The sequence below is a fragment of the Gavia stellata genome, chromosome 1 (genome assembly GCF_030936135.1).
Source record: "Gavia stellata isolate bGavSte3 chromosome 1, bGavSte3.hap2, whole genome shotgun sequence".
NCBI classification, from domain to species: Eukaryota; Metazoa; Chordata; class Aves; order Gaviiformes; family Gaviidae; genus Gavia; species Gavia stellata.
Genome location: NC_082594.1, coordinates 788,318 through 928,170, shown reverse-complemented (window position 1 = coordinate 928,170; position 139,853 = coordinate 788,318). Strand labels below are relative to the sequence as shown.

At 55.6% G+C, this 139,853-nt stretch overlaps 4 protein-coding genes across 6 annotated transcripts; 1 reads left to right on the top strand and 3 right to left on the bottom strand.

Moving 5' to 3' along the window:
- Nucleotides 1-60,251: 60,251 nt before the first annotated feature.
- CHRNA10 (cholinergic receptor nicotinic alpha 10 subunit) lies at nt 60,252-62,948 on the bottom strand. The gene is made up of 5 exons (XM_059827089.1): nt 62,888-62,948; nt 62,442-62,587; nt 61,843-61,997; nt 60,890-61,422; nt 60,252-60,736 (listed from the first exon to the last, which is right to left on the bottom strand). The coding sequence occupies exons 1-5, from the start codon at nt 62,946-62,948 to the stop codon at nt 60,252-60,254; spliced, it is 1,380 nt and encodes a 459-aa protein (XP_059683072.1).
- A 2,894-nt stretch (nt 62,949-65,842) lies between these two features.
- Nucleotides 65,843-106,484, bottom strand: NUP98 (nucleoporin 98 and 96 precursor). The gene is made up of 33 exons (XM_059827077.1): nt 106,448-106,484; nt 101,451-101,553; nt 100,582-100,683; nt 100,219-100,398; nt 99,351-99,490; nt 98,123-98,230; nt 97,021-97,204; nt 95,227-95,390; nt 94,328-94,465; nt 93,640-93,727; nt 91,798-91,890; nt 91,235-91,375; nt 88,476-88,609; nt 87,399-87,586; nt 86,057-86,173; nt 84,275-84,579; nt 83,029-83,142; nt 82,161-82,299; nt 81,683-81,860; nt 81,164-81,328; nt 77,154-77,330; nt 76,244-76,397; nt 74,764-75,184; nt 73,713-73,942; nt 73,143-73,412; nt 72,349-72,506; nt 71,980-72,123; nt 70,293-70,435; nt 69,521-69,742; nt 68,340-68,581; nt 67,676-67,830; nt 67,097-67,208; nt 65,843-66,528 (listed from the first exon to the last, which is right to left on the bottom strand). Exons 2-33 carry the CDS (start codon nt 101,521-101,523, stop codon nt 66,311-66,313), a joined length of 5,397 nt encoding a protein of 1,798 aa, XP_059683060.1. The 5' UTR covers nt 101,524-101,553; nt 106,448-106,484; the 3' UTR covers nt 65,843-66,310.
- Nucleotides 106,485-107,193: 709 nt separating this feature from the next.
- PGAP2 (post-GPI attachment to proteins 2) lies at nt 107,194-125,256 on the top strand. 3 transcript variants are annotated; one of them, XM_059816481.1, is made up of 6 exons: nt 107,194-107,214; nt 109,504-109,678; nt 111,197-111,449; nt 114,542-114,636; nt 124,009-124,117; nt 124,418-125,256. In XM_059816481.1, the coding sequence occupies exons 1-6, from the start codon at nt 107,207-107,209 to the stop codon at nt 124,546-124,548; spliced, it is 771 nt and encodes a 256-aa protein (XP_059672464.1). In that variant the 5' UTR covers nt 107,194-107,206; the 3' UTR covers nt 124,549-125,256. The 3 variants fall into 3 exon arrangements, with proteins under 3 accessions (XP_059672464.1, XP_059672458.1, XP_059672470.1); XM_059816475.1 differs by having other exon boundaries at nt 114,542-114,648; XM_059816487.1 differs by lacking the exon at nt 107,194-107,214 and adding an exon at nt 109,363-109,408 and having other exon boundaries at nt 114,542-114,648.
- Nucleotides 125,257-129,564: 4,308 nt separating this feature from the next.
- Nucleotides 129,565-130,216, bottom strand: RHOG (ras homolog family member G). The gene has a single exon (XM_059836188.1). The coding sequence runs from the start codon at nt 130,166-130,168 to the stop codon at nt 129,593-129,595; it is 576 nt and encodes a 191-aa protein (XP_059692171.1). The 5' UTR covers nt 130,169-130,216; the 3' UTR covers nt 129,565-129,592.
- Between the last annotated feature and the right edge of the window lie 9,637 nt (nt 130,217-139,853).

The window sequence follows — 139,853 nt, the reverse complement described above, 5'->3', positions numbered from 1 at the left end:
CCGGCCAGCTCTGCTGCCCAGAGGTGGCCCCTGAGCTTGGGCCCCTGAGCACTCCCCTTCCAGGATGGGTACAAGACAATGCTGAGGCTGTTCCTTATCTCAGCACCCAGGGAAACTTCACTCCCTTGCAAGGAGTCCTCCTCTCCCTGGCACCCCTGCCTCCAGCCACTTTAACCCCTTCTTGCCGTTGGGCCTCCTCGCCCTCCGTGCCAGATCACGCCTCGGTCACACATTACCACTGCTGAGCAGTTACAAGTAGAATTTCCCCTTCGGGTGTCTCACGCCGCCCCAAAACCACCCAGGAAAGACAGCAGCATGCCGAGCTGCTTCTGCTCAACTCCGTGGGGCTGCTCCTCTTTGCTTCCAGTGGGCTCCTCCTGCCCAGCTCCACAGGGCTGCTCCCGCCCGACTCTGTGGTGCTGCTTCTGCTCGACTCCGTGGGGCTGCTACTTCCCAGCTCCTCGGAGCTGCTGCTGTCTGCACCCGCGTCCTTGACTTTGTCCCCATCCGCAGCCTTCGCCACGTCCGCATCCACCCACGGCAGCTCCACTTCCAGGCACTGGGGACACACTCTGGCCCCCAGCAGACCCGGCTGGTCCTGCACCTGCCTCTTGGTGGGGGGGAGGACGGGGTCCCCGGAGGGGGTCCCACCACAGACTCCCCCTCTGCCCCCCGATGCCCCTCGCCACGTGGACAGCTCTGCCTGCAGCAGCTGGCAGCGCAGCTCTCCTCTCGCCTGGGCAGCCCGGAGACGGCGGATGAACCCCTGGGTGAGCTCCTCAAGGATGGCCATGTCTGGGGGGCTGCCGGGGCGTGGCTCCACATCCACAGGGCTCTGCACCCTGTCCCCGCTGTCCTCAGGGACCCGCTTTTGCTTGTTCCCTGACAGCAGCTCCTGTGGGAGGTCCCGGCCAAGGGCTGGCCCTGGCTTCTCTGCCGGCCCCTCGACAGCCTTGGGGGACTGGGGAGGTCCCGCTCGGTTGAGCACCACCAGCTCTGCCATTGCACCGGGCCAGGGCTCCGGGAAGGAGTAGAGGGAGTCTGAGGAATCAGAGCTGCTCAGGGAGGCCAGGGAGCCGAGGGAGGGCAGGGAGGCCAGCGGGGCCCGTGGGGACAGATGCTGCTTGCTCGACGACGCCTCCACGCTCGCCCTGCAGAGGAGGAGAGGGCAGAGACCCCGCTGCACCCCGGCCCCTCCGGCAGCAAGATCGCTTACAAGCTGCTAACGCAGATGCTGATCGTGGTCGTAGTCGAGGTCGGCACACCCCCATACCCAGCTGGAGCGAATCTGTACAAGAAATAGATAGGTATGGAGGCGGAATTGACGCCGTGGTCAGTTCGTCCAGCGGAAAGCCCCCGGATCATGCCCGGCGAGTTCACCAAGTTCACACCAAACCCCTAAATCCAATGGGAGGTTCAAACCTGATAAGGAATCAGGCACAGTAACACTGAGTCTGTCAGAAGCATCTATACCCTTACCCCCCTCTAAAACCACCAATGTTCGGCAATATCCGTTGCCAGCGGCAGCCCTTACGGGGATTGACGGGGTGGTGACGGAATTGCAGAAAAGAGACATCACTGAAAGGACTCATTCGCCTTACAGTTCACCGGTGTGGCCAGTAAAGAAACCAACGGGGCAGTGGCGTTTTACAGTAGATTATCGACAGTTAAATGCTAATACTGCACCTTTAACTGCCACAGGTCCAAACATTGCAGAGATAGTAACATTGATAGAGGGAGCTGCCCATCCTTGGATGGCTGCCTTAGATGTTAAAGATATGCTTTTCATGATCCCTCTCCTTGAGCAGGATAAAGCACAGTTTGCTTTCGCGTGGAAAGGGATCCAATATACTTTTAATAGGCTTCCGCAAGGATATAAACATTCCCCCACTACTGCTCACAATGCTTTGGCTATAAGGTCCTAGCAGAGATTCCTGTTCCACCTGGCAGCACAGTATATCAGTATATTGATGACATCCTGATAGGAGGAAAGAGGCAGGAAAGTGTAAGAGACACAATGGAAAACATTTGGAGGACACTACTCGAATTGGGATTGGAAATTCCTGACTCAAAGTGTCAGGGCCAGCACAGGAGGTTAAATTCCTGGGAGGCTGGTGGGTTAAAAGAGCTGCTTCTATTCCTCAGCAAGTTTTAGGAGCCTTAGGCTATTGGCATAAACATATTCCTGGTTTTTCCATTATTGCTCGTCCCTTATATAATTTGCTCAAGAAGGGAAAATCAGGGGAATGGACTGAACAGCATACAAATGCATTAGAATTGCTAATAAAAGAACTGAGGTTATTCCAACAGCTTGGTCCTATGCACCCAACCGGCCTTACCCATGTAGAATGGGGATTCAGTGAACATGGTTCTCGTTGCAATCTACGGCAAAAGGGGCCAGAGGGGCCGGAAAGACCACTGGAATTTAACCCCCACTCTTTCAACGATACCGAAAGGAGATATTCAGATCTTGAGAAGGGTTTACTGCCCCTGGTGCGAGCAGTGAAACAAGCGGAACAAATAAGGAGAGGACAGAGCGTGATCATTCGGAGGCCTTTCCGCCTCCTAGAAGTGGTCTGTAAGGGAACGGCACTGCCTGCTGGTATTGCCCAGAAACCCACGGTTCGTAAGTGGTATGCCTATCTAGAGGGCGTTGATGAAGTCATGCCAATTACCGAGGGTAATATTAAAATCGCTAAACTTCAAAAGGACATAGATGGTACCCTGTTGTTCCAACCTCCACCAAGCAAACCATCTCTGATTCAAGAAGCACCTCCTCTGAAGGAAGACAGTGATCTTGCAGGGCTGTGGTTTACTGATGCATCACCTCATAGGGAGAACAATAAGTGGAAATACAAAGCTGTAGCACCGCAAGTGGCGACAGCAGAAAAATTACTTGAAACAGGCGGCGGTAGTGCACAGGTGGCGGAACTCAGAGCAGTCCTATTAGCCGCACGACACGGTGCTAGCCATACCTACACTGATTCATATGCTGCTTTTAAAGGAGCCACCGAATGGGAAGGCCACTGGGCAGTCAAAGATTGGCAGGTGAACAGGGTCCCACTCTGGCAAACCTGGAAGCAACTATTGGAGATAAGAGAACGGAGAGTACTACGCATTTGCCGTGTTAAAGGGCAAGGCAATTTGGCAGAAAATCAACCCCCGTGCGTTCCAGGTTGTCCGCAGATATCAGAGGGGCTGGGGGCGGCTGGGCTTAGATTCCGAGCGATGCCCAATTCCCTGTGGTACAAGTCCGGTCGCGGTCAATGTGTTGAACTCTCACGATTACGGATACACTCGTAACACCATCAGGATGTTACAAGTCCGGTCGCGGTCAATGTGTTGAACTCTCACGATTACGGATACACTCGTAACACCATCAGGATGTTACAAGTCCGGTCGCGGTCAATGTGTTGAACTCTCACGATTACGGATACACTCGTAACACCATCAGGATGTTACAAGTCCGGTCGCGGTCAATGTGGTGAACTCTCACGATTACGGATACACTCGTAACACCATCAGGATGTTACAAGTCCGGTCGCGGTCAATGTGTTGAACTCTCACGATTACGGATACACTCGTAACACCATCAGGATGTTACAAGTCCGGTCGCGGTCAATGTGGTGAACTCTCACGATTACGGAGGAGACGCAGGGCGCGGCCGGCAGCCCCCGGCCCCACGCCGCAGCCCCCCGGGCACCGCAGCCGGGCGCAGCCCCCCCGCAGGCACCGTCCTGCCCTGCACGGCCCCGGGGCCGCCCGCACACGCGCCCTCACCGCCGGGGCCGCTCGCCGCCGGGGGCCGCTCGCCGCCGGGGGCCGGGGCGCTCCCGCCCGGAGCGGAGCGGAGCGGAGCGGAGCGGCGGGGCGGGGCGGGGCGGGGCTGCTCCGCTCCGGCCCCGCTCCGCTGCCCCCGCCCGGGCCATCAGCCCCGGGGCCGGCCCGGGCCGCAGCGCAGCGGCTGACGGCGGCGCGCGGGGCTGCCCTCCCCGCCCAGCGCTGAGGCGAGACGCCAGAGCCGCCGGCAGCCGCCGGTCTCGCGAGAGCGGCTGAGGAGACCTGGGCGGGGCCGGGGCGCCCGCGGCCACGCCCCCGCCCCCGCCCTAAAAGGCCGCCGTCCCTTCCCGTGGGCGGGGAGCGCCATCTTGGGAGAGCGGCGGGCGCTCGTCCCGGCGCCGGTGAGGCAGCCGAGCGGGCCTGGGCTTGGCTCTCCGCCCTCCCGCAGAGCAGCCCGCAGCAGATGCGATGCCTTGGCAGCTGAAGGCGCCGCTGAGCACGCCCGGCAGGGAGGAGCCGTGCCGGCAGCGCCCGCTGGAAACCGCGGAAGGGAGCGGGGAGGGCGCCTCGCGGGGGGCCCTCTGCTGAGGGGCAGCGAGGCAGCCGTTTGTGGGCCCGACGGGGAGTCCCCTGAAGTTTGCTGCCTTGCAGGCGCTGAGGCCTGGGCTGGCGCTGAGAGGATGCCGCCGCCGGTTGGAAACACGGACTGCTGCGCGCTCTCGCTCTTCCCCGTGGGCACGAGTGCCCGGGCAGGGCAGAACCTGGGCAGAGTCAAGCACGACTGCGCAGCTCTGGGGGTGCGATTGGAAGGCATGGGTGCTCAAGTTATCTTTTCCTGGCTTTGAGGCAGTCCGAGGAAGGGCTGCAGGCGGCAGGAAGGGGTGCGTTACACGACTCTCCGCTTGGCGAGGGGGCCGCTGCTGTGGCCAGGCTTTTGGCTTTTGGCTTTCGTGGTGATGGGAGGCTCTTGGACGCCTCGAACCGGCTAGGGAGAGATGGGGTCCACGCGGCCAGAAAAGGCACGGGGCTGTTTGCCAAGAGGCTCGCCAGCTTGGTGAAGGGAGCTTTAAACTGACCAGCCAGGGGGTGCCGACACCTGCGAAGCGGAAAGCACCAGGGTAAAGAGCCAAGCGCAGCAATGAATGCTCCTCAGCTGTCTTGGCGGGGGTAGGGGATGGCGATCCACGCGACAGCAAAGACGCAAGGCTTGTGGATGTGGTAGAAACCACGGGAGCCCCTGAGAGCACTCACATGGGAATTGGGGCTTCTCCCCCCAAGAAGGTGGCAGGATCCACGGCCCAGGTGAAGTGCACCTGCACCAACGCAGGCAGCGCGGGCAGCAGACAGGAGGAGCTGGAAGCCATTGTGCAGCAGGAAAACGATGATCTAGTCGCCATCACGGAAACATGGTGGGATGACTGGCGCAAGTGGGGTGCTGCAATGGATGGCGAGAAAGTCTTCAGAAGGGATGGGCGAGAAGGGAGAGGCGGTGGGGTAGCCCTGCATGTTAGGGAGTGTTTTGACTGTCCAGAGCGTGACGATGGAGGTGAAAGGGTCGAGTGTTGCTGGGTAAGAATCCGTGGGAAGTCCAACAAGGCAGATATCATGGTGGGAGTCTGCTGTAGACCACCCAACGAGGATGAAGAGGCAGATGAAATATTCTGCCAGCAGCTGGGAAAAGTCTCACGATCGCTAGCCCTTGTTGTCATGAGCTTACCAGATGTCTGCTGGAGATGCGATCCAGTGGAGAGAAAACAGTCTCAGAGGTTGCTGGAGTGTGTGGAAGAGACCTTCCTGACACAGCTGGTGAGGGAGCCAACTAGGGAGGGCGCCCCGCTGGACCTGTTGTTTGCAAACCGAGAAGGACTTGTGAGTGACGCGATGGTTGGAGGCCGTCTTGTGCCCAGCGATCATGAGACGATGGAGTTTTCGATTCTCGGAGAAGTAAGGAAGGGGGTCAGCAGAACTTCCACCTCGGACTCCCCGAGGTCAGACTCTGGCCTGTTGAGGGGCCTGGTTGAGCGAGTCCCTTGGGAGGCAGTCCTGAAGGGCAAAGGAGTCCAGGAAGGCTGGACATTCTTCAAGAAGGAAGTGTTTGAGGCGCAGGGGCAGGCCGTCCCCACGTGCTGAAGGACGAGCCGGCAGGGAAGAAGACCGGCCTGGCTGAAGAGAGAGCTTTGGCTGGAACTGAGGAGAAAAAGGAGACCTTTTTCTGACCTTTGGAAGAAGGGGCAGGCAACTCGGGAGGACTACAAGGCTGTTGTGAGGTTATGCAGGGAGAAAATTAGAAGGGGCAAAGCCCAACTAGAACTTAATCTGCCTACTGCCGTAAAAGGCAATCAAAAACGTTCCTGGGAATCCATTTGTCAAGTCCAGCCCTCTGTCGCGAGCCCAGCTGTATACCGCATCCCTTCCTGGGTTTCCTGATGTGTCACAGGCCCGTCGAGCTCCGAGTAGCTCACCCTTATGTTCCCAGTCCAGCTCCACCTGAGCCACTTGAGCTGGAGCAGCCCGGTCCGCCTCCTCGTTGTTTCGATGTTCCTCAGGGGCACGACTCCTGGGTCTGTGAGCATCTACGCGAGGTGCTTTTTCCACCAGCTTCTCCACCAGGGCAGCCGTATCTTGCCACAACTCAGCGGCCCAGATGGGTATGCCTCTGCGCTGCCATTGCTGTAGCCGCCCCCACAGAGCATTTGCCACCATCCGTGAGTCAGTTCAGAGATAAAGTACTGGCCACTTGCCTCGTTCAGCAATATCTAAAGCCGGCTGGGTGGCTATCACTTCTGCAAACTGGCTCGCTTCACCTTGTCCTTCAGCAGTTTCTGCGACTGGTCGTGCAGGACTCCACAGAGCAGCTTTCCACCTCCGATGTTTTCCCACGATCCGACAGGGTCCGTGATTTCTTCCAGGCTTCCCGGGGGGGTCGGGGTTTCCCATTCCAGCCCGTTGGGTGATCCAACGCGTGAGCCACGGGCTCCATGCAGCATCAGTTGCCTGATGCGTGGAGGGGACCCTCCCTTTGAACACCCAGCCCAGCACAGGCAACCCAGGTGCCAAGAAGAGCTGTTCTTCAGGAGCAACGACTTCTGAAGCGGCTCCAATTCCTTTGTTTGCAGCTAATGTTTTGTTTTTGGTTGGAGTGTAACGGGCTTCAGGTCCTCTTTAGCCCCGGCTCCAAAACCCCAAGGGCGACCTCGAGTGTTTCCAGGCGCTTTCGGCCAGAGGCTCCATTCTGCGTCTGGGCCCACATAAAACTGAGGGAGCACGAAGCTGAGGCCTGTGCACAGCAAAGAGGCAGAAGGAGAAGTTTGGCAAAGGAACGGGGTAGAAGGCTCAGCGAGGGACAGGAGGGGAGGTGCGGGCATCCCTGAGAAGACAGAGCTTTGAGTTGGTCCTGTCCACGCGAAAAGCTTTCAGACCCTACAGGCGTTCAGCTTCCAGGCGCACATAAACCTGAGGGAGCGCAAAGCTGAGGCCTGTACATGGGAAAGGAGAGAAGGAGAGGTTCAGCAAAGGACCGGAGGGGAGGATCCCCTCCCTTGACCTGCTGGCCACGCTCCTCCTGAGGCAGCCCAGGACGCCCTCGGCCACCTTGGCTCGTGGTCAGCTTGGTGCCCACCAGCACCTTCTCTGCCAAGCTGCTTTCCCAGCAGTGGTCACAGGCTGTGCTGGTGCCTGGGCTTGTTCCTCCCCAGGGGCAGGACTTTGCACTTGTTGAACTCCATGAGGTTCCTCCTGTCCCATTTCTCCAGCCCAACCAGGTCCCGAGATGCCAGCACACCCACTGGGCTACCAGCCACTCCCACCACCCAGTTTCGTGGGTGCCAGGGGTGCCCAGAGCCAGTCCGTCCTTGCTGAGGTAGAGCACTGAGATGTTTGCACCCCCAGCCATGGGATGGGTGGATGAAGCAGGACACCAGGGATAGGGAAAACATTTAATTTTTTAGCATTTCAGATGGGGGGGTGCCCCAGGGGCTTCCCAGCTCTGTGTCCCTCTGGGCGCTCAGTAGTAGGGGATCTTGATGCTCTTGGGGGTCCAGCGCTGTCACTACGGGGTCCTGGAGAAGTGGACAGGTGTGGGCCAGCAGCGGCATCTCCACCAGGCCTTGAGGCAGCTCCACAGCCGGGTGCAGCCCTCCCACAGGCACTGTCCTGCCCTGCACGGCCCCGAGGCCGCCCAGCCTCGCTCCTGCTCCACGGGCACCCGCTGCCGGGGACTGGGTTCTGCCGGGGTGCTCCTGCCCAGAGTAGCGGGGATGCTCCTGCCTGAGCCCTTGGTGCTGCGAATGTCCAGGCCCATGGGGTTGCTCCTCTTGAGTCCTAATGGGCTCCTCCAGTCTGGCCCCACAGGGCTGCCTCTGTCCAGCCCCATGGGGCTGTGCCTGTGTTAGCCCCGTGGGGCTGCTCCTGCCCGGCCAAAATGGAGCTGCTTCTTTCTGGCTCCATGGGGCTGCTGCCCTTCATGTCCATTGGGCTCCTTCTGCTCAGGTCCACAGAGATGCTCCTGCCTGACTCTGTGGGGCTTCTCCTGCTCGACGCCATGGGGCTGCTCCTTTCCAGCTCCTTGGAGCTGCTGCTGTCTGAACGTGTGTCCTTGTCTTTGTCCTTGCTCCCATTTGCAGAACGTGACTGAGCTGCAGCACGAGCATCAGTAGCGGGAGCAGCTCAGGCGGCGTGCAGGGGCTGGAGCGCCCTGTGGCACCAGGCCTTCAGGCAGCCCCACCGCCAGGAGGACTACAAGGCTGTTGTGAGGTTATGCAGGGAGAAAATGAGAAGGGCCAAAACCACGAGCCAAAGTTCATGGCTTGGGTGGGCGTAATCTCTTCTGGGTGAAAAACTGGCTGGATGGCCGGGCCCAAAGCGTTGTGGTGAATGGAGTTAAATCCAGTTGGTGGCCAGTCACAAGTGGTGTTCCCCAGGGCTCAGTGTTGGAGCCAGTTCTGTTTAATATCATTATCATTGATCTGGACGAGGGGATCAAGTCCTCCCTCAGTGAGTTTGCAGGCGACACCATGTTGGGTGGGAGTGTTGATCTGCTTGAGGGTAGGAAGGCTCTGCAGAGGGATCTGGACAGGCTGGCTGGATGGGCCGAGGCCAATTGTATGAGGTTCAACAAGGCCAAGTGCCGGGTCCTGCACTTGGGTCACAACAACCCCACACAACGCTACAGGCGTGGGGACGAGTGGCTGGAAAGCTCCCCTGCAGAAAAGGACCTGGGGGTGCTGGTCGAGAGCCAGCTGAATATGAGCCAGCAGTGTACCCAGGTGGCCAAGAAGGCCCACGCCATCCTGGCCTGTATCAGAAATGGTGTGGCCAGCAGGAGTAGGGAAGGGATCGTCCCCCTGTGCTCGGCACCAAAACCAAAAACCCCCATGTTTTGGCTGGAGAATGGGCTGATAAGCTGCTGAAATGGCATGAACGCAGCAGAAAACCTGACGACGACTCAACCACTTGGTGCTATAAATACCTGCAGCCATTGGGGTCCATGGAGCTCCCCCTCCATAGCAGCTGGCTGCGCGGCAGGGATAGACCCTTGAGCAGGGATCCCTCTCAAGGCTGAGAGACCCCATACCTGAGACCAGGCACCGGCGGGTTGGTACGTGACATTTTTTGCATGCAGGTAACATTTAAGGTGCGTAAAGGAAGCTTATGCCATGATCTTTGTATCCCATCCTCGGGTTAAGGGTCGTAAATAGCAGAGTATTGACCGCCGATCCGTCTGTGCTTATTAAATAATTTACAGACCTCCCTTTAGTGATTAGAACTCAACAGAGTAACGACTGGATCAGCTCTGGCTGGGAGACCTCTGACTCTTCTCCTGCGACAGAGACGGCAGCTCGGCCGTGCTCACCCTCGAGGCCGGGGGGGCAAGCGCTGCCCCCACCCTGCCCGAGAGCCTGTGCCAGGGGGGCCGGACACGCCGCCCCCATTGCTGCCGCGCACCCCACGTACCGGCCATTGGAGGCGTCGAGGCTGTGCTGGGGCAGCACCGAGGTCTTTCCCAGCTCCGTCATAACCAGCATCACCCAGGCGGGTTTTGCAGCACACTCCAGCACGGCATACCCGGCCATCTGGCACGGGGACGAGGCGACCGCCCTATCCCTGCACCCCTCCCTCGGGGACCTGGCAGGGAGCCCCCCAGGGGCCAAAATCCCAGGGGATGCACACCCACAATACCAGGCACCAGCCCAGGGCCATGCCTGTCCTCAGAGCCCCAGCAGAGAGCAGAGAAGCCTGGGGCAGATGGGATGCGGCGTCTACACCCAGGGCAGCCACAGCATCCCCAGGTTCCCATCCGCGGGGTGGTCCTGCTGACTGCCCCGTGCCCCCCACCAGCATGCTGGGGTGGGCAGGAGGCTGGGGGGCACAGCTGACCCTGCCTGGTCAAGGGGACGCTGCAGCCCACCTGGCATTGCGCTGCCCGTTTCGATGGGGGGTCTTTTCCAAGGCAGCCCGCGGTCAGGCCCTGGCTGGGCATTGCCTGGCTCGGCTGCTGGCGCTGACGACTCCGGCACCTCGTGGGGCTGTGGTGCTTTATTTCCCTTCCCTGACTAAACTGTCTTTGTCTCTAGCCAAGAGTTTCCTTTATTTCTCAAATTTACCCTCCTGATTCTCCCCCCATCCCGCTGGAGGGCCAGCTGTGGGGGTCCTTCTCCTTCTCCTTCTCCTTCTCCTTCTCCTTCTCCTTCTCCTTCTCCTTCTCCTTCTCCTTCTCCTTCTCCTTCTCCTTCTCCTTCTCCTTCTCCTTCTCCTTCTCCTTCTCCTTCTCCTTCTCCTTCTCCTTCTCCTTCTCCTTCTCCTTCTCCTTCCCTTCTCCTTCTCCTTCTCCTTCTCCTTTTCTTCTTCCTCTTCCTCCTCCTCTGAATCCCCCCCCAGGGTCCCCTGTCCTGCAGACAGTGGGCTTCCCACAGCTGCCACCCCTGATTCCCACGGGGACATTCCAGCCCCTCCTGAGCCCCTCGCATCTGCCCGTATCTGCCGGGGAAGGGTGAGGGGGGCTGCCAGGTGTCACAAAGCGGGGCTCTGCCTGCCCCGTGGTGTCACAAAGGGGGGTGTGCCAGCCCTACGGTGTCACAATGGGGGGCTTTGCCTGCCCCATGGGGTCACAAAAGGGGGTGTGCCTCCCTGACGTACTATAAAAGGGGGGGCTCTGTGCTCCACAGGTGTAGGCAGCAGGCGCTGGGCACCACAGTCTGGCCTCGTCTCGGCAGACTGCAGCCTCAGCCTCTGCCACAGCAACAGCTGTTTTGGGTGTCCCGTCACTGGGGACCCAGAAGGTTGCTGGGCATCCGCACTGCGTGCCTGTGCTGGTGACTCGGAGTGCCGTGGCCACATCGGAGCCGGTGCCATGGGGCACTATGACATCCCCACCCTGGCTGAGCTGTTCCCTCTCCTGATGCTCGTGCTGCAGCTCAACCTGGTCTCTGTCGTGCTGCGGGCCAGGCGGCTCCGGGTAGGTGACCGCTGTACTGCACTGCGCTGCACCGCGGGGTGGGGTGGGGTAGCATGCGTTAGGGTGGGGTGGGGTGTGGTGGTTATGCATGGTGTGGTATGGAGTGACATGGGGGGCTGAGGCGTGGAGCTGGGAGCTGCTCCCATCTCACCCAGCTCCTGGGGATCCTGCAGAGGATGTGGAAGAAGTCGAAGCGTCGGACGTGCGCGGCGAGAGCCCGGCCGGAGGAACAAAGCGGTGAGTGGCCCTGGCACCGAGCGCCCTGCAAACGGCCGACACCCCACGGCAGCCCTGACCAGGGCTGTGCTGGGGGCTGCCGGCCACTCACTCTGTTTCCTCCCTCGGCGGCTTCTCGCCCGGCAGATGGAGGAGTAGAGAAGCCAACGCTGGAGATGTGGTGAGTGTGGGGAGACCCCCAGATCCTGCCCCAGACCCTCAGCCTGTGCCCTGCCCCTGCTCGCGCTGGGTAGCCCTGCCCGCCGGCCGAGGAGGGGGTGCTGCCCGCGGGTGCTGCCGGAGGGGCCGGGGTGCAGCGGGGTCTCTTCCCTCTCCTCTACAGGGTGACCGTGCAGGCAACGAGCAGGCAGCGCCTGTCCCCGTGGGCCCCGCTGGCTTCCCTGCCCTCCCTGGGCTCCGGGAGCAGGTCCTCTTCTCTGACCTCCATCTACTCCTTCCCGGAGCCCTGGCCCGGTGCGATGGCGGAACTGGCAGCGCTCAACCGCTCAAGAGCCCCTCGGTCCCCCAAGACTGTTGAGGGGCCGGTGGAGGAGCCAGGGCCAGCCCTCTGCCAGGAACCCCCACCGGACCTGCTGGCAGAGAACAAGCAAGAGCAGGTCCCCTGGCCTGGTGGGGACAGGGTGCAGAGTCCCATAGACGTGGAGCCACCCCCCGGCCCCGCCCCAGCCATGGACAAGACCATGGAGGAGCTCGTCCTGGAGCTCATCCGCCGTCTCCGGGCTGCCCAGGCAGTGGAAGAGCAGCGCTGCCAGCTGCTGCAGGCAGAACTGTCCAAGTTGCGAGAGGCATCGGGGGGCATCGGGGGAGTCTGTGGTGGGACCCGCCCTGGCGAGTCCTTCCACCCCCCCACCAAGTCAGAGGTGCAGGTCCAGCTGGGGCTGCAGGGATCCAGAGTGTGTCCCCAGTGCCTTGGAGTGGAGCTGCCGTGGGGGGACACGGACATGGAGAAGGCTGCGGACGGGGGCAAGGACAAGGACACGGGTGCAGACAGAAGGAGCTCCGAGGAGCTGGAAAGCAGCAGCCCCTCGGATTCGGACAGGAGCAGCCCCATGGTATCGGGCAGGAGCAGCACCACGGAGTCAGACGGGAGCAGCTCTGTGGAGCTCGCCAGGAACAGCTCAATGGAAGTGAAGAGCAGCAGCCCCACGGAGCCAGAAAGAAGCAGCTCCATGGGGCCGGGCAGGAGCAGCCCCGCAGGGCTCAACAGGAGCAGCCCCATGGATGTGGACAGGAGCAGCTCCAGGGGGCTCGAAAGGAGCAGCTCCAAAGCACTGGGCAGAAGCAGCCCCATGGGGTTGGGCAGGACGAGCCCGATGGAACTGAAGAGGAGCAGCCCCATGGGGCCAGAAAGAAGCACCTCCATGGGGCTCGAAAGGAGCATCCCTGCTGCTCCAGGCAGGAGCATCCCGGCAGAGCCCAGTCCCCGATGGCCGATGCCCATTGACAGGGCGCGTAGCCCCGCGCCCCCGGGGCCATGCCCGGCAGGACGGTGCCTGTGGGAGGGCTGCGCCCGATTCTGGAGCTGCCTCAAGGCCTGGTGGAGACACCGCTGCCAGGCCTGCCGTGTCATCTTCTCCAAGCCCCCGTGGTGGCAGCGAAGGTCCCGCAAGACCAATGGCATCCCCTACTACTGAGCGGCCGGGGGGCACAGAGCTGGGAAGCCCCTGGGGCACTCCCCCATCTGAAATGCTAAAAAATTAAACGTTTTCTCTATCCCTGGTGTCCTGCTTCATCCACCCATCCCGTGGCTGGGGGTGCGACCCCCTCAGTGACCCACACCAGCAGAGACGGGCTGGCACTGGGCTCCGCTGGCATCTCCAAAACGGGGCGGGGGGGAGGGGGGGATGGCTGGTAGCCCAGTGGGTGTGCTGGCATCTCGGGACCTGGTTGGGCTGGAGAAATGGGACAGGAGGAACCTCATGGAGTTCAACAAGTGCAAAGTCCTGCCCCTGGGCAGGAATAAGCCCAAGCAGCAGTGAAAGGGTTGTCTTCTAACTTAGTCATCGTTATTTGCTGGGGTTTTCTATTTTTTTAATGCAATATTTTTGGTCAAGTTCTCCCACACGTTCTCTGACCGATCCCATTTTTGGAAAAACGTAGTTGACTCTATAACCTGGAATACCGCATATAACCCTTCCTTTTATGACACGATGACGTGACAATATAGTCTTTAATGGTCTTGCTGAGAGGGCTCTCCACTCGGCCTTAGCTTCTGGCGGAGGGGCTGGCTTAACCCACGTGCTAATATAAACCGTGTCTCCGGGTTGAAAGTCATGTACCCGCGAATCCCGGGGCAAAGGAGCTCGCCGATTGAGGTACCCGTGCAAAGATGGTAATACACGCGAGAGGGAGAGCAAGTAATTTCTCAGCATTCCCTCCCCCTTGGTAGGTATTTGATCACTTGGAGTTACTAAACTCTTAGCTGCGGACAGCTTCCCATACTGTATTTCCAATGGACTTACGCCTCCTTTGAGTCGTGGAGCGACTCCACTTCTTCTGAAGGCAACTGGTAAAACATCTACCCACTGGAGCTGAGTTTCCTGGCAGAACTTTGAAATCTGTCTCTTAAGAGTCTGGTTCATCCTCTCTACCTTTCCACTAGACTGGGGTCTCCAGGCGGTATGGAGATTCCATTTAAACGGGAGCAATTTCCATACTCCCTGGACCACTTCAGTAATAAAAGGAATCACAGAATCACAGAATCACTAAGGTTGGAAAAGTCCTCTAAGATCATCAAGTCCAACACCACCATGCCCACTAAACCATGTCCCGCAATGCCACGTCCACACGTTCCTTGAGCACCTCCAGGGATGGTGACTCCACCACCTCCCTGGGCAGACTGTTCCAGAGTTTCACCGCTCTCTCAGTGAAGAAATTTTTACTGCTATCCAGCCTAAACCTCCCCTGGCGCAACCTGAGGCCATTTCCTCTCGTCCTATCACTTGTCACTTGGGAGAACAGACCAACACCCACCTCTCTGCAACCCCCTTTCAGGTAATTGTAGAGAGCGATGAGGTCTGAGGTGCCCCATGCCCGAACCTCCCCTCCTGTCCCTTGCTGAACATCTCCTTCTCTCCCTTTGCCATGTACAGGCCTTCAGCTTCGTCCTCCCTCAGTTTTGCGTGGGCCCAGAAGCAGAATGTGTGCAGTCTCTGAAAGCTTTTCGCGTGGACGGGACTGACTCAAAGCTCCCTATTCTTGGGGACACCCGCACCTCTCCTTATCTTTGTTGCTGAACCTCATCCCCCGTCCCTTTGCCAGGGGCACAGCCCAATCCCCAGCGGTGGGGGCCTGTGGTCAGGGTCCCTGGCCGGGCAGCCCCGGGCCGTGCAGGGCAGGGCGGTGCCTGCGGGAGGGCTGCGCCCGGCTCTGGAGCTGCCTCAAGGCCTGGTGGCACACCCACGTCCGTTTCTGCCAAGTGCTCCATGTAGGTGACCGCTGCACCACACCACACTGCACCGCACGGCACCGTGACTGAGTGGGCTGGCATGGAGTGGCATGGCGTGGAGTGACATGGGGGCCTTTGGGATGGGGGGATATAGCGTGGGGCCGGCACTGCTCCTTCCCAGAGCCCTGGCCCAGTGCGATGTCGGAGCTGGAAGCCCTCACCTGCCTGGAACCTCTGCAGTGCCCCAAGGCTGTTGAGGGGCTGGCAGGTGAGCTGGGCCTGGACTTTGGCTGGGATCCCCCACTGCACCTGCCAGTGGGGACAGAGCAAGGGATGGGCCCCGGGAACAGTGGGGACAGGGCGCAGACCCCGTAGACATGGAGCCACCGCCCAGCAGACCCCCAGCCATGGCCACAGCCAAGGGGGAGCTCATCCTGGAGCTCGTCCGCACTCTCCAGGCCACCCAGTTAAAGAGCAGCACTGGGAGCTGTGGCAGGCGGAGCTGGCCCAGTGGCGAGGGGCATCGGGGGGCATCGGGGGAGTCTGTGGTGGGGCCCGCCCTGGGGAGCCCTTCCTCCTCCCCACCAAGACAAAGGTGCAGGTCCAGCTGGGGCTGCTGGGGGCCCGAGTGTGGCCCCAGTGCCTTGGAGCAGAGCTGCGGGTGGATGCGAACATGGAGAAGGCTGCGGACAGGGACTAGGACAAAGACAAGGACACAGGTTCAGACAGCAGGAGCTCCAAGGAGCTGGACAGGAGCAGCCCCATGGAGCTGGACAGGAGCAGCCCTGTGGAGCTGAGCAGGAGAAGTCCAATGGAAGTGAAGAGCAGCAGCCCCATGGAGCCAGAAAGAAGCAGCTCCATGGGGCCAGGCAGAAGGGTCTCTGCTGCTACAGGCAGGAGCACCCTGGCAGCGCCCAGTCCCTGGCGGCAGGTGCCTGCAGGCAGGGAGCATGGCCGGGTGGCCACGGGCTGTGCAGGGCAGGACGGTGCCTGCAAGAGGGCTGCGCCCGGATGGGGTCTGACTGAAGGCCTGGAGCCTTGGGGTGCTCCAGCTTCCGGACGCCGCCTGAGCTGCTCCCGCTATCGGTGCTCGTACTGCAGCTCAGTATGGTCTCTGCCGTGCTGTGGAACAAGGGGCTCTGCACAGGTAACCACTGCACCACACTGCGCCGTGGCGTGGCGTGGCATGGAGTGGCATGGGGGGGCTGCCTCTCCCCAGCCATGGCCACAGGCAGGGGGGTGCTCGTCCTGGAGCTCGTCCGTGCTCTCCAGGCCACCCAGTCAGTTAAAGAGCAGCACTGCGAGCTGCTGCAGGCAGAGCTGGCCAAGTGGCAAGGGGCATCGGGGGGCATCGGGAGAGCCATTGGTGGGACCCACCCTGGGGAGCCCTCCCACCCCCCTGCCATGATGGGGATGCAGGTCCAGATCGGGCTGCTGGGAGCGAGAGTGTGGCCCCAGTGCCTTGGAGCGGAGCTGCCGTAGGGGGATGCGAACATGGACAAAGCTGAGGATGGGGACAAAGACAAGGACATGGGTGCAGACAGCAGGAGCTCCAAGGAGCTGGAAAGGACCAGCCCCTCGGAGTCAGAAAGCAGCAGCCCTAAGGTCTCAGGCAGGAGCAGCCCCAAGGAGTCAAGCAGGAGCCACCTCATGGAATCAGGCAGGAGCATCCCTGTGGAGCTGGGCAGGAGGAGTCCAATGGAACTGAAGAGCAGCAGCCCCATAGAGCCAGAAAGAAGCAGCTCCATGGGCCTCGAAAGGAGCATCCCTGCTGCTCCAGGCAGGAGCATCCCGGCAGAGCCCAGTCCCCGATGGCCGATGCCCATGGACAGGGCGCGTGGCTGGGTGGTCCCGGGACCGTGCAGGGCAGGACAGTGCCTGCGGGAGGGCTGCACCCGACTCTGGAGCTACCTCATGGCCTGGTGGAGACACCGCTGCCGGCCCTGCCGCGTCCACATCTGCAAGCCCCCTGTGGTGGCAGCGCTGGTCGCATGAGACTGGGCTGGAACATCCCAATGGGGCCGGAGCGGAGCAGCCCCACGGTGCCAGACAGGAGCAGCCCGACGAACTGTGGCAGCAGCAGACCCACTGGTCTGGGCAGGAGCAACCCTGCAGATTCCCACCCCCGGAGGCAGGTGCCCAAAGGCAGGGAGCATGTCCCAGCGGCCCCGGGGCCGTGCAGGGCAGGATGGTGCCTGCAAGAGGGCTGCACCTGGCGGTGGGGCTGCCTGAAGGCCTGGTGCCATAGGGCGCTCCAGCCCCTGCACGCCGCCTGAGCTGCTCCCGCTACTGATGCTCGTGCTGCAGCTCAGTCACGTTCTGCAAATGGGAGCAAGGACAAAGACAAGGACACACGTTCAGACAGCAGCAGCTCCGTGGAGCTGGAAAGGAGCAGCCCCATGGCGTCGAGCAGGAGAAGCCCCACAGAGTCAGGCAGGAGCATCTCTGTGGACCTGAGCAGAAGGAGCCCAATGGACATGAAGAGCAGCAGCCCCATGGAGCCAGAAAGAAGCAGCTCCATTTTGGCCGGGCAGGAGCAGCCCCACGGGGCTAACACAGGTACAGCCCCATGGGGCTGGACAGAGGCAGCCCTGTGGGGCCAGACTGGAGGAGCCCATTAGGACTCAAGAGGAGCAACCCCATGGGCCTGGACATTCGCAGCACCAAGGGCTCAGGCAGGAGCATCCCCGCTACTCTGGGCAGGAGCACCCGGCAGAACCCAGTCCCCGGCAGCGGGTGCCCGTGGAGCAGGAGCGAGGCTGGGCGGCCTCGGGGCCGTGCACGGCAGGACAGTGCCTGTGGGAGGGCTGCACCCGGCTGTGGAGCTGCCTCAAGGCCTGGTGGAGATGCCGCTGCTGGCCCACACCTGTCCACTTCTCCAGGACCCCGTAGTGGCAGCGCTGGACCCCCAAGAGCATCAAGATCCCCTACTACTGAGCGCCCAGAGGGACACAGAGCTGGGAAGCCCCTGGGGCACCCCCCCATCTGAAATGCTAAAAAATTAAATGTTTTCCCTATCCCTGGTGTCCTGCTTCATCCACCCATCCCGTGGCTGGGGGTGCGACCCCCTCAGTGCCCGACCCCAGCGGGACGGACTGGCTCTGGGCACCGCTGTCACGTAGAAAATGGGGTGGTGGGAGTGGCTGGTACCCCCGTGGGTGTGCTGGCATCTCGGGACCTGGTTGGGCTGGAGAAATGGGACAGGAGGAACCTCATGGAGTTCAACAAGTGCAAAGTCCTGCCCCTGGGGAGGAACAAGCCCAGGCACCAGCACAGCCTGTGACCACTGCCGGGAAAGCAGCTTGGCAGAGAAGGTGCTGGTGGGCACCAAGCTGACCACGAGCCAAGGTGGCCGAGGGGGTCCTGGGCTGCCTCAGGAGGAGCGTGGCCAGCAGGTCAAGGGAGGGGATCCTCCCCTCCGGTCCTTTGCTGAACCTCTCCTTCTCTCCTTTCCCATGTACAGGCCTCAGCTTTGCGCTCCCTCAGGTTTATGTGCGCCTGGAAGCTGAACGCCTGTAGGGTCTGAAAGCTTTTCGCGTGGACAGGACCAACTCAAAGCTCTGTCTTCTCAGGGATGCTGTTACAGGGCATCTTGAGAAATAAGGGTTAAAAGTAAGAAAGAAAAGTGTAGAGAAGACACTTTGTAACAACTGCACCCGGTACTTAGTCATATTAGAGGTAAAGACTGTCTTCACTGACTCTCTGCTGATAAAGATTCCCGTCACTGACTCTCTGCTAACTAGCAACAATGATGAGCGCAAGGATGAATCGTAAAAAAAATAGAAAAGACTGCCAAAATAGTGCCCTAGAGTTAACTTGTCTCATTATAATCTCATTTTAATACTAAAAACCACACCTCCTAGCTAGAGAAGCCCCAACCCAATTTAGCCCCCTACTCTCTGAGCATGCGTGGCGAATTAAAAGAGAACTGTAACTTTAAGATGAAGTAAGAAAAGTATTAACCAATAGTTAATTAAGGGGTAGCACCAGTCGGCGTAACTAGCTTTGTTAACTGTTTTAAATACCTGTCATGACTTTAACCCTGTGTGCAAGCTTTGAGGAGAAATCCCCCTGCACCCGGCGCCGCAATAAACATGCCTGCTTTATAACTCTGTGTGAGTTGTGAAGTTTGCTTCCGCGTGTCAATTTTGGCAGCCCAGGTGGGACCCTCTCTGCCCGGCTGCAGGACCGGCTGAGAGGGGGACATCCTCGGTGCGCCCCGAGATTTCTCGGAGGACCTCCCTCGCTCGCCCGATCACTGCAGGGACAGACAAGGACCATCAGCGGACCCGGTGTGTTAAGGGAGGGGAACGTGTAAGTCGTGAGGAGACGTCCTACGCGAGGTAAAGAGCATTGGTGCTCGCCCCAGGAGGGATTCGAATCCAGTAGTGAGGGCACGGGAATCCCTGGATAGGGAAGTACGCGCGGGGGTGCTCTTCGCTGAAATTGCGGGGAGTATGGGATAGCTACCTGAACGCGGGAATCCCTGATTAAGGGAAGTACGCGGGGCTGCTATCGTTTGGATCAACTATTATAACCCATGGGAACTGAAATTTATATTATTGTGGCTATAATTGGTATTTTATGATAGCCATTACAATCTATATACTTAAGAAGTTTTGTTCCCGGTACCGTGTATTCTGTGAAAAGTGCTTCATTACATACAATTAATGTTGTTGTAAGTTGTTGTAAGTTGGGTGAGTGTTTGAGTGAGTGAGACGCTGTTGGACTGCGGGGCGAGTGCGGAGTCCTGATCCACGGTTCCGTGTTCTCCGCGAGGAGAGCGGCCGGAGACAGATGAAGCATATGACAGACTGTGTTAGTCGACGTGATTGTTAACCCTTATTGTCTTATACACAGATATCAGGATTTTTTCATGCAACCGAATATGTTTTTGAATGTTTTGGTTGTAAACAGAACATTTGAGTACAGTTTGGGGACGAGATGATTTTTGGCGTAGTGAGTGTCAAGGAAGCAGGTGCTTTGTGGAAATATAACAGGTATAAGGAATCAGTAAGAATGTCGCTGGTATGTGGGGGGGGAAATGTAGAACAGAATAGTGACGGGTTTATTTGGCGTGGAGTGCCTGTCTGATTTGCCATTGGTGGTGTTTGTTTGTTTGTGCTAAGTGTTTGGAGTGTCATAAGTATATTATTTCCTTTTTGACAATTGTCTTGAATTTAGGTGCATTCGCTGTGGGGCGAGTACGTCCTTGCATCTTTTGCCTTGGACAAGGTATTATTGTTGTCAATTCAATCCGGTTGTATTCTTAGGCTGAGGAATAAGCCCCTGCGGGCAGGGTGTTCATTATGGGAGGTAAACAAAGTGGGGGAATATTGAAAAGGAGCCTTCTAGGCTGTATTTTAGCTCACTGGAAGGAGATAGGAGAGCTGCCAGGAGGAAGCGTGAGCAGAAAGACTTTAATAAAAATGATGAGGAGAAATGGCCCTTTAAGGGAACCCTGAATTAGAACACCTTGTTGCAACTGATGTTGTTTTTGAGGGGGAGCCGGTACCGCGTTTCCCAGATGGGATGGAAGCAGGGAAACGGTCCCGCAGCCTCCCCCGGCTGGGGAGGGAGCTGGAGCCCAGTAAAACCGCTGTGACGAGGCCCGAGCGCGGTGCTGCGTGGTGTGTGCCCAAGGGGGCCCCTCCCGCCTCAACGGTGCTTCTCGGAGGCAGCAGCCCCGCTGCTCAGAATCACAGAGAAAGGGCAGACCCTGTCCTTGATTTTATTTTTTTCTCAAGATGAAACCTATTAAGCAAGCTTTAACACCTACGGATGATGATTTTGTAACGGTAAAGGAGCTACTGGCCAAAGTGAAAAGGCGTACTTTTCAAAGCCTCTTAAATTTAGATTGGGAAAACAATTGGGAATACACAAATTCTTATATATGCCTAACTCACCAAAACCTCTATTGGGGCGAGACTTACTGGAACAACTAAAAGCGGAAATAAAATTTGAGAAAGGAAAAATAGAGCTTCAAGTGGGGGATGACCAGCTAATTGAACTTCTGAGTCTGGCCCTCATAGATACTCCTGCTAGCTCAGAAATATCTGACGAAATCCAGAACCAAGTATATCCAGGGGTATGGGCCTCAGAAATACCAGGAAAAGCAAAAAATGCCTCCCAATAATGGTCAGGCTCAAATCGGGGGCGCGGCCTGTAAGAATTAAGCAATATCCCCTCAGAACTGAAGATAGGGAAGGAATCCGACCAATAATCAACTGATTTATCAAATATGGGATACTAACAGAGTATGAATCGGAATATAACACTCCCATTCTACCTATCAAAAAGCCAGATGGTAATTATCAAATGGTACAGGACCTCAGAGCTATTAATAAAATTGTTGAGGATTTGCATCCTGTCGTGGCAAACCCATATACATTATTAACTAAGTTGACACTTGAATTGGCCTGGTTTACCGTATTGGACCTGAAAGACGACTTCTTTTGCCTACCTTTGACTCCAGAGAGCCAGTTGCTGTTTGCATTCAAGTGGGAAAACCCGGACTCTGGGAGAAAGACACAACTAACGTGGACTGTGTTACCACAGGGGTTTAAAAACAGCCCCACTCTTTTGGGGAACCAACTAGCTAAAGACTTGGAACAGTGGGAGCGACCACATGGAGATGGAATAATGTTACAATATGTAGATGATCTATTGATAGCCACTAAAACAAAAGAACTATGTATACTATGGACAGTCAGTCTGCTAAATTTCCTTGGACTTAATGGCTATCGAGTCTCTCCACAGAAAGCCCAAATAGCTCAGCAGCGGGTAACTTACCTCGGGTACGAGATAACTGCTGGCCAAAGGACCCTAGGAACAGCAAGAAAGGAGGCCATCTGCCAAACTCGACCACAGACAACTAAAGAACTCCGTACGTTTTTAGGGATGACGGGATGGTGTCGTCTATGGATCTATAACTACGGACTCTCATTAAGACCACTCTATAAACTGTTGAAATCTAATCCAAAAGACCTCACCTGGAATGGGGAAGCAGAAAGAGCATTCCAGCAACTGAAAAGGAAATTAATGGAAGCCCCTGCCTTGGGGTTACCAGATATTACTAAGACGTTCTGGTTGTTCTCCCATGAGAAACAGGGAATAGCCCTAGGAATCCTAGCCCAAAACTTGGGACCATATAGAAGAGCAGTGGCGTATTTCTCCAAACAACTTGATGAAGAAAGTAAAGGTTGGCCTAGCTGCTTCAGGGCGGTAGCAGCATTGGTGCTAAATATTCAAGAAGCATGTAAATTTACATTGGGCCCAAAGATTACAGTGCTGACATCTCATACTGTATCCACAGTATTAGAGATAAAAGGGGGGGGGCATTGGCTCTCACCACAGAGATTCCTTAAATATCAGACTGTTCTGGTGGAACAGGATGATGTGGAAATAGTTGTTACTAACATTGTCAATCCAGCAACTTTCCTCAGTGGAACCACGGGAGAACCGGTATCACATGACTGCCTGGAAACGATTGAAGCGGTCTATTCCAGCCGACCAGATCTAGAGGAGGAGCCACTGGAAGACGCTGAGAATTCCTGGTACACAGATGGAAGTAGCTTTGTTCGACAAGGCGTCCCCAGAGCAGGGTATGCAATAACCACCGTGAATCAGGTAATAGAATCCGCAGCCCTTGCCCCAAATACTTCGGCACAAAAAGCAGAAGTAATCGCTTTAACCCGAACGTTGGAGCTAGCCAAAACCAAAAAGATTAATATCTTGACAGACTCCAAATACGCTTTTGGGGTAGTCCATGCCCATGGAGCCATATGGAAAGAAAGAGGACTCCTATCCACCCAAGGGAAACATATAAAACATGCTGAAGAAATTCTTAGGCTCCTGGAAGCAGTACAGCAACCTGAAAAGTGACTATCATGCATTGCAAGGCTCATCAGAAAGGAGATACCGCTCAAGAACTGGGCAATGCTATGGCAGACCGAGCAGCCAAAAGAGCAGCTGAGAAAGGTGAATTAGAGGTGCAGTCTTTGGTCCCAGACGGTAAAATACAAATTGATTGTCAACCCAGGTATTCCAAAGAAAATCAGAAATTAGTTGAAGACGTAGGGGGAGAAATAGAGAAAGGTAAGTGGGCAGAGACTCCGCAGGGCAAAATAATAATCCCATTTGCGTTATTGTGGGCCATAGTTATAGCAGAACACAGGAAATCCCACTGGGGAGCTGAGGCCTTGTATAAACATTTGAGTCAGCGTATAATTGCCCGGAACCTCTACTCCACTGTTAAACAAGTGACACAGCAGTGTGAAATATGTTTGCAAAATAATCCTAAGGTAAGCCCTAAAGTCCAACTTGGACAGATAGGGAAAGGAAACTATCCAGGACAGCAGTGGCAAATTGATTTCTCAGAACTTCCAAGAAAAGGGGGGTTTTGATATCAGCTGGTTCTAACAGACACCTTTTCAGGCTGGCCAGAAGCATTCCCTTGCCGAACTAATAAGGCTAGGGAAGTAACTAAAGCACTATTACAAGAAATAATACCGAGATTTGGAATTCCTGCAACAATCTCCTCGGATAGAGGATCACATTTCATTACAAAAATTGTTCAACAAGTTAGTAAACTCTTGGGAATAGATTGGCAGTTACATACCTCATATAGGCCACAAGCAAGTGGTCAAGGGGAAAAGATGAACCACTTAATTAAGTTACAGATTGTAAAATGGGGGCGGGAGGCCGGAATGCCTTGGCCACAATCATTATCTTTGGCACTCCTGAGGATTAGAACTAAGCCCAGAACTAAAGAGGGGTTGAGCCCTTTTGAAATACTGTACGGGAGGCCCTACATTGTACAGGCGGGAATATCAACTCAGATTGGAGATGAAATGTTATCTGATTATATTGTAAACCTGCAAAAACAACCTCGGGAGATAGAGAAACTTGTCTTAGGAACCAGAGCCCGAGGTCTTGATGGGCAGGTGCGTAATATTAAGCCTGGTGATTATGTGTATGTGAAGCCCTTTACAGATTCACCTCTGAAACAGAAATGGGAAGGCCCCTTCCAGGTGCTGCTGACATCCCATACAGCGATCAAGATTAAAGAGCAGACCTCGTGGGTGCATGACACCAGAGTGAAGAAAGCCCCTAAGCCATGATGGGAATCGACACCTATGGGGCCATTGAAGCTTCGCATTTGAAAGCGGTGATATGGATTCTTATGACTCTACTGAACTGTAACCACTGTTGGGAGTGGCCTTGGACAAATGCTTATTTTGGGTATACAGGAAGCTCGGGAACGGGTTGAATTTGGCAACTGTGGCAATATGTAATAATAACATGATACTGCGACCAACTGAATGGGAAAGAATAGTTTCGGTCTATACCTGGATGATTGAGAAAGGAAAGGAGGTCCAGATAGGTTGTAGACTCCTTAATGTAAGTAACCCGCCTCCTCTCCAGACCCAAATTACTGTCAAAAATGATTCTGTCTGGGACTCTGTCAATAGAACAGGTAGCACAATATGTAAAAGAAAGGACGTTTGTCGGTATCCCTTCAATATAATTCAAACGGTGACTATAATATGTCTGTGGGCAACTCAAAAGGGGGCCCAAGCTCTAACTTTTAGATTTCGGTTGCAGACACCAAAGGAAACCACTACTCCCCCTGCCTACACTACCTCGACTCAGGCTATTAAATCAAGTCCCACAGAGCCTGAGCAAATAGGACCATATGTGTATCCGACAGGACCATACGTAATTAAATATGTCGGTCAGCAACAGGTAATGTCTAATCCAATATGGTCTCTTAAGCGAGTGGAATTATTAATACAGAACCATCCTGTTCGTCATTTATAAGACCCTTACATATAGGGTGGACGTCATGGTTACATAAGAGGACCCTTCCTTCCCGAATGAGAAAAAGGAGACATGCGATTGGTGCAGTAGGAACAAACTTCTCAAACTTCTCCTTCTGCCTCTTTGCTGTGCATAGGCCTCAGCTTCGTGCTCCCTCAGTTTTATGTGGGCCCAGACGCAGAATGGAGCCTCTGGCACCTGGGTTGCCTGTGCTGGGCTGGGTGTTCAAAGGGAGGGTCCCCTCCACGCATCAGGCAACTGATGCTGCATGGAGCCCGTGGCTCACGCGTTGGATCACCCAACGGGCTGGAATGGGAAACCCCGACCCCCCCGGGAAGCCTGGAAGGGATCACGGACCGGCCAGAGGGACGAAACTGTGGCGTGTGGCTGGAGGAGATGACTCGTGCTGAAGAGGCCCATCTGTACGAGAAAAGACCAGAGAATGACAAGCCACATGCCCTGTTTACAGATGCATCCTGTCGGATTGTGGGAAAACATCGGAGGTGGAAAGCTACTCTGTGGAGTCCTGCACGACCAGTCGCAGAAACTGCTGAAGGACAAGGTGAAGCGAGCCAGTTTGCAGAAGTGATAGCCACCCAGCCGGCTTTAGATATTGCTGAACGAGGCAAGTGGCCGGTACTTTATCTCTGGACTGACTCACGGATGGTGGCAAATGCTCTGTGGGGGCGGCTACAGCAATGGCAGCGCAGAGGCAAACCCATCTGGGCCGCTGAGTTGTGGCAAGATACGGCTGCCCTGGTGGAGAAGCTGGTGGAAAAAGCACCTCACGTAGATGCTCACAGACCCAGGAGTCGTGCCCCTGAGGAACATCGAAACAACGAGGAGGCGGACCGGGCTGCTCCAGCTCAAGTGGCTCAGGTGGAGCTGGACTGGGAACATAAGGGTGAGCTACTCGGAGCTCGACGGGCCTGTGACACATCAGGAAACCCAGGAAGGGATGCGGTATACAGCTGGGCTCGCAACAGAGGGCTGGACTTGACAAATGGATTCACAAGAACGTTTTTGATTGCCTTTTACGGCAGTAGGCAGATTAAGTTCTAGTTGGGCTTTGCCCCTTCTAATTTTCTCCCTGCATAACCTCACAACAGCCTTGTAGTCCTCCCGAGTTGCCTGCCCCTTCTTCCAAAGGTCAGAAAAAGGTCTCCTTTTTCTCCTCAGTTCCAGCCAAAGCTCTCTCTTCAGCCAGGCCGGTCTTCTTCCCTGCCGGCTCGTCCTTCAGCACGTGGGGACGGCCTGCCGCTGCGCCTCAAACACTTCCTTCTTGAAGAACGTCCAGCCTTCCTGGACTCCTTTGCCCTTCAGGACTGCCTCCCAAGGGACTCGCTCAACCAGGCCCCTCAACAGGCCAGAGTCTGACCTCGGGGAGTCCGAGGTGGAAGTTCTGCTGACCCCCTTCCTTACTTCTCCGAGAATCGAAAACTCCATCGTCTCATGATCGCTGGGCACAAGACGGCCTCCAACCATCGCGTCACCCACAAGTCCTTCTCGGTTTGCAAACAACAGGTCCAGTGGGGCGCCCTCCCTAGTTGGCTCCCTCACCAGCTGTGTCAGGAAGGTCTCTTCCACACACTCCAGCAACCTCTGAGACTGTTTTCTCTCCGCTGGATCGCATCTCCAGCAGACATCTGGTAAGCTCACGACAACAAGGGCTAGCGATCGTGAGACTTTTCCCAGCTGCTGGCAGAATATTTCATCTGCCTCTTCATCCTCGTTGGGTGGTCTACAGCAGACTCCCACCATGATATCTGCCTTGCTGGACTTTGCCCTGATTCTTCCTCATGCTCCCTGGGTAAGATGGTCCATAGCTGGCAGGGCCAGCCAGGGGGGAAGCCGCCAGCTGCCACGGTGCCACAGGCAGGGCAGCAGCCAGTTGGTGTGTTACAGGACATCGAAAGCGGAAATAAAATTTGAGAAAGGAAAAGTAGAACTTCGAGTGGGGGATGACCAGAGATCAAGATTAAAGAGCAGACCTCGTGGGTGCATCACACCAGGGTGAAGAAAGCCCCTAAGCCACGATGGGAATCGACACCTATGGGGCCATTGAAGCTTCGCATTCAAAAGTGATGATATGGATTCTTATGACTCTGCTGAACTGTAACCACTGTTGGGAGTGGCCTTGGACAAATGCTTATTTTGGGTATACAGGAAGCTCGGGAAAGGATTTAAACGGGTTGAATTTGGCAGCTGTGAATATATAATAATAACATGACACTGCGAACAACTGAATGGGAAAGAATAGATTTGGTCTATACCTGGACGATTGGGAAAGGAAAGGAGATTCAGATAGGTTGCAGACTCCTTAATGTACGTAACTCGCCTCCTCTCCAGACCCAAATTACTCTCAAGAGCGGTGCTGTCTGGGACTCTGCCAATAGAACAGGCAGCACGATATGTACAAGAAAGGAGGTTTGTTGGTATCCCTTCAATGTAACTCAAACGGTGACCATAGTATGTCTGGGGGCAACTCAAGAGGGGGCCCAAGCTCTAACTTTTAGATTTCGGTTGCAGACACCAGAGGAAACCACCACTCCCCCTGCCTACACTACCTTGACTCAGGCTACTAAATCAAGTCGCACAGAGCCTGAGCAAATAGGACCATATGTGTATCCGACAGGACCGTACGTAATTAAATATGTCAGTCAGCAACAGGTGATGTCTAATCCAATATGGTCTCTTAAACGAGTGGAATTATTGATACGAACGATATTTCCACCGTTCAACCAGCCTGTTCATCATTTATAAGACCCTTACACATAGGGTGGACGTCATGGTTACATAAAAGGACCCTTCCTTCCCGAATGAGAAAAAGGAGACATGCGATTGGTGCAGTAGGAACAGGACTGGGAGTTTTAAATAGTATAGATACTGCGATAATAAGGAACAAACTCGCAATGGTGACCAGTGATCTGAACAAAATACAGAACCCTTTAAGATCTTCCCTCCTAACTTTAGGAACCGGCCAATGGCTTATAGCAAATGTGTTACCACAGTGGGAAAAGCTTATCGAAAAGGACAATGAACTAATTATAAATGCATTAGACGTGGCTCAGACTAATGTTTCTACAGCACTCAGTTGTATCCAAGCTCAATTATGGACACCGACAATAGCAGCTGCAATCATTAGGGAAGGTGAAGACGGAATCCTACCAAAAGAAATCCGAAAGGTGATTTGGAGTAACGCAACGGAATTTGAAAGGAGATTCCAATCGTGGTGGCATTTGGTTAATTTTACCTTTGACCCTACTAACCACACAGCCACAGCTTTTGTACTAACAATATCTAAAGCTTTACTATATAACATATACCCGATTGTTGCGCTAGGATTAAACTACCATGGAACTGTACTTTATCCCCTAGAACACAGGGTATGGGCTATGAAAAACAGGAATAAGTGGCAAACTATTGCTGTCGAGGCCTGTGTCGTACGAGAGCAGCAAGGATTTATTTGTGAAGGAAACACCTTCAAAGGGCAAGATATTTGTCTTGACACTGAACAAAATGTTTGTCACTTTGAGGTGCATCCCAACGAGACCCTAAGAACCATCATAATTTACAGGGGTATGGGATGTGTTTGTCTGAGAACTCAGTGTGATTTTGTACAAGTAGATGATCAAATGGTGGGCACGAGCAACCATTCAAATATTTGCATTTGTAACTTTGTTAGTCTTACAGGATGTGATTTTACCTACACGGCTCCTGTTACTACTTATCAATTGCTACAATTTAATTACACGTTGATTCAGGATATACAGCCCACCCCTATTGGAATGAATCTCACTCTAGTAAGAAAACTATTGCATCACAAAAATTTAAAAAGGTTGTTAAAACAAGTTCAAGAAAGTGGAAGAAAGACTTTCATTACTGTCCATCACGATGCAGAGGAAATACACCCAGTAGTGGAAGGAGTGAAGTCAGACAGAGAGCACAATTAGTGGGATGTGTTTAGGGGTTATTCCCCGTCAGCTACCAAAATCTTAAACATAATGACCCACCCGGTATTGGTGTTACTAATAGCTACGACCACATTAACAATAGTAAATCTTATCCCCTGGTGTAAACTAAGGGATCTGATTGGACAAGTATGGACACTAAAAATAATGATGAAACATAACGAACCGCTTTTAAAAGCAAAAGAATTTGCTTAGGGGAAAGAAAAGGGGGGAATGTTACAGGACATCTTGAAAAACAAGTGTTAAAAGCAAGTAAGAAGAATGTAAAGAAGATGCTTCACAACAACTGCACCGGGCACGTAGACATATTAGATAAAGACTGTCTTCACCAACTCTCTGCTAACTAGCAATAACGATTAACACAAGGACGAATCGTAGAAAAATAGAATGGACTGCCAAAATAGTGCCCTAGGGCTAACTTGTCTCATTATAATCTCATTCTAATGCTACGGAACACACCTCCTAGCTAGAGAAGCCCCAACCCAGTTAAGGCCCCTACTCTCTGAGCGCGCGTGGTGAATTAAGAGAGAACTGTAACTTTAAGATGAAGGAAGAAAAGTATTAGCCAATAGTTAATAAAGAGGTAGCACCAGTCGGCGTAACTAACTTTGTTAACTGTTTTAAATACCTGTCATGACTTTAACCCGGTGTGCAAGCTTTGAGGAGAAATCCCCTTGCACCCGGCGCCGCAATAAACATGCCTGCTTTATAACTCTGTGTGAGTTGTGAAGTTCGTTTCCGCGTGTCAGGATCCCAGCCAAAGTCCAGGCCCAGCTCACCTGCCAGCCCCTCAACAGCCTTGGGGCACTGCAGAGGTTCCAGGCAGGTGAGGGCTTCCAGCTCCGACATCGCACTGGGCCAGGGCTCTGGGAAGGAGCAGTGCCGGCCCCACGCTATATCCCCCCATCCCAAAGGCCCCCATGTCACTCCACGCCATGCCACTCCATGCCAGCCCACTCAGTCACGGTGCAGTGCGGTGCAGTGTGGTGTGGTGCAGCGGTCACCTACATGGAGCACTTGGCAGAAACGGACGTGGGTGTGCCACCAGGCCTTGAGGCAGCTCCAGAGCCGGGCGCAGCCCTCCCGCAGGCACCGCCCTGCCCTGCACGGCCCGGGGCTGCCCGGCCAGGGACCCTGACCACAGGCCCCCACCGCTGGGGATTGGGCTGTGCCCCTGGCAAAGGGACGGGGGATGAGGTTCAGCAACAAAGATAAGGAGAGGTGCGGGTGTCCCCAAGAATAGGGAGCTTTGAGTCAGTCCCGTCCACGCGAAAAGCTTTCAGAGACTGCACACATTCTGCTTCTGGGCCCACGCAAAACTGAGGGAGGACGAAGCTGAAGGCCTGTACATGGCAAAGGGAGAGAAGGAGATGTTCAGCAAGGGACAGGAGGGGAGGTTCGGGCATGGGGCACCTCAGACCTCATCGCTCTCTACAATTACCTGAAAGGGGGTTGCAGAGAGGTGGGTGTTGGTCTGTTCTCCCAAGTGACAAGTGATAGGACGAGAGGAAATGGCCTCAGGTTGCGCCAGGGGAGGTTTAGGCTGGATAGCAGTAAAAATTTCTTCACTGAGAGAGCGGTGAAACTCTGGAACAGTCTGCCCAGGGAGGTGGTGGAGTCACCATCCCTGGAGGTGCTCAAGGAACGTGTGGACGTGGCATTGCGGGACATGGTTTAGTGGGCATGGTGGTGTTGGACTTGATGATCTTAGAGGACTTTTCCAACCTTAGTGATTCTGTGATTCTGTGATTCCTTTTATTACTGAAGTGGTCCAGGGAGTATGGAAATTGCTCCCGTTTAAATGGAATCTCCATACCGCCTGGAGACCCCAGTCTAGTGGAAAGGTAGAGAGGATGAACCAGACTCTTAAGAGACAGATTTCAAAGTTCTGCCAGGAAACTCAGCTCCAGTGGGTAGATGTTTTACCAGTTGCCTTCAGAAGAAGTGGAGTCGCTCCACGACTCAAAGGAGGCGTAAGTCCATTGGAAATACAGTATGGGAAGCTGTCCGCAGCTAAGAGTTTAGTAACTCCAAGTGATCAAATACCTACCAAGGGGGAGGGAATGCTGAGAAATTACTTGCTCTCCCTCTCGTGTGTATTACCATCTTTGCACGGGTACCTCAATCGGCGAGCTCCTTTGCCCCGGGATTCGCGGGTACATGACTTTCAACCCGGAGACACGGTTTATATTAGCACGTGGGTTAAGCCAGCCCCTCCGCCAGAAGCTAAGGCCGAGTGGAGAGCCCTCTCAGCAAGACCATTAAAGACTATATTGTCACGTCATCGTGTCATAAAAGGAAGGGTTATATGCGGTATTCCAGGTTATAGAGTCAACTACGTTTTTCCAAAAATGGGATCGGTCAGAGAACGTGTGGGAGAACTTGACCAAAAATATTGCATTAAAAAAATAGAAAACCCCAGCAAATAACGATGACTAAGTTAGAAGACAACCCTTTCACTGCTGCTTGGGCTTATTCCTGCCCAGGGGCAGGACTTTGCACTTGTTGAACTCCATGAGGTTCCTCCTGTCCCATTTCTCCAGCCCAACCAGGTCCCGAGATGCCAGCACACCCACTGGGCTACCAGCCATCCCCCCCTCCCCCCCGCCCCGTTTTGGAGATGCCAGCGGAGCCCAGTGCCAGCCCGTCTCTGCTGGTGTGGGTCACTGAGGGGGTCGCACCCCCAGCCACGGGATGGGTGGATGAAGCAGGACACCAGGGATAGAGAAAACGTTTAATTTTTTAGCATTTCAGATGGGGGAGTGCCCCAGGGGCTTCCCAGCTCTGTGCCCCCCGGCCGCTCAGTAGTAGGGGATGCCATTGGTCTTGCGGGACCTTCGCTGCCACCACGGGGGCTTGGAGAAGATGACACGGCAGGCCTGGCAGCGGTGTCTCCACCAGGCCTTGAGGCAGCTCCAGAGTCGGGCGCAGCCCTCCCACAGGCACCGTCCTGCCGGGCATGGCCCCGGGGGCGCGGGGCTACGCGCCCTGTCAATGGGCATCGGCCATCGGGGACTGGGCTCTGCCGGGATGCTCCTGCCTGGAGCAGCAGGGATGCTCCTTTCGAGCCCCATGGAGGTGCTTCTTTCTGGCCCCATGGGGCTGCTCCTCTTCAGTTCCATCGGGCTCGTCCTGCCCAACCCCATGGGGCTGCTTCTGCCCAGTGCTTTGGAGCTGCTCCTTTCGAGCCCCCTGGAGCTGCTCCTGTCCACATCCATGGGGCTGCTCCTGTTGAGCCCTGCGGGGCTGCTCCTGCCCGGCCCCATGGAGCTGCTTCTTTCTGGCTCCGTGGGGCTGCTGCTCTTCACTTCCATTGAGCTGTTCCTGGCGAGCTCCACAGAGCTGCTCCCGTCTGACTCCGTGGTGCTGCTCCTGCCCGATACCATGGGGCTGCTCCTGTCCGAATCCGAGGGGCTGCTGCTTTCCAGCTCCTCGGAGCTCCTTCTGTCTGCACCCGTGTCCTTGTCCTTGCCCCCGTCCGCAGCCTTCTCCATGTCCGTGTCCCCCCACGGCAGCTCCACTCCAAGGCACTGGGGACACACTCTGGATCCCTGCAGCCCCAGCTGGACCTGCACCTCTGACTTGGTGGGGGGGTGGAAGGACTCGCCAGGGCGGGTCCCACCACAGACTCCCCCGATGCCCCCCGATGCCTCTCGCAACTTGGACAGTTCTGCCTGCAGCAGCTGGCAGCGCTGCTCTTCCACTGCCTGGGCAGCCCGGAGACGGCGGATGAGCTCCAGGACGAGCTCCTCCATGGTCTTGTCCATGGCTGGGGCGGGGCCGGGGGGTGGCTCCACGTCTATGGGACTCTGCACCCTGTCCCCACCAGGCCAGGGGACCTGCTCTTGCTTGTTCTCTGCCAGCAGGTCCGGTGGGGGTTCCTGGCAGAGGGCTGGCCCTGGCTCCTCCACCGGCCCCTCAACAGTCTTGGGGGACCGAGGGGCTCTTGAGCGGTTGAGCGCTGCCAGTTCCACCATCGCACCGGGCCAGGGCTCCGGGAAGGAGTAGATGGAGGTCAGAGAAGAGGACCTGCTCCCGGAGCCCAGGGAGGGCAGGGAAGCCAGCGGGGCCCATGGGGACAGGCGCTGCCTGCTCATTGCCTGCACGGTCGCCCTGCAGAGGAGAGGGAAGAGACCCCGCTGCACCCCGGCCCCTCCGGCAGCACCCGCGGGCAGCACCCCCTCCTTGGCCGGCAGGCAGGGCTACCCAGCGCGAGCAGGGGCAGGGCACAGGCTGAGGGTCTGGGGCAGGATCTGGGGGTCTCCCCACACTCACCACATCTCCAGCGTTGGCTTCTCTACTCCTCCATCTGCCGGGCGAGAAGCCGCCGAGGGAGGAAACAGAGTGAGCGGCCGGCAGCCCCCAGCACAGCCCTGGTCAGGGCTGCCGTGGGGTGTCGGCCGTTTGCAGGGCGCTCGGTGCCAGGGCCACTCACCGCTTTGTTCCTCCGGCCGGGCTCTCGCCGCGCACGTCCGACGCTTCGACTTCTTCCACATCCTCTGCAGGATCCCCAGGAGCTGGGTGAGATGGGAGCAGCTCCCGGCTCCACGCCTCAGCCCCCCATGTCACTCCATACCACACCATGCATAACCACCACACCCCACCCCACCCTAACGCATGCTACCCCACCCCACCCCGCGGTGCAGCGCAGTGCAGTACAGCGGTCACCTACCCGGAGCCGCCTGGCCCGCAGCACGACAGAGACCAGGTTGAGCTGCAGCACGAGCATCAGGAGAGGGAACAGCTCAGCCAGGGTGGGGATGTCATAGTGCCCCATGGCACCGGCTCCGATGTGGCCACGGCACTCCGAGTCACCAGCACAGGCACGCAGTGCGGATGCCCAGCAACCTTCTGGGTCCCCAGTGACGGGACACCCAAAACAGCTGTTGCTGTGGCAGAGGCTGAGGCTGCAGTCTGCCGAGACGAGGCCAGACTGTGGTGCCCAGCGCCTGCTGCCTACACCTGTGGAGCACAGAGCCCCCCCTTTTATAGTACGTCAGGGAGGCACACCCCCTTTTGTGACCCCATGGGGCAGGCAAAGCCCCCCATTGTGACACCGTAGGGCTGGCACACCCCCCTTTGTGACACCACGGGGCAGGCAGAGCCCCGCTTTGTGACACCTGGCAGCCCCCCTCACCCTTCCCCGGCAGATACGGGCAGATGCGAGGGGCTCAGGAGGGGCTGGAATGTCCCCGTGGGAATCAGGAGTGGCAGCCGTGGGAAGCCCACTGTCTGCAGGACAGGGGACCCTGGGGGGGGATTCAGAGGAGGAGGAAGAGGAAGAAGAAAAGGAGAAGGAGAAGGAGAAGGAGAAGGGAAGGAGAAGGAGAAGGAGAAGGAGAAGGAGAAGGAGAAGGAGAAGGAGAAGGAGAAGGAGAAGGAGAAGGAGAAGGAGAAGGAGAAGGAGAAGGACCCCCACAGCTGGCCCTCCAGCGGGATGGGGGGAGAATCAGGAGGGTAAATTTGAGAAATAAAGGAAACTCTTGGCTAGAGACAAAGACAGTTTAGTCAGGGAAGGGAAATAAAGCACCACAGCCCGACGAGGTGCCGGAGTCGTCAGCGCCAGCAGCCGAGCCAGGCGATGCCCAGCCAGGGCCTGACCGCGGGCTGCCTTGGAAAAGACCCCCCATCGAAATGGGCAGCGCAATGCCAGGTGGGCTGCAGCGTCCCCTTGACCAGGCAGGGTCAGCTGTGCCCCCCAGCCTCCTGCCCACCCCAGCATGCTGGTGGGGGGCACGGGGCAGTCAGCAGGACCACCCCGCGGATGGGAACCTGGGGATGCTGTGGCTGCCCTGGGTGTAGACGCCGCATCCCATCTGCCCCAGGCTTCTCTGCTCTCTGCTGGGGCTCTGAGGACAGGCATGGCCCTGGGCTGGTGCCTGGTATTGTGGGTGTGCATCCCCTGGGATTTTGGCCCCTGGGGGGCTCCCTGCCAGGTCCCCGAGGGAGGGGTGCAGGGATAGGGCGGTCGCCTCGTCCCCGTGCCAGATGGCCGGGCATGCCGTGCTGGAGTGTGCTGCAAAACCCGCCTGGGTGATGCTGGTTATGACGGAGCTGGGAAAGACCTCGGTGCTGCCCCAGCACAGCCTCGACGCCTCCAATGGCCGGTACGTGGGGTGCGCGGCAGCAATGGGGGCGGCGTGTCCGGCCCCCCTGGCACAGGCTCTCGGGCAGGGTGGGGGCAGCGCTTGCCCCCCCGGCCTCGAGGGTGAGCACGGCCGAGCTGCCGTCTCTGTCGCAGGAGAAGAGTCAGAGGTCTCCCAGCCAGAGCTGATCCAGTCGTTACTCTGTTGAGTTCTAATCACTAAAGGGAGGTCTGTAAATTATTTAATAAGCACAGGCGGATCGGCGGTCAATACTCTGCTATTTACGACCCTTAACCCGAGGATGGGATACAAAGATCATGGCATAAGCTTCCTTTACGCATCTTAAATGTTACCTGCATGCAAAAAATGTCACGTACCAACCCGCCGGTGCCTGGTCTCAGGTATGGGGTCTCTCAGCCTTGAGAGGGATCCCTGCTCAAGGGTCTATCCCTGCCGCGCAGCCAGCTGCTATGGAGGGGGAGCTCCATGGACCCCAATGGCTGCAGGTATTTATAGCACCAAGTGGTTGAGTCGTCGTCAGGTTTTCTGCTGCGTTCATGCCATTTCAGCAGCTTATCAGCCCATTCTCCAGCCAAAACATGGGGGTTTTTGGTTTTGGTGCCGAGCACAGGGGGACGATCCCTTCCCTACTCCTGCTGGCCACACTCTTTCTGATACAGGCCAGGATGGCGTGGGCCTTCTTGGCCACCTGGGCACACTGCTGGCTCATATTCAGCTGGCTCTCGACCAGCACCCCCAGGTCCTTTTCTGCAGGGGAGCTTTCCAGCCACTCGTCCCCACGCCTGTAGCGTTGTGTGGGGTTGTTGTGACCCAAGTGCAGGACCCGGCACTTGGCCTTGTTGAACCTCATACAATTGGCCTCGGCCCATCCAGCCAGCCTGTCCAGATCCCTCTGCAGAGCCTTCCTACCCTCAAGCAGATCAACACTCCCACCCAACATGGTGTCGCCTGCAAACTCACTGAGGGAGGACTTGATCCCCTCGTCCAGATCAATGATAATGATATTAAACAGAACTGGCTCCAACACTGAGCCCTGGGGAACACCACTTGTGACTGACCACCAACTGGATTTAACTCCATTCACCACAACGCTTTGGGCCCGGCCATCCAGCCAGTTTTTCACCCAGAAGAGATTACGCCCACCCAAGCCATGAACTTTGGCTCGTGGTTTTGGCCCTTCTCATTTTCTCCCTGCATAACCTCACAACAGCCTTGTAGTCCTCCTGGCGGTGGGGCTGCCTGAAGGCCTGGTGCCACAGGGCGCTCCAGCCCCTGCACGCCGCCTGAGCTGCTCCCGCTACTGATGCTCGTGCTGCAGCTCAGTCACGTTCTGCAAATGGGAGCAAGGACAAAGACAAGGACACACGTTCAGACAGCAGCAGCTCCAAGGAGCTGGAAAGGAGCAGCCCCATGGCGTCGAGCAGGAGAAGCCCCACAGAGTCAGGCAGGAGCATCTCTGTGGACCTGAGCAGAAGGAGCCCAATGGACATGAAGGGCAGCAGCCCCATGGAGCCAGAAAGAAGCAGCTCCATTTTGGCCGGGCAGGAGCAGCCCCACGGGGCTAACACAGGCACAGCCCCATGGGGCTGGACAGAGGCAGCCCTGTGGGGCCAGACTGGAGGAGCCCATTAGGACTCAAGAGGAGCAACCCCATGGGCCTGGACATTCGCAGCACCAAGGGCTCAGGCAGGAGCATCCCCGCTACTCTGGGCAGGAGCACCCCGGCAGAACCCAGTCCCCGGCAGCGGGTGCCCGTGGAGCAGGAGCGAGGCTGGGCGGCCTCGGGGCCGTGCACGGCAGGACAGTGCCTGTGGGAGGGCTGCACCCGGCTGTGGAGCTGCCTCAAGGCCTGGTGGAGATGCCGCTGCTGGCCCACACCTGTCCACTTCTCCAGGACCCCGTAGTGACAGCGCTGGACCCCCAAGAGCATCAAGTTCCCCTACTACTGAGCGCCCAGAGGGACACAGAGCTGGGAAGCCCCTGGGGCACCCCCCCATCTGAAATGCTAAAAAATTAAATGTTTTCCCTATCCCTGGTGTCCTGCTTCATCCACCCATCCCGTGGCTGGGGGTGCGACCCCCTCAGTGCCCGACCCCAGCAGGGACGGACTGGCTCTGGGCACCCCTGGCACCCACGAAACTGGGTGGTGGGAGTGGCTGGTAGCCCAGTGGGTGTGCTGGCATCTCGGGACCTGGTTGGGCTGGAGAAATGGGACAGGAGGAACCTCATGGAGTTCAACAAGTGCAAAGTCCTGCCCCTGGGGAGGAACAAGCCCAGGCACCAGCACAGCCTGTGACCACTGCTGGGAAAGCAGCTTGGCAGAGAAGGTGCTGGTGGGCACCAAGCTGACCACGAGCCAAGGTGGCCGAGGGGGTCCTGGGCTGCCTCAGGAGGAGCGTGGCCAGCAGGTCAAGGGAGGGGATCCTCCCCTCCGGTCCTTTGCTGAACCTCTCCTTCTCTCCTTTCCCATGTACAGGCCTCAGCTTTGCGCTCCCTCAGGTTTATGTGCGCCTGGAAGCTGAACGCCTGTAGGGTCTGAAAGCTTTTCGCGTGGACAGGACCAACTCAAAGCTCTGTCTTCTCAGGGATGCCCGCACCTCCCCTCCTGTCCCTCGCTGAGCCTTTGTGCTGGTTTTGGCTGGGGTAGAGGTAACTTTCTTCATAGCAGCTAGTATGGGGCTGTGTTTTGGATTTGTGCTGGAAACAGTGTTGATAAAGCAGGGATGTTTTAGTTACTGCTGAGCAGTGCTTACACAGAGTCAAGGCCTTTTCTGCTTCTCACCACCAGCGAGTAGGCTGGGGGTGCACGGGAAGTTGGGAGGGGACACAGCCGGGACAGCTGACCCCAACTGACCAAAGGGATATTCCAGACCATATGACGTCATGCTCAGCATATAAAGCTGGGGGAAGAAGAAGGAAGGGGGGGACATTTGGAGTAATGGCGTTTGTCTTCCCAAGTAACCGTTACGCGTGATGGAGCCCTGCTTTCCTGGGGATGGCTGAACACCTGCCTGCCGATGGGAAGTAGTGAATGAATTCCTTGTTTTGCTTTGCTTGCGTGTGCGGCTTTTGCTTTACCTCTTAAACTGTCTTTATCTCAACCCACGAGCTTTCTCACTTTTACTCTTCCGATTCTCTCCCCCATCCCACCTGGGGGGAGTGAGTGAGCGGCTGTGTGGTGCTTAGTTGCCAGCTGGGCTTAAACCACGACAGTCCTTTTTTGGCGCCCAACGTGGGGCTCGAAGGGTTCAAGATAACGACAGGTTTGATTGGAATGTGCTAGATCGAATTTATAGCTGTTATTGCTGTTTAGCTATTAATCGGCAGGCTCCTGTGCTTGCCATGGGGTTTGCTTGCCTTACTGTCTATTAGAGTCTAGTGCTTGTTAGTGGGTGCTTTTTGCTTTAGCTGCTTGCTGTACTGCTGTACTGCTTATCATCTTACTCTGCTGTGCCTGGGAACATTTTGATAACAGCAATGGCCATGCGCCTGGGCTGGCAGATGGCCAGGGCATCGCTGCTGTTTCTGTGCTGCTGTACTGGACAGGCTGGAACTCCAGTGTGAACTCGAGTCAAAGGGACTGTGACCTGTGGATGAGTCCATGTGGGAGCAGGACACCCCGAAGCGTCTGTGGCCGTGGTTATGTCTGTGCCACAGCAGGTGTAACTCTGAAGGGATTGTGGTCCAAGGGTAAGCCCACGCAGGAGAAGGTACATCTCGAAGCGTCTGTGGCCGTGGTTATGTCTGTGCCACAGCAGGTGTAACTCTGAAGGGATTGTGGCCCAAGGGTAAGCCCACGCAGGAGAAGGTACACCTCGAAGCATCTGTGGCTGTGGATACGTCCATGCTGCAGCAGGTACACCTGGAAGCATCAGCGGCTGTGCATGAGGTCATGCTGGAGCACCTCAAAGTGTGAGGCCATGGATAAGCCCACAAGAGAGCAGGTACACCCTTGGAGAGACTGCAGCCATGGGAAAGGCCATGTTGGAGCAGGTTTACTTTTGAAGGGACTGTGGCTGTGGGTAAGGCCACGCTGGAGCAGGTATATCTCTGAAGGCATTGTGACCCATGGATAAGGCCACGCTGGAACAGGTGCACCTCGAAGCGACTGTGGCTGTGGATAACTCTTTGCCGCAGCAGGTATACCCCTGAAGAGACTGTGGCACACAGATAAGGCTCCACTTGGAGCAGGTACAATCCTAAGGAACTGCAGTCTGTGGATAAGTCCAAGCCAGAGCAGGGGCAAGGGGAGGAGTTCATTGCAATATTAAACCCTATGGTCTGGTCCAAAGGGACCAGGGGTGGAGGTTGTAATGGAAACACCTTTAAATTGTTGTAACCCATAGTTTGAGTTGTATGTTACAGGAATTACTGTAGCAGGAACCACCTGAATCACTGGAGGACAAGCTTTACAAGAAGCAGTGCAAGTGCAGCAGTGACCCCACCTGAGCTGGCTGTGGTGCCCAAAAACTCCATGCAATACAACACCTGTCCTGAGTGACCACCATAACAGATGGAGCCCAAAGTGATGGACCAAATGAACTCAATGGACATTTTGTGGACATTTGGGGATATTTATGGACATTTTATAGGGGTGGTCCACAGACAAAGGGAATGGTATATGTGTATTCTATCAAAGGATGGGAAGGGGGGTGATGGTTAATGAGAATGTATTGAATAGTGTGAGACCTGAGCATGACGTAAATGGTATGGAATAAGGGGTGGAGAATGTGCTGGTTTTGGCTGGGGTAGAGGTAACTTTCTTCATAGCAGCTAGTATGGGGCTGTGTTTTGGATTTGTGCTGGAAACAGTGTTGATAAAGCAGGGATGTTTTAGTTACTGCTGAGCAGTGCTTACACAGAGTCAAGGCCTTTTCTGCTTCTCACCACCAGCGAGTAGGCTGGGGGTGCACGGGAAGTTGGGAGGGGACACAGCCGGGACAGCTGACCCCAACTGACCAAAGGGATATTCCAGACCATATGACGTCATGCTCAGCATATAAAGCTGGGGGAAGAAGAAGGAAGGGGGGGACATTTGGAGTAATGGCGTTTGTCTTCCCAAGTAACCGTTACGCGTGATGGAGCCCTGCTTTCCTGGGGATGGCTGAACACCTGCCTGCCGATGGGAAGTAGTGAATGAATTCCTTGTTTTGCTTTGCTTGCGTGTGCGGCTTTTGCTTTACCTATTAAACTGTCTTTATCTCAACCCACGAGCTTTCTCACTTTTACTCTTCCGATTCTCTCCCCCATCCCACCTGGGGGGAGTGAGTGAGCGGCTGTGTGGTGCTTAGTTGCCAGCTGGGCTTAAACCACGACAGCCTTCTACCCCGTTCCTTTGCCAAACTTCTCCTTCTGCCTCTTTGCTGTGCACAGGCCTCAGCTTTGTGTCCCTCAGTTTTATGTGGGCCCAGACGCAGAATGGAGCCTCTGGCCGAAAGCGCCTGGAAACACTCGAGGTCGCCCTTGGGGTTTTGGAGCCGGGGATAAAGAGGACCTGAAGCCCGTTACACTCCAACCAAAAACGAAACATTAGCTGCAAACAAAGGAATTGGAGCCGCTTCAGAAGTCGTTGGTCCTGAAGAACAGCTCTTCTTGGCACCTGGGTTGCCTGTGCTGGGCTGGGTGTTCAAAGGGAGGGTCCCCTCCACGCATCAGGCAACTGATGCTGCATGGAGCCCGTGGCTCACGCGTTGGATCACCCAACGGGCTGGAATGGGAAACCCCGACCCCCCCGGGAAGCCTGGAAGGGATCACGGACCCTGTGGGATTGTGGGAAAACATCGGAGGTGGAAAGCTGCTCTGTGGAGTCCTGCACGACCAGTCGCAGAAACTGCTGAAGGACAAGGTGAAGCGAGCCAGTTTGCAGAAGTGATAGCCACCCAGCCGGCTTTAGATATTGCTGAACGAGGCAAGTGGCCGGTACTTTATCTCTGGACTGACTCACGGATGGTGGCAAATGCTCTGTGGGGGCGGCTACAGCAATGGCAGCGCAGAGGCAAACCCATCTGGGCCGCTGAGTTGTGGCAAGATACGGCTGCCCTGGTGGAGAACCTGGTGGAAAAAGCACCTCGCGTAGATGCTCACAGACCCAGGAGTCGTGCCCCTGAGGAACATCGAAACAACGAGGAGGCGGACCGGGCTGCTCCAGCTCAAGTGGCTCAGGTGGAGCTGGACTGGGAACATAAGGGTGAGCTACTCGGAGCTCGACGGGCCTGTGACACATCAGGAAACCCAGGAAGGGATGCGGTATACAGCTGGGCTCGCGACAGAGGGCTGGACTTGACAAATGGATTCCCAGGAACGTTTTTGATTGCCTTTTACGGCAGTAGGCAGATTAAGTTCTAGTTGGGCTTTGCCCCTTCTAATTTTCTCCCTGCATAACCTCACAACAGCCTTGTAGTCCTCCCGAGTTGCCTGCCCCTTCTTCCAAAGGTCAGAAAAAGGTCTCCTTTTTCTCCTCAGTTCCAGCCAAAGCTCTCTCTTCAGCCAGGCCGGTCTTCTTCCCTGCCGGCTCGTCCTTCAGCACGTGGGGACGGCCTGCCGCTGCGCCTCAAACACTTCCTTCTTGAAGAACGTCCAGCCTTCCTGGACTCCTTTGCCCTTCAGGACTGCCTCCCAAGGGACTCGCTCAACCAGGCCCCTCAACAGGCCAGAGTCTGACCTCGGGGAGTCCGAGGTGGAAGTTCTGCTGACCCCCTTCCTTACTTCTCCGAGAATCGAAAACTCCATCGTCTCATGATCGCTGGGCACAAGACGGCCTCCAACCATCGCGTCACTCACAAGTCCTTCTCGGTTTGCAAACAACAGGTCCAGCGGGGCGCCCTCCCTAGTTGGCTCCCTCACCAGCTGTGTCAGGAAGGTCTCTTCCACACACTCCAGCAACCTCTGAGACTGTTTTCTCTCCGCTGGATCGCATCTCCAGCAGACATCTGGTAAGCTCACGACAACAAGGGCTAGCGATCGTGAGACTTTTCCCAGCTGCTGGCAGAATATTTCATCTGCCTCTTCATCCTCGTTGGGTGGTCTACAGCAGACTCCCACCATGATATCTGCCTTGTTGGACTTCCCACGGATTCTTACCCAGCAACACTCGACCCTTTCACCTCCATCGTCACGCTCTGGACAGTCAAAACACTCCCTAACATGCAGGGCTACCCCACCGCCTCTCCTTCTTGCCCATCCCTTCTGAAGACTTTCTCGCCATCCATTGCAGCACCCCACTTGCGCCAGTCATCCCACCATGTTTCCGTGATGGCGACTAGATCATCGTTTTCCTGCTGCACAATGGCTTCCAGCTCCTCCTGTCTGCTGCCCGCGCTGCCTGCGTTGGTGCAGGTGCACTTCACCTGGGCCATGGATCCTGCCACCTTCTTGGGGGGAGAAGCCCCAATTCCCATGTGAGTGCTCTCAGGGGCTCCCGTGGTTTCTACCACATCCACAAGCCTTGCGTCTTTGCTGTCGCGTGGATCGCCATCCCCTACCCCCGCCAAGACAGCTGAGGAGCATTCATTGCTGCGCTTGGCTCTTTACCCTGGTGCTTTCCGCTTCGCAGGTGTCGGCACCCCCTGGCTGGTCAGTTTAAAGCTCCCTTCACCAAGCTGGCGAGCCTCTTGGCAAACAGCCCCGTGCCTTTTCTGGCCGCGTGGACCCCATCTCTCCCTAGCCGGTTCGAGGCGTCCAAGAGCCTCCCATCACCACGAAAGCCAAAAGCCTGGCCACAGCAGCGGCCCCCTCGCCAAGCGGAGAGTCGCGTAACGCACCCCTTCCTGCCGCCTGCAGCCCTTCCTCGGACTGCTTCAAAGCCAGGAAAAGATAACTTGAGCACCCATGCCTTCCAATCGCACCCCCAGAGCTGCGCAGTCGTGCTTGACTCTGCCCAGGTTCTGCCCTGCCCGGGCACTCGTGCCCACGGGGAAGAGCGAGAGCGCGCAGCAGTCCGTGTTTCCAACCGGCGGCGGCATCCTCTCAGCGCCAGCCCAGGCCTCAGCGCCTGCAAGGCAGCAAACTTCAGGGGACTCCCCGTCGGGCCCACAAACGGCTGCCTCGCTGCCCCTCAGCAGAGGGCCCCCCGCGAGGCGCCCTCCCCGCTCCCTTCCGCGGTTTCCAGCGGGCGCTGCCGGCACGGCTCCTCCCTGCCGGGCGTGCTCAGCGGCGCCTTCAGCTGCCAAGGCATCGCATCTGCTGCGGGCTGCTCTGCGGGAGGGCGGAGAGCCAAGCCCAGGCCCGCTCGGCTGCCTCACCGGCGCCGGGACGAGCGCCCGCCGCTCTCCCAAGATGGCGCTCCCCGCCCACGGGAAGGGACGGCGGCCTTTTAGGGCGGGGGCGGGGGCGGGGGCGGGGGCGTGGCCGCGGGCGCCCCGGCCCCGCCCAGGTCTCCTCAGCCGCTCTCGCGAGACCGGCGGCTGCCGGCGGCTCTGGCGGCTCGCCTCAGCGCTGGGCGGGGAGGGCAGCCCCGCGCGCCGCCGTCAGCCGCTGCGCTGCGGCCCGGGCCGGCCCCGGGGCTGATGGCCCGGGCGGGGGCAGCGGAGCGGGGCCGGAGCGGAGCAGCCCCGCCCCGCCCCGCCCCGCCGCTCCGCTCCGCTCCGCTCCGCTCCGGGCGGGAGCGCCCCGGCCCCCGGCGGCGAGCGGCCCCCGGCGGCGAGCGGCCCCGGCGGTGAGGGCGCGTGTGCGGGCGGCCCCGGGGCCGTGCAGGGCAGGACGGTGCCTGCGGGGGGGCTGCGCCCGGCTGCGGTGCCCGGGGGGCTGCGGCGTGGGGCCGGGGGCTGCCGGCCGCGCCCTGCGTCTCCTCCGTAATCGTGAGAGTTCACCACATTGACCGCGACCGGACTTGTAACATCCTGATGGTGTTACGAGTGTATCCGTAATCGTGAGAGTTCACCACATTGACCGCGACCGGACTTGTAACATCCTGATGGTGTTACGAGTGTATCCGTAATCGTGAGAGTTCACCACATTGACCGCGACCGGACTTGTAACATCCTGATGGTGTTACGAGTGTATCCGTAATCGTGAGAGTTCAACACATTGACCGCGACCGGACTTGTAACATCCTGATGGTGTTACGAGTGTATCCGTAATCGTGAGAGTTCAACACATTGACCGCGACCGGACTTGTAACATCCTGATGGTGTTACGAGTGTATCCGTAATCGTGAGAGTTCACCACATTGACCGCGACCGGACTTGTAACATCCTGATGGTGTTACGAGTGTATCCGTAATCGTGAGAGTTCACCACATTGACCGCGACCGGACTTGTAACATCCTGATGGTGTTACGAGTGTATCCGTAATCGTGAGAGTTCGACACATTGACCGCGACCGGACTTGTAACATCCTGATGGTGTTACGAGTGTATCCGTAATCGTGAGAGTTCGACACATTGACCGCGACCGGACTTGTAACATCCTGATGGTGTTACGAGTGTATCCGTAATCGTGAGAGTTCGACACATTGACCGCGACCGGACTTGTAACATCCTGATGGTGTTACGAGTGTATCCGTAATCGTGAGAGTTCACCACATTGACCGCGACCGGACTTGTAACATCCTGATGGTGTTACGAGTGTATCCGTAATCGTGAGAGTTCACCACATTGACCGCGACCGGACTTGTAACATCCTGATGGTGTTACGAGTGTATCCGTAATCGTGAGAGTTCACCACATTGACCGCGACCGGACTTGTAACATCCTGATGGTGTTACGAGTGTATCCGTAATCGTGAGAGTTCGACACATTGACCGCGACCGGACTTGTAACATCCTGATGGTGTTACGAGTGTATCCGTAATCGTGAGAGTTCGACACATTGACCGCGACCGGACTTGTAACATCCTGATGGTGTTACGAGTGTATCCGTAATCGTGAGAGTTCGACACATTGACCGCGACCGGACTTGTAACATCCTGATGGTGTTACGAGTGTATCCGTAATCGTGAGAGTTCACCACATTGACCGCGACCGGACTTGTAACATCCTGATGGTGTTACGAGTGTATCCGTAATCGTGAGAGTTCACCACATTGACCGCGACCGGACTTGTAACATCCTGATGGTGTTACGAGTGTATCCGTAATCGTGAGAGTTCACCACATTGACCGCGACCGGACTTGTAACATCCTGATGGTGTTACGAGTGTATCCGTAATCGTGAGAGTTCACCACATTGACCGCGACCGGACTTGTAACATCCTGATGGTGTTACGAGTGTATCCGTAATCGTGAGAGTTCACCACATTGACCGCGACCGGACTTGTAACATCCTGATGGTGTTACGAGTGTATCCGTAATCGTGAGAGTTCACCACATTGACCGCGACCGGACTTGTAACATCCTGATGGTGTTACGAGTGTATCCGTAATCGTGAGAGTTCACCACATTGACCGCGACCGGACTTGTAACATCCTGATGGTGTTACGAGTGTATCCGTAATCGTGAGAGTTCACCACATTGACCGCGACCGGACTTGTAACATCCTGATGGTGTTACGAGTGTATCCGTAATCGTGAGAGTTCAACACATTGACCGCGACCGGACTTGTAACATCCTGATGGTGTTACGAGTGTATCCGTAATCGTGAGAGTTCACCACATTGACCGCGACCGGACTAGTAACATCCTGATGGTGTTACGAGTGTATCCGTAATCGTGAGAGTTCACCACATTGACCGCGACCGGACTTGTAACATCCTGATGGTGTTACGAGTGTATCCGTAATCGTGAGAGTTCGACACATTGACCGCGACCGGACTTGTAACATCCTGATGGTGTTACGAGTGTATCCGTAATCGTGAGAGTTCACCACATTGACCGCGACCGGACTTGTAACATCCTGATGGTGTTACGAGTGTATCCGTAATCGTGAGAGTTCACCACATTGACCGCGACCGGACTTGTAACATCCTGATGGTGTTACGAGTGTATCCGTAATCGTGAGAGTTCACCACATTGACCGCGACCGGACTTGTAACATCCTGATGGTGTTACGAGTGTATCCGTAATCGTGAGAGTTCACCACATTGACCGCGACCGGACTTGTAACATCCTGATGGTGTTACGAGTGTATCCGTAATCGTGAGAGTTCAACACATTGACCGCGACCGGACTTGTAACATCCTGATGGTGTTACGAGTGTATCCGTAATCGTGAGAGTTCAACACATTGACCGCGACCGGACTTGTAACATCCTGATGGTGTTACGAGTGTATCCGTAATCGTGAGAGTTCACCACATTGACCGCGACTGGACTTGTAACATCCTGATGGTGTTACGAGTGTATCCATAATCGTGAGAGTTCAACACATTGACCGCGACCGGACTTGTACCACAGGGAACTGGGCATCGCTCGGAATCTAAGCCCAGCCGCCCCCAGCCCCTCTGATATCTGCGGACAACCTGGAACGCACGGGGGTTGATTTTCTGCCAAATTGCCTTGCCCTTTAACACGGCAAATGCGTAGTACTCTCCGTTCTCTTATCTCCAATAGTTGCTTCCAGGTTTGCCAGAGTGGGACCCTGTTCACCTGCCAATCTTTGACTGCCCAGTGGCCTTTCCATTCGGTGGCTCCTCTAAAAGCAGCATATGAATCAGTGTAGGTATGGCTAGCACCGTGTCGTGCGGCTAATAGGACTGCTCTGAGTTCCGCCACCTGTGCACTACCGCCGCCTGTTTCAAGTAATTTTTCTGCTGTCGCCACTTGCGGTGCTACAGCTTTGTGTTTCCACTTATTGTTCTCCCTATGAGGTGATGCATCAGTAAACCACAGCCCTGCAAGATCACTGTCTTCCTTCAGAGGAGGTGCTTCTTGAATCAGAGATGGTTTGCTTGGTGGAGGTTGGAACAACAGGGTACCATCTATGTCCTTTTGAAGTTTAGCGATTTTAATATTACCCTCGGTAATTGGCATGACTTCATCAACGCCCTCTAGATAGCCATACCACTTACGAACCGTGGGTTTCTGGGCAATACCAGCAGGCAGTGCCGTTCCCTTACAGACCACGTCTAGGAGGCGGAAAGGCCTCCGAATGATCACGCTCTGTCCTCTCCTTATTTGTTCCGCTTGTTTCACTGCTCGCACCAGGGGCAGTAAACCCTTCTCAAGATCTGAATATCTCCTTTCGGTATCGTTGAAAGAGTGGGGGTTAAATTCCAGTGGTCTTTCCGGCCCCTCTGGCCCCTTTTGCCGTAGATTGCAACGAGAACCATGTTCACTGAATCCCCATTCTACATGGGTAAGGCCGGTTGGGTGCATAGGACCAAGCTGTTGGAATAACCTCAGTTCTTTTATTAGCAATTCTAATGCATTTGTATGCTGTTCAGTCCATTCCCCTGATTTTCCCTTCTTGAGCAAATTATATAAGGGACGAACAATAATGGAAAAACCAGGAATATGTTTATGCCAATAGCCTAAGGCTCCTAAAACTTGCTGAGGAATAGAAGCAGCTCTTTTAACCCACCAGCCTCCCAGGAATTTAACCTCCTGTGCTGGCCCTGACACTTTGAGTCAGGAATTTCCAATCCCAATTCGAGTAGTGTCCTCCAAATGTTTTCCATTGTGTCTCTTACACTTTCCTGCCTCTTTCCTCCTATCAGGATGTCATCAATATACTGATATACTGTGCTGCCAGGTGGAACAGGAATCTCTGCTAGGACCTTATAGCCAAAGCATTGTGAGCAGTAGTGGGGGAATGTTTATATCCTTGCGGAAGCCTATTAAAAGTATATTGGATCCCTTTCCACGTGAAAGCAAACTGTGCTTTATCCTGCTCAAGGAGAGGGATCATGAAAAGCATATCTTTAACATCTAAGGCAGCCATCCAAGGATGGGCAGCTCCCTCTATCAATGTTACTATCTCTGCAATGTTTGGACCTGTGGCAGTTAAAGGTGCAGTATTAGCATTTAACTGTCGATAATCTACTGTAAAACGCCACTGCCCCGTTGGTTTCTTTACTGGCCACACCGGTGAACTGTAAGGCGAATGAGTCCTTTCAGTGATGTCTCTTTTCTGCAATTCCGTCACCACCCCGTCAATCCCCGTAAGGGCTGCCGCTGGCAACGGATATTGCCGAACATTGGTGGTTTTAGAGGGGGGTAAGGGTATAGATGCTTCTGACAGACTCAGTGTTACTGTGCCTGATTCCTTATCAGGTTTGAACCTCCCATTGGATTTAGGGGTTTGGTGTGAACTTGGTGAACTCGCCGGGCATGATCCGGGGGCTTTCCGCTGGACGAACTGACCACGGCGTCCATTCCGCCTCCATACCTATCTATTTCTTGTACAGATTCGCTCCAGCTGGGTATGGGGGTGTGCCGACCTCGACTACGACCACGATCAGCATCTGCGTTAGCAGCTTGTAAGCGATCTTGCTGCCGGAGGGGCCGGGGTGCAGCGGGGTCTCTGCCCTCTCCTCCTCTGCAGGGCGAGCGTGGAGGCGTCGTCGAGCAAGCAGCATCTGTCCCCACGGGCCCCGCTGGCCTCCCTGCCCTCCCTCGGCTCCCTGGCCTCCCTGAGCAGCTCTGATTCCTCAGACTCCCTCTACTCCTTCCCGGAGCCCTGGCCCGGTGCAATGGCAGAGCTGGTGGTGCTCAACCGAGCGGGACCTCCCCAGTCCCCCAAGGCTGTCGAGGGGCCGGCAGAGAAGCCAGGGCCAGCCCTTGGCCGGGACCTCCCACAGGAGCTGCTGTCAGGGAACAAGCAAAAGAGGGTCCCTGAGGACAGCGGGGACAGGGTGCAGAGCCCTGTGGATGTGGAGCCACGCCCCGGCAGCCCCCCAGACATGGCCATCCTTGAGGAGCTCACCCAGGGGTTCATCCGCCGTCTCCGGGCTGCCCAGGCGAGAGGAGAGCTGCGCTGCCAGCTGCTGCAGGCAGAGCTGTCCACGTGGCGAGGGGCATCGGGGGGCAGAGGGGGAGTCTGTGTGGGACACCCTCCGGGGACCCTGTCCTCCCCCCCACCAAGAGGGAGGTGCAGGACCAGCCGGGTCCGCTGGGGGCCAGAGTGTGTCCCCAGTGCCTGGAAGTGGAGCTGCCGTGGGTGGATGCGGACGTGGCGAAGGCTGCGGATGGGGACAAAGTCAAGGACGCGGATGCAGACAGCGGCAGCTCCGAGGAGCTGGGAAGTAGCAGCCCCACGGAGTCGAGCAGAAGCAGCACCACAGAGTCGGGCGGGAGCAGCCCTGTGGAGCTGGGCAGGAGGAGCCCACTGGAAGCAAAGAGGAGCAGCCCCACGGAGTTGAGCAGAAGCAGCTCGGCATGCTGCTGGCTTTCCTGGGTGGTTTTGGGGCGGCGTGAGACGCCCGAAGGGGAAATTCTACTTGTAACTGCTCAGCAGTGGTAATGTGTGACCGAGGCGTGATCTGGCACGGAGGGCGAGGAGGCCCAACGGCAAGAAGGGGTTAAAGTGGCTGGAGGCAGGGGTGCCAGGGAGAGGAGGACTCCTTGCAAGGGAGTGAAGTTTCCCTGGGTGCTGAGATAAGGAACAGCCTCAGCATTGTCTTGTACCCATCCTGGAAGGGGAGTGCTCAGGGGCCCAAGCTCAGGGGCCACCTCTGGGCAGCAGAGCTGGCCGGGGGGACGGACCCAGGGCCGGGCTGAGGTGCCCCATGCCCGAACCTCCCCTTCTGTCCCTGTGCCAAACCTCTCCTTCTCTCCCTTTGCCATGTACAGGCCTTCAGCTTCGTCCTCCCTCAGTTTTGCGTGGGCCTCATCAGTCGCTCTGGTGAGTGCAGACGGCTCCCAGCAGCTCTCTTGGCTCACCTCAGTGCTCCCGGCAAGGGAAGCCACGAGTCCCGCCGCTGTCAGCTGCTGTGCTGCGGTCCGCACCAGCCCAGGGCTGATGTCCCATGCGGAGGAAATGGACAAGAGCAGCGCTGCAGAGCGGGGCCGGAGCAGCCCTGGGGCCTGGCAGGAGCAGCCCGATGGGGCCGGAGTGGAGCAGCCCCAGGGAGCCTGGCAGCAGCAGCCCGGCTGCTCCGGGCAGGAGCGCCCCAGCGGAGACCGGACACCAGCAGCGGGTGCCCGTGGTGAGGTTGCATGGCCGGGCGTCCCCGGGGCCACGCAGGGCAGGGTGGTGCCTGTGGGAGGGCTGCACCCGGCTGTGGTGCCTGGGGGACTGCAGCGTGGTCTCCAGCGTGGGGCCGGGAGCTGCTCCCGGGTTGCCCAGCTCTTGGAGATCCTGCAGAGGATGTGGAAGAAGTCAAAGCATTGGACAAGTGCAGCGAGAGCCCGGCTGGAGGAACAGAGCAGTGAGTGGCCCTGGCACCGAGCGCCCTGCAAACGGCCGACACCCCACGGCAGCCCTGACCACGGCTGTGCCGGGGGCTGCCGGCTGCTCACTCCATCTCCTCCCTCGGCAGCTTCTCGCCCGGCAGATGGAGGAGGGGAGAAGCCAACGCTGGAGATGTGGTGAGTGTGGGGAGACCCCCAGATCCTGCCCCAGACCCTCACCCCATGCCCTGCCCCTGCCCACGCTGGGCAGCCCTGCCCGCCGGCCGAGGAGGGGTTGCTGGCTGTGGGTGCTACCGGAGGGGCCGGGGTGCAGCGGGGTCTCTTCCCTCTCCTCCTCTGCAGGGCGAGCGTGGAGTCATCGAGCCGGGAACACCCGTCCCCGCGGGCCCCGCTGGCCTCCCTGCCCTCCCTGGGCTCTCTGGCCTCCCTGTCCGGGAGCAGCTCCTCTTCTCTGACCTCCCTCTACTCCTTCCCGGAGCCCTGGCCTGGTGCGATGGCGGAGCTGGCGGCGCTCAAACACTCAAGACCGCCCTGGTTCCCCAAGGTTGCTCAGTGGCTGGCGGGGCAGCCAGGGCCAGCCCATGGCCAGGACCCCCCACAGGAGCTGCTAAGGGGGACCGAGCAAGAGCGGGTCCCTGGGGACGGTGGGGAGAGAGCGCAGAGTGCCGTGGATGTGGAGCTGCCCCCCGGCAGCCCCCCAGCCATGGTCAATGCCAAGGGGGAGCTCGTCCACACTCTCCATACCAACCAGGCGGTGGAAGAGCAGCGCTGTGAGCTGCTGCAGGCAGAGCTGGCCAAGTGGCGAGGGGCATCGGGGGGCATTGGAGGAGTCTGCGGTGGGACCCGCCCTGGGGAGTCCTCCCACCCCCCCACCAAGACGGAGGTGCAGGTCCAGCTGGGGCTGCGGGGATCCAGAGTGTGTCCCCAGTGCCTTGGAGTGGAGCTGCCGTGGGGGGACACGGACATGGAGAAGGCTGTGGAGGGAGGCAAGGACAAATATAAGGACGCGGGTCCACACAGCAGCAGCCCTGCAGATCCGGGAAAAATCAGCACCATGGGCCCAGATATTAGCAGCTCCATGGAGATGGACAGGAGCTGCCCCAAAGAGCCAGACATCAGCACCTCCATGGGGCCGGGCAGTAGCATCCCCGCTGCTCCGGGCAGGCGTACCCTGACAGAGCCCAGTCCTCTGCAGCAGGTGCCCGTGGGCAGGGAGCCTGAGCGGGTGGCCCCGGGGCCATGCAGGGCAGGACGGTGCCTGCAGGAGGGATGCGCCTGGCTGTGGGGCTGCCTGAAAGGCTGATGGAGACGCTTCTGCAGGTCCCCCCACGTACACTTCTCCAAGCCCCCGTGGTGGCTGCGCTGGTCCCACAAGAGCACCAAGTTTCCCTACTCCTGAGCGGCCGGGGGGCGCCGTGCCAGGAACCCACATGGGACACCCCCCCATCTGTACTGCTAAAAAATTAAATGTTTTCCCTATCCCTGGTGTCCTGCTTCATCCTCCCGTCCCGCGGCTGGGGGTGCGACCCCCTCAGTGCGCACCCCAGCGGGACGGGCTGGCTCTGGGCTCTGCTGGCACCCACAAAATGGGGGGGTGGGGGTGGCTGGCCACTGGGGACCTGGGTGGGCTGGAGAAATGGGCCAGCAGGAACCTCATGGAGTTCAACAAGTGCAAAGTCCTGCCCCTGGGGAGGAACAAGCCCAGGCACCAGCACAGGCCGTGAGCCGGGGCAGCAGCTCGGCATGCTGCTGGCTTTCCTGGGTGGTTTTGGGGCAGCATGAGACGCCCGAAGGGGAAATTCTACTTGTAACTGCTCAGCAGTGGTAATGTGTGACCGAGGCGTGATCTGGCACGGAGGGCGAGGAGGCCCAACGGCAAGAAGGGGTTAAAGTGGCTGGAGGCAGGGGTGCCAGGGAGAGGAGGACTCCTTGCAAGGGAGTGAAGTTTCCCTGGGTGCTGAGATAAGGAACAGCCTCAGCATTGTCTTGTACCCATCCTGGAAGGGGAGTGCTCAGGGGCCCAAGCTCAGGGGCCACCTCTGGGCAGCAGAGCTGGCCGGGGGGACGGACCCAGGGCCGGGCTGAGGTGCCCCATGCCCGAACCTCCCCTTCTGTCCCTGTGCCAAACCTCTCCTTCTCTCCCTTTGCCATGTACAGGCCTTCAGCTTCGTCCTCCCTCAGTTTCACGTGGGCCTCGTGTCGTAGTTTAAGCCCAGCTGGCAACTAAGCACCACACAGCCGCTCACTCACTCCCCCCAGGTGGGGTGGGGGAGAGAACCAGAAGAGTCAAAGTGAGAAAACTCGTGGGCTGAGATAAAAACAGTTTAATAGGTAGAGCAAAAAACACCGTGCGGAGAAGCAAAGCGAAAGAAGGAATTAATTCACCACTTCCCGTCGGCAGGCAGGTGTTCAGCTATCTGCAGGGAAGCAGGGCTCTATCACGCGTAGCGGTTGCTCGGGAAGACAAACGCCATTACTCCGAATGTCCCCACCTTCCTTCTTCCTCCCCCGGCTTTATATACTGAGCATGATGTCATATGGTATGGAATATCCCTTTGGTCAGTTGGGGTCAGCTGTCCCGGCTGTGTCCCCTCCCAACTTCCCGTGCACCCCCAGCCCACTCGCTGGTGGGGTGGGGTGAGGAGCAGAAAAGGCCTTGGTGCTGTGTGAGCCCTGCTCAGCAGTAACTAAAACATCCCTGTGTTATCAACATTGTTTCCAGCCCAAATCCAAAACACAGCCCCATACAATCCAAAACACAGCCCCATACTAGCTGCTATGAAGAAAGTTAACCCCATCCCAGCCAAAACCAGCACATTCTCCACCCCTTATTCCATACCATTTACATCATGCTCAGGTCTCACACTATCCAAAACGTTCTCATTCCCTATCATCGCCCTTCCCATCCTTTGATATAGTACACAGATATCATCCCCTTAGTCTATGGACTACCCCTATGAAATATTTGTAAAATGTCCATAAATGTCCATTGAGTTCATGTAGTCCATAACTTTGGGCTCCATCTGTTATGGTGGTCACTCAGGAGAGAAGAGGTGTTGTATTGCATGGAGTTATTGGGCACCACAGCTAGCTCAGGTCGGGTCACTGCTGCACTTGCACTGCTTCTTGTAAGGCTTGTCCTCCATTGGTTCAGGTGGTTCCTGCTATAGTAATTCCTGTAACATATAACTCAAATTATGGATTAGTTTCACCCAGAAGTAAATCAGCAGAAGCCACTTGGCTAGTTAACACTAGAGGCTCTGCCAGTCGATCTGGCCCTGCCCAATCAAAACCCCTGGTATAGTCCCCGGCAGATTTAGAAACCTCTATAGAGTTGGTTTGTGATCTAGCGCGCTTGCAGCCAGGCTATATTATTCCTATTCTTACCATTTGTATCATCTTGATATTTGTACCATCTTTGTGGGCAGTGGTTCTATCACCGGCAATCCAAAAGAACTTGTGCATCTGTCGCTTTAATAAACTACACTATGCATTAATCTAGCCGTAAGAGTTCTCATTGAACGCGACCAAATTCCTTAAGGATGGCCGTGATAGTTCATGCAACGCGGCTGGACTGAAAGTGTATGGCGTTACAAGTGCATCCGTAATCATTAGGATTCTATAGAGATACATCCATATACATATGTGTGTGTGTGTTTCTACATTGAACACGATTGGACTTGTAATACAGGAAATTGGACATCACTCAGAATCTAAGCCCAGCTGCCCTCAGCCTCTCTGATATCTGAGGACAAGCTGGAACGCAAGGGGGTTTATTTTCTGCCAAATCGCTCAGTCATTTAACGTGACAGCAGCTCCAGCTGTGCTCAGGGTCAGGCCCAAGGAGGTGCTGGGGCTGGCGGTGGGGAAGGGGCCTCTGAGCCGCCCCGGGGCCCTGAGCTGCCTCTGCGCGGGGAGGGAGGCAGCGACTCAGTGTCAGGGCAGACACAGGACCAGACTGCTGAAGCTGGAGACACCTCTGGGCTCCATCTGGTCAAACCCCCTGAGCTGGTGGCCCAGGACTGTGTCCAGAGGACTACTGAGTAACTCCAAGGGTGGGGACTCCACCGCCTCCCTGAGCAACCTGTGCCAGGGCTGGGGCACCCCCACAGTGAAAAGTGCTTCCTGATGTTCCGAGAGACCCTCCTGTGTTCCCGTGTGAGCCCACGGCCTCTGGTCCTGGCACCGGGAAGAGCCTGGCTCTGTCCTCTTGGCAGCCTCCCTGCAGGTGTTGATGTTGATGGACGAGATGCCCCTGAGCCGTCTCTTCTCCAGGCTGAAGAGCCCCAGCCCTGCCAGCTGAGGATCCCCTCCCTCGACCTGCTGGCCACGCTCCTCCTGAGGCAGCCCAGGACCCCCTCGGCCACCTTGGCTCGTGGTCAGCTTGGTGCCCACCAGCAGCTTCGCTGCAAAGCTTCTTTCCAGCTGGGTGTCCCCCAGCCTGTGTGGGTGCCTGGGCTTGTTCCTCCCCAGGGGCAGGACTTTGCACTTGTTGAACTCCATGAGGTTCCTCCTGTCCCATTTCTCCAGCCCACCCAGGTCCCCAGAGGCCAGCACACCCACGGGGGTACCAGCCACTCCCACCCCCCCATTTTCTGCCTGACAGCGGAGCCCAGAGCCAGCCCATCCCCGCTGGGGTCGAGCACTGAGGGGGGTCGCACCCCCAGCCACGGGATGGGCGGATGAAGCAGGACACCAGGATAGGGAAAACATTTAATTTTTTAGCAGTACAGATGACAGGGGTGGCCCAAGGGGGTTCCCGGCCCCGCGCCCCCCTGGCCGCTCACTAGTGGGAGAACCCGTTGCTCTTGCGGGACCTTTGCTGCCACCATAGGGACTTTCAGAAGCGGGTGCAGGAGGGCCAGCAGCGATATCTCCGCCATGCCTTCAGGCAGCCCCACAGCCGGGCCCAGACCTCCCGCAGGCACCGTCCTGCCGGGCATGGCCCCGGGGCCGCACGGCCACGCGCCCTGTCCACAGGCACCCGCCACCGGGGACTGGGCTCTGCTGGGCTGCTCCTGCCCGGAGCAGCAGGGATGCTCCTACCTAGCCCCATGGAGCTGCTGATGTCCTGCCCCATGGGGCTGCTCCTCTTTGGTTCCAACGGGCTTGTCCTACCCAACCCTGCAGTTCTGCTCCTGCCTGACTCCATGGGGCTGCTCCTTTCCAGCTCCTCGGAGCTGCTGCTCTCTGCACCCGTGTCCTGGTCCTTGGCCCCATCCGCAGCCTTCTCCATGTCCGTGTCCCCCCACAGCAGCTCCACTCGAAGGCACTGGGGACACACTCTGGACCCCTGCAGCCCCAGCTGGACCTGCGCCTCCATCTTGGTGGGGGGGTGGAAGGGCTCCCCATGGGGGGTCCCACCACAGACTCCCCTGATGCCCCCCGATGCCCCTCGCCACTTGGCCAGCTCTGCCTGCAGCAGCTGGCAGCACTGCTCTTCCACCGCCTGGGCAGCTCGGAGAGTGCGGATGAGCTCCAGGACGAGCTCCCTCGTGGTCTTGGCCATGGCCATTGCTGCGGCGCTGCCGGCGGGCTGCGCTACAGCCATAGGGCTCGGCGAATGTTCCCTACCGTCCCCAGGGACCTGCTCTTGCTCGGTCCCCAGCGGTAGTTCCAGCGGCGGTTCCTGGGCAAAGGCTGGCCCTGCTTCCCCCGCTGGCAACTTCACAGCTTTGGGGAACCGGGGGTGTCCCGAGGAGGTGAGCCCTGCCAGCTCCGCCATTGAACCAGGCGAGGGCTCAGGGAAGGAGTACACGGAACCCTGGGAAGAGGAGCTGCTCCCCGACGAGGCGGACAGGGATCCCAGGGAGGCCAGGGAGGCCCATGGGGACAGGCGCTGCCTGCTCGATGCCTCCATGGTCGCCCTGCAGAGGAGGAGAGGGAAGAGACCCCGCTGCACCCCGGCCCCTCCGGCAGCACCCGCGGGCAGCACCCCCTCCTTGGCCGGCGGGCAGGGCTGCCCAGCGCGGGCAGGGGCAGGGCATGGGGTGAGGGTCTGGGGCAGGATCTGGGGGTCTCCCCACACTCACCACATCTCCAGGGGCGGCGTGGGCTTCCCTACTCCTCTGTCCACTGGGCAAGAATCTGCTGAGGGAGGAGATGGAGTGAGCGGCCGGCAGCCCCCAGCACAGCCCTGGTCAGGGCTGCCGTGGGGTGTCGGCCATTTGCAGGATACCCGGTGCCAGAGCCACTCACCGCTTTGTTCCTCCGGCCGGGCTGTCATCGCGCATCTCCGACTCTTCGACTTATTCCACATCCTCTGCAGGATCCCCAGGAGCTGGGTGAGATGGGAGCAACTCCCGGCCCCACGCCGCAGCCCCCCATGCCACTCCACACCATGCAACGCCACACCATGCCATAGCACACCACACTACCCCATCCATGCCACCCCACCCCATGCCACCCCACCCCACCCCGCGGTGCAGCGCAGTGCAGTACAGTGGTCACCTACCCGGAGCCGCCTGGCCCGCAGCACGACAGAGACCAGGTTGAGCTGCAGCACGAGCAACAGGAACAAGAGCAGCACATCCAGGGTGGGGATGTCATAGAGCCCCATGGCACCGGCTCTGATGTGGCCGCGGTGCTCCCAGTCAGCAGCACGGGCCTTTACTGCAGATTCCCAGTGACCTTCCGGGCCCCCAGTGATGGGACCCCCAACACTGCTGGTGTGGCAGAGGCTGAGGCTGCAGTATGCGGAGACGAGGCCAGACTGTGGTGCCCAGCGGCTGCTGCCTGCACCGTGGGGCCCAGTGCCCCCCTTTTATAGTAGGTCAGGGAGGCACACCCCCCTTTGTGATTCGTGGGGCAGGCAGAGCCCCCCATTGTGACACCGTAGGGCTGGCACACCCCCCTTTGTGACACCACGGGGCAGGCAGAGCCCCGCTTTGTGACACCTGGCAGCCCCCCTCACCCTTCCCCGGCAGATACGGGCAGATGCGAGGGGCTCAGGAGGGGCTGGAATGTCCCCGTGGGAATCAGGGGTGGCAGCTGTGGGAAGCCCACTGTCTGCAGGACAGGGGACCCTGGGGGGGGATTCAGAGGAGGAGGAAGAGGAAGAAGAAAAGGAGAAGGAGAAGGAGAAGGGAAGGAGAAGGAGAAGGAGAAGGAGAAGGAGAAGGAGAAGGAGAAGGAGAAGGAGAAGGAGAAGGAGATGGAGAAGGAGAAGAAGGAGAAGGAGAAGGAGAAGGAGAAGGAGAAGGAGAAGGAGATGGAGATGGAGATGGAGATGGAGAAGGAGATGGAGAAGGAGATGGAGATGGAGGAGAAGGAGAAGGAGAAGGAGAAGGAGAAGGAGAAGGAGAAGGAGAAGGAGAAGGGAAGGAGAAGGAGAAGGAGAAGGAGAAGAAGGAGAAGGAGAAGGAGAAGGAGAAGGAGAAGGAGATGGAGAAGGAGAAGAAGGAGAAGGAGAAGGAGAAGGAGAAGGAGAAGGAGAAGGAGAAGGAGAAGGAGATGGAGATGGAGATGGAGATGGAGATGGAGATGGAGAAGGAGATGGAGAAGGAGATGGAGATGGAGGAGAAGGAGAAGGAGAAGGAGGAGAAGGAGAAGGAGAAGGAGAAGGAGAAGGAGAAGGAGAAGGAGAAGGAGAAGGAGAAGGAGAAGGAGAAGGAGAAGGAGAAGGAGAAGGAGAAGGAGAAGGAGAAGGAAGGACAAGGACCCCCACAGCTGGCCCTCCAGCGGGATGGGGGGAGAATCAGGAGGGCAAATGCGAGAAATAAAGGAAACTCTTGGCTATAGACAAAGACAGTTTAGTCAGGGAAGGGAAATAAAGCACCACAGCCCCACGAGGTGCCGGAGTCGTCAGCGCCAGCAGCCGAGCCAGGCGATGCCCAGCCAGGGCCTGACCGCGGGCTGCCTTGGAAAAGACCCCCCATCTGAGCGGGCAGCGCAATGCCAGGTGGGCTGCAGCGTCCCCTTGACCAGGCAGGGTCAGCTGTGCCCCCCAGCCTCCTGCCCACCCCAGCATGCTGGTGGGGGGCACGGGGCAGTCAGCAGGACCACCCCAGCAGAGGGGAACCTCTGCCCTCGTGGCTGCCCCGGGTGTAGACACCACGTCCCATCTGCCCCAGGCTTCTCTGCTCTCTGCTGGGGCTCTGAGGACAGGCATGGCCCTGGGCTGGTGCCTGGTATTGTGGGTGTGCATCCCCTGGGGTTTTGGCCCCTGGGGGGCTCCCTGCCAGGTCCCCGAGGGAGGGGTGCAGGGATAGGGCGGTCGCCTCGTCCCCGTGCCAGATGGCCGGGCATGCCGTGCTGGAGTGTGCTGCAAAACCCGCCTGGGTGATGCTGGTTATGACGGAGCTGGGAAAGACCTCGGTGCTGCCCCAGCACAGCCTCGACGCCTCCAATGGCCGGTACGTGGGGTGCGCGGCAGCGATGGGGGCGGCGTGTCCGGCCCCCCTGGCACAGGCTCTCGGGCAGGGTGGGGGCAGCGCTTGCCCCCCCGGCCTCGAGGGTGAGCACGGCCGAGCTGCCGTCTCTGTCGCAGGAGAAGAGTCAGAGGTCTCCCAGCCAGAGCTGATCCAGTCGTTACTCTGTTGAGTTCTAATCAGTAAAGGGAGGTCTGTAAATTATTTAATAAGCACAGACGGATCGGCGGTCAATACTCTGCTATTTACGCCCCTTAACCTGAGGATGGGGTACAAAGATCATGGCATAAGCTTCCTTTACTCATCTTAAATGTTACCTGCATGCAAAAAATGTCACGTACCAACCCGCAGGTGCCTGGTCTCAGGTATGAAGTCTCTCCGCCTTGAGAGGGTTAACCTTGAGAGGGGTCCCTGCTCAAGGGGAGTGCTGCCCCCCTCCACCCCAGTGGGTCCTCCAAGCAGCGGCTGGCTAGCAGCTGGGGAGCAGGGAGGGAAGGGTGCCGGGGGGTGCGGCGGCACCGATGCTGCTCAGTGTGGGGGCAGGCACTGTACCCGGCCCGTTTGGTGGGATCCTGCACCGCTGTGATGTGGATTTGGGGTTTCACTGCTGCTCGGCAGTGAGGCTGGGGGCCCGTCTGTGGGCGGCCTCCCCTGGTGCCACCAGCTGCTGCCTTGGCCCCTTGGTCTCACCTGCTTTGGCTTTGAACCTGAAAGCGTGCCCTGCCGTGCCGTCTCGCGCTGTGCCGTGCCAACACAGGGGTCCCTGGTGAGGGACACTGTGCAGGGTCCCCTCTACGGGACGGTGGCTGCCACAGGCTGGGCTGCACGGGCACCGACGGACCCTGGCACTGACAGACCCCGGCACCGACCTCTCCTGCCTGGGGTGAGCAGCAGCTCCAGAGCTTCTGCCGGACCCCGCACCCCTTCCCACACGGGCCCCTTGTGTTTATCATCGAAGGCGTCGGGGGCCAGATCCCTCCATCCCTCCCAGGCGCCATCCTCACCCCAGCCAGCGCCCAGAGGTGACAGCGCAGGGCCTTCCCTGCTCCCTCGGACCCTCACTGGGGTGCCAGGCACTGGAGCTGCATCTCAGGGGGCTGCAGCGGACCCGGCCCCTGGCCGGGCAGGGCGGCAGATGCTGGTGGGGATGTGAGAGGGGGCGGGAGGTGGCCGGCAACGCCGGGGGCAGTGGCCGTAGCTCGGGGCACCGTGGGGTTTCATGGCTGGTTTTGGGGTGACGCGAGACCCCCGAGCTGCACCGATAACCACGGGACTGGGACGGCTCGGGAAGGCAGCGGTGCCCACATAGGGTTATGTATGTTTCTCTATATAGGCCTTTATTGCTATGTACAAGCACAGCCACACAGGGAAAGTCCCTGCCCAGCCCTCCTGCCACTGCAGAGCTCCGGATGGGGCTGTGAGGACCGGGCATGGCCCCACGGAGGGAAGGGTCCCTGAGGGTCCCCACCTTTTTTCTGCCCACCCTGTGCACACCCCCAGTCCACGCCAGCTGGTGCCAGTGCTGCAGCCCTCCCCAGGGCAGAGACCCCAGGACCGCCCCCAGCCCCCAGGCAGGAGAGGGAGGATGCACTCTCCAGGGGTTATTTCCAGTTTATTGGATTTCTGGGGCGCAGGGTGCAATGGGGGCACATGGGCGCAGGCCCTGGCGCAGCCGCCCGGCGGGCTGGGACCCCTCGGCCCTGCAGCTGGGGCAGCCCCAGCCGGCACGGGGGTCTCGCTTTCAGGGTCCTCTTCCCTGGCGCTGGCGGAGCTCCCACGCTGCCGCTCCGTGGGGGACGGGGGAGTGCCCAGGACAAGCCACCATCATGGGGCACCCGCGGCCACCGCTGTCCCTGGGGGGTCATTGGCAGGGGGTGCATCACGGCGGTGGGTCTGCAGGGCCATCAGGCAGCTTTGCCCAGGACCAGCATGCTCATGAGGAAGACCATGAGGAAGAAGATCCACATAAAGAAGCGGTCCATCACCTTGGCCACCTTCTTCCACTCGCCGGTCCGGCGCTGGGCAGCTCGGTGGTGCCGGAAGCATCCAGCGATGTAGCCAACATTCCTCAGCAGGCCGTCATGGTGGCACAGGCAGCGGTCCTGGGGGCAGCCCCCCACCTCGGTGCCCACCTCCCCTTCCCTGGGTCTCTCCCCCGGCACGCTGCCATCCCCCCTGCTCACCGGCCTTCCTGGCACACGCCGGGGGCTTTTGCAGCTCTCGCCCACCTCGTAGACGCAGCAGAGCCGCGCCACATGGTGGAGGATGAGCCACCTGGCCCAGGGGGGCACAGGCCAGGCCCCTGGGCCACAGTGGTGGACATTCATGATGAAGATGGTCAGTGCAGTGGAGGCTGTGATCATGGTCATGGTGGCAATGTAGTACTTCCCTGCATGGGCAATGGGTAGTGACGCCGTGGCAGAGGGTGTAGAGACCTGCACCCCCATCCCTGCACCACAGCCCCCCAGCGTGGGTGCTGCCCATCACCCCAGCGCAGACACCCTGGTCCCATGGGAGGGTCCTTGGTGCCGTTGAGGCTCACCAATGAGTGGGACACTCTCCGAGGGCGGCATGCTCTCCGCCACCAGCAGCTGGAAGACGGTGAGGGCCAGCAGCACCGTCACCCCCAGCGAGACCTTCTCCCCTGAGTCAGCCGGCAGGTAGAAGCCGAGGGGGGCCAGGAAGGACACCATGATGCAGGGCAGGAGCAGGTTGAAGATGTAGAAGGAGGCGCGGCGGCGGAGGAGCAAGGTGTAGGTGACGTCGGGGTAGGGCTCAGAGCAGCAGCCGTAGGTGACGACGTTTCTTGTGGCCGGCATGCCCAGCACCTCCCACTCCACGTTTTCCACGAAATCTGTCAGGTCCCCGGCATCCAGCCGGTTGTGGAGGTCGATCTGGTTCCCGTTGTAGGTCCAGGAGCCGAAGGTGAGGCGGCACCGCTGCCCATCAAAGGGGAAGTAGGAGACGTCCACCTTGCAGGAGCTCTTCGTGATGGCAGGCGAGTCCCACGTGATGTGCCCGTCAGAGCGCAGCACCACGTTGGTCTCCATCGAGCCACCAAAGCGGTCGTCGGCACTGGGGTAGGGATGGCTGTGGGGCCGGGATGGTCCCGAGCCCCACGTGGGGCGAGGGTCTGTGGGGCTGGGGCCGAGTGCCTGCCCCCAATGCCATGTCCCCTCCCTGCATCACCCTGTCCCCCAAAGAGGGGGCTCAGTGCCCCCGGCTGCCCCCATGGTGGCACATCCCAGCCGGCAGATCACTGCCAGGCACACCTGGCTGCTGCCAGCCCCCCCTGCACCCCCTGCCCCCCTCTTGTCACCCAACTGGGGTGACCATCTCCCTGCATCACCCACACCAGGACCCCCCTTGCTCCCACCCCACATGCAACCATGCAGACCCATAGTTGGCGATACCCCATGCAGCCCCCCACCCCCAGCCCCAGCCTGAGCACCCTCGGCTCCGGGAGCAGCTTGGGGGGGACCGAGCACAACCCACTTGTTGTAGAGGATGATGTCCGGCCGCCAGACGTAGCTGCTGGGGATGCGGATGCTGTCAATGCCGTCGTAGGCGTCCTTGTCCCAGGTGAGGTGGGCGTCCAGCCAGGCCTGGCGGACCCACAGGTAGGAGGTGAGGACCTGGTTCCTCTCGTCCTGCCGAGGGGAGAGGGTGGGCGGGGGGTATGGACCCCAGCACCGCGCGCCCCCCACCCCCTCGGCCCCCAGCCCAGCAGCCTCTGCAACGGTCCTGAGGGGCTGAGCTGCCTTCAAGAGGGTTGTGCCGGTTTTGGGGGGTTGGAGAGGTCTGAGCTGGTTTCACATGGCCTGAGGTCATTGGGGGGGGGCTGTGCTGGTTTTGGCAGCTCTGAGCTGTCTTCAGGTGTTCTGAGCTGACATGGGGGCAGCTGGGCTGGTTTTGAGGGGTCTGGCAGGTTTCAAGGGATGAGCATCAGCTCTGGGTTGACCAGAACCCGCTGGGGGAGAGCAGAGCCTGGCTAAGCAGTGGCCAGGAGTGTGACGAGGACGGTCTCCTTTTGGCTGGGCTGGGCTGCCGGTGCCAGTGCCGGTGCTGTGCCGGTGCCGTGCCTGGCCACTCACCATGTCAATGATCTGGGAGAGGGTGACCTGGAGGGTGACGTTGAGCACCCGGTCCGTGTCCTCCACGGGGCGCAGGGCGCTGGAGTAGTTGGTGAAGAGGTCGTGGAGCAGCTTGTAGGCGAACCTGCCCTGTGCCCCCCAGCAGCCTGTGGCGACCCAGACCAGGGCTGGAGGGGCTGCGGCGGCAAGCGCTGGGGGTGCAGCCAGACCCCTCCCCAGGGACCCCAGGACCCAGCTGCAGGGACCCACTGGCAGCTGAGCGAGGTGGGGGAACATGCCAGGACCCCCGACGCTCCCCACCACCAGCCCAAGCCCCCCCCGTCCCGCCAACCCCATCCCTCACCCGGGGATGCCCAATGTGTGGGGATGCTGCTGCTCGCAGGGGCCGGGGACCCTCTCCTCGCACCCGGGGCTGGGTGCCCCTCGCTGCCCCCTCCACCGCTTACCCGGGGCCAGGAGGCAGCCGGCGAGGCAGAGGGCGAGCAGCAGGCGAGCTCCGGGCTCCATCCCGCCGTCCCGGGAGACGCAGGGGCGGCCGTGCCACCTGCAAGCGCCTGGGTGACGTCAGGGCTAGGACAGGGCGGGGGGGTACGGCCCCCCCAGGGACCGACAGTCTCTGTGCAGTGAGCCCTGTGGTGGGGGGCAACGGAGAGTGACCCCTGAGGGGCCCCAGGCCGGGACCTGGCAGGGGACGGGGACGGGGTTTGGGTGCAGCTGAGCCCCTTTGGGCTGGCTCTGGGTGCTGAGCCACTGCCGGCATCGACACGCTGCCTGTTGGCTGCCCACCAGCTGCCCAAGCCCAGGAAAGGCTTTGCCAGCCAGCACCCCGAACCGTCGCTCCCACCAGACCCTCCTGGCCACGCCGGTGAGCAGCCCCTTCTCTGCCTGCTCCAGGCAGCTCGGGGCCAGGACTGTGGTGACAAGGGCCGTGCGGTGGGCTGGAGCAGGCAGGGACGAGGCCGCTCCTCACCGTGTTGTCTGGAGCTTCTGCCTGCCCAGAGCTGCCTGCAGCTTTGCTCCTGGCCAGCAGCTTTGTGCTCTGGAAACCGCACTCTGAAAGTGCCTCTGACCCAGGGGGCTGCGGGGAGAGGGGGTCGCTCCCCACAACTCTGGCCCAGAGCAAGCTGGAAAAGGAAACGCCGGGGCTGCAAGGGAGACGTCGGGGCACTGAAGCCCACTGAGGCCACGGTAGCAGACAGTGGGAAGAGCCGAGGGCGGATGCTGCAGACCCCGGGGTGGAGGAACTGCTGTGCGCAGCAAGGGAGATCCTGTTCTCCAGTATCAGTAAAAGAGCAAGGAAAGGGAAGAGGAAGATTATTCCCATTCGGTGAGAACAAAATCCTGGGAGGTTAAGGGATGTGACCCAGGAGACAAAGCAGCAAGTGGCAGAGAGGTCCCCGCTGCAGGGGTGCCGGAGCACCTCCCCAGCTCCAGCCATGTGGGAGGCCACCGACACCCCGCTGAAGCCTGGCAGCAGATGCCAAGCAGCGTGCTGATCAGCTTTAAGGCTGGAGGTTTTGTTTCCAGGCAGTGAATTATTCATCCCCAGCCCAACATCCCGGCCATGCCGCTCCTCCGCCCAGGGCAGCAGCTGGGTTTGCAGAGCGGCAATTACAGTAACGGAAGAGGTGGAGGTGAAGCTGGACTGACCTGGCTCCCTGCACAGTGCGGCACAGCCGGTGTCACGTTCAAAGTGTGGCGATGGCAGCATGGCAGAACAGCTGCCCTGCGCGGAGGAGGAGATGCAGATCACCACTGCTTTTACAGCATTTCGTGCCCGAGAGCTGGCACTGGGGAGCGGGTCCCCCCAGTACCGTCTCCAGAAGCGACTGCCGGGCACCGGGCATAGCCCTGCCTTGGGGAGGGGAAGCCTGCATTTGTGCCCAGCTCAGGATAGTTAGCTGTGGTTTGTTTAACCCCTTTTTGAGCATGCACACACACGGAGCTTTCAGCCTGAAACAAGCCTCTTCCGTGCTGCGTGGAAAAGCACTTCCCTCTGCCTGCCAGGAAGCTGTAACCTGGTCCATCCCTCACCTCTTCCCAGAAATCCCCCCCTCACCACCCATACAGCCTCCTCCAAGCCCCCTCTCCTCCCATCTCTCCAGGAGGACCTGCTCCATCACCCCGCGGGGACCCAGGTGAGGCTCACCAGCCCCTAGCTCCCCACATCCTCCCTTCTTCAGACAGGGGTGACTCGCTTTATTCCAACTCTTCCTGCTTTCTTCCAAGACTCCAAAGGAGCCGCCCCTGATCACCATGACCTTTCAAAGGTTCTAGAGTGGCCTTGCGCCCTGCCAGGTCCCAGAGACCTGGGACGCCCGCTCTAAGTGCTCCCCAGCCTCACCCCTCTCCATCTCTGCCACCCCCTGAGCCAGCCCAAGCCACCCGGGTGGGACAAGGCAAGGGACACGTGCCTACAAAACAGAAATCCTACTTAAAAGGCAAAGGAAACCACGAGAATACTATAAACATTTTATTTATTGTTTTCAAAAAGACAGGAAAATAATCTAGATCATTTATTTATAATTTTTTTTTTTAATAAAAACTTTTACATAATCCTCATGCATAAAGACCTTCTGGGAGCCAATGCCAAGCAGCACCAGGCAGGCTGGAAGCCACAAGCCACTGCAAGCGGTGGCTGGCTGTGGCAGGAGGTGCCACTGCAGTAACCCCGAAATCAGAGCAGACCAAGAGAAAGCTTTTTTTCCTTCTTCCAAAAATAGTCGGTTTCTAAACGCACTGAGAGCGAAGACGGTACACACCAGAGCACACTGACACGGTCAGCTGTTCGCTTGCGGGGTGTTCTTAAGCTGGACGGCGGCTCTGCTCGACGTAACCCAGCTACCCAGCAAACGCAGAGATGATGGAGCGCACCAGGCAGCACGCACCTGTCAAGGGGCTGCCGGGACAGCCGGAGGCTCACGCACGTGGCAGCGCAACCACGCATACCCCCTGCCTACGCGGGCGTTCTGCACACAGCGGCGAAGAGGCTATCCGAGGCGCCTGGGCAGCCAGGCTGCGCTCTGCTCCTTGGGCAGGTGACCTCTTTTGGCAGCTTTGCTTTCGGCGCAGAATTTGCCCCCTCCCATCAGAAGCCTGGAGTCCTGGAACATGGCAGCTGCTAGGACAAGCCCCTGTGTTTTACTGCGTGCGGGACTCAGGAGATGTCTGTCCTCAGAGGCTCGCATGGCGCAGAGCTCGCCATAAGGCACACGCACAGGTGTCACCTCCCTCCTGAGTCAGGGAAGTAGCTTGCTTTGCTTTTGGAGATGGAGGATGGAGACACGAGAGAAACAACATGTTCACAGGTCTCCAACTTAGCAAGAGAACGCAGGAAAAGACATTTCTGAACTTGAGTTTCTTCTCCCCCACCCCCCACCCCACCACAGAGCAAGCTTTTAACGTAAAGCCCTAGTTAAAGCTTATATCCGCGGTCGGTTCAGGTGCCAGAGGTTCATCAGTTTCCCAAGTGCAGTCCCACCAAAAGTGGGAGTCTGCCCACGGAAAACTGTCCCAGAGCTTGCTTCACCATCCTCTGCGCTGCAATGAACAGAGTGAAAAGGATCTGCCAGGAGACGAAGCCCACACCGTGCCCCCCTCCACAGGCACAATCTCACCTGCAGACAGGTTCGGCAAGAGGTGCTTTATTGATTCTAGGAAAAAGTTGTGTGGTTGAGGGTGTAGCCAGCAAGGTCCAACCAGTCTCAATGCTCCCCCAAGGTTACAAGAATTCCTGTGTTAGCCCAACATATCAAAGCCGTTTTACACCTCTGGAAAAACTTGCGTGGCTAGAGAGGTTGTTCGCCCTCAGAACAAGGGTAAGGGTTAACAAACGGTAAAAACTGTCCCTTCCATGGATGGATTCTTCCTCAGTGAGTCGCTACTGTCAGCTCCCGTAGGTAAGACTGGGTGAGGCTGCGGAGCTCCTCCAAGGCATAGTCCTCTGGCATAGGCAGCCGTCCGATGTGGGGAGCGAGCAGGCGGAGAGGGACACGCTGCAGCTCAGGCGTGGAGTCGGAGACGGGCTCTGGGGCATGCTGCAGGCTGAGGACCACCCGCAGCAGGTTAGCAATGCGCTTGGCCATATCTGAAAAGAGCAGGAAAAGGAGTGTTTCTGCATGCTCCACACCACGCTCCGGAGTGGGAGCTAGCACGTGAGCACTTAGGAGCTCACCCTGCCGAGGGATGAACTTGGAACAACGATTCAACAGGAAATTTTGGAGCTGGGTTGGTGGAACCACACCCTAGTGTGACCTGGCTTTTTCCCAGCTCCAGCAGTGAGTCTCCTCTCTCCACACAGACTTCCTCCATGAGTATAATCAAAATTTGGCCTTATTCCTTACATCAGACTGTCTTCTGCAAGTATGCTCAAGCTTTATTTGGCACGGACAAGATGCTTTACTGCTTTTCAAGAGACAGTTCTAAGAGACCAGACACTGGATACCACATCAACCAGGAAACAAAAACTGCCCAAAATGATGACCAGTAGCTGCATGTGCAGCAACTACGGGAGCAACACACGGCTCACCTCACCAACCACAGCCTTCCTCTTCAGCACAGGCAAAGGGACAGACACACCAGCAGCCCAGGCGACAGCTGGGCTAGTTGTAAAACTGGCTTCCCCAGGGGGCTGCTAGATATTGATGTCACCGTACCTGACTGAGCCAGGCGGTCCTTCGCGCTGTGACACTGGATCTGCTCTATCCTGTTGCACAGTGACGTCACTTTGGTATGTAACCGCTCCAGCTCGTAGGTGGAACAATCCAGCTGAAAGCAAACAAGAGAGTCAGCTTCCGAGTCATCGAAAGCCTTTCAGCAGAACTGCTCCCGGACTGCCTGACTTCACGAAGCCAGATCTATCCAACAGATGACAACCTACGCTAAAACCTGTTCCAAGTTAACACCTGCCGTGGGGGAAATGAGAGGTCTGGAACTGAATTAGAGGGGGCTGACATGCAGACTCCCCGCTAACTAGCTAACTGTTAGTTTTGTTCCTTCTCTTTCACTTATCTCACTGTCATGCTTTGCAGGGCACAGCCCACATCTTATTTTGACAGTATCTACACCAAATCTCTCTGTATTTTCAGAGATGCGCCAAATTCTGTTTGCTAGTGTCTGCCAAAAGGAAACACTTACATTAGCACTGAACAGTGAGTGAAACGTTATTCTAAAAAGCAAGACTCTGTATGAGCTTCCAAACCGTAGGGAATAAAAACCCCACAATTGTTTGTTACCTGTTGAATCCTATCAAGCATCTCAATAACACGGATGTAATCTAGGTAGACCAGCCCCGCCATCTCCCAGTCCTGGATGAGTGCACTACGCTCCGGAGGGGCAAGATCTTCCAGGAATCCTTTTAGGTACTTGTAGTTCTCATTAATAATGGCATCTAAAGAGAACGAGCATGTTAGCAACAGCGCAAAAGGGTTTCTTACAACTCAGGAACATTGATTGTTAAAGGAAAAGCAACTGACAGACTGTACTCTCAGGCAGTTTTGTAATTCCTTGACGCTATCAGCCATGGCCAGAAATGCTTACTTGATTTATGACCTACAAAAGGCAAGCCTAAGGCCAATCCATTTCCCAGAGCAGGGACACCCATAGGATCAGGACTCCAGGAATGCTACTGCTGCCTTTGTTCCCTGAGGCACCTCTGGCACGGGAAGGTGGATGGGCAGAAGGTTAAGCACTGCCCTTCTCATGTGTTTGCAGTGAAGAATCGTCACACCAGGTATAGTGAGAGCTATTTTGAAACAGCCAGCCACTCTCTACTAACCCTATTGCTAGAAACACAGCCCTACCCCTTCGTATTATTGAACATGCAATGACTTTTGTTCCTATATAATTACGTGTGCTGTTCAAAAGACAGAATGAAAAAAACCAGGAAAGCAGACTCACCTGAGGCTAAGTGCCTGACAACCAGCTTGTGACACTGGTTCCAGTGCCCAGCCTTGAACAAGAAGAGGGCTTCTCTGTGCTTGTCGCCCTCCATCCTTGCTCGAACTGCCTTGGCTTCGTGAATCCACTCCGGGGGGACGCAGAGCCTCTGCGTCAGAAAATTCTCCTTGGTCCAAGACTCCGGTGTCTCAGAGAGAACGCAATGCCGATTCAGGAGTTCACGCACTGCCTTCTCCCGTATGCTGGGGGAAGAGACAACAAGGCGTTATTCCAGCAAGCAATCCTTCACATCACTCCATCAGAAGAGACACTTCAATACAAGCAGCCAAGGACTGAAGGAGGCAGCAGTGAACTGCATTACACTTACTGGCGACGGCAGAAGCACAGGCACTTGCAAAAGCCAGCCTCACTGGGCCTTGAACAGTCTTATTGTAGGGTATTAAGAAAAATTCTAAAATCAGCTGAATTACTTCAGTACAGGTTAGCCACTAAGAAAGAAGTCATTGCTAGTGTTTTGTAACATCTTAAATGTTATAAGCCTAAAAACATTTAAGTATGATCCAGGCCCCTAGAAGTAAAATACAGGCTCTACTTGAAGTTAGCAGTTGGAAAAAAGTTCTACTGCAATGTATTAATGGTAGCTGTAAACATTAACAGCAAGAGACACCTTTCCACAAAAGACGTATTATTTACAAGTTTAAGACAGTTTTTTGTTAAGTACGTATTTCACAATAGAAGCAAAACACGCATTTTGGCGATTCCCAAACTTTCCTTTCAAACGCACTTGCTTCTGTTCAGCTCCAACAGGAACAGTTACAATATTTTGCATTAATGACGTTTTCAGGACAAGTTCTTGAACATAGTAAGCTTGCTGAGCCAGAGTCAAGATACACAGCCCTAGGCTATCAAAGTGACTACAAGATCTGCTTCCATAGCACAGTTCAAGAGCTATAGTCATTACAATACAATTACTATTTAACATCTAACAAGACATTTAACTAAGAATTACTCATGCCACTTTGTAATCCCGGCACACAATTTTTACAAGTGACATAAAGTTCTCCAGCTGTGCAGTTCCAGTTTAATGTGAGAGAAGCCATGGTAATTACTGTACAAATAGCAGGTCTTTAAAACAGACAACACGTTATTTTCAAGGCCAAAACCCCCCATCGTTTACTCACTGTGTATCAGGCTCATGCAGCAGTATAAAAACAGCCCATTCCCAAAGCCCTTCGCTTTCAAGCTGGGCAGCGTAGCTGGCATTCAGCACTCCTTGACTCTGCTTGAATAGATGGGTATAATTCAGGGCTCTGAGCACTTCCCACAGGTGCCAACTGAGACGATAGTCCAGAGGGTCAGATGTTACACTCCTGGGATCAAGCAGCTGGTCAAGATCATAGTGCCTGTAGGGAAAAATATTTGCAACATAAATAGCTAATTGTGGCCACATAACGACATCAGAAGTTGGTGCTACTTAGTTCCCTCCCTTCACCCACATCCAGTTACTCCATATATGTGATTTACATGGGTGTGGGGTTTTTTGCTTTTTTAAAAAAGAGGGAAAAAAGACAGGACTATCTGTTAAAATCCTTTTACTCTCCTTTTGAGTCTGCATCCAGACTGTCACAACCTTTTCTTTTGTATGTGCTCTTTCTGTAGATTTCTCAATGCCTTCAAAAAAGGCAAGATTACAGAACTCCTCAGACACAGAAAACACATAAGCAAAAAACCAAACAAACGTACTCCAAAGCTTAAGTTTCTTCACCTATGCCATCACCAGCAGTGACAGTATCACCACGTTCTGTAAAGGCTTACTTGCAAGGCAGATTTTTGACTACTGTGAGTGGTTCAGTGAACACTGAAGCTGATTTCATACCCCTGGATTGGGAATTCAAGAAGTCACTGACTGATCATGATTTTTCTAAACAGTTTTTGAACTATTTACCCATTTACCTGTCACTGTAGAGCTTTAACAAATGGAAACAGATATCTCTCAGAGGTCTTCCTGCATTATCGTCTTCTTCAATTACACAGCCCGAATCCTCTAGGTAAGGAGGCAGGGGACAGCAGGCATACTTTTCACACTCTGGTGTGTTCTAAAGAAATAGTTTTAACAGTAAGTTTAAGATAGTACTCTGAACAAAACTGCACTCTGAATTCCACAAAGCTCAGCAAGCTCACGAGCATGCTTTCTGCTTCAAAAGTAAAAGGTGCACCCTACTGTACCTGCAGTTAAAACTTAGACAGCAACTATATACCAACACGACACTAAAAAGAAAACACCTAAACCCAAAATGCTTTGGCAGACTTAATTTCATCTCACATTGAGCTCTTCAAAGCCACTGTGTGGAAGTATAGGCAGTTCTCACATACATACAGCCTGTATTCCTGAATGATTTTATAGCTGGAAAACCACATATGACTTTATCAAATGAAAGACGGTGCATCCCTGCAAGCTTTCTCTCCCTCTGTAACTAAGCAGAGTCTGGACAGTTAAGTGAGTGGCACTGAACGCACTGAGTCGACAAGAACCATTTTACAGGGCACTGAACTGCAGGAGAACTGTTGTCTTTCATACCATCTAACCAGTCCGGGTCACTGGAATCCTCTTGACATTTTCATTGCTGGTAAGAACGCTAGATCTGGGTCTGGAAGAGCATTCCATGTCCTGCTGGTTTCCAGTTTTTAACCCTCCTACATGAAGTTCTGGAAACGAGCTGTAGCCACTTTTCCTCCACATCATCGGGCTGCAGTGAGACCACCCCCACGTACTAACCTAGTAGCATTATCTTAAGTCCAAGTCATGATAAAACTAAAGCTTGGTATTTTGAAGCGATGCACACTTTATACTGACACACTGTGTACAAAGATAACACTAAATACTCCTGCAGCATTAAGCACGCATCAATTAGAAGTTACTAGACATGATGCTGTGCCTAGGTTATCTTTAGGCATTCAGATCAAGGGCTGAACTATCTTTAGTTAAATAATTAAACACTTTTCAACAGAACCCTTTGTCTTTCTGTATACAGAGGCTGACAGCTCTACAGCCACAAACAAGGCTTCGCATAATGCATGCAGCCACGCACTGTTTGTAGGACAGCTTCCACGTTTGCTGTAGAAACGGTGAGCGTAACAAACAGGGTGTATGGTTCGGCAAAGACTATTTTAGGAGTCAGGCAGCTGAGTATTAATCATCACATTGGGAAAACTGACTGGCTACCTAGCTCCAACAGCCTTCCTGCTGCTGGCCACTACCCATCTTCCTAATTTTGTCCAGCCATCAAACACCTGGAAACACTCCCATCAATGGGAGATATGCTTCAAATACATCACTGCCACCCTAAAGAGCAGGTCCTAAACTTCGAGTGACTAGAATTACCAGCAGGTTCAACCCCAGCGCTTTATTCCCATTTCAGCGGGGGAAGGAACATTCTTATCAAAGTGAACTGCTGCAAAAACTCATCATTAAAGCTGGGGAAGGAATCCGATGCTGTGAGAGCGGAAATAATGAACCCACACAGGGAAATAATTCCGTACGCAGCAGTGGTACTTGACTGCTCACAGAAGTCTCAGTGCAGCATCGGACAGTCAATGGCACCGAGTAAGATCTCCTTTTACCTAGGCATGACTGACCTACCTGAAACGCTGACTCGTACATGGCAAGTGCCTTGGAAATAGAAGCTGTTGGAGGAAGCAGGTACCAGAGGTGGACAGCCATGCAACGCTTCCAGTCCAGCAGCGAGCACACATTAATACTTATTCTCTCCGATAACTGCCACACCTAGAGAAACAAATCACTAAGTTTAGTCAAACTTATCACACAATGGTCGGTACATACCAGGCATGCAACACTAAGAGGTTACATTAGTAAAAAAAATACGTCACCATCTTACACTCCTTTCCTGCTGTGTACCACACGCTGTGGTTGAGTGCTACAGCTTAAATGTACTGCTGCCACAGAGGGGAAGACAAGTCAACGACAGAACAGCCGAGTAACAGAACTTACAGGCTTTCCTGCAAGCAGGGCAAAGATCCGCAATCTCTCTTCCTGGATGAAGCAGTCTGCCTGCAGCCTGTGCCAGTCCACCAGCTGCATGGTGAGGAGGTCCCGAATGGGCTGGCTACCTGCCAGCTGGGAGAGGAGGAGAGCAAGCCTGTGGTCGCCTGGAACAGCAGACAACAGCACATCAGGCAAATCCGCCTGCCTGCCAAGGCCACAGCTATCTGTTTCTGAGTTATGGGGCACTTTGATCAGCCTACAGCTGCACAACTGGTTTTTGTGCACAATTTCTTCTGAAATAAACCACTCCATAAACACCTACCAGAAGGGGGGTAGGGGAGAGAAGACAAAGGAATGGCAAGGACAGACTCCCCCCAAAGGAGGCAAATTAATAGAAAAGTTTTAAGATTTGAGCTGCCATAAAAGACCAAGATGAAACTAGCCCTTAGGCTCTGAAAATACACATTTTTAAAACAAGTGTAAAGCATTTAACAGAAGCTCGATTAAAAATAACAGTAATTTTAAAACCTTTCAAAGGAGGTACTATGCAAAAAGCAGTTCCAAATGCAATACAGCATCACTTCCTAACTCTGGAAGAGCTGACAACTACGCCAGCATCAATGTGACCAGGTACTCAAGCAGCAAGTAGACAACCTAGCCCCCACCTTAATCAATGCCGGACAAGGAAAACTCTGTACTCAGAGTGGCCAGTTACTATCAGCTCTCAAAGTTTAAATTCTCTTTACGTGTCTCCCGTCCTCCTCCCCCCAAAAAAATGCTGAGAGATTTAAGCATCTTACCTGACTGCTGTGCCAGCCTGCAAGCTTCACCAATTCTCTTCCCAGTAAGGCAGCTAAACACAGCCTCTATGTGATTACCGTGTCGGGACAAAGAGACTTCCTCCTCAATTCGTCCTGCAGCAGTCTCTGACAACCAGCGAGAGAAGGCTTTCCTGCGCTCCAGGGCCAGGATGTATTCACTGGGTTCCTCCAAGCTGGCCTCTAACTCTTTCAGGTTCCCCCAAATCGCTTCACATAAAGTCCACGTCAAGCACCAGTGCTTCACAGCAGCTGTCAGGACAGAGTTATTCAGTCATAAGGAGTAAAAACTTACAAAAGAACAGAGAGGACTCACATAAGATTATAAGCATAACTTTGTAGGATATCCTACTGTTACAAGTCAATGCAGGAAGCCAGTTAGCTCCCCAAATAAGTCCACAATGTTTATGCTTTCAGAAAGAATGCTGAGGTACAGTCAATTTTTCTGTTTTATTCACATTTCACTGCTCTGATGCAATGTGAAATTGATCTGAACTGGACAGTTTCCCAGATTCACTATCACCACTGTGAAAAGAATTATTCCACACTCACTTCCTGTCAGAGCAGGATCCTCGGACGCCTTCCTAACCCAGTCAGCATAGTCGTGAACAGCAGAAACTCCTGGGTTGGGCACTAGAAGAGGACAGTGTTCATCCATATGGACAGTGCTGTGTTTCAGCTTTATCTCCAGAGGGATGAGATACAGCTGTTTGTCTCTGTCCATCTTTCGTTGTTCTAAGCTCAGCTTCTCCACATGAACCTTGAAAGAGGACTCTGAGAGTCTGGAGGAAAGAAGACAACAAAAACAGGTAGCAACGTTCGCATTGTTCTCCATGCAAGTGAACTACACCCATCATGGAGCGGCTGCATTGTGCAGCTTGTCTTAATTTTAACATACAGACAGTAAGACATGTGACCCAAGGTCAACAGCTAGGCATGAAGAACCTAGTTTTAGAGTCTGGGACTCAGAACCAGACTTTGGCAAATAAACCTCACTGAACCGGGTGCTTCCAGCTCTCAAAAGGCAATTAGCACACCTTACCACACCCCAGTGCATTTTGTGAGCACACCTCTTTCTGACAGCAAATCAGACATGCTGGAGAACATCAACTGAACAAGCTTTTTGGAAGACTTAAATAGTAGAACAACTAGCTATATTCCAGTCAAGTTTAGGTATGGAGTTACACAGCCCAGGAAAGGTCTGTATACTGCTTTATACACAAGCAGAATTGAAGGCATCTCAATTCAGAAGCTAAGTAAGAAATTTCTTAGGTAGTGCAGATATCCTCAGGGAGAGTCAACAACAGATTAGAAGCTTCCTGGACAACAATTTTGAACCTTCTCTCTTTAACCTTTTGCTGGATGGTGCTATTTACTTGTTAGAAAACAACTACTCTTACTACAATATTCCAAGTCTTTGAGATACAGATTTTTGTAAAGTAGCAACCTAAAGGAAATCTCCATGGCTAACATCATCTCGCACCACGTCTGCATATCAGAAGTAATATTAAGCTGTATTTCAAAACGGTATCAACCTACAATCAAGATTCTTTCACACATGAAGAGAGAGTACGTCAGAACCATCCTGAAGGAAACTACTCACGATTTTGGAGCCACAGGAGTTGGCAGGAATCCGTATTCCACGGACTCACACTGAAGATCTTCCATTTCACTCGATCCACTCAACTGATCTCCACAATTGACAAGTGTCCAGTTGGGTCCCCAGCCAACACGAAATGAGCGCCCCATGAAGAGTGCCATATCCATCAGCAGCTTCCCTTTTCCATAGGTGATGGACTTTTCCAGAGGTACAAGCCCCTGCTGCCTGCGGACACCAACTGTCTTCATCTGTACCTCAGGGACCGATGGTGGTAGAGAGAATGCAGAAGCTAATGGAGAAGTCGCCGACCAAAGGGCAACAGAAGGAGGACTGCTCAAAGTCCTTGGTCCCTTGAAATCTTGCAGAGCAGCACTCGGTGGTTGAAAGATTACATTAGCAAATTTGGACTGCAGCAGCCCACCAACTAGATGGAAAAAGCAGGAAGGACATTTAAGTCAATGGGGTACTCACTTTTCAGCAGTACTTTTCTGATATTTTAAAGATATTTCAGTACTTGAGCAGCCAGTGAAAACATTTGCCATTGTTTGTGATGGTAACGCATAGCTAAGCAAGATAACTTGCAGTACTGAGAACTGCAAAATGCACTGTGCACAGCCTGATTTGCATTACGCAAGCTAAAGCACATGGTATTACACCAAGAACAGTACATACAGTGTCACCCCAAAATCTGCAGTTTCCAAAGAAGTCACTAATTTATCAGATATTGTCATAATTAGACCATTAGAACAGAAGTATCTCATGGGGAAAGCAGACACCGATTGCTATTAACAGGAACAGGGCTGAAACTGTCCCCACAGAAACATCTCAAGTCTGCCCATTTAATTCAGGAAGCAACTCCGTGCTTGCTATCAGAGGTATTATTCCTACTGAAATCACCAGTTAGTGGATGTAGTGGGTGTAAATGGCGAGGTTTTGATAGCAGGGGGGACACAGGGGCAGTCTCTGAGAGAACAGGCCAGAGGCTGCCCTGTGCTGAGGAGGAAGGAGTGGCAGAGAGGAATTGCTATGGACTGGCCACAACCCCCCCTTCTCCATCCCGGCTGGGGTGGGGAGAAGGTAGAGGAGTCAGGAATGAAGGATTGAAGTTGAGCCTGGGAAAGCAAGGGCAGGGTATTAAAGTGCTGTTTTCTTTTGTCTTTGTTTCTCACTACCCAAACCTATTTAACTGGCAATAAATTAATTTTACTCAAGTCAAGCCTGCTTACCAGTTACTGTCACAGGCAAAACAGTCTCCCTGTCTCTATCTCAACCCAAGAGCTTCTTTTCATACAATTTTCTTCCCCCATCTTGTTCAGGAGGGGGAGTGAGAGTGAGGCTGGGTGGGCATCTGGCTGCTGGCCAAATCTAACCCACCGCAGCATACAACAGCTGTTCTGCCGTATGTTCAGCCACTGATAGGATTTTGCCTGTTAATATTAGAATTAAACTCTTTCTTCAAGCAATATGTGGTTTCTCACAATACCTGAGTATCTTTTCTGTCCTTGTGATTTTGAAATAGGGAGTCTCGGAGAACAGATCTCTTGAGAAGTATCCATCTTTACAGGTTGCTTCCCAGGATAATGATCCAGGATCAAATCTAGGTCATCTTCGTCAGCAAGCAAGGAAGCTTTCATAATCTAAAAAAGGTAGTAAGTCAAGCCTGCAAATTAGCAATCACTCTCACAGCAGAAGCTAGCTGATCTAATCAGCTCCTTTCCCAACCAAGGTAACTTCTACATGTTGCACATGACCAAACAAATATTTGAAGTAACAGTGAAGGCACACAGTTCAGGAGAACTGAAAGCAAGCTTGTCAGCTGGTGATAAGCTTTTACAAACTACCAGTTACATCAGTGTCACAGTACTTGTTAGGATGGGTGTGAAGTCCAAAAATAATCATGTTTTCTTAGATCTTAGCTCTATCTACTAATTTTTCAGCCTAAGTACCACCTAAGTACACTGTTTTCTCCTTACAAATTAAAAAAAACAGGTAGAAGCCCCCAAGTGTTGCAGGCACTATCCTTTCACCAAACAAATAAAAACACCAAAACCAAATCAAGACCAGTTATCCTATTACCTTGTTTTCCACAAGCTGGTCCTGAGGCAGTCCTGGCTAGGTCCTAGTTTACCTTATCACATTGCCTACACTTCAGAATTTTGAAATCTGAACTCTAGCCTTAAGATGATTTTCATTTCTGCATTAAGCTTTTCATGTCTATAAAGGTTTACCACAGAAACACAGAAGTCTAATGTGTAAATTTTAATCACACTACAGGTGTGACGTATAGTTTATTACTAGTTGGTATATAAATACACTTGGGGAGGCAAACTGAGAATTTAGTGAGAGATATTACCAAGTCCGCTCTTTCAGAGGGAAAATGGCGAGACACTCACCTGTAAGACATGGGGGTTAATACCCAGGGTTGACGCAATGTGAGTCGAAGCAGGCACTGCCTCCGGCTCTTCTATCATGTTATCTTCTACAGTGGACTCCTGGGGAGGCTCCTGGGTGATGTCTGCCATATCACTGTCCAGTTCCACAACCCTGCCCAGCTGCTCCACTTCTGGGGTCTGCGGACACATGCAGAGGCCATGTCAGACAACAACAGATTGCAACGGTTTGCAGAAAGAGTATTTAGTAGTTTCAACAATCACCTGCAAATGAAGCGGAGTACTCCCTTGCTTGTCTCAAGACTCCACATTAAGTTTAGAGATGAATATATATAACCTATTCCCATTTTCTTCAGAGTCGCAACATAACAGTGCAAGTTAAAGTGAAGGAGAAGTCACGGTTTAGTGATGTCCTCCTGAAGTTTACCAAGTTCTGCCATTCAGTTTAAGAAAATATTCTTCAGCTTTCCATTTTTCATGTGACCAACAAAAAGGAAGAGAGTTTTGTGCATCCTGCCTTCCTCCCCTTCTCCCTCAAAATCACAAAAAGAAAAGTTTCCTGTGCCTAAGTTCAACCTGGGACATTTTACATGACTGAGCAACCAGTTTAAAAGTAGTGATTCTCCAGCGTTCATGTGTGGTATTACTGGTGGTTGATAAGCAGATGAGTCACTGTAATACCTTTGTTTCCCCAGCTGTGACATAGCACAAATTAAAAACGTTGAGTTTATATTCCACAAAGAACTTAATAGAAGTTTTAAGAGGACACAAGCCCCTTCAAGATGGTGTAAGACTAGGTCATAGAGGGCGTGTGAACACACGTGTAAAATATTTTATTTTTTTTTATTTTAAACCAGGACACAACTGTCATCGGACCGGAAAGTTGTGGGGTTTTTCCAATGATATTCTACATATCACTAGCACATTAGCAGTTAAGAAGTTAAATATAGTCGTTCTCTTCCAACCTGCAGCTAAATTTCTCATCTGTGCTGCTAGTTCAAGGCAGGAGGAAGAATTAGTTTTATGATTTTTCTGAAGGCAACCACATGGCATCACCTTTGTGATGAGCCTGAGGTGACCTCTACACACTTCCAATCGCTTAAGACAACTTGGACTCACACTTCAGGCAGGGCCAGAAAACATCCAGCCAGTACAAACAATGAGCAGACATCAGAAATTAAGCCCAGGAGTAAGTAGCTTGTGCCACGTTAGCTGAATGGCCTTCAGGTGGTTCCTGATGGACTCTAACCCCAAACCTGGGCTCCAGTGCACTGGTTTTGCTCCAGTCTAACCACTCCTGTTGCTTAGATATGAGTGCCCTGTGACAGATGCATGCTTACAGCTTACTCGGTTTCCAGAAGCAACAACAGACTGCTGAAGCAATGCTGTGGAGCGATGCATATATATGAGCAAGGAAACCATAGCAGATAGTGCACTGGAAATCATGCTAAGGAATTTAAGAGCATATTCAAATGGCTGCTTCTTAGCTCATTAGAATCAGCCAAGAAATGTGATGAAGGTTATCAGACGAGGCAGATAAAATTAGACAAGGGGGTCTGTAAAGATAGAACTTAATAGCAGACATGGAAAGAACCTTAGCTAGCAGTATCTGAGTATGCCTACAGTATGCGGAACAGATTTACAAGTCAAAATATGGTTACAAACACAGATGTTTCACTACTCCCTTCATTGTGCTTTAATGCAGCCAGGTCCCTGGTGTAACTATTTCCTGTGGACCTTGAAACATTAATAAATTCATTAATATTCAAGTTAGTGAGGGAAGAAAAAACCTCCAAGTCCAGATCCTAAATGCTTCCTAGAGACCAAAGAATATTATTTTCAGATGCTTTACACACCAAGAGTTTGGAAAGCTTTTCAGCCATGCTATGTTGTTTCCCAGAGGTTTGGGAAATGAAGCTAGATGTTTCTCCTATCTTCAGAAACAAAAACCTTCGTTAATTGTATGCAAGTCAAAGAGGTTAATTAACCTGGACCAGTTTTTGCTAAATACATTTGAATCTGTAAGACAGGCCTGAATAAATCACACATATTCCCTATATTTTTGACTGCTTAAAACATCAGCTCTGGTCCCCATTAATCTGGAAAAAAAGCAAGAAGGGAAACTGAAAGGTGGTACACACAGGCAAGCCTGTTAGACAGCCATGTGTTCATCTCAAATAAAATGCAGATACTTAAGGAACATATGAGAGCAGGATGAACTAGGTTTTAATTAGCCAGTGAGCCAGGAGGAGCGATAAAGCAGCAGCTGTACGCTACTTTGGGATTGTCCAAAGCCAGAAGCCACAGAAGAGGTGGCAGCTCACCTAATTTGCCACTACAGTAATATGTTCTGCTCAAAGAGCAGACCGCGTTGTACTGGCTCTCTGTATGGCGATCAGGACTCCTGCCACTGGGATCCTGGAATGCACCAGCACTGGCTGTACTGAAAGGCATTCAGGTGAACTGCTGCCACCAGACCTTTCGTTCTGGGCTCCTCTAACCTGCACAGAGACCTAAAGCAGCAGAGATGGAATGGCTCATGCGTTTCTACAGAGGTCATAACTAGATCACAGACTATTAAAAGCAATTTCCAGTTGACTTAATGTTTTCCTACCACAAAAGAAAATAAATTGTTCTTTTGCACAAGCTAGAACTGATTTGTTTTATCTCCTTACTCTACAAACAGACTCTTGTCCAGAAGGGCTCCACGTTACCCAAAGCCAATGGCCAATAAAGAGAAATGCTGCTAGAATGTCTCCTGGCTTCAAAAGGACTAGATCCAGGGAAAAAAAAACACCACCACCAAACCCAAAAGAAAGAAGTGTTCAACCTATTTGACAGTACTGCCTCAAGCTGTTTTTCATGCTTTGACTTCAGAGATGCAGAAATAAAACTCTCCTCCTCTGCCTCCCCATGAGATGGCACACCATGAACGCTGGCCACATGCCAAGCAGCACCTTGGCACATGATCCATGCCTCAGCAAGCGGCAAGCTGAGAGATCGCCTTTCACTGCAGTCACAGATTACTGAAGGGTGAAACACAAAGCCTGCTTACGCACATCAAAAACCTCTCAGCAAGTCCTATCCAGCTCCTATATACCCTCTGCTCAGCCTTCCTACACACCCTAACTGCTGAAGGCTTACTTTCACAACTAGGCAATCGAGAACCCAGGGTTTTTTTTGGGGGGGGAGGGGGGGGGAATCTACTCTGCACTTGCTTTTTGTCCCATCAACGGCAGGATGCCTTCCAAATAGGCTGTTTTTCACCTACAATGAAGCAGCTCCTAATTTAGCTTCACAATATCCATATTAATTACATTTGGAAAACATAAGTCTATCAGCTGCAATTAGACTAACCTTTAAACCCACATAAAAGGATTTTTAAAAATAAAATTAACATTAGACCTTAAGGGGTTACCAATGAACTGGATAAAAAGCTACCCTCCCTAGGTAAGACAGAGGCATACCGCTGAGGATGTTTCACAAAGCTTTAGAAGACACACCTACCCAAATACACTTAAAAACCCAGCATATAACCAGCCTTACAAAAGTAATTTTTAATAAAAATAGAGCACATTCTTAAAATATAAAGCATACAGTCTTGCATACTAAATGATGGTCAAGTCAAATTAATGCACAGTATCATTCTCAAGGCAGGCAGCACAAGGTGTTATAATTATATAGCATATATTCAATATTCACAAAAACAAGTTTTCTTCCATAAGTGGTGCAAATATGCCAAACTCAACGTAGACCAGAATTTAAACAAGAAACAAGGGTTTAAAGTCTTCCCATCCCCACACATCCTTGGTATGAAATGTCGAATATCTTAAAAATGGACATGCAAACACTCATCAAGAGGTCAGAAGAGCTACTGAGTTTGTGCAAGTTTGTGTAAAGTTTTACTCTTCGGTTGCCAGGCTACACGTTACTTCAACAAACCCTCCCTAGGCACCAGCTATTCTTCAAATTTCATTTTATTAATTCCCTTTTAGTCACTGTCCTCCTTCTACCTGAGATGGAGGTGTTGGCTTGCTGTTTAGGGTCATTTGCTGGGGCGGCAGATGCCCTGGGGGCGGCACAGGTGTAGTTTTTAACTTCTTTGTGTCCGCTTTTGAAGGATGCTCTTCCTCTTCCTCATCCGAATCTTGCAAGCCATACTTGGAAAAGTGTGCCACCTGTGTAATGAGAAGGGCAAATATGTTACACCTCGGAAGAAGCATTTCAGGCATCCATTTCTGAAAAGCCTGCACAATGAGATGGTGTAACTGTCCACCTCACACAGCAGTTGTGACACCTGGAACAAATTCAGCTTTTGCACAGACCAAGAACATCAACTGTATGCAGGTCTTCAGCCATTCAAAGACATTTCGATCAGTTTGGTGAGGACAGTTTGCACTACAGCTGAAGGATTTGAGACAGTCTGCAGAAGTTTAGCGAAGTTTTTGAATGATAAGTTCTCAGGAGATTCTAACTTCAGATTACTTCCGATATTTCTGTAAGTCACTTTACAACTAGAACAAAAACATTACCTTAAACACCCAAGATCCAGTCTCTGGGCGGTATTCCTTGAATCGAGCGCCCTGCTTCCGAGATACAGACTCCAGTCTACCTTCGTAATTCATCTCTGCCAGTCGTTCAGGGCTTTTTATCAGGCAACGAGATGTTTTATCTGTAGGCCAGACTCCATCTAAGGTAACTTCAGCTCGTCTGTTAAAGACAGACAAAAGTGTAAGAGACTGCAAGGTTTTGAGGCAAAGCTGTTAAGGTACACATATAGGAGCTGAGGACTGAACATGGGGGCTCAAACCAGCTTTTAAACCCAATTTCTAGTTCAGAAACTTGAAAGGATCTGTAACTGTACAATGCTGCAATCTGAACACACCCCCCAGGTTTAGATTTCTTGGTAGCTGCCTGCAAACACAGTAGATTGTCAATATTATAAAAAACAACCTTACTAGCCAGTGTCCCCACACAGTACGTATCTAAAATTTTAATTTTAAAAATTACCTATTTAAACCTTCCCCAATAGGTGGTTTTCTTTCATCGTCAGGGTAAACAATAACTTCTTTTCTACGGATATGTACAATGTCATCCAGGTTTAAGTTAGTTAGATTTACTTCTCCTTCAAAGTAAATTGATCCATAACCTGCGAAACAAACCAAAACATAACAATTTGTCCATGAAAAAAATCACATGCCAGAGAACCTATGTTCCTGCTATACTCCTCCTTCCCCCACCTCACCACCTAGCTTTGTAATGTCTCCAGAACAATTTACAAGAGGCTCCTCCTTCCCATTGTGAAAATACTGACAATGTGTTACCAACTTTTTTATAGCTAATTCTTTTGCACCAAAAGCTTTTTGTTATCGCTTAACTATTCACATTGCCAACACCAATACTAAGTGTACCCTCAGCTTCATAGCATGTTTAGAGAAAGTGTTTTAAAAAAATAGTATACACCGTATGATTTTATTTTTTTTAAAATAAAAACAGTAAAGCATACAGTCTGGGCTGAAGGCTCTCCACCAGAGCTCAGCCAGCTCCAGTGTAGGCAGCAACTAAGGTGGAAGCAATGATCGTTTTTGCATCAATGCTCCAGCAAGTTTGCATTTTACATTCTTTATGTTTAAGGACAGCAAGCGCCTTAAAAGCTACAGGCACTTTTGTTCATTTCATATTCAAGCTTCTCAAGTCACCCCATAATACAGATTGTTAGTGCTACCAATCTGAAAGATTACAAGCCTTTGATGCAAGTTGTTCACAATGCAAGGGCACTGTTTATAATCATACCAAGGGCAAGGAACTCAGACTCAGGGTCCATAGTTTAACATGACTGGTTCAACTTCAAGCAACTAGAAAAGCTGTATGTGCTTACCTTTGCGGCCAATGGTGAAGTCTGTCACAATACATTCGTTTCTGTCATTGGTAAATCTAGCAAGCTCCTCCATGGACGGGATGGTGTAATAGCCAGCTCTTGTTAGAACAATTCCTACAACAGAAATATTGAGAACTGGGCTGACAGCAAGTTCACAGCTTTAGCATTTCAAGGGTTTCAGTCCATTTCTTTTGCAAGCCTGGACAACTGAAGGTCCCAAGCAAACTGAGAATCGGAGCAACAAAAGCAAACAGAAATCAAAACGCCTTATTTCCACACCCTTCATAGCAAATTTAAGACAATTGCTATGCCAGGTTCCTCCAGCCTAGCAACCTGTCATCAGAGATCAGTAGCAGATGCATAGGTAAAAAGAAAAACGCAAACACATACAGCAACACTTGACAAACACTCTCCCAGCTTTAATAATTTGGGGGCTCAGGCACCTGCTGACCAAGATGCAGCATCTTTTACATTTAACAGTCTCCAATGCTTTTTCATCTATTAATTTGTCTAACGATCTTTAAAATTCACAAAAGCTTTTTGCATCTACAAAACATCTGAAGACATTTCTTTTGAACACACCACCTGCTAGTTTCATTAGATGTCACATATTACCTGAAAGGATAAACAAATCTTTCCCTCTTTACCTCTCCAGGTCACTCATGAGTTTAAAAAACTAACGTAAGCCCCCACCTCTTCACAAGCTACAAAGTCTTAGTTAAGGGAAAGCTACTCAAGACCCCTCATCACATTTCTCCATTTTTTTCAGTTTTACTAAACCCTCAGACTGGAATTTAGAGTACTGAAAACACACGCACAATGGGTCTAGAGAGACGCAGCCACGTTCTATGGTCCATTCCTTTCCTGGCAAACTCTACAATGCAGTTTGCATGTTGATAACTACCAAGCATTAGATTTCTAAATCTAAGATCTTGCTCCTGAACGATAGTCAACTCATCCTAGCACTGCAGAACAGTTACAGATTGGGCCCTCCTCCCTCTCACGCATCTCACTACCTCAATCTAATATAAAATCGGGTGATGAAATTTAATTGCTCATTGACTCAGCAGAAAAAAATTCTGCACTAGTTAAGAGACTGAAAAGCAAGATTTGTATTCTGAAGAAAAGAGGAGGGAAAGGAAAAGAGAAAAAGCTGAGGGTCTAGAACAGCAAAAGAGAACTGTAATGAAGCATGCATGAAGTGCTGTCAGGAACTGCACATCATCTGCCCTCCCCTCGGTCTAACCTGCAGGATGCAGATGATGCACGGTTTCGGGCTCCTCTTCGCGCTCATCCTGAAGGGAATCATCATGAAACGAGGCATCTTCACTGCTGCCTTCCAGACCATTTCGCAAGGCCACCCGCATATTCAGAGCCACAATGGTATCATCCACACTGTTCTGGTGTTTGTGCACAGTGTTCTCTGGCGTCTGTGGGATGGGCTTGGCAATGGGGTTAGTGTAAAACCTAGTCACTTCATGATGATCCTCTTCCTCGTCTCGCTCACCATCTTGTCTGTGGTTCTCATCAGGAGGTACCGACAAAAAGAACCTGAAGAAATGAAGAATAAAGTTGAATTATTTAGTTCTAAGGCACTTAATGTCAATGTCAAAATTCTGGTGTCTTTTCATATAAAAAGCAAACAGAACCACCACATGAACTACAGAGTCAGCAGACTGGGGGAAGCCATTATTCCCCTTCACTCTGTCCTTCTTAGGCAACCTCTGCCATTTTGCATTTAATCTGGGGCTCCCACTACAAGAAAGATAGTGGTAAGGCCGGGAGAGGGGTACCACAATGGTGAGGGGACTAAAGCACATGCCCTGTGTAGAGAGCTTGAGTGAAATGGGTTGCTCAGTCTGGAGAAAATGCTTGCAAGGGCAGGGGGGTGTAATAGCAGCCTTCCAACACCGAAGACAAAGTTCAGGCTCTCCACAGATAGGCATGGCAGAAGGATGAGAAACAGTGATCAAATTAAAACAGGGAAATCAATGAGGACAGTCAAGCATTGGAACAGGGACCCAGACAGGCTGCAGAATCTCTATCCACAGAGGTCTGAGACACCCAACTGGACAAAGTCCACAATAACCAAGTCTGAATTCAGTGTTGAGACTGCTTGAGGAACAGAGACACGCCCCCCAGGGTCACTTCCCATCTGAAAGATTCAATGATTTGTGAACCAGGCTGTTACAGACTTTTCTGCCCAAAATACACGCTGTTTTAGAAGAACAGGATGATTACGTCTTGCAGGCACCATGATCAAATAACACTTGAGAACACTGTCATGACAGTCACTCCAAAACACTAGCTTCAGAGAGCTGCCTGTTGTAGCTGGCTGCTGGCAACACAGCCAACGAATGCCTCTGCCGCATTACAAACTGCCCAGGTCAGGACTAAGGTGATCAGAAACAAGGTTCCCCACTCCCATAATCAGTTCTTACTTCTGAATAAAATCCAAATGTTGAGCTGGTCAGGAATTTTTCCAGCCTCTGATTAAAAGAAAACCAAACCAAAACCAGAGTTCATCTGAAATATGGCCACAGATTTTTTAGAGGTAGGTAGGTATTCTGGCTTTGGTGGAGAAGAGATGGCCTTAGAGATTCCTCATTTTAATATGTAGAAAATACATTACCACTATGAGACATTTGGATCAGTGGAGCTTCCTTGCAATTCCCACATTACTAAGGACTAAACAGAAGGAGAGGTTCTTCTCACCTCAGCATCAGAGGTTTATTACTTCCCTCAAGAAATGGCCTAGTTTCTCACTACAGGGAATGAAGAGAGCTATGTCCAGAAAGTAAGTCATTCCTCTTTGAACTCCTGATTTTGGATGGAATGACCACACAGGAAGAGCATATGGCTAGTTTAAGAGGAAATGAATCTCACAACAGGTCAACTTGCTTCCAATGAACAGCTAAGATGACGTCCCTGAGAATAACCACCTATTCTATTAATAATAATTTAGAGACAGGCATAACCAGTTTGCATTTCTCGTAAGTATAAACACCTGCATGATGAATCAACATACCGATCTCCATTCTCTGGATACTCCGATGGAGAAGCCAGGTCTTCATTTTCACGATTGACAGGCGAGAACAGATTGCTACTGTTGAGATTCTTCAAAACCAACTTTTTGATGCTCTTCCTGCAAAAAAAAAACAACCAAAAACAACACCAAAGAGAAATTTGGATATATCCACTGGATAAATATATATTTCATGCATAATTCCTGTGTTCCACGGACCAGAAACCAGCTGTATAAGACCTGTTCCCACACTCAGGACATAGAGAGTCTTCTGTAAGAGCACTGCAGTAGCTGAGATACTAAAACTCCTTTTGGCATTCCATTCAAGGCTTTGGTTTATGAACAAGTGTAAGAAGCACAAGTCATTGAAAGCTTCAAAACCCGAGTTCAGTAAACCACAGTATCATCTGTTTTACAAAACAGAGCCTTTCCAGTGGAAGCACAGAACCCTGCACAGAAAGTCTGGCCCACAGATGCAGGTTCTTCTTTACTACAGTGTCACTCTAGGAGCAAATCAACAGCCAAGCTAGGGTTCACTGCCTGCAATCTGAAGATCGCTGAACATCTACGCCAATTGCACCAAAAAAAGTCTAAGTACCCCTCTGTTCTGATCTTTTTGTTCATTTGGTGTTTTTCTCTAAAACACTGAGTAATTCTATACTCTGCTTTCTTCCTGGAAAGTGAACAGATGGTTCAGGCTAAATTAAAGACAAACCAAGGTCACAAAAATTACAAAATGTTTTTAAAAAGCCTGTGCTGAGAGGGACTTTCAATGACTGATGCATCTTTCTCCGAAGTTTTTTGTTGTTTGTTTTTAACTAAACTCCAAAGCTTTCCAAACCACTTTTCAATTTGTCACTGATGCTCTTGAACACTGAAACAGAAGTTTCAGTAGGGCAGATCCACAGCATCATTCATTTCTCACAGAAACATCTGTGTATCTGAAATAGAACCAGTTCTAGGCTATGAAAATATCAAATCTGCCTTCATACTGACTGCATTAGCAAACCTAATGGCACTTGTACTTCAGAAGCAGGAAGTACTATACCATACAAGCTTTCCTTGTAATAATTCCTAATTGACTTTATAGGAGCTTTACTCCAATCATAGGATGACCTCATTTTACAGCTTATTTGGTCATCACAGTTTAACTTGAACATTTTCATCTCCTCTACAGAAAACATTTCTATTCAAATTCTACACAAAACCTGTTACTGCTATTCGCATTTGAACTAGGTCACAGAACAGTCATGGAATTTAGGACACTATACAAGAGTTTAGGAAATCTGATTAGAAGATTCTTGCACCACCTCCTCCCTCCAACATACACAAAAGAAAAACTAACTTTGGCATGAATGCACCATTGGATAGGGATGGCTCGTCATCATCAAGACCATCAAAGAGATGAGATTTAGCAGAGCCAGCTGACTGCAAAGCTTTTGGTCGCACTCTGGTCGCCGGACGTGGAGTCAGTTTGTAGTGGGTGGGTGTCGTTAAGGCCTTCTGAGCTGCTGGGTTAGTTGGTTTCAGTCTCTGAAACAGGAAGATGTAGAATTGGAATTTTCATACCACTTACTGTAAGGGTTTGTGGACAACAAGAGTGCCTGCTTGGTTAAGGCTATCCACTCAAGGACCTTTGAAATGCAAAGGGAATAATAAGTAAAGGGGGAAGCAATAAACAAAACCAGAGACACAAAGCTGGTTGACAACAGGTAACGGAAGCAATGCCAAAGACCAAAAGTCTCCAGTCACTCACTGATGGGCCATTAAGAACCTACAGGCACAGCTTTGGAGAAGGCCAACCTGGACCTCTGGTCCAGGCTGGCTGAGTGAATTTCAGGAGAGCTACTGGAGTCAGACCAGGGTGTGGGCACCCCTCGCCTCTGGTGCCAGCAGCTCGAGCAAGGGGAAGCCTGGGTCTCTGGGCACACTGTGCCAGGCTCCAGTGGCCAGGTGGGAGTAATCTGTAGCCCCTGGAACTTCCCCAGGGCAGCAGCCATTTAGAACCTCCCTTAACACTTAAAAAGCCTGAAAAGTGTTTGTTTTGTTGTCTTTTAAGACAAACCAACAGGATATGGTTTGGTCAGAGACTGTCCTAAGAGATGTCATAAGCAAAGCTCAAGCTAAGCACTAAAAATATTGCAAGCATAGACAATTACCCATCTTTATCCTCAACTAGCAGCAGTGAGCATAACAAGAACTCCAAAGCCAAGGCTCTGATGCAGTCAAAAGCAGTAAAGAGAGCCACAGTATAAGCAGTTTGCATCCTGGAGAGCATAAAAAGCCACTGCACCAGTATGAGTATACAGACAGCAACTTATTTTGCTGCTCACCGCATACCTAAGTGAAGACAGTGAGCACAAAACATAAATTAATTTCAAATCTTACCCAGAAAGTGAGTTTAATGTTTACATGCACTTACCTCTTCTTTCTTCTTTGGGTCTGACATGGGGTTTCTGAAGAGTGGAGAATCTCCAAAGGGTGAATAAGTCAAGCTATTGAGATGCTGCTGAAGGACCGCTTGCTGGGCAGCTGACGCATTTGGGTCTGTCAGTGCTATAAGAAGAACATCATCTTTTAGCATTTAACAGTTTTTCTAATAGAACCAACATAACTAGAAAAGACATCCTTCCAATCAGAGGATCTCCTCGTAAGAATTCAAATTTCTTAACTTCAGCATTTCTTTCCCCTGCTCTTCAGTCACCGTTTCTGCAGCAGTCTGAAGGAAGAAATCAGATTCTATTCCTTCATTAGAATTTGCCACTGCATTCAATAAGCTTTCATCTGTGAAAAGCTGAGGGCATGGTGAGCTACACATCAGCAGAATGAGCCTGGCATGCCAAAACCGTTAACTAACACATTTGTCTTCCAAAACATCTTTTAAGGAAGAAAAAAAATATCTCTGATGCAAAGTTCTGATATTTTTGCTACAGCAATCAAGTTTACAGGTCTAGAGTCCCCTCGGCAACAACAGCATCTTAATTTTGTCTCTCAATCTTCTAGCATCTAATTTTAATCCCCATTAAAATACTGTAAGTGTTCACACTATCAAGCATTTTGAGCAACATAAAGCAGCTTAATTCTAATTCCAAGAAAACCAGACTGCACCTGTGCATTCCCAAGAACAACAAAACCATCCCCAGAAACAACAGCTTACTGTCAGACAAAGTCTGCAAGGAAGTCACAAGGAGCGTTTGAGACAACTGGTTCTTCCCAGATCAAAAGCTGGTTTAACTGACCAGATGCTAACCAGTGACACCCTTCCCTATGCTGCCCCACTGCACGTGTTGCCTACAGAAGTGAATACTTGGATCATCTGTACAGTTACATCCAGGGAGATCCAAGCACAAGAAATATAGAAGTATGATGGAAGCAAGACAGAAATATATAAAATCTGACTGAGAAACCTATAAAATTATGGCGAGAACATAGCTCCCCTCAACCACATTTTGCTTGTCGTAACTATATAAAGTTACTTTGAGGGGTGTTCACAGGATCACACAACAGTGAGGCTGGAGGCACCTCTAAAGTCACCTTTTTCCTAGCCCCCTGCTCAAGCAGGGCCACCTGTGCCAGAGCTTGGTCACCCTCACAATGAAAAAGTGTTTCCTGATGTTCTGAGGGACCCTCCTGTGTTCCAGCGTGTGCCCACGGCCTCTGGGCCTGGCACTGGGCACCGCTGGGAAGAGCCTGGCTCTGTCCTCTTGGCAGCCTCCCTGCAGGTGTTGATGTAGACGAACGAGATCCCGCTGAGCCATCTCTTCTCCAGGCTGAAGAGCCCCAGCTCTCTCAGCCTTTCCTCACAGCCCTTCACTGGACTCTCTCCAGGTATGTCCATGTGTCTCATACTGGAGAGTCCAGCACTGGACACAGCACTCCAGGTGGAGCCTTGCCAGTGCTGAGCAGAGGGGAAGGATCACCTCCCTCCTTCTAATGCAACCCAGGACACTCTTAGCTGCCTTTGCCACAAGGGCACATTGGTTGCTCACAGTCAACTTGGTGTTCGCCAGGATGTACCCAGCGTTCTCTGCAAAGCTTCTTTCCAGCTGGGTGTCCCCCAGCCTGTGCTGGTGCCTGGACTTGTTCCTCCCCAGGGGCAGGAATTTGCAGTTCTCCTTGTTGAACTTCTGTGGCTCCTGCCAGCCCATTTCTCCAGTCCACCCAGGTCCATCTGGATGGCAACAAGACCCCCAGGCAAATCAAATCAGCCACCCCTATTCTTCTTTTATTACCTATACACTTATAGAAGCCCTCCTTGTTGCCTTTGACATCCCTGGTCAGATTCAGTTCCAGTGGGCTTTGGCTTTCCTAAACCCATCCCTGCACACTCGGACAATGTTTCTGTATTCTTCCCAGGCTACCTGTCCCTGCTTCTACCTCCTGTACGCTTCCTTTTTGTGTTCGAGCTTTGCCAGGAGCTCCTCATTCACCCACACAGGCCTTCGGTCGTTTTGCCCGACTTCCTGCTCATTGGGATGGAACTCTCCTGAGCTTGGAGGAGGTGATCCCTGAATATCAACCAGCTTTCTTGGGCCCGTCTTCCCACACAGTGTCGTGCGCCGTGCATGTGTCACTGACACCCCCCACCCCCCCCCAAGTTTAAAATAATTTTCCTGAAATCAGAGCCTCAGGGGCTAGAGCATCAGGTATGTACGCTGTTCATTTAAAGTGCTCAGATCTTGCAAATGGGGAACACTGCTGGAAGCGGTAGACATTTTAACTTACAAAATGGTAGTGCAAGAGCCTGAATCTAAAGACCCTTCATTTCACCAACAACACAGGATACTTGCTAATTAAGTCCCTCTAGCTCTCATACCTGAAATTACTGAAGAAGCTAATGCTACATTTTCCTTGCGGTTTTTTGTAAGCACCTACTGTTGCTGCCCCAAATTCAGTGATGGGAAATACGTTAGTAATCTTGAAGACAAAGCTCTGAAATAGCTGCAATTATTAGTAATGTTAAGTAACTTTGAATTACTTCCAAAAAATATATATATAATTAGCACAAAAAAAGTGTCATTAACACAGTCTCCACTGCTACTGAGAACAGAAGTGGCCTCAAATAGACGCTCAAACATTTTTTTCCCCTTCAAAGCATTTAGGTGGGATGTGCCCCTATGTTTAAGCACATCTGAAATAAAGGAGGAAGCAGCAATTAAACTTGGGTTAATGTACACTTACCTACAGCAGGCTGAGGGGCTCCAAAGCCCAGAGTAGCTGTTGATGTATTAAATCCTGGTGCTCCAAATGCTCCTGTTCCTAGTGTTCCACCAAGTTTAGGCTGGGTGTTTCCAAATAAAGAAGTCTGTCCTGCCCCAAGAGCTGTGGCACGAGAGGTGACTGTCATTTACTACAACACTGTGACAAACTTAAAAGCCAATTTATCACACAATAAAGAACCAATTATTAAATTGCAAGAAACATTTAACATCTCCATGAATGCTACAGACAACTCAAGACTCACGTGATCAGACCAGAGACTCCAAACACAGAGGATGCTGCTAGTTTTCTGAGCCATTTACCACCACTGTAAGCAATGCTGCCTACAATTTCTAAAAGGTTACTTAGCACCGTGTTAGCAAGCTATACTTGGTTCTGATTTGAGACTGACATGCATGGCTTCAAGCTAAAACACCTACAGCCTTTACTACATTAGAGTTAGCACATAATACCAAGGCTATGTGATCACTGAAGTTTGAGGACTATGCTTAGGCTGACATGAAATAAGCCGGTAAACTGTTTACCTGTTCCAAACCCTGTTCCAAGTCCAGTTCCCAGAGTCCCAGTTGCAGGCTTGTTTCCAAATAAACTATTTCCAGCAGTGTTAGCACCAAAACCTTCAAGAACAGAAGCAGCAGCTTGTTAATCTAACACTAGAGATGAAATTAAAAACATACATTTAAATAAATAAGCATCACTAGCTCAAAGACAGCCCTGCCACAGTTAAAGTCAAATTTCACACACAGTTTCCAACAACTCAAGTTAAACTGACAAGCAGCAAGAAGGGACTTCAATGGTAAAAAACGGTTTTGAGTTATGAACACAATACTGAAAACATCAGTACAGAAAAAACTTTTTTGCCATTTTAAGCTTTTTGATTTGTTACAAACTTCACAGTTTTACTGAAAGCCAGGACGGGCATGATGATGCTCTTAAGTTTCTTATGTATTATGTTTCTGATGTATTAAGTTTCTTCAACTGCCTGGAACAAATCCCATTTTATACTGTTTATACCACACACACACTTCTCTGATTCTCACCGACAAAGCAGGTAACAACTCAAATTCATACAAGCACACAGTTCAAAGACACATCTCTAATCATAACTAAGTACAATCCAGATCTAACATTACACAGATTAGTTCTTAAACTGAAGATTGTGAAACCACCCTATGGCTGGTTAGTATGCAAAAACAGAATTAAACTAGAAAACTGCAGTCATGGACCAACACCAGAAACACCTTAGAACCAAACTCCATTTTTTCTATAAACTGTACCACTGCAAGTAATGCGGGCAAATTAAAAACACATAGTACAATCAGTATTGTTCACCACCAAACAGTGTCAACACACTAACTAATGTGGCTACAAAGATCTTTGAGAACAGTAGAACAAGGGACTTGGAAGCACCTTTCACAAATACCATGTTAACAGTTTGCCCAAGGCTGGTCACCACAATGAAACCATGCTTGCTGAGGTGCTGCCCCGGCAGTCTGGGAGCTTGACAATTTCCTTCCTCTGTCTATTCTGGCAGGCTAATTACATTTTGGACTTTATTACCAATATTAAAATAAATAAAAAAATTTAAGAAGGACAGATCTAAACCCACTCCTGCTCACTTTCACGAATACAGCTTTGTTGCTCTCAGAGTCAAGGAAAAAAAAAACACCAACACAAAACAGATTTCAGTAGAAGTCCCATGAAGGAATACTGTCATTTACTTGAACTATCACTACACATTTCTCCTGCTCAATCACACACTCGTTCAACACCAGTTCTCTAACATTAGTGTCAGAGGCCAACATTAACACAAGACCCAGTTCTTCAGGACTTTGAGCCTTCACATCATGAAAGACAACAACAGCTACCAGTTAAACTGGAACCGTTTAATTCACCCTCAGTCCAGTGCAAGATCTCTTTATCCCTGCCATCAAGCTACAGATATCACTGGTTTTACCCTATTTCCTTCAGCACTCCTTTGCAACCACAGTGTATTTACAGCCTCTTAACAAACCTCTATGTTGTACGAATTCTTTGATTTCAAGAGTTTTCAACTGCAGGTTCCACCCTCTCTTAAGCGCGCATTAAAATAGCTGTACTCAACAATCTATCTTCTTGAGTCAGGGAGTACCAAGCAAGAGGAAAGGTATAAAACAGCAGCCAAGATGTTTCCCTGCAGCAACATGCATCAGAAGCATGGCTTACCTGAGAATTTCAACATTCATAATCATTTAGCATGCGATATTCAGCAGCCAGGTGTGTGGTATATGCAGTATAGTTTTAAGTGACTGAAATCCCACTTTTTTTATATGTACCAAAATTGGAAGTGTTTGTATTGGTGCCTAAAGTCAGGATTGGTTTGTTACCAAAGAGCCCGCCGCCAGTGGTTGTACCAAAGGAGGGAGCACTGGTTGTGGTGGTTCCAAATCCAGCAGGTTTGTTACCAAACAGCGTCTGAAAGGGAGAAAAGATGAACTTGGAAACCTGACAGACTGATACTGAAAAAATTGCGTTAGTGTTTCACTGTAGGCAAGAAAGCAGAACCAACGCCAAGCACAACTTAGACCACGCAACCCAGACTCCCAACAGTCGTGTGTTATTTGCGAGCCACATGCACTAGTACACGGAAAGCACCTTCTGGAAACAAGTAGTTTGACTCCATTAAAACCAGAATGACTAAATACTAAGAACCAAGTTCATTTTCGGTTAAGTCATCATTACAAGTTAAATGCTTCTGTTTTCAACACTACTCTGAGGCAGCCCTAGCAAAACACAGGCAGTGAGATGTTCAGTCTCTCTTGCTGTCTTTTATCACTCAAGACATTACTTGTTAAAAAAAATACTTCTGCAACACTAGTTCTACTACGCATGCTTATATTGTATCCTTCAGTTTACACAAACCCACGCTATTTTCGCATCTTAGGCATCTTGACTCTTAAGATAACGCTGATTTCACGGAGGTCAACACCCAGGAACAGGACTCTAAGCCATTTGTTTTTATTTTCCTTTTTTCTTCTTCTTTTTATTTTTTTTATTATTAAGGCACAGACATACCGAACCGCCAACACCAAATCCTGTGTTAGCTTGTCCAAAAAGACCAGTTCCGGTTCCAAATCCAGTACCAGCATTTGTATTGGCAGCTGTTCCAAAAAGGCCTCCAGGCTGTGAGGGCTGGGTTACCCCAAAGAGACCCTACAAACAGGAACTAGGTTAAGATCACGCTGCAATGCTTTTCAAAGTCTAACTCTGATAACAGAATCACACAAAGTCAGTTAATGAAACGATGCTACAACACTACCCCCTTTGCTGGGAGAAGAGCATTTCAGAAGCTTTAGTCATTCTCCAAGAAATTAGTTACAAAAAGGAAATTTAAAAAAATATCAAACAATTTATGCTCCAAGCTTAAAAGGGTATTGAAATTTCCTCATCAATTTGAGTGAGGGAGATGGAAAAGAAACATTTCACAGTGTTTTCTGGGAGAAGTCACAGCATATTCAGACAGAATATAGTATATTTGGAGCCAAAGCCCCTAGCTATGCAACAAGTTACAGCTATGTAGCATCTTTCTATCAAAAGAGCCCAAGAATGCTGCTCATTAGTCACCAGAAAGTACAGAATTGTTAATGAATTCCCACAGAATGTTAATAATGGAATTATCTGTGTGAACATGATTGGAAACACTTGCATTGATAGATAGCAGACTGCTTAAAGAAGGGAATGGGAAAAGTTATTTGTTAAAAGCTGTATTGCTGTTCAATTATCATGAATGAAAAATTTTGATTGGCAGGAAGTTGCTAGCTCAGACAGCAGCATTCAAAGCTTTGCATCCTATCTTTATGAAGCTGTACTACAATTTGAGGAAGTTCTAAATCACTATATCACAGCCTCCTGTATCTAGCTGGAGTAGCTATAGCACAACTTACACCTTTCAGGGTTCAAACAATTTATCTTACCATTGTGTTCGTGTTTGGCTGCCCTAGAGTGCTGGTATTCCCAAAAGAAAAGCCAGTGTTCTGTGTTGTTGTGGCCTGACCAAATGGTTTGTTAAACAGACTTGTAGTTTGAGATTGCTGACCAAAAAGACCCCCTGTTGTTCCTGTTCCAAAGCCAGTCGTACCTACAACATATAAACACATTGGTTAAAAAAAACCCTCAAGTATGTATCCAAACCCACTACATTTCCACACTCAGCACGTTCAAACAGGAAGAAAGATGCTTCAATTCAATGGAACAGCAAAACACCCACTGTCATCACTACAGCATGGAATCTGCGTTCAGATGGAAGTAGTTCATATTAGATATTTCATCAGGTTCTCCTTGTCCAAAAGTCAGTGTGAGCATAACACCCAAGAATTACCAGCAAGTCTACCTCACAAATGGATCTGACCAAAGACACCAGCTTTGATAGGGTCAGTTTGCTCTCCACCGTACAAAGAAAACTGCCATGAGCACCTGAGAAGAGCTCACTGGGCAAGAGGCGGGCAGGCAGCCAGCACCCTACACAGCGGTCCTGTTCTATAACCCACACAACTACTACCACAGAAACCTCTCCCTGAACTTCAAACACTGTCTCCCTTTTTGTCCCCGAAGGAAAAGGTCTGTTTACATGTGGTAAAAGTGGTATACACATAGACAAGAGCTTTTGCTCCTTCTCACAACTGCCATTGCTACCTCTGCAGAACTAGGTGCTTCCTTTGGAGTCGACTTGCACGAGAAATACATGGAGCACAGCAAAGCCGTCAGGTTGGGCAGTCCCTGTATTTTAATGACCCATACCTTCACGGGGTGCAGAGGAACATGGCCACCGGTATGCTGATCTTTCTCAGGGATAGCAGCTCAGCTCAACCCACACAGGCCTCAAGCAAGCCCAGAGATTAAGCCCAGCAGTGCCTGTCATTAAGGACAGACACAATTCTAACCCGAGACAGTAGAGCCTTTCTTGCAGCAGCTTCCATTTCTATGGACTGTAGGGTTTTGATCTTCTGTTTACAGTCTAATTCCACAAATACAAATATCTACTTACATTTAGGTTTGCAGCAGAAACTACTAAAAATATAAATTTGTATTTGAACTTTTCAGCACCATTTGTTTTACACTAAGTTCAAAAAGGTCCACTAACTGGTTAGCCCAACTGACCTGCAACCACCAGACATGCAGGCGCTTATGTGAACCAGTTACATCATACCTGGCTTTTACTTTTTGACCAAGGACACCGAAATGGACAGCGTGAAACCAGGACAACACAACATGTAACAGGTCCACACCCTAACCCTGGTCTACAGCAGAGAAAAGCTCCTGGCAAAGTCTAGTTAAGGCTATTATAAGTTAACTTGTCCATTTCCAGGGAACTGACATTCGCTCATTAGCAGAAGTAGAATCTTGATTTCACCATTAACCAACTGATGCCATCACCCTACTGATTATTAGCAATATCCTCGTGGTTTTACTTCTAATTGTTTTACTCGCCCACGTGAACTAGCTGACTTTCTTGTAAAGCCAGATGCTCTCATGAATTGTCTTCCAGCAAAACCTGGGGGACGCAGAGGAAGTTTGCAATCCCTGAAGAGTAAGTAAATAGAGTTTTTTGTGGCAAAGAACCTGATTATTGAATGTTGACTAATACAACTAGTAAAATTCTGAGCTCACACCAGTGTTCTCTCATCTTTCCTCATTAAAGAATTTTACACAGCTTAACAGAATATTTGCATACCCGGTCACAGCAATGACAGGGGACAGGCAGTACTTACTGGTTCCAAAAGCAGTTTTATTCTGTCCGTACGAAAAGCCTGTGTTAGTAGTAGAAGAGCCAAAAAGTCCCGTGGCTGTACTTGATGTAGCAGTAGAAGACCCAAACAAGCCTGCAGCTGCTCCCGCTCCTACAGGATTTGAGGGCCCTTTCCTATTTGCCTGGTAGTCTTCTAAACGGAGTTCCTAGCAAAGGAAAATCCAGTTTCTTTACACATTCTTTTTACACAGGATAAGGTTAGAACACTGTCATTAGCATGCTTACACGGCATTCAAATCTGCTCTAGAATGAAGGTATCAAGAAAAACTGTAACACCTACATTTTTAAAATTAAGGACACCATAAACAGGACCTAAACCTAGATTCATGTTTGAGCTTCATTTTTACTTCCCAGAGCTTTTTCATCTTCTGAGTAGAATACCTGTTTTGAAGTATCAAGTAAGTCAACTTGAACAGAAAGGCTTCAGGTTAAATCCTTAGGAACACCAGAATCACAGAATCACTTAGGTTGGAACAGACCGTTCAGATCATCAAGTCCAACCATAAACCTAACACTGCTAAGCCCACCACTAAACCACGTCCCTCAGTGCCTCATCCACGCTTCTTTTAAATACCTCCAGGGATGGGGACTCCACCACCTCCCCGGGCAGCCCGTTCCAATGTCTGACAACTCTTTCAGTGAAGACATTTTTCCTAATATCCAATCTAAACCTCCCCTGGTGCAACTTGAGGTCATTTCCTCTTATCCTATCACTTCTCACTAGTTTATAGTAAACAATTACAAGTTTTGTCCAAGACTCTGCCATTGTCTCAGCAGTGTAGGATTGCTCCCAACAGGATCTCTCACCCTTCTGGTATACAGTGAAATGGAATTTCAGCTCTTCAAAAACGGCAGTGTTAAGCATTTAAAAACAAATGCAGTTACTATGGCGACACATGAAGCGTTTCACTTGATGATGCCTCTCTTCTGTAAGTGATGCAGATATTGAAGGTTGTGCTCATATTAATGAGCATAGAAGATACTTATTACAGCCAAAAAAGCTCTACTAAACCAATGTTAACGAACAGCCAAACAAGAGAAGCATGTTTGAAGCATTGACTGACCTCGAGAGATTTGCTTTCATATTCTTTCATAGCAGTAATACATTGGTGCTTGGTATTGATGCTAGTGCTAACTCCAGATTTTACCATAGTATCTGTACCGGTTGGTGGCTGCAAGAGAAGAGGTTAAGATACCAAATTTAAAATCCAGATAGACTTCCATTAATACAGTTAGTACACTCTCAGCAGATGCTGTCAAAACCTAAATGTAGCACAGGACCTGAAGCAGCGTATTACTGTTACCTGTACAGCTGTGGCCTCTCCCAGTGACAAGGCATGTTCAGTAGCAATCAATAGTGGAATTTACCTCAGTAACACTCAAAACACAGTGCAATTTATTTTTCAGCTTCACTTTAAAAGTAGTTTACCTAAATCTGTGATACAAATCCTCTAGCTATTCACGGATTTCATTATCCCCCTATTTTTTGAATTGTACTACGAAAGTATACGTCAACAGCACTCAGACTGCTCAAGTTGATCATCACCATTCTGTCTACGGCCAAAAATAGACGCAAAGTCTCAGCCTGTTAAATCAGCTCAGTCTAGAAATTAAGAGGGCCGAGACTTGCATGAGAAGTATTCGGGAAAAAGAATACCTCTTTCCAGCAGGTATCAGTTACCCCATTTCCACAACGGTTTCCCTTCTGAGCCACCCTCCATTTCCAACTGCCACAGAACTTTCAAGTCGTTATTCAACCCTTTCTTAAAGGGAACTCATTCAGAAAACACAGGGGATCAGTCTTCGCACTTCAGTTTACATTCCAAAGCCATGCTGACTTATAAGAGAATTGCATTTATTTTGACCCATTCCAACATGTCTTTAACCCCCACTGCTGTTAGCATTTAGCATTGATCACCCTGAATTCTGTGGCACTTCCCACCTTCCTGAGAAGGCTCAATCTGAACAGCTGGTTTACCTCTTCAGCTTTAACACAGCTGTAAACCTAGCAAGTCTAGATAGGGCATTACTCCACAGTGTTTGAGAAGTTTGTCAAATTCAGCTTAAAAAAAAGTCTAGTTCTTTGGAGTTAATTCTACATCCTATTTCCACTGCAACAGTTCCACTAAAGGGGATGTTTTCAAATCATTTCAGAACACTGCATACTCGCATATGAACTACTCATTGTTACATTTCAGCTCAGTGACCAAGACAGTACTTTACACAAAGAACCGCAAAATATAATGTTACTATAGGAAACAGGCTTGATAAAGAGAGAAAACCAGAACTTACATTAAACTTAATAGTCGTGCCAGTTGGAGCAGCAGTAAAACTAGTTGGGCCGAAAAGAGAGCCAGATGTACTCCCAAAAGGATTGGAAGTAGTGTTAGTGGTTCCAAAGAGACCTCCACTGCTGGTACTAGTTCCAAAGTCTTAAAAAGAAAATAAATACAAAGATCAGTACTAAAACAAATCTGAATTTTCAAACTTAAACCCAAATATTTTATTCAAATTACAAAATAGTTTGGAAAAGAAGAAAAAGTTAGGAAAAAAGAAGTTTTTACAGCAGAGCTGGAAACCAATAGTCTGCTAATGCAATATTCTGCTGTAGAAGGCTGTCCCTAACCCATTACCCCAGGAAATACTACAATAACCACAGCAGCCAGTTAAATTCTACTCCTGACAACGCTAAGAAAATGACATGTATAAAGGGAATCAGCAAGGTTTCACTTCTCTTCTCAGAAGAGTCTGCAAGCAGTTGCTTCTGCTTAGGGAAATTACAGTAGAGTTTAAGAGGCATTTCAAGCATTCTAGTGCCAGAAGCAAATCCAACTATAACTGCTCCACAACAGCAGAATAAAAAGCTAAAAATCAAGCAGCATCAAAAGATATTTAAGAATAGAAAATGCCAGCCAACCACCTTTTTCAACTTATTTTAAAGCTCATGGTTAGAATCGCAGCTACAGATTTTGTAGTGCATCAGGCTCACTCTTGGCTACTGTGGACCACAATAATGTCACGATATCCTTCAGGAGAAAAAAAACCAAACACTAAAACCCCACATTAACACTTCTATCAGAGCCACACATACATTCAGTGTTCTGTGCTCTTCAGTTAAAGAAAAGCAATGCTCAAAGAGAGACGCAGCAGTTTTACTCACTTCCAAACCCAGCTGGCTTATTCTGTGCAAAGGCATTATTCTGGGATGAGAAGAGGCCTCCACCAGTGCTGGTAGTTCCAAACAGGCTGTTTGACGTCCCAGTTGATGTTCCAAACCCAAAGCCAGTGCTTGTGGAGGAGGTGGCTGGCTGATTAAATGTAGTTGAACCAAATAATCCCCCTGAAGACAGAAACAGACTATTAATCATTTGCACTCATCAACTGCTTGAGTTTTTGGGGGGATTTTCGGTGTTTCGTTTTGGGTTTTGTTGTTGTTGATGGTTGGTTGGGGTGGTTTTTTTCCTCCCCCCCTCCTTTTCAATAACATCCTTCTTTCTGCACAACAACTGTAACACAGCGATACCTGGTTTTGTCTGCGTACTCCCAAAGAGGCCTCCAGTATTATTGTTCGACCCAAAGGCTGATGTTCCAAACGCTCCTCCACTTGTAGTACCAAAGCCAGCATCTGAAAATCAGCATTACAGTTTAGATGAAACCATATTCTGAGCATGTGTACTAGAAACTAAATGCTGTCACTGCCTTTTTAACTTTCCAAAAGAAGTTTGTGCGTGACTACCTATACATCAGCATCTGGGATATGTGAAGTGGTACAATTAATACGAAAGCAAAAGGCCACAATATTTGAGTCAGCCACTTCTACAGAATGTAAAGACACTTCCCTGCAAGGCCTCTACCACTTTTTATGGCACCTGAAAGTTGCTCTTCTCATACCTTGGTTTAGGAGGAATATAAACAGAGCTATTGTGTTTCCTTCCTAACAAACAGGGCATAGACACCATTTTATAGTCTGCTTTAATGGCTAAAAACTCACTCACTGTGGCATTTACAACGTGTATCTCCAGAAGACTCTGCCTAGATTACATGCTTTTTCCTTCCACCTCTTCCCAACATATTCCAGTCCTGATTGAAAGAGCTTCCCCCCCACACCCTGGCAAGACAGCCCTCATCTAAGCATTTGAGTTTCCACTCCTTTTAAAAAAGGAAGTTTCGACGACTGTACATAGAATCCTGGTATCTACCCAAATTAAAAGCTTGATTAGTGGAGAAGCCATGGGCTCCTGAACCTGATTCACTGCAGAGCGAGCTGGACAGCCTAGCAGCACTCCAATTCCATCACACACAAAGAATCCCCACCTCCACCTGATCCTCTAGCTGCACCTCCAGGAAAAAATACCTTAAGGACTGAAAAGTTAGTTTAGATGTATTACTTACTTTGTCCAAAAGTTGAAGTTGTCCCAAAGCCAGTGCTGCCTCCAAATGGAGTTCCAAAGGATTTGTTAAACATTTTCAGGATGTATCAGGTTTTCCCCTAAACCTGGAAAGAAGAATTCAGCTTTTATTTAAAGCTTATCTTGAAAACTCATTTTTCATCTTCCTCTTTGTTGATGTAAGCCATCTAATTTGAGTACTTACGCCACAAAACGCATGACAGCATGTTTAAGTCACACTAAGCAATTTAAAACCCAGTCAGAACCCTAAAAGGGACAAGAACACTAATACCTTAGTGACATCACAAGTAAGCTGCCTTCCACCCTTAATTATGGCTAGATTTTCTGCACATCTTAGACGGAAAAAACAAGTAAATTAAACTATTCCCCTGATCCATGTGTTCTCGACAAAACCCTCTAGAACACCTAACACTAACAGCACTTCCCACATCGCTTTCTACAACGTTTGATCCACATCAGACAACACAAACTCATTTTTGCTCAGCCATCTTGATGCCTGAAAGACCACCGCAACGGAACCCTTCCCTAAGAATGTGCGCAGGGATTTGCACCGTGCTACAGCTGTTTCTGCGACACTCCCAGGATTTTCCACGACTGATTTTCTGTTAAAGCCTATTTGCCAACTACCTCAAACAAGACACAAAGTGGAAATGCACTGCACAAGAACTACAGGAATACACCTTCCATCCACTACCCATTTATTGTTCACAGGGCTGTGTGGAGTAATTGCTGGAAGTAACTTAAAAATTAAATTTATATTTGCATTTTAAGGAAAGGTACAGCATTGAAGAAATTTTCAGGGTGGAGTGTGGCGAATATGCAAGGAATCCATCCCGCAGAAGTTCCCTAGGCAACCTTAGATGTTGGCAACACCAGGAGAGCTTGGTGTGCTGACTCTAAGAGAAACTGCACGAAGGGTGGAGCGGAGTGAAGACACCACGGACAGGCTCTGTGATAAGACGGGAACTGGAAGTTACTATGGAACGGACAAGCTGCATATTTACTACCCTGAGCCAACACCCTGTCATTTTTTGACAAAAATACTACCCTTTGGGTCAATTTTGATCATTATAAACTCATTGTAATACCAAAACACACCTCCATCCCAAAAGCTACCCACCTCCAAGGTGCGACCACCCCTCACTGAGCTTGTGCTCTGGATTTTTCTCACTCTATACCTTTAAAAGCAGAACGAGAAACTTTTACACCAATTACAACAGAGGTATGTATGACTAGAGTCAGTCAAGCTCCACCTGAAAGGAAAAATAATATAAAAATGGAAAAATAACATAAAAATGGCTTAAGAGAGGAAGGATGCCAGGGAAGATGCCATCGCAGACCACCTCTAACACCTGGGATCAGTCGGCGGGCTGAGCATCTCTTCCCCCCCAGGGACGCCTTTGGGTAAGATTCGAACACTTGGATATACCGAGTGCTTCCCCGGGAAACTTAGAAATCTCTATAGAGTTGTTTTATAACTCAACGCGCTTGTAGCCAGACCGTATTACTCATATTCTTGGTATTTGCACATGCTTTCCAGGCAGTAATTTTATCACCGGCAATCCAAAAGAACTTGTGTATCTGTTGCTTCAATGAACTGTACTATTCACTAATCTAGCCATGAGAGTTCTCATTGAACGCCACCAAATCCCTTAAGTGTGGCCGTGCTAGTTCATGGAACGCGACTAGACTGAAGGTGTACGGTGTTACGACTGCATCCGTAATCATGAGAGTTCAATACATTGAACGCGACCGGACTTGTACCACAGAGAATTGGGCATCACTCAGAATCTAAGCCCAGCCGCCCCCAGCCCCTCTGATACCCGAGGACAACCTGGAACGCACGGGGGTTGATTTTCTGCCAAATTGCTTTGCCCTTTAATGCGACAGCCTGCACCGTGATTTTCTTAACTTTCTGAAAGTCTTTGGTTTTAAATACTTGTTCAGAGGAGTTTTACCCCATTTAGGCAGGGGCCCAGTTTACCTTCACAACACCCATTGTTTTATTTACAAATACATTTAATAATGCTACTTCACTCCAATCTCTTCTCCAAGTACAAACACAATGTTACAGCTTTTTTCAACAAAACCAACCAATTTAAAAGAAATTCATGACCGATCCTTAGCCACACTTCAGAGAAATTTCTAGTCTTGTTCTGTATTGGGGCTAACACCTGTGAGCTCCACCATTAAAAATGCCAATATTATCCGGAAAAAAATTCATTGTTGGCGGCATTAGCTAATCCAAAGCAGTGCAGAACTAGTAAGTTTAGAAAATTGTAAGACATGGCCAATACCAAGAATATTTACAAAGCACTACTTCCTAACACATTAGGATAACACTGTTTTCTGTAATGGCAAGAACTTCTAGCATTTCAGCATGTTTTAAACTCCGTTTAGGTTTTCCAGGAGGCTCAACATCCAAGATAGCAATAAACTCCTGTCAAGTATTCTCCATTTGGTCACCAACAATTTAAGTAAAACTCAAAAACCACACCTTTACCTCTGCCCAGGTTTGACAGCTTCTCTATAGCTCCTGAATTCTGACTCCTTTTACGTCCTTCTCACCAAAATGAAGCAGGCACCCCACAGTACTCAGCGTACGGCCCAGCACAACCACTCCAGAGTGAAGTCACTAAATCCGTCTGCCTGTCCATGAAACCCTAAGTATTTGTTTTCCCAAAAACGCATTCCACCTTCTGGGAACAGCCAAATCTAGATTTCTGAGCAGTTGTAGCAACCCACCATACCTCGGCAGCCACTCCAGCGCTACTGGAGGCCAAAATAGTCAAGAGCAAATCAGTATCTGACACTTACATTAAAGAGTAACTAAAAAGATGCTTTGGGTAATCTTCAACTACTCAGAAAAGCAGTAAATCCAGTGGTAAATCACAATTCTGTGGTGTTGAAAGTCTTCCCACTCACACGTGCAACTCCTTACGGACTTCCTTTAGCACATTAAGAGTACTTTAAATAAAATTATTCTGGTATAAGAAAAAGCTGATTTGACAAGCTATCAGAGAACCCTAAGCCTAGAGCTGCCTTCTGGAAGACAGCGCTGCCTGCCACCCAGCAGGATCCTTCTGTGGGGTACAGGGTAATGCTGCACCCCACAACACATCACAATCCCCCAGCCCCTCTCTCCCTAAGGGCCTGCCCCAAACACCCATTCCATGTACACTCCCAAGTGCACCTCCAACTCCAACCCCAACTGCACCTCCAACTCCTCCACAAGCACCTTGCCTTCACGGTGCCAAGGCTGCTTTTTGTTTTCCAGCAGAACCCTGCTTTGGATCACAGAACAAAACGCAGAGCCACCTCCTGTTCACTCCCTCAAAATCCAACCTTTGTGCTCCAGCATGACTGTGTGCGACTTCCAAGAACATCCACCAGCCCCCACCAACCTCCCAAAACCCCAAACTTCAAGATTTGCCCTCCCTTACACTACACCACCCACCAGGATGCCTTAAAGAAAATCCTACCTATTCTTTTACACTTGCAAGATAAATTTTATCCTGATGGCCAATGCGCATGCACTCCTTCAACTCTACACACACACCTCAGCTACATTCCTCTCTGTTTCTATGGGCCATTTTTGGTCATCTCACTTTGCCCCTAAGCAAGCCTCACGAAAGGCCACACAAAAAGCGTTCACACAATTTTGAGTTGTTATTAAATCTTCTTACTGTCAGCCTTATTTACAATTCATAAAAACCCTCTTCTTTCACTGTTGCCCTTACTCATGCCACTAGTTTTTCAACATCAGTATATTGAGGATTGTTAAACGCCAAATTCTATTTCAGAAGAAATCTGAAGCACAATTTTCTGAAACACAAACAAGTTACTAAAAGATCTCACCCTGCCATGGGGCCTGAAGCTTCATTCTCCTTTGATACCCACTCGTCCTTACCTACCAACCCTCAGCAGGCCAGGTTCAGCCAAAACGGAACTCGGGCTTTATGTGGTCACTGACGCCATGGACGCATCAGAGCCCCTGTAACCCAGGCCAGTAGTGGGGGGACACCGCACGCAGACAACAGGCTCGCAACTGCGCATGTAAAAAGTTGTGTTAATCAAACGTGCTCTGAGCTGTCCCATGAAAACACACTCAGAGCCCCTGACTGCAGGAACACCAGCAGCAGCCAAGGATTGAACAGCTGGAGCAGGATTAATAGAAGTTGGGGGTTTTTATACAACGGTCCTCTCCCACTTACTAGACACCATCCCCAGCTGAAGAGGAGGCATCCCCTCCCTCCTGAAGAAAAAGGCTCCAACTGCAGTTTTACAGACACGTTACATAAACCTCGAGCCACATCCAAACAAATGCGATTAATTCATTAACATAACTTTAAATAACTCTCCCGATAGCAGACTAGTGTTTACATCCCCACACACCCACCGCAGTTAAGACCCCGGCCCGCCGTTACCCCTGGATTCCAACGTACACAACACGCCGCTGTCGCGAGGATACGCCTCGCCGCTTCCCCGCCGAACCCCACAAAGCCCCCCAGCGTTACCAGCTCAGCGCAGCGCAGCCCGGCCCCCCCTCGCTCCCCTCCCTGCCCCTTCCCCGTAAACACCCCAGCACCTCCGCCAGAACCCGGAACGAGAAACCGAAACAGCCGAAAAGCCCCAAACACGGGCCGGGGGGGGCGGCAGGAGCCAGCTCCCGGGGCACCCGCGGGGGGCCCCGCAAGAGGCGCAGGCGGAGCGGGGCTCCCACCCGCCGCGGCCCCCACGCACCCCCTTCCCGCGGCTCGCCCCCTGCCCAACACTTACCCGCGGCCCTCCCTCCCGCTCCGCGCCTCTCACAGCGGGCCGCCCCCCGCCCAGCCCACCAGACGGGCCCCGCGGCCCCAGGCCGGCCCCGTCTCCCGGAGCAGCGCGACGAAACAAAGGCCGCGAGGCGCCCCCGCGGCCGTTGCGCCGCCCCGGCGGGCAGGGAGGGAAGCCCCGGCGCCCCCCCGCCCCGGTACTCACCGCCGGCGCCCGCGGAAGGAGGGGGGAGCGCGGGCCGGGCCGGGCCGGGCCTCGCCTCACCGCGCCGCTCCCGAGGTGCCGCCGTCGCCTCGCAGGGGGAGGGAAGCTGCGTCACAGCCCGCTGCGCGCGCCTCCCAGCTGCCCCCGCGCTCCGCCGCCGCCCGCCCCATTGGCTAGCCCCGCCCCCGCGCGCCCGCCGCCCATTGGCTGCCACCCTTTGAAAACGAGACAGCTCCCCCCTCCCCTCGGGGAGCAGCGAGTGTTTCTCACTGATTGGCTGAAGGAGCGCCGTACGTCGGCCGCGCTCTGAGCGCCGATTGGCCTGACGCGACAGAGGGGATGGAGCTGATGCTGCGGAAGGGTCCAGAACGCCGTCCCGCAGCCCCGCCCAACATCCGGGGCGTTGGGGGCGGGACTTCTCCCGACCGGTCCAATCCGAGAGCGCTCGGGCCCTTGCGTACCGCGGCGCAGAGGGGCGGGGCCGAGAGCCTTAAAGGGACCGTGAGGAAGAGCAGGCGCTGAGGTGGGTTGGTCGGTAGGGGGCGCCCCTCAAGGGGGGCCCCGGCCCCGGCCCCGGCCCCGGCCCCGGCCCCGGCCCCGGCCCCGGCCCCGGCCCCGGCCCCGGCCCCCTGCGGAGCCGCAAGGCCCCGGGCGGGGGAGCCTGGCCGCAGCGGCAGGAAGGGGCGGGCGGTGGGAGGAGGAGGCGGAGGAAGGGGAGGAGGAGGCGGAGGAGGCGTGGTGGCGGTGCCGGGCCGGGGCATGGAGCAGTGCGGAGGGGGCTGAGCGGTGCGGGGCTGGGGGGGGGGCAGCGGGAGGGGGGGGGCGATGGGGGGGTGCCGGGGGGGGGGGTCACTCGCAGCACTATGAGGTCCTGGGGGTCTCGGGGGGTGTGGGGTACCCGGGGGGGGTCTGGGGTGTCCGGGGGGGTCACAGCACTGTGAGGGCTCCTGAGGGGGGTGTCTCCCACCGAGGGGTGCCCGGGGGGTGTCTCTGGAGTGTGTGGGCTGCCCGAGGGGGTGATGTCCGTGGCACGGGTGTGAGGTAGCTGGGGGGGGGTCGCTGGGAGATGTGGGGTGTCCGGGGGGGGTCACAGCACTGTGAGGTCTCTGGGGGTGTCGGGGGGGGGGGGGGGGCTGCCTGGGTCTCGGGGTGAGTCTGGGGTGCCCGGGGGGGGTCTCTGGGGGGTGTGGGGTGCTGGGGCCTCTGGTGTAGGGCAGGCTCGGGGCCGTTCAGCGCGTGACACAAAAGATTTGCTTTTTTATTTGCCCCCTTTGGGCAAGACCCTGGTGGGGGGCACGGCGGCTACTCGGGGGCTCCCTTTTTGAGAATGGCAGGGACACCGTGTCCCCTGCCCCACGAGGCTGTCCCCCACGGGGGGGACATGCCCCGGACGTCCCCATCACACGGTACACAGCGTGTCCCTGCGCATCGAGGGAGGTGCAGGGTGCCAGGGGCCTCGTCCCCCCAGCGTGGGCCTTGCTCTGGGGGAAGCGTGGCTGCCTCTGACAGCGCTGCACTGCCCTTCAGGGGCATCCCCTCGGGCTTGGGGGTGCTGCCGGGGGGGGCATCCCGGGGAGGCAAGCCTGGGCTGGTTGGGGGACCCCACTCCAGCTGCTTCTCAGTCTGGCTTGCTGCAGTCCTGGCCCCAAAGGGCTCCAGCAGAGCCACAGCAGCGCTGGCCTTTCGCTCTGCTTTCATCCTGCAAATAAATTCCGCCCCCCCGGCAGCCCGTAAAGCAGCAGCACAGCCCAGGGGAGGGGGCTGAGCTGTGTTTTCCACAGCCCTTTGCTGCTGGGGTGGGCACAGTGCTGGTGGGGACCATCCCTGCTCCAGGGGGGCTTGTGGCGCTGGAGGAAGAGGGCGGCCACGCTGCCCGGAGGCAGCTGCCCAGACTCCTGCCCTCGCTGGTAACTGGCTTCTGTGGGATTGTCTGTCAATCGGATTTGTCCTGGAACCCGAGCGGTGGGTGAGGTGAGGCAGGGATCCCGAACTGCTCCCTCAGAGCAGCCCCTCGTTTTTGCTGCTCGGTGGGCCTTGTCCCGAGGCAGGGGGGAGCCTGCTGGCATGGGAGAGGTCGGGGCCAGGCACAGCGGGAGGAGAGAGCTCGAAGGAAGGTGCCTGTGATGGTTGGGACTGATCTAACGTGGCTTTCACCCCGGCGGTCTGAGGGCAGCTGGGCTGCAGCCAAGAGCGCATGGGAAGGTTAAAGGATGAACAGCCGTGGCTGAGGGCAAGATCGCAGCCAGCGAACATTAGAACTGAGCTGGTGGAGAGCCCTGAGCCGGAGGCGGGCTGCCAGGCTTGATAAACTACTTGTCCCGGCTTGCCCGACCCGATGAGCAATGGCTTTATCGTTGTGCAGGGTGTAGGGCTTGCAAGGTCCTGATCCTGCAGCCGGAGTCTTGCCCATAAAGGTGCTGAGCACTTGTCTGGGACAGTGCTGGTTGCAGGGCTGCGGTGCGCTCGTGGTGCAGTGGCAGCGGAGTGAGGACGGTGCCGTGGGTGATTGGGGATGCACTGGAAGAGCTGCAGCGGGCAGCACGCAGCGGGCAGCAGGCAGCACGCAGCGCCCTCGCTACATCAGCACTGTCCTGTGTGGCAGCTCTGAGCGCAGCCCAGGAACAGTCTGGATAGACATACCCCCCTGAAAAGAGCTCACGTGCCTTTCCAGCCAGATCGGTCTCGCAGTCCAGAGCAGGGCACAGCCCCAGTGTGGGACATCCCGCTGCCTGCACGTCCCACTGCCGGCGCACCCCACTGCCCGCACGTCCCGCTGCCCGCTCCTCCCCGCTGCGTGCGGGCCACTGCTCTGACCCTGCTCGCTGTTGTACATGAGTCTCAGTCTTCCTGCGTCTCCAGGATGGTGCTTTCGGCTGTCTGTCCTTGATGCCCGCCCTAGGGCTGTGCTGCTGTTAAACACAAGCGTGAAAGGCAGCCTCTGCCCAGGTTTCTCTGCCAGCCGTATGTGTGCATCCCTGCCCAGGGCTGTTTGGGGCTGGACCTAGCAGGAGGACAGAGAATCCCTGTCAAACATTTGCTTGTTTGTTTGTTTTCAGGTCCATCAAGATGTTACAGGTACCGCTGCCCCTGGATCGAGATGGGATCCTCTTCCGCCTCCGTTTTACCACGCTGGCCGTTGGGACTGTGTTTTGCCCGCTCTTTGGTTTCCTTTTCTGTGTGATCTGGTCTCTGCTGTTCCATTTCCAGGAGACAACAGCGACCCACTGCGGGGTAAGCGACTCTCACAGCAAAACGCAAAGTCCTCCATGGTTGTGGCTGCTCGGCTGGGGCAGCTGGCGGGGTGGCAGGGCTCCTCTCTTCTTCCAGCCTTTCCCACCAGATGTGTTACGGGATCTTGAACAAGCTGCTTTATTTTATTGTACTTGTGATGCCTCAGGACTGGCAATTGAGGTTTCGGCTTTTTAAAAGGGACCTAGAGAAGTACAGACTGGTCAGGCTGATTCTGTACTGAGACGTTGGTGGTCATTATAATAAGGAATAGATCTGGTGAAGCTATATATACATATAGTGTCTTGTGGACAAGCTAGCCCAGTTTTTATAAAAGGAATTGCTGCCCCTCACATCTGCTGGAGTTCTTCAGAGGAGTCAGAAGCACGTGCCTGGGGAGCTCGGGTTGAGCGGGACTACCTGGATCTCCAAAAGGCATGAGATCAGGTTCCTCCCCAGGGCTTTCGAGCAGCCACGGTACAAGGGTGGATAAGCAGCTGGTTACAAGCTGGGAACAGCGGGCAGGAGTAGGTGGCGATTCTCACACCAGCAGGAGATGGCTCCAGGGCTTTGCGGGGTCTGCGTTTTCCTTGTGCCTGTACGCAGTGGGGTGACACAGGCTGTTAGTGATGCCGAGATCCTGGAGCAGGGAGGGCGAGGCAGGCTGCTGAGGGGGATAACGGAGCAATGAAATGCCAGGGCACTTTGATTTGGAGAAATAAGTAATGCGTGTACCTACTGTGCGGTTCTGCCCCTTCCTCACAACACGGGTGTATGGGGCAGGGCAGCAAGGACGCTCAGAGGTGTCATGCAGCTCCTGTTCCTGGCTGGCGAAGTGAGGGCTTTTTGGTTGCAGATGGGAAGAAACAGTGGGCTGAGAGCGGGGAGAAGTGAGACAGAGACCTCTGAGGTCCTGGCTGGCCTGGAGAGGGCAGGTAGGGATCCACTGTGCCCCTCTGACAGTATGAGAAGTAGGGAACGTCATATGGAGGTGGCAGGTTCTGCTCGAGGAACCAGCTCCTTCTTGGATGCCTTGAGAGCAGGCGCTCTGAGGGTGCACAGTTCTGCGTGGGCTCCAGGGGAGACCGAGCAGGGTTGCGGGAGAGTGGATTACCTGTTGCATAGCAATCAAGGCTGGCTCGGGAAGTCCCCGAGCTGTGAAACTCTGGAGGCTGGGAGTTTATTCCAGGGCTGCGTTGATGGTTTTCCTGCTTTTATGTTCCTCCCTGAATGTTGTCTTTGCCTGCTGTTGCTATCAGTTCTCTCCATTAGGGTTGGGCTAACAAAACTGTGCACCCTCCTCTCCCCTCTCCCCAAACTTGGGGGCAGAGAACACGTGGGGGACCACGACTGAGCAAAGGGAAGGCATGAGGGTCAAAAGCGTAAAGCTAAGAAACCCGAGCGGGACCCTGAGCAGGGCACCCCAGCGCCCGGGGACTGTCCTGGCAGGGATGTTTATGAACAGGAACAGTATGACACACTCCCTATGTCTCTCCCCACGAGCCGCTGTCTCTCTTCCAGGTCCCTAACTACCTCCCCTCCATCAGCGCTGCTATCGGAGGCGAGACCCCCCAGCGTTATGTCTGGCGCCTCTGCATCGGCCTCCACTCGGCTCCCCGCTTCCTGGTGGCAGTCGCCTACTGGAACCACTACCAGAGCTGCCACTGCTCGCACCCTCGCTACCTGCGCTTGTGCCACTTCAACCTGCTGCTCAACCTGCTCGAAAACTTCGCCCTCCTCGTTCTGACGTATGTGTCCTCATCTGAAAACTATGGTAGGTGTCTCCTCCCACACTCTGTGCTGACCGTCGTGCCGGCGGTCTTGCTTGCGGCTGCCGAGGCTTTGCAAGAGCTCTGCTTCACACCATTGTTTTGGAAGTAGTCAGTTTGGAGGGAAAAAACAGTAAAAATAAAGAGGTTCTATTAAAATCAGTATTTATAGAGCAAAGTTATGTCCATCATGTCCCAAAATTCTTCGTTGCTGATAATTGGCTGAAACTGTAGGCTGAATTTTTGTATCAAGCCTAGAATCAGACTTTAGCGCTTGGTTCCCACTTGTGTACAAGGCCGTGCTTAACACATCTCAATGCAGCTGAGCAAAGGCAGGTTAGTGCTTGTCCCTGCTATCTGCTTTGTCTCTACTGCTGAGCTTTGACTTTGGCTCTGAGCTGGCTTCCAGCCCGCGCTCTGTTCCAGCTGCGTTTTAAATACCCTCCCACAAAATTATCTGGGTAAAACTTCCTGTCTTGACCTGAAAACAAAATCAGAATTTTTCAGGTTAAATCAGTGTGTGCAAAATATGGTCACGGTAGGCTGGGAAATGCCCTTCTCCCACATGGCCTCATCTGAAATGAATTTAAGTGCCAGCGATGATATCCAGCTGCTGTTTGATCCTGAGATCTGAAGGAGGCACCGGGGATTGACTTGAGAGGACTCAAATCCGTGAGCCAGCAAGGTGGTGCTGTTGCAGCAGAAACAAACCTAGTTCTGGGACTTGTCAGAGAAGAGTCGTGTGTCCCTGCACACAATTTGAGGGTGATGATGATGGATATCATGTCCGGCTGTGGGACCACACTGGAGGACGTAGTGACAAAGTCTCGCAAAGAGAGAAGCCAGGCCAGAGCTCTGAGAAGGTTTGGAGCGGTGCTGGCGAGGGAAGGTTGACAGAAGAGGGTTTGTCTCCTCACAGCAAGGGAGGTGAGATGGGGGTTAGGGATGCAGCTGATTTTGTGCTAAGAGTATCTTCCTATTCGCAATGGGTGAGGAAAGCAATCTCTCGAAAGGCACATGCGGTGGGGATCAGGAAGCCTTGCAACTGCTTAGAGCAATGAACTGGAAACAGACTATGGCCACCGGAGCCCTCCAAGAAGGCTGGGAACGTGGGGTTGAGGGGTCCAACCCCAGTGCAAAGGACGAGGTGGATAATTTCTGAGGCTCCCTCCAGCCCACTGCTGCCATCGGAGCAGAATAGAATGTTTCAGTTGGAAGGGACCTACAGTGATCATCTAGTCCAACCAGTGTCGCACTGGAGGCGCAGAGCAGTGCGGGCGCCGTCCTGATTCCCTGTGAAAGTGAGTATTTGGAGACATTGTGTCTTGCACACCAGAACAACAGGCTGTCTGGGAAAAACAGTTAACAAGTGCGTGAGTCCCAACAGCTGACGGCTCTCTGTGCACGCTGCTTATTTTCCCCCCTCACAGATGCTTCCGTCTTTCGCAGTGCAGTGGTTATTGCCTTTCTGCTCACCTGTTCATCACTGGGAGCCGTGCCCAGAGCAGTCCATGCCGGGGCCTGTCGCTGGCACACCGGCTGTTGGTCCGATGAAGCTTGCCACTGTTTGGGTGCTCACTGGGTCTTCACCAGTAAGCCTGGTGGCTTCAGGGCTGCGGTGTCATGAACAGAGTCCAAGGACCTCCCTCAGCCTTTAGGGTGAGGATGGAGGTCCGTAGTGGAGCCCAGTGACCTGGGATGGCTGGATGTGAACCTTCAGCTGATGGGGGTTTGTGGTCTAGGGGACGTTCCTGTCCAGCTCACCTTCCTCAGCTCCTGCCAGCACTCCCTGTTCCCCACGACAAGGCATCCCGTCGCCACCCCGCCTGCCTCTGCCGGTGTCCCCGGCTGCCCCCACCGTGGCAGGGGACTGCAGACCGACCTGCCCATGGGGCTTCTCTGACGCATCAGGGCTGAGAGCATACCCTTAGAAATTCAGATGCTCTTTGGGGGTTTGGATACCTCAAAGCGCATTGTCACCCAAATGGCTCTGCCTGGCTTGTGCAGAGGTTTGCGAGGAGGAGACCGAAGTGTGGCAGAGCGGCTGGGCAAAAGCCGCACCGAGAGCTGAGGCTAACCCGGTTTTCTCAGATCCTTATTACAGACTAATCTCAGGTTTGTGGGGAAAGTTTCAGACCTTAGCTGCCGTGCTGAGGTGAGAACAGGCTCAGGTTAATCATCTCTGCAGGGCACTGCTCACATCTTCACCTCTAACAGCTGCCTTTACCGTTGCTCCTCACATGGTTTCCCTTCCCCTGGAATCGAAAGGGGAAGCAGGGAAGATCATTTCTTACATTCAGGTGGTTGGGAATTCAGCCTATGGTTCAGTTCCTGGAGAAGAGACTGGGAAATTATTTTAAATAGAAGCACTCATTTGAAAATAACTCACCTGAAGTTGCATGGGCTTTGTGCGTGGCTTTGGGTTTTCATGAGCTGCTCTGGCTTAGTGTTGCTCCAGCTGCATTTCCAGTCTGACCCTAAATCTGCGCTAGATCAGTGACACACGAGATGGCCTCGGTGCTGGTGATGAGGCTGATGACAGCTGTTAATTGGCAGGTAGATAATGCAGGAGGCCAGAAGATGCCCCTTTCTGGATCTTGGACTGGCTCACTGTGCAAACCAGAGTCTGTGCCTCGGTTTCCCCATCCCTAGAACAATAGTGGTGATGCTGAGCTGCTCTCAAGGGTGCCCGAGATTTACAGCTGTGTGAAGCCGTGGAGACTCTCAGAGAGGGTATCAGAGCACATTAACACCGTCCTGGCACCTTTGGGATAAGTCTTCCAGCAACTCACATCCCTTTCCAGCCCCAGGCTTACAGGAGGTCACAAGGCACGCGTGGGCAGCTTTGTCATTAAATCCCCCTTTCCCTTTTCTTCGTGGGTGCAGGGGGTGTGGAGCCGTGCTGTGCCTGCCTCCTGCAAAGACCCTGGTCCCCAGATGGCTGCTCATGCTGGGGCACAGCATCTCCCGGGTGCTGGGACTCCCATCAGGATGGCATCCTGCAGAAAGCAGTCCTTCACCCTCCAAAGCCTGCCCCACGTTCCCCTTTTGCTCTTGGCTCAGATTTAACAGGAAACCTGTTGTCTTGTTGATTCAGCAATCCACGAAAATGCCTTCATCGTCTTTATCACGTCGGCTCTGGGCCACATGCTCCTGACGTGCATCCTCTGGAGAATGACTAAGAAACACACAGTAAGTCCCGAGGTACAGAAACTTTCCTTTTTTCTCTCCATGCAGTGCTGGGTGCTAGGGAGGGGGCTCTCGGCTGGCGGTGGAGGGCTTCGGCTGTCGCTCGCTTGTGAAATAACCATAACTGGGTGCGCTAGAGGAGTTAACACCACCAGGTGAAACTGGGAAACATGGTCACCAAAATTCGTGATTTATCAAAACAAAGTGGGAAGGAATCTTTTAATTTCCTATTTTCTGGTTTTCACTTAGAGATGACGTTTGAAAACTGCCTCATTAGTGTCCCCATGGGTCGGGTTTGCTGACCCCTTCTCCTTGCCTGAGGATGCCGGTTTCGGAGCTGAAATTGGCTTCTCAGTGCTGGGGAACCGGGAACCTGCTGGTCCTGCAAACTGGGAATGGCTGCCAGCAGCAGGTGTTGTGTTATTCCTTTCCATCAGGAATCGCTGCACTCAGCAGGCTGGCTGTGGGTCTTGCTCTCTGTGAGGGGGCTGGCACGCGCAGGGACTCGACGGTCGTGCAGCGGGTCAGGCAGAGGATCCAGCCAGGGGCTTCTGGCTCCATCGCCTGGATGCAGCTTTGGTGCTGTGCTGGTTTGTGGCGTGAGTGCTGGACCGTGGGCACCGACACAGCCGCAGGCGGGCAGGGCAGGACATTCAGCTTCGAAACTCCATGTGTGAAAGCTGCTTCCGCGCGTGTGTGCCTCTTGCACGCTCAGCTTTGCCTGGGTCTCTGAGCTCCCTGGACCGCTCTGTCCTTTTCTCCTCGGGGATGCGTCTCGCCCAGCTGATCCCCGGTCCAACCCTCACAGTCCCCGGTACTACATGGGGAAGGGTCCCCGGGGCTCCCTGGACTTGTGTTGCCATGGGAAGGTGATTGCTTTGCAAAGCAGAGACCTTCAGGGGAAACTGTTGGAGGTGCCTGCCCTTATCCTGGCGCCGGGAAGCTGGCGAGGGCTGGGAGCAAGTCTCTCTGAAGGGACTGCACACAGGGATACGGGGCAGGGTGGGTGCTGTGCGTGGGGTCTGCTCAGACACACTGCCCGCGTACGAGCAGGATGAGTGCTGTGCGTGGGGTCAGCTCGGACAGTTGCAGAGCACGCCTTGCCAAGGTTCCTGCTCCATCACAGCTGTTTATCATTCCCTTCCGGCAATTCACCGAGCCCGTCCCCTTGCTGGCTTATTTCAGAGACCTGGAAAAGAAGCTTCCAGCAGTTGTTTGACTGCAAGATGCACTATGACAGGGGCTTTTGGAGATCCCGGGGTTCCCCCCTCTGTCTGGGAAGTGATCTCTTATCTCTGGTGACACGGGGATAACGGGAGCTCAGCAGTCATTCTTTGGCAGCTCCGCCATGGCCTCCTTTATTGATTTAATCTTTTTTTGGCTTGTCTTTTTTTGGGGGGGGGAGAACTCCAAGCCTCTGCATCTCTTCCCCTAGCACTGCACCTCAGATGATGGCTCCCCGATCAGCAGTCACCCCTGGGGAGCGCCTGTCTGCAGGCATTGCACCTTTGCAGACTGTAGCATTGCAGCAAGCCTGCAAGTTTTGGTTGCAGCATGTTAGCAGCAGCGCTAGTTCTGCTGTCAGCTCCCGGGAGCAAAAAAACAGATGCTGGCTGTGAGCGAAGCACGGTGGTCATTCCCTGGGCTGAGCTCTGAGCCTGGACGCCCCAGTGGCGATGGGTACATGTCGCTGCGTGTAGCAGGGACTGCAGGCAGAGAGCTCTGGTGTCACGCGTCCCTGACCCATGACAGCATCGGAACCGGAGGATGGGGTCAGGGAGGTGAGCAGCCTGCCTCTAAACGTCTGGCTTTTCTCTGCTGGTAATTTGGGTGGGGTTCTCCCAAGTTCATGTTAGGGAACACCATGAGCAAAGTCCTGCCGGCAGTGTTTTGATCCGGTGTGCCCTGCCGCCATCTGGCAGTGCTTCTGCCTGCAGGTTGCCCTCCTCTACCATGTCATCTGCCAGAGCTGGTTCATTACTCGCTCCCAAGGAGCTGAGGAACACAGGTGGGAGGCGCTGGCATGGCTGTCCAGAGCCCGTCCCGTGTGTCTGCACATCCATGGCCGGTCCGTGAAGCTGCTGTGGCATGGTGGCCTTGCTGGGGCTCTGCTGGGGGAGCAGCCTGCGCCCACAAAGCCTAGGGGCTCAGTGTTGCCGGGTGCTGTCACCTGGGCTCTCGTGCACCCGCTGGCGCTGGAGCAGCCTATGCATCTTCTGCTCCGGTGCTGCTGGGTGGCTTGTTTTGGGCACGGGCCGAGGGGCACAGCAAACCTGCCCCCCTGTCCTGCAGGACTCGCTTGGGCTGGGGGCTGCTGCCAAGCTGCAGCGTCTGTGGCCATGTGCTGCAGTGGGCAAGGTGGCAGCTCATCCTCGTTACCCTCTCAAGCTGTGCTGGGGCACTCCTGCGTCCTGGTGCACATGCCCAAGCGCAGGAAAGGAGCATTTGCCCCCTCTGAGGATGTGTCGACCACTGCGCATCCCTGGGTGGAAGTGCAGGGGGGCATGGTGATGCCCTGGCTGAATGTGCCGCCACCCAGCACGGCTTCCTTCTCCCATCTTGGAAAGGCCCTGCTGATGGAGGGGAGCTCCCTGCAGGGGTGCATAGTCCCTCCCAAAGCTGGGTGTCTCCCTGTGGAGAGAGGACCCCTTCGGGGCCAGCCCTGACCTGGAGCCAGGGCTCGTCTGCCCCTGCCCAGGAGCGCAGTGTCCCCTGCACCAGCTCCCTGCGGGGCCGGGTGTCGGCAGATGGAGCCCTCGCCCGGGGAGCGAGGGCGACGGGCGAGTTCCTCCAAAAAGGAAAGCGCTGCGCGGTGGCGGGGCGGCTGTCAGATTGGATGTGTCTGGGCCGAGGGCTTGACACGCTGCCAGGCGCACGGCTGTGGGTGGCATCCTTTGATAAGTGGGCGCTCGCCTTTATCGTCGCTCTGCAGATCTGCCTTGTCGCTCCATCGGAGTCCCGTGATGTGCGTGTTGGGCTCCTGCTGTGAATCACTCCCACGGGGCCACGGCTCCTCCGGGCCGGGCAGGGTCTCCTGGGGCTTGTCCCGCTGTTTGGGTTCCTTGGGCTGCACGCCCGCTTCCCAAGGCCAGTGGCAGCGGGGCTTTGTGGGGCCGCCGGCGGGCTCGGCCCAGCTCCTGCAACACCCGCGGCTTGCTTGGCTCGACTGGGGAGGGGCGGCGGGGCTGCACGAGGCCGCAGCAAGTGTGAGGCCGTGGCGAGCGCAGTGCCGCCGCCACATCCTCCTCGCCCGGAGCCCAGCGGCCAGGGGAAGTGCTGGCCTCAGCAGGAGCAGGGAGAAGTTGGGCAGCATCGGCTGAGCTGGCCAGGCCGGAGGCTCACAGGGCTGCTTTAGGGCATGTCACGAGTGATCTCTTCTGGCGGGTCACGGCATCTCGGGGCCAGATTCTGGCTCCGTTTGTGCCGGTTGTGGGGGCTTTTTGTTCACCTTTGCCACTCCCAGCCCTGGAGCCGGCGGTGGCAGGAGGGGACAGGTGAGGGGGATGACTGGTCCCGCAGTGTCCTGTCCTCCCCTCCTCTTCAGCAGAGGGTACCAGAGCAGAGGAAGCCACTGAGGGTCCCCAGGGGGGTTCAGGTTCTCCGGGGCCAAACCTGGGACCGTCTCCAGGACAAACTCCATGCGAGGAGCTAGAAGGCTGGACCCAGCCTTCCTCCCGCTTGGTCCCGAGGAGGGAGCAGGGGATCTGCGCACAGCCCCCTCGGGGAGCCGAGCTGGGGCTGGGCAGGGAGGAGGTTTCCAGCAGAGCCCGTCTCAGGCCCCATGTCTGACACCGCTTTTTAGTGCTGCCGGAAGGGGTAAAGCTCCCCAGGTCTGCTGGAGTTTCAGCACGTGAGTGACAGGAATTGGTCTTGCAAAAGCCTCGCGTTCATCAGGGCTGGTGTTGCAACTGCCTTTCTGCAAGGGCAGGAAGGTGCTGAGGAACTCGTTCGTAATGGGGAAGTACAGACGGTTTCCAGTTGCAAGGTGGCAAATAGTGAGAGAAAGGAAAATAAAGCTCTGCAGGGGGGAAGAAAAGAGAAAGCGGGCTGAGAGGAGGGGGGGAAGGGGCAAAGCAGAGATCTCAGGGGAAAGAGGGAAATGGAGCCAGAGAGCCTCCGGCTATGGACCGATCATAGCGGACTAGAGGGAGCGCAGCCAGTCCTTGGTGCTTGGCCATGGCTGGCATGGCATTGCCCTCCCTGGCTGGCACCTCTGCAGTCACTCTCTGCTCCTGGCCGGCTGCCCACCCTTCAAAACCCTCCTTCCACAGCTGGCTCTGCCACAGTGAAAATGATGAGCAGTGCAGCAGAGCAGAGCAGTTTCACTTCTTGTTTGCGAACGTATTTTCCCCCTGCCCCAGCGGCTGGCGTCACTAGCGGCTGCATTTCAGCCGGGAGACACGCATGCATGCATGCGGGGGCATGCCGGGCCGGCTGCTTCAGGCCCGTCCGTGGAGCTGGGTCCCACTGTGCCACCAGCGCTGGGGCTCTGCCCCACAGCCACCCAGGCTGCCACCAGCCTGCTCCACAGGGTGTGCAGGCTGAGCCTGGCCCCAGGCTGGCGGCTTCTGAAAAGCATCTCGTGCAGCAAGAGTGAAGGCAGAGGTGCCGCTGGGGTGCAAACCCCGGCTGCATCAGCACGGGGTGGCTAACAGGCGCCTGGCCGGCAGGCACCCTACTCACTGCACCACCGCTCCTGTCCCGCTCGGCGCCGGTTAAGCCATTTCTACTTGCACTGCTGGAACAGGACAGCTGAGCTGAGTTTCCAGCTCAGCCATGCAGAGGGTGCCACAAACGCGGTTGGAGAACACGCGTGGTTTCAGCCCAACTCCTCAGTAGCACCGTCGCCTAGCCGGCGACAGCAGCCCGTGGGAGCGGTGGCAGTAGCTGACACAAGCCCTCTATAAATATCCCAGCACTAAGCTCTCAGTGCTGGGGCGGTTTGTGTTCGGGTTTACCGCAGGGGACCCAGAAAAGCTCGAGGGGGAGCTGGGACCGGTGTGCAGCATGTAGCCTCGAGGGTGCCACTTGTCCCCAAGGAAGGGATGGCTCCAGGAGTGGACCCAGTGCTTGAGAGGTCCCGGGAAAGCATAGCTGTTGCATTTTGAATTGATGTCACTTTGCCATCCCATTCCCTGTCCCCGTCAGAAACTGGGGTGTGAACTCTGCAGGGTCCCTCTTCTTCCTCTCTGGGGGCAATGGAGGAAGCAGGAGGCTCTGTGCCTCTCAGCAGCCATCCTTCAGCCCTTGGAGCTAGGTTTGCAGCGCTGGGTGCTCCCCCGGCACAGGGGAAGGAGACGCCGGGCACCTTCTGTGGGCTCAGAGCTGCACAGGGCAGCATGCCGGGCTGGGGCTGCAGGGCTGTCCCCCCCAGGCTGGGCTGGTGCAGCTGGTCCCTTCTCCTCTTCCCTATCATCTGGCCTCCTGTTCCTGACTCACCTTCGTGTGCATAGGCAATGTGCCTTAGCGCAAAGCCTGCAAGCTGCCGGACTAAATATAATTTGCCTGTGGTTTTCTGGGCCAGACACGCATCCAGCTACGGAGGGCTGGCTCGGGAGCGGGGGGGTCTGTGTGAAACTGGAGTGGCTTGCAGGGGATGCCGGATGCCCTGGTCTGTCTTGCCAGGAGGAAATGGTGAAGCTGGGGTTGGCAGCTGAGCGTTGCCAGCTGCAGCCGCGCCAGCCCAGCAGCCCCAGCGAGGGCCTGGCAGCCGGCTGAGCTTGGAGCACCCGTCCCTGGGCGGCCGATGCCTGCTGCCCGTGCCAGGCATGGGGGTGACCCGGCAGCATCCCTCTGCCCCAGCATCCCTCTGCCCCAGCCCTGCAGGAGGGCAGGTTCTGTACTGCACTGCGCTGGGTTAGGCTTAGGGTCAGGGTCAGGCTTAGGGTTAGGGTCAGGGTTCTTTCTTCACGGGGAAGGAGGGGTGCACCGCTCTCCCTCTGGGTTTGCCAGGCTGTAAAACCATCCTCCCCACCTCAGTGTGTGTCCTGAGCATTTCACAGTCACTCGTCCCACATCCTTGGGATTTTCTTATCCCTCTTCTTCCTTGCAGGGAGCTGGAGTGTGGAGGCTTCAGCCTCCTGCCAGGCTGCTTAGAGCTGCCAGCTCCCCTCCAGGGCACAAACCCGGGGGTCTCCTGTCCCTGTGCTGCCCCTCGTCCTGCTGCAGGACCCCTGAGGGTGTCCCGGTAGGAGCGGCCACCCCAGGCTCGTGCCGCAGCACCCTGACCCTGCGCCTCTGGAGCCTCGTGGGTGGAGAGGTGCCCTCTGTGTTCACCCTCTGCTTCTCCCTGGAGGGTGAGTCCCTGGGCTGGGCCCAGCCTGACCAAGGGTTATAGAGGTGAGTGGATAATCAGGTGTTAATCCCTAATGCCAGAGCAAGTCCAGCTCAGCCCAGTGCTCCCGGGGATTACACCTGCAGGGTGCTTGCTGCCAGCGGCGGGTCCCCAGGGATGTGTGGGGGACAGGAGCCCGTGTCACGACATGCCCATGTTGCTGAACAGAGGTTTCTCAGCAGGCACTGGCTTGAAATCTGGCCCTGTTTGCTGCTCCTCGGGGAGGGTCCGTGCAGCAGCATGGGCAGCCTGGGCAGGACACCCAGCCACAGTGGGGAGGAGCACGGGGCATGGGGACCGTGGGGAAGATATGGGAGCTGGAGCGTTACCCCCTGCCCTGGTGCAGGAGGAAGAGGAGGCAGGAACTGGCCTGCCTGTGCTTCAGGCAGCATGGCGAGAGCTCCGGTAGCTGCTGGTGCCCGATGGAGATGAGCTGCCTATCTGTTCACCAGCGTGGACTGTACCCACCGCCCCGCTCATGGCTCAGGCAGCGCCAGTCGCTGTTGCCACTTCCCATGGCCCCAGCTTTGCTGGGGATCCCTCACCCGTGGCCCCTCAGGGTACTCCCGGGGGACATCCTGGGAGGTTGGGCTGCCGGACACCCCCCGCCCTTCAGCCTCCAGGTCACGGGGAGCCCCTTGCGAGGAGTCTGGGGATGCCTTAAATCCACTGCAAGCAGCAGCCTCCTGCAAGGCGTGGATGCGGGCGCCGTGCAGTGTGGTGAGGTGCTGCGTGATACAGTACAGTGGCGTGGTGCAGCATGGTGCGGTTCAGAGCTGTACCATGCTGTGCAGCACAGCACGCTGCAGTGCCATATGATGCAGTGGAGTGTCCCGGGGTGCGGCGTGGTGCCACGTGGTGAAGCACGACGCAATGCAGTGCCATGCAGCGCAGCACAGCGTGGTGCCGTATGACGCGGTGTGGTGCAGTGCTGTGCCATGCAGCAACGTGCGATGCAATGCAGGGGAGCACAGCGGGGAGCTACCGCTCACCTTGCTGCGACACATGGGACTCTGCTGCTGCTTTGTAGCGCAACCGTTTCCGCTGCCGTGGGACCTGGATGAAAACAAGGCTGTTTTGTGACCCACTTTTCCGGTGTGAAACTCTACATAACGCCTCGGCCCTGGCCGCTCATTGTTATTTAACTCCCCGGTTGGCACCGCTGCTCGCCCCACCCCGCGCCGCTGGCCCCGCACCCTCACGGCTGAGCACCAGCCGCCTCCTGCTTCCTGGTGGGCAGGCGGGCAGGGGCTGCGGGCAGGGCTGCCTGCTCCTGCCTGCAGGAAACCCTGCTCCAGAGGGTCCCGGGAGCTGCTGGGGAGAGGGACCCTCGTCAGCCTGAGCAGGAAGGGACCTGCCCAGGCTGCGTGGGGCACAGGCAGCATCTGCCCCGTCTCCCCAGATGGCGAAGGCAACCGCGAGGCCGTCCTTCCTCTCTGGGTTTTCCTCCCTGCCGCGACCTGTTTGTGCTCGCACGGCGGCTGGCTGAGGCTGCCGGCGCTCTTTCCGGGGGGGTAATGGAAAGTGTGATGGGGCAATTTAAATTTTCCTTATTCTCAGCAGTCCCTGAAAATGGAGTTTTTGTCTCATGTGAAACGTCAGACGAGGGGGAAATTCCCCTCCCACCCAGAAGCGGGAATAACAGCCTGTGTCTGGGCTGTCCGTGGCATCCCCAGCCCCCCCTTTCCAGCCCCCCTGCCCCAGGGCTCGGTGTGGTGTGTTGGCGGCCCTGCGCTGGGATGGAGATGCTGGGGTCTCCCCTGCGTCCTCCTGGGTGTCTGGCCGCGGTTTGGGTTTCCTCTGCCGTGGGGGCTGCCTGCTCACCCCAGGGCAGTAGGTTTCTGTATCCAGGATGCTCAGCATGATGGGTGATGGGAGAGAGGAAAGGGGCTGGAGGTGGTACCCACCGCAGCCCCACGGCTCCCAGGGGGGCCACGGCACCCAGCTTTGGGGGTGCTGGGCAGTGTGCAGATGGGGCAGTGGTTTGGGGGAGCCCACCGTGGGGGAGAGGGCTGGTCCCTGGGCTGCCCCCTTTGCTGGGGGGGACGGTCTCTGCCAGCACAGAAGCAGCAAGCTGTGCATTGCTGGGGGCGTGGGGGGCTGCTGGCAGCAGCCCTGTGCTCTGCTCCCACCCGTCGCGCTGTCGGAGGTGGTGCTGGGGGCAGGATGGGGCCCCACTGGTGCCAGGGCGGCTGGTGTGTTGTCTCCAGCGCGGCACCCGCCCCAGCTGCCACTCCTTCATGTGGTTTCCTCCTCCCCGGCGCAGTTGTGAGTGAGAGGGTGCAGCGCCGGCTGCCGCCACCCGCACACGCCGGTGAATTCCCCGCACCAGGGTGGTTGGGCAGCGCCCGGGGGAGCTGGGGCCACCTGCACCCGCCCCGTCCGCACCCGGAGGATCTACCGTCTGGTAGAGAGCCGTTGGCCCATCTTCAGGGAGCTGCAAGGGCCCCCTGCGCCACGTGCATCCCAGCACCACCGCGGGTGCCCGGGTGCTCCTGCCGCCAGGCTCGCCCAGGGGGCCATGTGGCTTGTTGGTGTCAGACGGTGCCGGAGGCCCCCATGGCTCCCGTTGCCCCTCACTTGGCTGAGGCAGCAAGTCCCAGGGGGAAGAGCCGGGTGGGAGCGAGCAGCACACTGCAGCCCCCCATAGCAACCTGCCCTCGGGGCTGCCTCGCACCCCGCTGCGGGGAGCCGGGGCAGCAGCTCAGGTTATCTCTGCGTAGGAATGATCCCCCGCATGTCCCCAGGTCACAGTCCTACCAAAGCAGCCGGTGCGGACCGTGGTCCTTACCCAGGCGGCTGTGCCCAAGGAGCCGGGGTGCAGAGGGGCTCCTGGTGCCTGCCTGTGCCCCCGGGGCTGCGGCAGGGCCAGGGCAGAGCCTCCCTGGAGATGGGGGTGGCTGCTCCGGCATCTCCGGTGTCCGCAGGGGCGAGGGCTGAGCCGCTTGCAGCCTCGGTGGGTCCCTGCCGTGCGGGCAAGAGGGATGGGGCAGGCACCAGGGACCAGCCAGGACTGTGACCTAGCTCTCGGCCTCTTCCAGGAGCGCAAGTCGTACAAGTGGAAGCAGCTGCTCTTCTTCTTCACCTTCATCATGTTTGCATTTGCCGTGTGCGTCTACTTCCACCACAACTGGTACTGTGGCGCCGGAGGTAAGGGAGCTGGAGCAGGGCTGCGGTCCCTCCGCAGCTCAGCCATGCCTGTGGGGCGGGGTATGTGCATGGGGAAGGGGCCGGTGTGATGCCTTGCTGCCAAATCCCAGCCAGAGGCCAGGAGAGCTCCCCCAGGAGGGATGGTGCCCAGCCGCCTTTCTGCTCCTGTCTGGGTTCAAGCGGGGGACGAGCCCCCCGCCCCATGCCCTGCTGCCCCGGGGAGGTGCGCCGGGAGATCCCCCGGCTCCCAGGGCAGATCTGGCTGCAGCTTCCCCTCACCTGCTGTGTTTCCTCCACCAGTGTACACCATCTTCGCCTTCCTGGAGTACCTGGTTGTCCTCTCCAACATGGCCTTCCACATGACTGCCTTCTGGGACTTCAGCAACAAGGAGCTGGTGGTGAGCTCGCTGCTGGAAGACAAGCACTTTTAGCCGACCTCGTGCCACAGCCTTCCATGTGCCGGCCGCATTGCCGATGCCAGGCGGGGGCTGCTCTTCCCCTGGGGGACGCAGAGATCCCCTTCCCTCTCCTGCTGCCCCCAGGGCCGGGGCCAGGGCATTTGCCGTGGATCTGCCGCAAGGATCGTCCCGGGGCCCTGGCCCTGCGAGTGTCTGTGCATGGTCCCTGGCTGCGCCTGGAGCTCTCTTACAGGGGAGCTCGGGGCTCTTGCTGGGGACCCTCGAGGCCGGTGCCCCCTGCCCTGGCTCCCTGCCGGCTACCAGGATGGGCAGGAGGACAGAGGAGGGGGGCAGGTGCCTGCCGCCTGTTTCTTTGGAGGATGATCCGGACAGAGCAGGATTCTGCTCCCGGTATCGGGGCACGGGGGGCCAGCCTTGCCCTGCCCCTGCTTTGCCTGGGTGGTCTCGTGGTTCCTCCTCCAGGCTGGGGGTCCTTGGCCAAGGTCCTCAAAAAGGGCTGGGGGCCTTTCGGGCCTCGAAGCTTAGGGCAGCCTTGGGAGAAGGAGCGCTTGCTGCCCCCACATCTCTCTGGTTGCACCCCCGAAGTGTAACAGCCCGCAGCCTTGACTTCTTGAGAAGCCTTTGCTGCAGGTCTGGGGCAGAGCTTGCCCCACGCTGCGGCACCTGGGGCTGGGTCCAGGCTCCTTCCGAGCCCGGGGTGAGCACAGGAGCTGCGGCCAGCGGCTGGCCCCGGGCACTGCTCTCCCCTCCGGGGCTGGGGCAGGGTCCCGGCCCGTCCACGCCTGCGCCGAAGGTGCTGGCCTGTGCACAGACTGCACAGGAGCGAGGCAGGAGAGCGCGAGAGCAGGGGTGCACGGGGCACAGCAGATGCCGAGAGCATCCACGCTCTCCTGCTCCGCCTTTCCCAGAAGCCCCCTCCAGCAAGCAAAGGGTGCTTGCAGGGGTGCTGTGCTCCCGTTCAAGCCCAGTTTGGGGAGGAAGGGCCATTGGGCTGGTGCTGGAGGTCCTCATTTTGACATCCACACAGCTTCCTCTGTGCCATCAGGCTCGAGCTGGGAGCTGCTGGGGTTCAGCGATGCTGCTGCCCCCCTGGGAGGAGGGCACTGCCGTGACCCCCCGTCTGTGGGCTCTGGCTGCCAGGGCGCAGGGGGCTGACACGGCAGTGCTGCCGTCTGGGTGGGAGCTGGGTGCTGGAGCGTCCCCAGGCCAGACTCCGAGGGAGCTGCCACTGCCCTGGCTTGCAGCGGCATGGCCACAGCCCAGGAGGGCTTGGCCGCATCCTGCACATGGAGGCACCGGGGAGCCGGTGCTGTGCTTGGAGAGGTAGCACAGGGCTCCCTCCTGGAGGCTCTCTGGAAGAGGAATGGGCAGGGATTGCAGGCAGGGGCAGAGGGCTGAGCCTGTCGTCACCAGGAGCTGTGTTGAATTTGGGGAGCTCTGTACTTGGCAGGGCTCACCCCGTGCCACGCCTGGCTGTGAAGGACCAACATGGGTCCCTGCAACTGCTCTTCACGTGAATGCAGCCACCGCCAACAGTCCCCTGGGATGTCACTGCGCCCCCGGGGCTCGGGCAGAGCCTCCTGCACCACGAGCTGCGGCACCCTGGCCAGTGGTTCCGGCTGAACCGGGGCCGGGCTGGCCTTCGCGCGGGTCCTGTCATGCTTGTGTCCATCCGTGAGTGTCCCCACCGTGCGCCGTGCCGGTGGTCCATCTCCCCTGCCTGCATGCGTGTGGCGTGCTGCCCCCCGGCAGCGTCTGCGCCTTGGTTTTGAGGTTGAAATAAAGCACTGAGTATTTTTGTGAGCTCTCAGCAAACTCTATGCCGCTTCCACCCAGCCCAGCCGGTGCACAGCCCCGGCACAGCCAGCAGGTCCCATCCCTTCCCGGGACCCCAGGCCAGGGTGGGGGTCTGGGCTGGGGTGCAGGATGTGGACCCCGGGTGCTGGGGCAGGGGTGTGGGATGCAGATGCCGGGTGTTGAAGCTGGGGTGCAGAACATGGACCCTGGGTGGCAGCTGGCATGTGGGGTGCGGATCCTGGGGGCTGGGGTGCAGGATGTGGATCGCTGGGGTGTGGAACATGGACCCTGGGTGCTGGGGCTTGGGGGTGGGACATGAGCCCTGGGTGCTGGGGTGTGGGACAGGGACCCCGGGTGTCAGACAAGGCCGGGGCAGGCTCGGCGGGGCTGGAGGAGGCTGGGAGCCGGCCAGGGAGCCAGGCTGGAGGCGCAGTGCTCCCCGGCTGAGTCCACCCCACAGCTGGCGGCTCCGCTCCCCACCCAGCCCCGGGGGCCACTGACTCGGCTGCGGATGCTGTGGGGCCAGGGGCCAGCAGCCCCGGGAGCGAAGCCGGGGGCCAGGAGGGCTGGGGTGGGCGCAGCTGGGGTACAGGGCACGATGCCGGGGCTGAGCCTGGGCAGGGGAGCTGCCTGGGGTCTCAGTTTCCCTCTGCCCCGTGCTGGGGGCTCCTGCCGGGGCGGTGGGGCTGTGGTGGGGCCCTGACCTCATTGCAGCCCGGCCGGGCCAGGCCAGGGAGCAGCTGGGAGGGGAGCAGCCATGAGCTCATCCCGCCGCTCATCCCGCCACTCCAGGGCCAGGGCAGGGCCGCATCCCGCTGCCGCTCTTGGCATCCTGCCCCAGGGTCCCCGCCTCGTCCCAGCACCCGCTCCTCCGCCGCACCCCACCGGGGTGACACCTTGCCCCCCATGGGGGCTGCAGCCCCTGCCCGCACCCTGCCAGTCCTGGGGCCGGGGGTCTGTGTTGGTGCCCTGGCAGGAGACCTCCGGCCAGCTCCTGCCCTGGGCATGGCGACATTCCTGCTGTGGCACCCCCGGCATACCGAGGGTCCCCCCGACAGTGCAGGGGGGGGCAGTGCATCATCCTAATGAGGGAAGGGGTCCAGCGCTGCATTAGCTCCCCCCAGCTCTGCCCTGTGCAGCCCCACACTGTGGCACCCATGGCTCTGCCGTCAGTCCTGCCCACGGGAGCTTGTGGGATGGCACAGCCCCTCTGGCACCGGTGACCCCGCCTGCAGCCCTGGCCCCAAAGGAGGGACCCCCACACACAGCACAGCCCCCCCCCAGGTGATAGTGGGGATGATGGTCACATCCTGCTGCTTCAGTGGGAGCAGGATACAACCCTGATGGCTCACTGCAGTGGGAGCAGGACGTGGCCATGGGAATCCCCCACGGAGGGAGCAGGATTCGGTGCAGCCAGGACCTGCAAGCCTGCTGGCGGGCAGCCCCCCGGGGACGAGCTGGGGCCATTCCCCAGCATCAAGGGCTCCCAGGCTGGGGGCCTGGGGGGACCCCACGCTTGGCGCTGGCCCCCGGGAGGCTGCGGCATGGCACAGCCGTGGGAGAGGGATGAGGATGGGACATGGCCGGAGCCACCCAGCCTTGCGGCACCATCGCCCACGCCGGCCCCCGGCGGCCCCCCGGCTCTGGCCGGGAAATGGCAGCAGGGAACAAAGGCGGCTTGTGGCGCGCGCCGGGTCTCTGCCCTTCCTGCAGGAAGGCCCCGGGGCCAGACAAGGGGCCCGTGTGCGCGGCAGTGGGGGCCCTGCCAGGCCTCGCCGGATCCGGCCGCCAGCCAGCACGTGCCGGCAGCCCACGGGGGCTGGCGAGGGGGCGGCAAGCGCAGCTGAGCAGCCGGGGCTGCTGCCTGTCCCTCGCTGCCGCCATTGTCAGCCTCAGCACTCGTCCGTCGGACCCGGGGTCCCCCGGGACACCCTGCAGCCCCCAGGCGCGGGGATGTGGGGCTCTGGCCTCTGCCTGCAGCTCCGGTGCGGGGCAGGACAGAGCAGAGCCAGAGCTGGGGTGGCCGGGGGGCTCCCAGCGAGGAGCCCTGGCTCCTGCAGCCCCCTGTGCCCACCCCTGCGATGTCCCCATGGCCCATGTCCCATTCCCACCCAGTGCAATGTCCCCCCGGCCACCTCCTGCAACGTCCCCATTCCTATCCCTTGCAATGTCCCCAGGCCCCCCTCAGGGGAGCTCAGCGCTGGCCCCAAGTGGGCATGGGGGTGCCAGGGGTTGGGGCTGGCCACGGCCGCGGCCCCCCCAGGCAGAGACCCCCAAGCAGGCATCAGTGCTGCCACGAGCACCCTCGGCTCGGCCTCGGCAGGGCGAGGGGTCCTGGCCCAGCTCGAGGCGGGGGCACCCGTGTGCCCCCGGGGTGGCTGCAGGAGAGTCCCCGTGCCCGGGGAAGGCGGGCGCACGCGGGAGAGCACAGGAGACGGGGAGCCTGGGCAGGCCTCTTTATTTAAGGAGAAGCAACTCAGGGAGCGGCTGGTTACAGGCGAGTCCCACTGCCCTGCGGAGCCCCGGTACCAGCCGGCACGGAAACATGCTCCTCTGGCAGAGCCCACCGGCAGTGCCGGCTCCACTCTCACCAGGGCTGGACTTCCCGGGCGCTGGCCCCAGGGAGCCAGCAGTGCTGCGCCGGGCTGGGCTCACCCCAAGCACCCTCCCAGGACGACCCCCAGCACAGCCGTTGGGACCCCGTGGCAGGATGGGGCTGTGCCAGCACCGGGGCAGCGGGATGCTTGTAGGTGGCCAAGTGCCAGGGCTGGCACAGAGGGGCTGAGGGCCTCTCCCCGTGCCCGCCGCAGCCCCGCTGGTGCAGGGGATGGGGGTGGCAGGTCCCCATGGGGTGCTTGGGGTGGGGGTGGCAGGTCCCTGTGGGGTGCTCAGGGCAGGGAGGGGCACGCGGCCACCCCGGGCATCCCCTTCTCAGGAAGCGTTGCTCTGTGCTGGGACGGGAGAGACATCACCCAAAAGCAAACGCTGACAGCCAGGGCCGGGGTGGGGGTCCTGTGGAGCTGGGGGAGACCCGCTGCCCCGGGGTGGACGGCCAGTTAGTGCAAACGAGGTCTGTATTATTAAAGCTGGTGGCTTCAGGCTGGTGGCCCCGGTCCTGCCATCCCTGGGAGGGCAGTGATGCTCGGGGAGGCACCAGGGCGGGCGGGGGGGGGGTTCTGGAGGCTCCGGGCAGTGTCTTGGGGGGCGGCGGGGCCAGGGCAGGGGCAGGATCGTCTCTTGCTGATCACCGGCAGCCCGGTCACAAGAGGACACAGGGCTTCTTGGGCTTGGCCGGGACGGGGTTGAGCACGGCCCTCACCGCCTCGGTGAAGACATCCTTGATGCCCTCCTGGTTGAGTGCTGAGCACTCCAGATACTTGACAGCGCGGATCTGCTTGGAGAGGCTGATGCCTTGCTGGGTGGTTATGGGCGCCTGGTTCTGCTCCTTGAGCCGCTTCATGGTCTCAGGGTTGTTTCTCAGATCCTTCTTGGTGCCGACGAGGAGGATGGGCACGCTGGGGCAGTGGTGGCACACCTCCGGGTACCACTTGTGCTTGACGTTCTCGTAGGAGGGTGGGCTGGCGATGGAGAAGCAGATGATGAAGACATTGGTCTGGGGGTAGGAAAGCGTCCGGAGGCGGTCGTACTCCTCCTGGCCGGCCGTGTCCCAGAGGTTTAAGTTAATAGTCCTGCCATCCACCGTGTTCTGGGCACTGTAGTTGTCAAAGACGGTGGGGATGTACTCCTTGGGGAAGGCGTTGGTGGTGTAGCAGATGAGCAGGCAGGTCTTCCCCACCGCCCCGTCGCCTACCACCACGCACTTGATGCTCTGCATCCCCGCGGCTCGGCGTGCCTCACGTCCCCCTTCAGCAGCCTGCGGGGAGGGGAGAGGGTCAGGGGAGGGGGACGCACCGGGGCTGGGGTCACTGTGGTCCCACCGCTCAGTCACCCTGAGGCTGGAGGGTGCAGAGGGGCAGGTCACACTCGGTTCACCCTCCATCCCACAGCTCAGGTGAGCTTCCCGGCCAGGCATGTCCCCCTCAGCAGCCACCGTGGCGCACAGCGGCCCAGAGAACCCCCGACTGGGAACCGCATCCCCTGACCCAGGGCAAACGCATGTGTCACCATGGCTAGCACGCATGGGGACCGCATTGTCCCCAGGACGGTGCTCCCAGGACAGCCAGGCTGCTGCAGCGCCCCGTGCCGTGCCCTGCTGTGCCATGTCGTGCCGTGCCATGCCATGCCATGCCATGCTGTGTCTCCAGCCTGGTACAGGACAGAGGGCAGCAGGGCACACAGCCGGGGTAGATTTGGGCTGTGGGAGCATGTGGGCTGCAGCCGTGCCCGGCGCTGCATGTGCCAAGCGGGGCTGGTGCCAGCCCCAGCAGGGCAGAGGCCGGGCTGGTGCCGCAGCTGGGCCGGAGAGCGGCCGCTGGCGCGGCCCCTTGGGCTGACGTCCGCTCCGGCAGCTGTGTTTATCCCTGAGCCCGGCGCACGTTTCCCTGTTTGCCTTCCTCAGGTTCCCTCTGCAATTGCCATTAAGGGCCGCATCCTGCTCCCCTTCCTGCTGCAGGCTGGAGCCAGGCGCTGCTGAGCCGAGCCCAGCCGAGGCGCGGGGACGCCACACGGTACTGGGGTGGGAGGGTGCCCACCCGTGGGGCTGGGCTGGGGCCGGCAGCCCCCTTCCCACCGGGACCTGGCCATCGGCGCAGCGGCTGCCCGACAGCATTTATCACATCTGGAGGGTTATCTCGGCGGGGGCAGCGGCTCATGTGCCGCAGCGGTGGGGAGGGAGCAGAGGTGCCGGGGCAGAGGGGCTGGGGATGCCGCATGGGCCCGGGGCCCCGGGCTGGGGGGGAACACCCTTACCCAGAGCCCCTCGGGGCTGCGGGGCCGAGGAAGGGCGAAGGGGCCGTGCCCCCCGCCCTGAGCCCCCGCCAGGCTGGACCCTGCCCCCTCGGATGGGGAAGTCGCTCTTCCTCTTCCCGCTCTGACACCCGGCTTCCTGCCCACGGCGGGGCCGGGTGCGCCGTGACCCCCGCCCTGCCTGGCTCCCTGCCTGCACCGCTGCACCCCCGGGTACAGGCGGGACAAGCGGGGGGGCCCGGCCCGAACGCCGCTGAAGCCACCCCGCAGTGCCGTGCCTCAGTTTCCCCACTGCAAAAGCGCTTCCACGGCTGGGGAGGATCCCCAGGTCTTCAGCCTGTGAACGGGGCGGCAGCAGCGGGGAGCAGCGGGGCCATCGCAGGCAGCCCCCCCACAGGCAACGCCTGCCCGCAGCAGGAAGCCAGCCGGCCGCCGCAGCGCTGGCGCTGAGCGCGGGATCCCGGGCGGGTCACAAATAAACACCCGGCCTTCGGCCTCGATTTTCTCCCCACTTCGGTCACAAACGCAGCCCGGAGGGTTTCCTCACGCCAGGCCGCACCAGCCGGGGTGTGCCGGGGCCGGGGGGGGCTCAGCGACGGGGCAGGCAGCAGCGGGACCCCGGGGGTCTGCGGGGCTTGGAGCCGGCACGAGGCCGGGGCGGTGGGAGAAGGGGCAGAGGGGTGGGAGGAGGATCAGGGCGATGGGTGCAGGAGTGGGGGGATCGGGAACAGAGTGATGGGGACGGGATCAGGATCAGGGCAGCAGGAGCAACGGGAGCGGGAGCAGGATGGCGGGAGAAGGAGGCGGATCAGGGCGATGGGAGCAGGCGCGGGGAGATGGGGACAGGAGCAGGGTGAGCGGGATCAGGGCAGTGGGAGCAGGAGCAGGGTGGGTGGGAGCAGGACAGCTGGAGAAGGAACTGGATCGGGGTGATGGGAGACCGAGCTCTCTCCGTGGCTGCGCGGGGCCATCTCCGGGGTCGGGCATCCTCCACGGGGACTGTAACTGCCACCCCGCTGCCCCATGCCGTTGCTGTACGGTGCCGAGGAGGACTGTGGGGGGACACAGGGAAGCAGGCAGTGCTGGGGAGGGAACCCCCGGGGTGACCCCAGTGCCTCGGCCCCCACCCGCGGGTCCCATCTGCCCGTGGGGGCTGCCCCGCTCAGGCCAAGCGCTAACTGCCCATGATGCCCAACGCACCCCCATTTCTCGTCAGGTGCTGCCTCTGGCGCTGGCTCCTCGTCCTCTGTCCCCGCAGCGCCAGGCGGCCGCAGCCGGCACCCCCGGCCCCTGCCCAGCTGCATCGCACCCCAAAATACCCCCGCGCCAGTGTCCAGCCCTGGCCGCCCTGCTCAGCCCCAGCCGCTGGGGACTGGTGGGACCACGCAAGGCAGTGGGGCCATGGGACGTGGCACCCCACAGCCCCGGTGCCCACCCTGTCCCACAGACACCCTGTCTCTTTGCCCAGGGCTCCCGGGGCCGGCGGGGGGGGGGTACCCCGGGGCAGCCCCCGGAGCGGGACGCAGCCACCCCCATCGCACCATGGCAGGGACCTGGCTGGGACCTGGCTGAGCTGGTTGGGACCCATCTCACCCAGTTTGGACCTAGCTGACCTGGTTTTAACCTATTTCCCCCCCCCCCCGTCATCTGCGAGGCTCGGGGGGGCACAGGCATTCTGCTCTCCCCGCTCTCCTTCAGCCCCTCCAGGGCAGCCGGCAGCGCTGCAGCAAATTTTTTTTCCTTTTCTGATGAGATCAGGTTGAAGAAGAGATGGCAAAAATAAGAATTTTCCTGGAAAACCATTTTGGTTCGTATTTTAGATTTAAATCCTCTTCTCTTCCCAAACCAAAGGCTGGCAGGCGCTGGGTCGCCGGGAGCTGGAACCAGGCGCTCCCCGGCCGAAATAAACCCAAACTGAGCTTTGCTTTGTGAAAAAAACAACAAAAGGTTATTTCTAAATCCCAGTCTTTGGTTTTCTTTGCAAAACCGTCCCCCCTGCGGGGCCCTGGGGAGCAGCCGTGTCCCTGGGGACCCCGTGGGGCAGGGTGGGAGGTGCACTGAGCGGCACCGGGCTCAGCCGGGCAGGGGGAGCGTGTGGCGGGTTCAAAACCACCCAAACCCAAGGGTGCAGGAGCTGCAAGCGGGGGGTACAGCACCCTGCTGCAGGGACGTCACTGGGGGGGGACCTGGCTGGGGCATGCCATGGGGCGTGGGGATGCGCTAGATGGGGAGGGCAGGGAGGCGGAGGGGCCCCAGTGGGGCGAGGGGCAGCACCCCGGAGCAGGAGCCACCTCGAGGCATCGTGGCACCCAAGGGTGCCCCATGAGCCCCCGACGAGGCACGCAGCCCCCTGGCACGCCCAGGTTCCCGCTGTCCCCAGGGCCCACGGGCACCCCAAGGTCACCAGTGTCCCCACAGGCACCCCAAGGTCCCCATAGCTATTTGCATGCTGGGCAGCCATCCTGCAGCACAAAACGGGGCTCGTCGGAGGGTCCCCGCTGCCCCCCAGGCTGGGGTCCCCCAGCTGCCAGGACCAGCTGGCGGGTGGCGTGACACTGTGGGATCCCCCCGGTCTGGGGCTGGGGCAGCGGGTCCTGGGTGCCAGCCAGGGTCACCCAGCTGAGGTGGGAGCGAGAGGGGTCCCGCAGCAGCCCTGGACCCCCAGTCAGAGTGGGCGTGGGGGCAGTTTGCTGCCCCGAGAGGCTGCCAGGGGCACCCCAGGGAGTACTGGGGTCCCAGGGACACCCCGTCGGCAGAGCGGCCGGGGAAGACGTGGCCAGAGCCCATCAGTGTCTATAAATACCCGGGGGAAGGACATGGGCGGGAAGAGCCGCCGGAGCCCAAGGACAATGTTGGCAGCAGAACAGATGGGCAGGATCCGGCCCCAGCGGGGGATGCGGGGAAAACGCCGCGGCCAGAAGCGGGGTGCGAGGGGTGGCTCTCCCGGGGCACGGGGATGAAGTGGTGCCCCCCTGCCTGCGCTTCCCCGTTCCCCCGAGCACCAGCCACAGCCCCGTGACAGTCCCGCAGCAGGACACGGCGTGCACTGGTCACGCCGAGATCAAACCCCGCACCTCCACACCGGCCATGGGGCCGCGGGCACCCCAGGGTGAGCTGGCACCCAGCGGGCACCTATCCCCATCCCGGGAAAGGCCCGGGCTGAGTCAGTGGGGCTGCTAAGGAAGGGGACGGGGCACAAGTGGAAACGCTCGTGCCCGTGAGAGTATCACTGCTACGGGGAAACAGAGGAAAGGAGAAGGAGGCAGGGGGCAGGGGGGCACTTCTCCATGACCCGGGGCCCCTGGGGCTGTGAAACCCCAGCGTGGGCCGAGGCTTGCCACCGGCAAGCAGCAAACGTGGTCGCACATGCTGCCCGCGGAAGGGCCATGGCAGGATCCGGGTGCTCGTGCCGGACTGTGCTTGCTGTCGCCATCGCTGGCACTACGGGCACCGCTGGCTCTGGGTGCACAGCCGGGGCCAGTGGCATGACGAGGGGACCCACAGACTGTGCTACCTGCATGCACAGAGGAAACTGCTCGCCAAGGAGGGGCCTGGCTGCAGATAAGAGCCCCCACAGCAGCCAAAGCCCCAAACCCCACTCTGGGTGCCAGGGAGGGGGACGTGGGTGGCAGGAGGGCTTTGGCCCCCCTTGAAGCTGCCCCTCCACCACGCCAATGCTTCCAGCCGCAGCCCCCGGGGCTCTGCCCCCCGGGTTGCGCTCCCGACCCATCCCCACAGCCCCTGGCAAAGCCCCAGCCCTCCCTTGGCAGCCCGGGGAGAATGAGGGGTGTTGCGGGGGCCACCCACGTCCCTGACCCGCAGCCGCATGGGCTCCAGACCCCCAGCCCTCCCTGCCCCCCACGGCAAGAGGACAGGAGGGGAGGTGGGAGCCGTGCCGGACGGGGGCCAGGACCCCCCAGCCAGGACGGGGCTGGGGGTTGCACGGTGGCATCCCCGCGGTGCCGGGCAGGGGCCGGAGGTCGCCCACGGTCCCTGAAGCATCCTGACGCCGGGGCACCCGAGGGTCCTGCAGCCCACGGCTCCCGGACGACCTGGCCGCTGCCCGGGGACACCGGGCGAGCGCAGCCCTGGCCCTGGTGTGCCGCCTGCCCTGCCTGCTGCCAGCGCTGCCTGCACAGGGCCAGCTCTGTTCTCCCAGAAGTCCGCGGCCGGCAGCACCTTTAGCACCTTCTGGCCCCCCTGAAATGCCGGGGCGCGGGCGGCCTCGTGGGGCTGAGGGGTACAGCCCGCGTGGGGCACCGGAGGCGCATGCCCTGCACAGGAGGGGAACCGGAGGAGGAAGAGGAAGAGTCGGAGCATGGGGTGGGGTGGGGGTCTGCATGGTGCCCAGCCCGAGGGCTCAGCACCCCCCGCCCCAGCGGGACCCCAGCCACCCTCCGCACTGCCGGGGCACTTGGCCGGGATTTGGGGTGCTGGCGAGAGGGTGTCGGCAGGCGAGCGGGGCTGCGGGTGAGGCACCGCGACCTCCCCCTGCCATCGCCAACCCCCAGGACGGGAGAAGCGACTCATCTCTTCTTCAGCAGAAAAGGGAAGCAAAACTCCCTGGCCATCTCTCACAGCCATGGCACCCCCCCGCTGGGCTTTTCGGGGGGGGGGAGCACGGCAGCCACCCCTGCAGGCTCCCCTCCCGCTGCCGGCCTGGCCGGCCCCGGCCCCACGGCACCCAAACCTGACCCGACCTGACCAAACCAAACCCCAGCGTGCCACGAGGGCTGTGCGCCGTGCGCCCTGCACCCCACACCGCAGACCGTGCACCCCACACGGTGCACCCTGCACCCCACACCGTGGACCACAAACCGTGCACGGCACGCTGTGCACAACAGCCTCCGCGTCACACACCGTGCACTGCGCACCCCACAGTGCACCCCACACCGTGCACTGTGCACCCCCGCTCCGCGCCACAGGCACCCCACAGCGGGCACCCTGCGCGGTGCCGGCAGGGAGCAGGGGCTGCAGCCAGCACGTCGCTGCCCGCGCTCACTGGCTGGGCAGCGGGTCCATCCCGGACAGACGGACCAGCCCAGACCAACGGACCAGCCCAGACCGACCAGGGGCTGTGGGGCTGGGGGTCACAGCCATGATGGCCGGGGTCGCTCCTGCTCCGCGGGGCAGAACAGCACAGCGCAGCCCCCCCAGCACTGCCGCCAGCTCAGCAGGCAGAAAGAGGAAACTAATAAAATCTATAAATACTGAGCAGGGACCCCGTGGGGCCGAGCACGCCGGCCCGGCACCGGCACGGGAGCGGGGCGGGGGTGGTTTCTGCCATGGCGAAGACCTGGTGCTGGCGTGGCCGAGAGGGGGTCCCCGCTCTGTGGGACGTGCCCCAAGGTGCGCTGTCACCGGTACCACCAGCTCTGCCCCAGGGCCCTGCCATCGCGGCTAAAATAACTTCCATGCTGAGTCGAAGGATTTTGGTTTTCCTCATTTTCCAGCTGCAGGCTCGTTGTGACTAATTTCCTCATTTTATTTCCCTCCCGGGCCAGTGAGCTCCGCTGCTGGGTCCCACTCTGCCCCTCGGCACGGCCACGGCTGCACCCTATGCTGGGCCTCCTGCTCAAGGCGCTGCCAAAGCCGGCAACACCGGGGGCCGGATCCGGCTCCAGACCCCCACAGGGCGATGCTGCAGGAGCAGCCCCTGTCCCGGGGCCAGCCCTGGCCAGCAAACCCCCTCCCCGAGCCAGCGGCAGGACGGGGCCAGCATCGGCCAGGGCTGCTCCCGGTCAGACACGGTTGCCTGCGTCGGGGGGATTCTGGGACAGGCAGAGGGATGGGCAGAGGGATGGTGGATGGACGGATGGACAGAGGGATGGTGGATGGACGGATGGATGGATGGGTGAATGGGATGGATGATGGGTGGATGGATGGGGCCAGCCAGGGCAGGCCACACTCCATGGCCTCGGAGTGAGAAAACAGCCCGGCACTGCTCACACCGACAGCAGAGGCGCAGCCGAGGCGCAGTGTTGCACACCAGCACCGGGCCAGTTTGGCACCTCTCAACGCCCCGGTCAAACCAAAGCTCCGGGCGCGGGATGCCCGACCCCTGCTCCCAGCGCACATGGCATTCCTCCCAGGGCGTGCACCACACCTACACCCTCTGTCCGGCACCACTGCTGCCATGAGGTGTGCCGGCCTCGGGTGCCTCCCCGCATCACCAGAAATACCCCCGCCCCTGCGGATGCTCCCGGCTACCCGTGCCTGCAGTGCCAGCCCCGCTGCCTACCCCAGCCGAAACACCCGCCGCAGCTCAGCCCCGGCAGCGGGGGCTGGACAACATCCCCGCATGCCACCACGGGCGCTCCGGCAGCTTTGCCTTCCACCAAGAAAAGAGGAGTGAGCCCAGCGGGGCCCCAGCTCATGCGCCCACCCCCAGAGCCATGGCCACACCCTGCCCCGCCCGGGGGAGACGTCTCCCCCAGGCACTCGGGGACCCATGGGTGCTCCTGCTCTGCGGTGAGCCAGAAGCGGGACGGCACCGAATTGGGAGCTGGTGTTTGACTAAGGGCACAGCACGTCCTCCCACTGCCCCCCAGTACATCCCCCCGCTGTCCCCCACGGCCCCGCGCCAGGAGAGAAGAGGAGGGGAGGGGAGGGGAGGGGAAGGGAGGGGAGGACAGGGCTCCTCGAAGCCTCTCCAGAGGTGACCGCAAGCCCAGGTGGGTTTCACAAGAGTCGCAGGGCTGCAGGGCTGCGGCACAGACTCACCGCCTGCCCGGCTGGGGGGGCTGGGGTGGCCCTGGGGGCAGCCCTGGGGGTGGCCCAGCAGCAATCGCTCGCCACAGGCAGCCACCCGCCCTGGGGACAGCCCTGTCACACAGCAGAACTGACCGCGCTCCCCTGCTGCAGCGTGCCACCCCCGCACCTCCCAGCACGCTGCAGCGTGTGAGCGCACAGCAGTGTGAGCACTGTGGTGTGCAACGGGCACAGCAGTGCCAGGGCCGCAGTGGGCACCGCAGTGCCTGTGTCTTGTCTCTGAACATGTGCTGCAGCACGCCTGTTGCAGCGCGTTGCACTCCGTGTCGCAGCACGGGATAGCGTGTGCAAGCAATGTGCGTGTTGCAGCGCATGAAGTGTTGCAATGAGTGTTGCAGTGTGTATGTGACGCGCAGCATGTGTTGCAACAGGCATGTTGCAAGGTGTGTGCAGTGCGGTGCCGTGCCATGGACGGGTGTTGCAGCGGGTGCAGCGTGTACGTGTCTGCCATGATGTGCGGTGCAGCGGGTGCAGTGTCTGTGCAGTGCCCCGCAGTGCGCGGTGTTGGACCTTTCGGCCGGTGCAGTGTGCGGCGCAGAACCCTGCAGTGTGCGCGCTGGGTGTTGCAGTGGGGTGCCTGGTGCGCAGCAGGTGCAGCGGCAGTGCGGCGGGCAGCGGGTGCCCGGCAGCGGGTGCAGTGCAGTGGGCAACACAGCGGGCAGTGTGTGCAGTGCCGCGGGCAGCGGGTGCAGGGCAGCGGGCAGCGCAGTGGGCAGAGGGTGCAGTGCAGTGGGCAGTGCAGCGCCCCCTGGCGGGCAGCGCAGCCCGTGCAGTGCCCCGCCGTCGTTGCAGTGAGCGGTGCGGCGGGTGCGGTGCGGGCGGTGTGACCGCCGCACGGCGGGGGGCGGCGTGTGCGGGGACAGCGCGGTGCCAGGGCAGCGGGTGCCGTGGGTGCAGTTGCAGTGGGTGCAGCGGGTGCAGTGCCGGTGCAGCGGCCCCGCGGAGCGGGTCGGGCCGCGCCGGGCCGGTTCTGTCCCCGCTCGGTCCCGGCAGCTGCCGGCCCCGCTCCCGCCCGGAGCTCCGCTCCCGGGGCCGCTCCCCGGGCTCGGCTGGGGCCAGCGCCCCGGCACCACGGACCGACGGCACCACGGACCGACGGCGCCCCGGACCGACGGCACTCCCGTTAGCCCTGGACCCCCGTTAGCCCCCGCCCCGCTCCGGGCGGGTCCCGGTGCCGGCGCCCCCGCCCTGGCCCCGGCGGGCGGCTCCTCCCGCCGCCCCGACCCGGACCCCAACCCGGACCCGGTACCGGCAGCGGGACCCCGGGGCGGGACCCCCGGCGGCGGGACCCCCATCCCTCGCCGGGTGCCGCCGGGTGCCCCCGTCCCGGCAGCGGGTCCCGGCCGCGGGTCCCGGCCCCCCCCCACCCCCGGACGGCGGCCCCCCCCCCCCAGCGGAGCCCCCCGGCCCCCCACTCACCCCGGGGCATGGCGCGGCGGCTCCGGGCGGCGGGCGCGGGGCCGGAGCAGCGGAGCGGCAGGAGGAGGAGGAGGAGGAGAACGACGAGGAGGAGGAGGAGGAGGAAGTCCGCGGCCGCCTCCTCCCGCCGCCCCGGGCGGTCCCGCGGAGAAACTTCCCTCCGCCGCGCCCGGCCCCCGCCCGCCCCGCCGCTTCCTCCCTCGGCCCGGGCCGGGGGGGCCCTTCCTCGGGACCGGGACCGGGACCGGGGCCGTGCCCGGGGCGGCGGCGGGGGCTCCCGGGGCATCGCCCCCCGGCCCGGCCCGGACCCCCGCTCCCCCCCGGGGCCGCCCGGCCCGGAGCGGGGTCCGGCTGCCAGCCGGGGGAGGGGCCGAGCGGGTGCGGGAGGGGCTGGGGGACCCGGGCTGGGGGTGCAGGACCCCGGGCGGAGGTGTCGGAGACCCGGGCAGGGGCCGCGGGAGCCC

Excerpts from the sequence above, each read along its gene's own strand:
- CHRNA10 (XM_059827089.1), bottom strand. The coding sequence starts at position 62,948 with ATGGAGCCCGGAGCTCGCCTGCTGCTCGCCCTCTGCCTCGCCGGCTGC. Across the intron at positions 62,588-62,887 it reads CGGCTGCCTCCTGGCCCCGG|GCTGCTGGGGGGCACAGGGC; the intron begins GTAAGCGGTGGA and ends GGGTCGCCACAG. Across the intron at positions 61,998-62,441 it reads TCTCCCAGATCATTGACATG|GACGAGAGGAACCAGGTCCT; the intron begins GTGAGTGGCCAG and ends TCCCCTCGGCAG.
- NUP98 (XM_059827077.1), bottom strand. The coding sequence starts at position 101,523 with ATGTTTAACAAATCCTTTGGAACTCCATTTGGAGGCAGCACTGGCTTT. Across the intron at positions 83,143-84,274 it reads GCATCATCTGCATCCTGCAG|GAATTGTTCTAACAAGAGCT; the intron begins GTTAGACCGAGG and ends TTTCTGTTGTAG. Across the intron at positions 73,943-74,763 it reads ACTCCTGTGGCTCCAAAATC|ACTCTCAGAGTCCTCTTTCA; the intron begins GTGAGTAGTTTC and ends TCTTTCCTCCAG.
- PGAP2 (XM_059816475.1), top strand. Across the intron at positions 111,450-114,541 it reads GTCCTCATCTGAAAACTATG|CAATCCACGAAAATGCCTTC; the intron begins GTAGGTGTCTCC and ends TTGTTGATTCAG. Across the intron at positions 114,649-124,008 it reads AACACACAGTAAGTCCCGAG|GAGCGCAAGTCGTACAAGTG; the intron begins GTACAGAAACTT and ends GGCCTCTTCCAG.
- RHOG (XM_059836188.1), bottom strand. The coding sequence starts at position 130,168 with ATGCAGAGCATCAAGTGCGTGGTGGTAGGCGACGGGGCGGTGGGGAAG.